Raw genomic sequence first — 144179 nt, forward strand, 5'->3', positions numbered from 1 at the left:
CATGGAATCAAACTCTCCTTATGTATTCATAGCTGCGCTCAATTCTTCTAAATGCGGTACTTCCCCCAGGCATAAATGAAGTCGGAAATGTGATAACATGTGATAACTGAAAATAAATAATTATCACAGAAAGGGAAATAAGAGCAGGATGTAAAGTAATTAGTGTTTCTTTTATAAACCAACACTTCACTCTTAGTAAGCAGCCAGAGACAATAGTCAGAGCCATGGCATCACCAACAACTGATATGGTAAAGACCCTGATATAGTAAAGATTTTTGCTGGTCCGAGCTACATTACTATAGAGGGGTCCTCCTGTATCTGCTGTGACACCTATTGCGACCATTACATATCGCTGACATTCAAAATTTCTACAGTCAGGCTAGAGAATAGGAAACCTCTCTCTTTCAGCAGGATAATACCAGGCCCCATAACAGTTTAAAAGCTGTGCAGTGCATTGCCAGTCTTGCCTGCACTGCCCTACTACAGCCACAGTACAGTCTGCATTTAACAGCTTGTGACTTCCTGCTTTTCTGGGCAATGACTGTGACTTTGTGGGAAACATTTTCCTAGCAGTGTTGCTGCCACACACGCTGTGAAGCTTTGGATCACCTTTATTGGTATAGACTTTATCAGCATGGCATGGAGGGTTGAGCATTTGGCTGGTGAAAGTAAATAGCCAGTGAAAGGAACTGCTGCATAATAGGGTGCTGCATCCGTTAAAGTGTGTTGTGAAGTTTTACTTCTGAATTTTTAATTGTTTATTTCTTGAAGGAAATAAGGCATTCACTTTGAGGGGCCATTATGTTAAGTTTAAGTTATCTGCAAGAACAATCTGCCTCTAGTAGCACTGTGGGATTATATATCCAAATAAGCTGGTTCTAAAATACAGTTTGATTGCCAGTCACTAGTTGCAAACTCTGTTGCAACCTCTGTAAGCCTTTATGCAATACTGCACATTTTCTGTCATCAGTAATAAAAACTAACATTTAAAAAATTAGAAACAGCATGTCCATCTGTATAATGTAATAATGGCTGTATAAAAAAATTCAAAAAGAAACAGATAAAATAATCTGGGGTTGCACACACATTATATCGCTCGATATTGCTGTCTGTGGAGTGAGAGCACATACGAATCTCATAGTTTTCTCGCAGTTGTGCTTCGGCCACTACTTAACATTGCTGCTAATGCCTAACCACTGTACCTCTGTGCCACCAGTAGTAACAGAACAATGTGTTGATCGTGCCATTTGTCTTCATTGTCAAGGCCTGCAGTATCAGTCAGAATGAAGCATCTTGGTTCCATGTGTATATGTTCCATGCAACCAAATGGTTCACTCACTTTCTTTTGTATTGCTTCACATGTCCTGGTCACCTTTAAAGCTTGGTTGTCTCTTTCTCATGATGCCAGTCCTAATTCAGGGCCTCTCACTTATGAGCAGGTGCAGCAAATTTTGCCAGTGCTTCAAAAGCAGGCAAATACTATTGATGAAATTCTTTCTTTTTAGTCTGATGATTGCGTTTTCTCTTCCTGTGTGTTGAAAAACCAACTAAATTACCTGTCGGTCACTATCAAGCTCAATGAATGTAACATATCCCGTGTCCCCATTTTGAAGACGCAGTGGAGAAGTCTACACACCAACACCGACCTGTGACTGTGGCAAGATTTGGTGGTTCAGCTTTCACCGGCTAGGACGACTGGGGTAAAACTTGGGGGTAAAAACTAGGCTGAGTCCCACAGGAATGCATGGAAGCAAAAGTTTTAAAAGCAGTTTTCGGATTTCACGGTGATGCTATGATTTCGTCCCATCCTTTTGTCAAGAACAACCAAGTTCATCCTAGAACAGACTCTTAAAGTACAAAGTGTCATTTCAAAGGTGATGCATTTTTAAAATAGCGTGTTGCGTGTGCATGGGGATGATTCCCGGCTGGGGGTAGGAACAGGAGCGTGGCCTATAAGAACACATGCAAGTACCGTATTTATTCGCATAATGCTCGCACTCGCGTAATGCTCGCACCCCCCACATTGGCTATCAAAAATTGGAATTTTTTTTTCCCCCGCATAATCATCGCACCCCCAAAATTACTGCCGCGAGCCGTCTGCTTGTCGTAGCGATCGCCATCTATTGACTGCGGCCACACTTAACTGCCATGGTTGGGCAAGCGTGCTACTAGGCGGCGGTACTGTGCTATCATCCGCTGTCACCGCCGCTACCGCACATCCACTCACCACCGCTAAGCAATTTTGCGAAGGTGTCTCCAGCGCTCCGGTGTCTCGTAGGCCTCGTTTGCCTTGTTTGCGTGTTGCACCGTGCTCTTTGTGCCGCTTCGCCATAAGACGCTACGCAAGCTACACAGCTGCTTTTAAGCTAAAAGCTTTTGAGTATGCGTTGGAACATGGCAACCGCGCCGCCAGCAGACACTTCGGCGTCAACGAGTTTTGCGTCCGGTACTGGAGACGGCAGCACGACGAACTCAAGACGACTGGTAAGACGCGCCGGGCCTTCCGTGGACCGAAGACTGGGAAATTTCCTGCCGTCGAATCCTATTTACTGGAATATATCAAGGCTCGACGAGCGGACGGGTGTGCTGTGTCGATTGATTTGATACGGAACCAGGCGCTCGTAATCGCAAGAAAGGAGGGCATCCCGGTGCAAGACTTCCGCGCTAGTAACGGGTGGGCCACACGATTTATGCGGCGCAATGGACTCTCGCTCAGGAGGTGAACGACGCTTTTCCAGCGCCTGCCCGCAGCCTATGAAGAGAAAATAGTGGACTTCCATCGATTCGTTATCAGGACCCGGCAGGAGAAAAACTTCTTGCTCTCCCAGATAGGGAACGCGGACCAAACTCCGCTGAATTTCGATATGCCCAGCCGCAGGACAGTCGAACAGACAGGCGCTCGGACTGTGCACGTCAGGACTACAGGTGCACAAAAACAGAGGTGCACGGTCATGCTAGGCGTGACGGCGGACGGGCGGAAGCTCCCATCGTACGTCATTTTCAAGCGGAAGACCCTCCCGAAAGGAGAGCTCCCCCCTGCTATACACGTGCGCGTCCAAGAAAAGGGGTGGATGACCGCGGACCTTATGGTGGACTGGGTGAAGACTGTGTGGGGGCGGCGACCGGATGCGCTTCTTTTTCCGTCGCTCCTCGTGCTTGATAGCTTTCAGGGCCATCTTCAAGAGTCGGTTCGTGCGAAGTTCAAGGAACTGCGCACTGACCTGGCTGTTATACCCGGCGGCCTCACATCAATGCTACAGCCTCTTGACGTATCTTTGAACAAGCCATTTAAAGATAACGTCCGGAGGAGACTGTACGCAGAATGGATGGCCGAAGGTGAACATGCTCTGACGCTGGGTGGCAAGATCAAAAGACCGTCCGTGGAGCTGCTGTGCAGCTGGGTGTCAGAGGCATGGGGGATGATTGATGTAAACATGGTGGCGAGAAGCTTCAAGAAAACAGGAATTTCGAACGCCTTGGATGCGACCGAGGACCGCCTGGTGTGGGACGACGAAGAAGCATCGGAAGGTGAAGAAACCATCGATTCCAGTGTCGACACGGACTCTGATGAAGATTAGAATTGCCTGCAGGACGTGCGTAATGGGAGTAGTGACGGGGAGGTTGCGCGCGGCAAATAAAGTGCTTTAGCAGGTTGAGCATACGTTCACCCTGTACTTTCAAAACGAAGGTAAGTTACGCTTGAAAGTAATATTTTCGTTATATTTACAATTGCGGACCTGACAATCCTGATCCTGCACCCATTCATGTTTGCATTTAGCACTCCAAAACATTTGCTTGAAAATTTTCCCCGCATAATTATCGCACCCCCAAACTTCGCGTTAATTTTCAGGGAAAAAAAAGTGCGAGGATTACGCGAGTAAATACGGTAAAACTTCCAGAAATATTTTCTCGTTTCACGGAGTACCCATGTAGGCAGCTGTTTGTTAACACTTGGCGAATGCTTTGAAGGACAATGTGACAGTGTATGCTACGTCATTTCAAAGCAATGATGTTAAAACGCCACGATAAATGAGCGTTGTGAGCCTTACACACCCCTAGAAGATACTCTTTGATGTATTTAGAAAATATACATCGCCTTTGAAATGACAGTTCATACCTTCAGAATCTGTTCTAGGATGAACTCTGTTGTTCTTGATGAAGGGACAACATCATAGGTGCACTGTGAAATCCGAAAACTGCTTTGAAATCTTTTGCTTCCACGTATTCCTCCGGAGTTCCCGGATTCGAACCCCACCGCGGCGGCTGCGTTTTTATGGAGGAAAAACGCTAAGGCGCCCGTGTGCTGTGCGATGTCAGTGCACGTTAAAGATCCCCAGGTGGTCGAAATTATTCCGAAGCCCTCCACTACGGCACCTATTCTTCCTTTCTTCTTTCACTCCCTCCTTTATCCCTTCCCTTACGGCGCGGTTCAGGTGTCCAAAGATATATGAGACAGATACTGCGCCATTTCCTTTCCCCAAAAAACCAATGATTATTATTATGTATTCCTACGGGCACTAAGCCTACTTTTCACCACCAGTCGGATCCGGTTGCCGCAGACCCCCGCTTTGTTGGTAAAGACGGTGTTGAATTTGTTAGCTCTCTTTTTTTGTCAGTATACCTTGTACTTAATGCACAAATTAGGGTCTCTAATAGGTACTAGAATGAGTGAGTGAGTATCTCATCTGCTAAAAAAGAATGCAAACTTATCATCTCAATTTTTTTTTTGTGGAGGTGTTTACAGCTATGCAGCCCCTCAACATGACCAAGTGGGAGAAAGAGAGAAAACTTAGAGTTACAAAGGGTAGCTGCAATCTGCCAGGCAAACCAGGGCTTAGAATCCCGGTTTGTTCCAACAAGGACACTGAAGGATGATGACAGCATTGATGTGCCTGTTGATAAAGCGATGCGCTTTCATTTCTTTGCCTGCACTGTAGATATTTGCCCTCTAGCAATGCTTAAAGTACCAGCTAAGCAAAGTGCATGTTATTACTGGTATTGGCAAAGCACAATCTTTGATGCAGCTTTCAGGTTGCAGCAAAGGCCTTTTGTTAATTCTCTGAAACTTTACCTTCAAAGGTTTTGCTGCGATATTTCATTTCCGCTGGGCTGTCTCTGCCCTCTTAAATAATATGCAGAAGCTTCCATTAGATTGAGCTATTTTGAACTGAAATTACAGATACTATGCGTTGGGCAGTGTGGGAACGTCTTACTGGTCTGCTGACAACAAAGCATCGAAAAAAATTGGTGGTGGTTTGGCTCTGGTTAAACCTGGAGTGACGCGATAGCTACAGCTGGCTGAGTGGAACTTGTTCACGTGACCAACCACGTGACGAACCACGTGATCAGCCACGGCGCCGCGCCGCTGGCAGCTGCTCCTCACCACATGAGTGTGGCGACGCAGCCACAGGGTGGTGGTGCCGCCACGCTGAAGGTTCGAAATTCTACCGTAATGTAGCTATCGCTACAAAAAGTTTCTGCGTGAACTGCGTTGTTTTTGCTTTTTGTTTAACCAAAGCTTCCAGTACTACTGCCAGCCATGGTGATTTATGCAGGTGGTTGTGAAGTGACTGGAGTTGAGAGAGTGTGGACACGTACGTCGTTTATATGACCATATGTGTTGGTCATATGTGTTGCCAACATAAGGAAGTTTAATATGGAGAGAATCGAGCATGCTATAAAGAACGGAGGTAGCCTAAAACAGTGAAGAGGAAACTAGGCATAGGTAAAAACCAGATGTATGCATTAAGAGACAAGCTGGGCAATGTCATTAGCAATATGGATAAGATAGTTAACGTAGCCGAAGAGTTCTACACAGACCTGTACAGTAGCCAATGTAATCAGAGCGTTAATGAGAAAGACAGCAGTGCACATCAATGCGTCATCCCGCCAGTAACGAAAGATGAAGTAAAGAAAGCCTTAGAAGTAATTAAAAGGGTAAAAGCCGCTGGGGAGGATCAGGTAACAGCAGATCTGTTGAAGGATGGAGGGGACGTCACGCTAGAAAAACTAGCCACCCTGTATACGCAATGCCTTATGACCCCGACTGTACCAGAAGCTTGGAAGAATGCAAACATTATCTTAATTCATAAGAAGGGAGACGCCAAGGACTTGAAAAATTACAGGCCAATCAGCTTACTATCCGTTGCCTACAAAGTAATTACTAAGGTAATCGCTAATAGAGTCAGGACAACGTTAGACTTTAATCAACCAAATGATCAGGCAGGCTTTCGTAAAAGATATTCCACAATAGATCATATTCACACTATCAATCAGGTGATAGAGAAATCCGCAGAATATAACCAACCTCTATATATAGCTTTCATTGATTACGAGAAAGCATTCGACTCAGTGGTAACCTCAGCAGTCATACAGGCATTGCGGAATCGGGAAAAAAGAGCCTTATGTCAAAATACTGGAAGATACTGCCCACGAAATGCCTCGCCACTCACCGTTCCTGCTGTTCCAGGTGCTGCTGCTCACCGGCTATCACCTGCCTGTTTCATCGACTTGCCGACCGGTTCCGCAATCTTGCGGCGCTAGCTGGTTTCTGGACGGCTGCGGCTGCTCATCCGATCATCTGTGCGCACCCCTGCCGATTTTGGACACTTTCGACCTTCGGGCCTGGCAACATGCTACATTATCAGCTGACGAGGACACCTACATAAGGCACTCGGATTTCACCGCCCCCTTGGGCCACGGCACTGCCCACGAAATGCCTCGCCACACACCGTTCCTGCTGTTCCAGGTGCTGCTGCTCACCGGCTATCACCTGCCTGTTTCATCGACTTGCCGACCGGTTCCGCAATCTTGCGGCTCTAGCTGGTTTCTGGACGGCTGCGGCTGCTCATCCAATCATCTGTGCGCACCCCTGCCGATTTTGGACACTTTCGACCTTCGGGCCTGGCAACATGCTACATTATCAGCTGACGAGGACACCTACATAAAGCACTCGGATTTCACCGCCCCCTTGGGCCACGGCACTGCCCACGAAATGCCTCGCCACTCACCGTTCCTGCTGTTCCAGGTGCTGCGCCTCAGCGGCTATCACCTGCCTGTTTCATCGACTTGCCGACCGGTTCCGCAATCTTGCGGCGCTAGCTGGTTTCTGGACGGCTGCGGCTGCTCATCCGATCATCTGTGCGCACCCCTGCCGATTTTGGACACTTTCGACCTTCGGGCCTGGCAACATGCTACATTATCAGCTGACGAGGACACCTACATAAAGCACTCGGATTTCACCGCTCCCTTGGGCCACGGCACTGCCCACGAAATGCCTCGCCACTCACCGTTCCTGCTGTTCCAGGTGCTGCGCCTCAGCGGCTATCACCTGCCTGTTTCATCGACTTGCCGACCGGTTCCGCAATCTTGCGGCGCTAGCTGGTTTCTGGACGGCTGCGGCTGCTCATCCGATCATCTGTGCGCACCCCTGCCGATTTTGGACACTTTCGACCTTCGGGCCTGGCAACATGCTACATTATCAGCTGACGAGGACACCTACATAAAGCACTCGGATTTCACCGCCCCCTTGGGCCACGGCACTGCCCACGAAATGCCTCGCCACTCACCGTTCCTGCTGTTCCAGGTGCTGCTGCTCACCGGCTATCACCTGCCTGTTTCATCGACTTGCCGACCGGTTCCGCAATCTTGCGGCGCTAGCTGGTTTCTGGACGGCTGCGGCTGCTCATCCAATCATCTGTGCGCACCCCTGCCGATTTTGGACACTTTCGACCTTCGGGCCTTGCAACATGCTACATTATCAGCTGACGAGGACACCTACATAAAGCACTCGGATTTCACCGCCCCCTTGGGCCACGGCACTGCCCACGAAATGCCTCGCCACTCACCGTTCCTGCTGTTCCAGGTTGGTTATTACGAGTGTTCTTGTTACCGTGATGGTGATGTCGGTCTTGTAGCAGTGTCGTGGCCACCCCATATTTTGAAACGTTTCCGCTCGGCGGCAGTGTACATTTGGCGCATTTTGGTCCTGGGTGGGGACGTTGAAACAAACCCAGGCCCTATGACGAAGGGCCAAGAGGAAAAGCTCGAACTGGTATATGTAACTGTTCAAAGGCTTGAGACGAACCACAAGAATATCCTCGAAAGTGTTAACAAGATCCTTACAATTCATATTGGCCTGCAAAATGGAATGAAGACTTTAAACAATCGTGTGCATGAACTTGAACGTAAAATCGAGTCTATTCCAGTTCTTCAAAGTGACTTACAGTCTTTAGCTACCCGTGTGCAGGAACTGGAACTTAAAAAACAGTCAGTGCCTACCACAGTATCTGCCACGAGTTGTACACACAATGTATCCAACATTCAAGTAACACTTGACGACCTGGAAAATCGTTCCCGCCGGTCTAACATTCTTTTTTATGGTGTTGAGGACACTGATGAGTCTGAAACTTGGGAAGATTCTGAGCGTCATGTGAACGAATTCTGTTCTAACAAACTTGGTACCACGTTGTCTTCCTTAGCCCGTGCTCACCGCATAGGCCGTTTTTCTCGGGAAAAAGAGACCCATTATTGCAAAGCTGTTCAACGAAAAAGAAGTCGAAACGCTTAAGACTAAGGGCTATAAACTCAAAAATACCGATTTCAGCATTTCGCGAGATTACTCGAAAACGGTTCGTGAGAAAGGCAGCCAACTGTGGAAGTATGCCAAATCAGTAAAAAAAGGTGACAAGGCCCATTTGTCTTTCGATAAACTGCTTATCAATGGTGTCTCGTATTTCTGGGATGATCAAACCGGTAGCGCAGTGCGCGTGTCCCTTGCCTGACGCATCCCTTCCTGTTCCCGTAAAGTGGCTGGCAAACCACCCGTGGGGCCAAACGCGCAGCGTTGCTCCAATTACGATGTCTGTTTTTTGTGCACTAACATAAGGAGTGTTCTTTCTAAAAACGTAGCACTTTCTTATTTAATTGATTCATGCTGCTCCTCGGTCATCGCGCTTCCCGAGACTTGGTTCCTGATGATGTCGTTTTCGCCTGTGACTCCGAATTCAACATATTTCGTTGTGACCGCACGGGCCGTAGAGGTGGCGGTGTCCTTCTGGCTGTCAATAAAGTGCTCACTGCTGTGCCTATCGAGGTCACGTCGTACCTAGAATCGGTATGGGTCCAGTTGAGGTGTGGTCCCACGGTCGCTATCATTGGAGTCATTTACCGCCCTCCGGACATGAATTCTTCATTCGCAAGTCAGTTGTCTAATTTACTAAGCGATCTTACTTGTCGTTTCCCGAATTCAAGCTTACTTTTACTTGGTGACTTTAACTTTCCGGCTATTAACTGGTCGTCATTAACAGCTCCTGCCAATGATCCTGAAGCTCAGGCTTTCCTCCAGTCCTGTCTCGATTTCTCTTTGCAACAACTTATTTTTGAACCTACGCGTCGTTCCGCCACTACAGCCAATATTCTCGATCTTATCTTGACAAGTGATCCTTACCTTTGCTCCAATATTGCGCTCTTAGGCCTTTCCGACCATTCCATAATCACGGGTAACCTGAATTTTGTGCCCCATAAAAAGGTAACTCACAGAAAAACAAATAAGGTGCTGCAACCGAGCAAACTACGCTGAAATAAACGCTCAGTTGTCAGTCTTTGCCGATCATTTTCTTCACGGTTTTTTGTCACGCTCCGTGGAAACGAACTGGAACCTGTTCAGCGTGAAACTTGCTACTCTCATTGACAGATTCATATCAGTCATCAGTATCCCGTGCACTAACACAGCGCCTTGGTTTAATAGGCATCTACGTCGCCTTAATAACAAGAAAAAGCGCCTTTACAGACAAGTCGACAAGAACAGAAACTCCAAATCTTGGCAACGGTACAAACTATGTGATAAGGAATATCAGTCTGAGTTGATATCTGTACGTAGGCAATTCTTCACACACGATCTACCGGCAATGCTAACAAACAATCCACGGAAGTTCTGGCAGATAATAAACCCCGCTAATCACCCTGACATTACTCTTACCAACGCGGAAGGCAACAGTGTTCCAGTGGCCGAATGCGCCGAACTTTTCATTAACGCATTCACATCCGTTTTTACCCGTGAAGATCTCCCTCTACCTCCTATTTCGGTCAGCACTTCTAATACGTCAATGTCCGAAATATGTACCAGTGAGACAGGTATCTTATCCTTACTAGGGAAGCTTAAAACAACATCGGCGTCAGATCACCTTGGCTTTAATAACAAAATACTCAAAAATTCATCTGATGGTATTCATCGCATCTTGTCCGCTATTTTTTCACAATCTCTATCATCAGGCGTCATTCCGCTGGACTGGCGCCTAGCTAAAGTTGTGCCAATTTACAAGTCAGGTGATCGTTCCTCACCACTAAATTACCGACCCATTTCATTAACTAGCACTGTTTGCAAACTTCTTGAACACGTAATTCACTCGCAGGTAATTAACTATCTTGAAGAACATAGCATTATCTTTAAATAACAACATGGGTTCCGTAAAGGCTACTCATGCGAAACGCAACCTGCCGGATTCATTCAAGACATACATTCATCGATTGATGCTGGCATTCAAGTAGACTCCATATTTCTTGATTTTTCTAAAGCTTTCGACAGAGTACCTCACAACAGGTTATTAATGAAACTAGCACTGCTTAATATTCACCCTCTTGTCATTGCATGGGTTAAATTTTTTCTCTTTTCCAGGTCTCAATTTACAGCTGGCGATAACCACAATTAATATTTCAGTCAAGTACACTCTGGCGTCCCACAAGGAAGTGTGCTTGGCCCCTTACTTTTCCTAATATTTATAAACGATTTACCGGATTCCATTTCTTCCCATATCAGACTCTTTGCTGATGATTGTGTAATTTATCGCAAAATTTATTCTAACACCGATTGCCAATCCCTTCAATCTGACCTGGATTCAGTAACAGCATGGTGCTCAACCTGGCTTATGCAACTTAATCATTCAAAAACTAAATTGATGTATTTTACTAACCGAATGTCTCGAATTAAAACAGCATACTCCTTAAATAATAGCTCACTCGAGCTAGTCACCACGTATAAGTACTTAGGACTTCCCCTTCATTCAGACTTCGCATAGAACCACCATATTAACCTTATGCTTGCATCTGCTAATCGGTCATTAGGTCTCTTAAAACATAACCTAAAGCATGCTCCTCCTCACCTCCATGCCCATGCCTAATCCACTCTAATTCGACCTCAAATCGAATATGCCTCGGCTATTTGGGACCCTTACCAATCTTACCTAATAAACAACATTGAATCATTTCAGAACCGCGCCGTTCGTTTTATTTACTCCGATTATTCACGTAACACCAGCATCACAGCCTTAAAGAAACGCGCAGGTCTCCAGGATTTATGTCTCCGCCGCAAAATTGCACGACTATCACTTTTTCATAAACTTTATCATCATCCATCACTTCATAACGACTTTTTTCTTTGCCTCCTTCGATTTTTGACCGCCGCGATCATCCCTTTAAAGTTAGGCGTTTCACGTGCAGAACATTTAACTATGCGCATTCATTCTTACCATGCACAATATCTGACTGGAACACTCTGCCTTCACATATCGCAACCACCACTGATCCTGATAAATATTTTAATCTTATATCTTCAATAACTACTGTTTAACTCTTCGCATACATTGTTATTTTTTCATGGCTTCCTTTACAGGGTATGTTATTGCAGGGTATGTTATTAAATGATTCATTGCATTAGTGTTCTGTTTGTATAATTTTTATACTGCAGTAACGTTCGTTTTTTGCCGCGCTGCCATTCTTTTGATTCTTTTGCTTACTTATGTCATGCGAAGTGTCTTATTTTTGCTTTTGTTGTTTTATATTTGTAGTTTTGTTTTATTCTGTTCATTTGCCTGTGCCCCCCCCCCCTATGTAATACCCTCTCGAGGGCCTTTACGGGTATTCTGTATAAATAAATAAATAAATAAATAAATAAATAAATAAATAAATAAATATAGCAACTGCAGAGCTACTATAGTCCTCCATAAAGTCAGCAATAAAATTCCAATAAAGAAGGGCGTCAGGCAAGGAGACACGGTCTCGCCAATGCTGTTCACCGCATGTTTACAGGAGGTATTTCGAGGCCTGAATTGGGAACAGTTGGGAATAAGAATAAATGGAAAATACCTAAATAATCTGCGATTTGCTGATGACATTGCCTTGCTGAGTCACTCAGGAGGTGAACTGCAAATCATGATCAATGAGTTAGACAGGCAGAGCAGATCGATGGGTCTAAGAATTAACATGCAGGAAACCAAGGTAATGTCCAACAGCCTAGCAAGGGAACAACAGTTCACAATTGGCATTGAGAGCCTAGAAATTGTGACGGAATACGTCTACTTAGGGCAGGTAGTGACAGCTGATCCGGATCATGAGAGAGAGATAACTAGAAGGATAAGAATGGGGTGGAGCGCATATGGCAAATTCTCGCAGATCATGAGTGGCAGTTTACCAATTTCCCTCAAGAGGAAAGTGTACAACAGCATAATCTTACCGGTACTCACCTACGGGGCAGAAACATGGAGGCTAACGAAAAGAGTTCAGCTTAAGTTAAGGACAACGCAGCGAGCCATGGAAAGAAAAATGATAGGTGTAACGTTAAGAGATCGGAAGCGGGCAGAGTGGGTGAGGGAACAAACACGGGTTAATGACATCCTAGTCGAAATCAAGAGAAAGAAATGGGCTTGGGCAGGGCATGTAATGCGAAGGCAAGATAACCGCTGGTCCTTAAGGGTAACGGAGTGGATTCCAAGAGAAAGTAAGCGTAGCAGGGGGCGGCAGAAGGTTAGGTGGGCGGATGAGATTAAGAAGTTTGCAGGCAAAGGGTGGATGCAGCTGGCAAAGGATAGGGTTATTTGGAGAGACATGGGAGAGGCTTTTGCCCTGCAGTGGGTGTAGTAAGGCTGATGATGATGATGATGATGGTAAACACTTATGTCCAGGAGCTACTTTTGCTCATTCGGTTCGCATAGAATATGGTTTTTAAATATCTTATTCAATCGACTGATCATTTGCAATTCGCGAGATGCCTGTTCATCGTGTAAATGCACTAATCATGCGTTGTGTTAAAATACTTGACGTTTGGTTACGTGATACTGCAGACATTTCCAGAAGAAAACTAGAAACAATTGCGTAATAGCGTTTGAGCTTTCTAGAACACAGTACTTAAGGGGAGATATGGGTCTTGATATGAACATTTTTATTGTTAAAGATATCATAGTGAAATTAGGTGTGCATGTATATCTGTTTCTTCTTTCTGTTTTCAAAAATATAATTAGTTTCAGTATATCTCAACTAGTTCCCATATTACAGGAAAATAACTGAAGCCTATAGTCGGCTACAACTTTAGAAGACAGGAGATGCCCCGCCCAGATGACCGAAGCGCAGCAGCCAATTGCCTCCACGACTAAAGAAATAGTCCCGCTCAAAAAATTGTGACTGCTTCTAACACGCCTATTTCCCTGTATAAATAAGATTTGTGTATCTTGATGAGTGGTTTCGTAAAACTATCATGATGCAAATGCTTCAGCACATGCCGGATCGCGAGAGAAAAATAACTTCGTGCTTTCTACAACGCTTCCCGTCGTCTGCTACGGAGCGAGATCGATGGGCGACGGCACCGGGCGTGTATAGCACTATAGTCGGGTACAACTTGAGAAGGCTTGAGAAGCCTCCGCCAATAGGCGCGCACTTCAGGTGACGTCATGAGCCGGACGGCCGGTGACCCCGCCGACGGAGAACATGCCTAACATGGCCGCCCTCGCTTCGAACTGGGCCGAGTCGCGTCAGCTGTGTGCGTCTAGCTTCGTCAGAGTGAATTCGAATTGTTTGTGGGCGTCTGTCATGTCGCAAATATTATTGCAAGCTTACGATGCACAACTTGTGCCGCGTGCGTTTGTTCTGAGCCTTGAGGGGACGAAAAAAGGCTACAGCGAACATCGGTGACTGCGCTGCGCTGCGCTTCGTCTGGAAACAGGATCCCGCAGCGGCACACCGCTGCAAACAAACATCGTGCGTGTTTGTTCTATGGTGTTTTGTTTTGCTCCTAAGTGAAGTTACGACGAGGAGAATTTGCCAAAGTCTGGTAGCTACTGTGAGCGGCGGGTGTGTTAGTGTACTGTGCCCCTGCGTTTCACGTCGGACGTGGCGAAGTGATGGAGCAAAACCATTCTCAGGATAAATGAGAAAAGCGTGCGCGGATGAAACCAACCTACGAGTTCCTCAACCGAAAAGATTTGCGGAAGCAACCTCCAACGCAAAGATTTGTTGCTGCCAGCTCAGCGCGCAAACGATCGATCGTTGGCAGCAGTATGATAAGATAGCCGAGCGTCTAGCTGGGCGTAGTTCGAGTGTTGTGTTGCACCGTCGAATGATCACTTTCCACCAGTGCTAACAATCAGTGACTAACACGCGCAGCTTGAGCGAATGTCGTTGGATTATTAACGGCCAGGCGTGTGGGAGCACTGTTTGTTTCGTTAATGTCAGCCTTAGTACTAATATAAAATTATGACCGATACACTGGTGCCTTTACAAGGGAGCTTGGCATGAATTCGCGTCTCTGTATGGCTTAGAATTCTTCACTCACTGCACGCGCCAGCTGTAGAATGCCTGATGTGACACAATCGCACATCAGCTGTGCTGCCAGCACTCGACTTGCTTTCCCACAACACAGCTTTGCGCTGCTTTTCGATTGTTATGATATGTTGCTACTAAAACAATTGCAAGACAGTGAAGGCAACAGAGCCATTATGTACATCAAATAAAAGTACGACAAAGTAGGCACAGCTGCTTGTGAACTGACTCCTAATACCTCTACTCGCGTCTGCATTAAATGTGTGTGCATGTTTTCTTGCGTGTTTGTTTATATTTGTTATTTTCCCCTTTTTTTGCATTTTAGATCTTAGTTTTCGCGCTCGCGTTTGTGTGCATGTGTGTGAATATGTGAGTGCTTCTGTGCGTGTATGTGTTTATTATTCCTATTTGTGTCCTTTTATTTTTGTGTTTGTTCTTGTAAGCATGCTGCATTCCCCTCTTCCTCTACAACTTCATTAACTCGTCTCATTCAAAGCACCAAGTCCTGTGAATAGCAGGGCTGGCCTCTTCGTTGTCATTAAATCCTTACACTCTTGTCTACCTTGCCTCCTCAGTCTGCCATCTTGCTGTGTTTTCTCCTACTATTCTGACCTTGCTTCTTGTGCTGTTGTCGCAACTTGATTAACCAACTTGCACTAAAGAAACTTCTATCAGCTGTGACGACAGAAACATTGACCGATACAAAATGTTAAAAGCATCACGTGGCTTGCGCAATAACTTCGTCTCTTACCCCTGGTAATGTGTTTATGCATCAGTGCATACGGCAGCTCGCCAGGAGTGCACATGAAATGGTGCCATATTGTGCAACAGCATCTTGCGATGTTGTTGCATTCAGTCTTAATAAATAGATGGTTTCGCTGCCCGTCACATGTGGGGGTACACATAACATTGTGCAGTGGATTATCATTTCCTGTCTTGACGCTTTCATCATTACAAATGCAGTTTTCTAGTGAATGGAGTCCAGAAAAGCAGTGCTGTGAGAGCTTTTTCAGCTTTCATCATTTATTACCTCACCAATATCACTATCTGAATCTGGCCGTCATTTTGCCTACGGCTTGTAATGAATAAAGTGACTCACTAAAACACGTTCAACCTTGCTGAGCATTTTTCCGGTACGTAAATATGACAAAAAAAATGCTAGCAAAGTTATTCACGTTAATAATTGTGCTTGCATTCGCGTTAATGCCAGAGTCAGATAAATAAATTAAAAATTGGCTATGACAAAGCTGCGCTTTTCAGTGCATACTGCTAACAGAGCCATAAAGCGTGCTCTGACTACTGTTATTTCAACATGGGGCCCGACAAACTCGACGATAGCTGCCTGAATGAGAATTTTGGGCCTCAATAAGCTAATGATGTTTTATATTTATTCTCTTATTCTCATTACTTGTGAGCCAGATAACCAAAATAAACAATGCAACCACATGAATGTGCTTTGGCGTGCAAGCTGCTAACAGCGGCTGTCAGTTTCGTGTTGACTACTGGTATCGCAGCTGCACTGGCTATGACATGACTGCGATTTCCAGTGCATACTGCTAACAGAGCCATAAAGCGTGCTCTGACTACTGTTATTTCAACATGGGGCCCGTCAAACTCGACGATAGCTGCCTGAATGAGCATCTTGGGCCTCAATAAGCTAATGATGCTTTATATTTTTTCTCTTATTCTCATTATTGTGTGAGCCAGATAACCAAAATAAAAAGTGCAACCACATGATTGTGCTTTAGCGTGCAAGCTGCTGACAGTGGCTGTCAGTTTCGTGTTGACTACTGGTATCGCAGCATCACTGGCTATGACATGACTGCGATTTCCAGTGCATACTGCTAACAGAGCCATAAAGCGTGCTCTGACTACTGTTATTTCAACATGGGGCCCGTCAAACTCGACGATGGCTGCCTGAATGAGCATTTTGGGCCTCAATAAGCTAATGATGCTTTATATTTATTCTCTTATTCACATTACTTGTGAGCCAGATAACCAAAATAAACAATGCAACCACATGAATGTGCTTTGGCGTGCAAGCTGCTAACAGTGGCTGTCAGTTTCGTGTTGACTACTGGTATTGCAGCAGCACTGGCTATGACATGACTGCGATTTCCAGTGCAGACTGCTAACAGAGCTATAAAGCGTGCCTTGAATACTGTTATTTCAACATGGGGCCCGTCACACTAGATGGTGGCTGCCTGATTGAGCATTCTCAGCCCGCCAATGATAATCAGAGTTAACAGCTGTGTTTCAATCCAGATATATCAGCATTTAAACATCTTTCTATTCCACTTCGAGCACAATGTGTGCTGGACGTTGCTTATCAGAATGGAGCTTCTATTATAAGGAATACGCCATAAATGGAACTGCTTATTTATTTCAGAGACCACGGAATGGATGGTTGTCTGTTGCGAACCAACGGGAAAAATTTTAGTAGCCCTAGTGAAGGCTGTTCTTTCGTTAAAAGAAGCCGTTATGCTTCGTCGAGTGGCTCAATGCCAGACAGCTCGCAGTCGGAGTCGCTTTCTTCAGTGTCATCTTCACCCAGCTGGATGATGATGGGTTGAATGTGCTCACTCCCAGACGTGTCAAGTCTGAACTTTGCCTCCAAGTCCATCACGTGCTGCATGCTCTTCGCCCAGTCTTCCGCCGCTACGTGCTTGATTTTCTCCCTCAATATGGCGTCGACCGTGGACAGCTTGAAGTCTCTGTTGTCCGCAGCGATGCCATTTTTGACCTTGGCCCCAACAAGCTCAATGGGATTAAATTCGCAGTGGTACGGCGGGAGCCTGAGTACAAGGCAACCGGCGCTTACAGCTGCATCGTCTACGATGTAGCTCAGAAAGCGTGACTTTACAGATGCCACCAGCTCAAGCAGCTGCTTCTTTATCATCCTTTCAGCGTAGGTGATCTTCTTGCTATCTTCTCCTTCTTCCAGGCCGTCGTTGGCAATTTCTCTTCTCGCCGGCTATGGTAAGGGGCATTGTCTAAAACAATGACGCTACCAGCTGGCAACTTCTGCAGAACGCCATTAAACCAGCCCTCAAAGCGATTTCCGTCCATTTCCTCGTGGTAGTCGCCTGTCTTTTGGCTTCGGAATACATCCAAGCAGCCGTCGACGAAGCCATCCTCGCTGCCGATGTGCGTGACGATCAGGTGCTGACATTTCCCAGAAGGTTGTTTTAGACCCGTCGTTAGGCCATTTGCTCGAGCGAACAGGCGTCCGCGCTTCTGCACCACGGTGTCTGTCCACACGATCGACCGAGTGTGTCCCGCCGCCACCCATGTCTCGTCCAGGTAGAAGATCTTTCGGCCTTCCGCTCGGTAGCGCTCCACGTCACGGAGGTAGCGATTCCGCCAATCGGTGATGTCATCCCGGTCGATAAGCAGCGAGTTGCGGCTTCTCTTTTCGTGCTTGAGGCCGATCTCGGCAAGCAGGCGACGCACAGTCCACCGCCTTAGTGATGGGAGTTCCATACGTTCCGAGAACTCGGTAGTGATCTTCTAGATCGTCGGTATCTCGTTGCGGCGAAAGAAATCGTGCACACATGACCTCAGCGCGCACAACGTGAAGCTGTCAAACTTCGCTCTGCGTCTTCTCTTCTCCGCATTGCGTGGGCGCTTTCGGGACGGCGTCGTCAGTTTGCCACCCGAAAAATGCGAAGCTTTAACTTCCTTCCTCAACCTGAACACAGTCCTTTCGCTGACACCGAGCATGTCAGCGACAAACTTGCTCGTCTCCTCTACGCTGCGTTCGGGCTCCCTGTTACGCCAAAACGTGTAGCAGTGAAAGATCATGTTGCGTGAATCGCTGTTCAGGATGCGGCCGCTCTTGCTCTTGCCGAGGCTCCTTGGTGGTGTGATCGTCGATGCGACACAAGGCTCGTTCGGCAACAAAGGTTCGTGTTCCGATGTCACCTCGCTGGGCTCCATGGCGGAAAAGAGGTACGGAATGCCGTGCGCGAACGTGCGTGAACTCACGAGATTGTAGGTTCGCAACCGCAAAAAAAGAAACAAGTAGCAATTGAAAAATAAGCCTCACACATTAAAAAATAAGCTTGTGAAAACGCACAAAAAGTACATATGAATCCTATGATATTCAGACAGACTGTTTTGTAATTACACGCCCGGTGCCGTCGCCCATCGATCTCGCTCCGTAGCAGACGACGCACAGCGTTGTAGAAGGCACAGAGTTATTTTTCTCTCGCGATCCGGCATGTGCTGAAGCATTTGCATCATGATAGTTTTACTAAACCACTCATAAAGATACACAAATCTCATTTATACAGAGAAATACGCGTTTTAGAAGCAGTCACAATTTTTTGAGCGGGACTATATCTTTAGTCGCGGAGGCAATTAGCTGCTGCGCTTCGGTCATCTGGGCGGGGCCTCTCCTGTCTTCTAAAGTTGTACCCGACTATACATAGTTGTGGGGTGCCGTTATTCCAAAGCAACGAAGACGTAGCTGCACCACAAGTTTATAAAACAGCTTACCATTCCTAGGAACATAGCTTGTGGGGAAGTAGAGTTCAATACTTTCCCAATTGTTCTTCCCATCAAAGATTTCCTGCTTGCAAAGCAGGCCAGCACAATATTAGTGGATGTGAATAATCCTTGTTATGCGGGGTTGAATGTCCCAAAGCTTCATAAAGACTATTAGCGACGCAACAGGCGCTTCTTTCCTGTGAACGTCTTTTTTAGCGCACAGCCTCCAGAAATGAATATGTACCAACTAGCCCGTCAGAAAGTCTTACTAAATAACAGTGGAGAGCTCCAGATTAATTTCAACCGCAGCGGTGGCGTCTTGAAGATTAAATGCAAGAAAGCCTGCAAGCTGTGCGGTGTCAGAGCATGTCAAAAAAACCCAGATAATGTCAACAGATTCCAAGGAGCAGATGTAGCTCAGAAGCACATCAGAAATGGGTCTCACTGTCACTACAGTACCAACTGCTTCTAGCACTGCAGATAGTAGTGCAAGTCCTACGGCCTGCAGTACTCCTAGCAGTCCCCATTCAAATGGCCCTTTGTACCGCAGTGATAGCACGCATTAATGATGTGCCCGGTTGGCACCCTTGAGAAAGGAGCAAGGATGCCTGGTCCATACACCTTTTCGAGGCTCCTGACGAGGATCTCAGCCAGCTCCTCCACTCCTTCACCAGCCGACAGATGGCATTCATCGGTGCCATAAAGGTGCGTCTTTGGTAATTTATGTGCGTCCAAGAAGCGATGCTGAAAATAAAATAGAATTTGTTCAGAAATAGGTCAAATTGAGGAAATACATCAAGCAAGGTGTGGTATCTAGGGTTAATGTCGAAAACTGACTTGAGGTATGAGGGCTGCTACAATGGAGGGTTCCAAATTAACCTTGATTATTTGCAATATCACATAGCAACACATTGGCACCATTTTGTTACCGGCTCGGTGAGCGTGAGCACCCAGTGTGGGGAAACATTTAAGACATCACAACAGTATAGAGCTACAGTAAAATTTTACCTTTCTGGCATATTTTTGAAGTAAACAACACACGAACAGGCAGAAACAAAGCAGAACACACAAACGTAGCACTTGCTTGAACCAGAATTATCTCGAACACGTGAAATTTCTGGCATATAAAACACATATCAGATCAAAACCTAAGTACGCCAGTCCCATCTGGAACCCACCTCAGATACGCCTAACAAATGTGCTCGAATCAATTCAAAGCCATGCCGTCCATTTCGTGCATCATGCCCCGTACCTTTATTTCATCAGCGTGTCATCTCTGAAGGACAGCCTTGAAAGCCTGTTACTTTGATGCCTCATTACCAGCCTTTCTTTGGTGCACAAAATTCTTCGCAGTTCACTCAGTCAAGCACCTTATGTTGTGCATCGCAAACACATATCTCACCACGCTGTGCATCCGTTTCAGATAACTCGGCCTGTTGCTCGCACGTTTTTAGGATCTTTTTCTCCCGAGCATTTGTGGACTGCAATGCCCTTCCCCATAAAGTCGCCGGCATAACATGCCCATTTTCATTTCTTGAAGCCTTGACAATGCGTTTTCGAATGCAATGCCTGTACTCCAATCTTTTCTTAAATATCTGTAACCCCATCCCTCATATAATACCTTCATAGGTGGTAGTTGAGGAAAACAAAGTGAAGATAAAATATCTTAACATATATTGACAGCAGGTCACCAAGAAGACATGCTGGGATAAATACTTTATTGCCTGCATGTGCCCCTTAGCTAGGTGAGCTCTGCATCATGACAGCGAGCATATACTGATGCAGTCACCACCTCTTGGCACAGCCTTCTGATTTTCTAGTTTTCTGCTCCTATTTACCTTCATGTTTTTCAGAATGAATCTGCAAAACGACATATATGCACCCACTGGTACTGCAATGCGCAGCCATGCTTCCTTCATGGGCAGTTTTAACCTTGCTGGCAGGCCTACTGAGAATTTTATAATTATATCAGCTACTCTATCGAACGTACTACTTGCCGTGAGTGAGAGACAAGACCCTGAGCTCCTCTGAACAGTCCCTCAGTTAACAGATATCATGATTTTACGCATGTTGCCCAGCATTTTAGGTGCTGAAAAATCAAACTTAACAACGGCCAACATCTTGAGATTGTGTGGCAGAGTGTGAAGGTAAGAAATTACAGCATCACTGTGTTCTGCCTTTTTTTAAAGCTGTGAGCAAACTGCATTCACAAAACGTGATGGCTCCAGCACATTTTCTCCAATGCAAGTGAGGGAATAAGTTGGGCAACTGGCACATGTCACCTGCATGCATAGCTTCTAAAACCTTTTGTCTAATTTGTCAGGGCAAGACCTCTTCAAAGAAATCTAAACAATACATAATCAATGTTCTTTTCATAATTTTGTAATGAGGGCAACTGAATAGTGAAGGTAGTCGTGTCACTATGTGTTGTCAAGAGTTGCTACTAAGAGTTTGATTATTGAGCACACACCATGTGGTATACTGCATGCAATCATTTCTCATGCAGGAAGCAGTTAGTATGCTTGCAAGCAGTTCAGAGAGTACGCCAAAAAGGTGGAAACTGCCCATGATGGATGACTGCGTTGTAGTACCTGTGGTCATATGCCTCAATTCTCAACTGTTTTGCTTTAAAAAATATAAAGTGCAACTGATACAGCAAAATATGGAAGCTGAGATGACAGCAGCAGGGGGCAAATACTATGTCAATGTATGCTCACTTTCTCTGCTATCAGAAGAGGCCGGCAGTTACAAACAACTTTTCCTAAACTGTTTGTTTTTGTTTCGCCACGAACAAACGGAGATTTCCTGAACTAAGAATAAATGTTGTTGCACGCCAGCTCTATGTTCACTGTTCACCCCAAAGGCGTACAACAAGACAAGCATGTCGGTACTCACGTCCGGCTTCAGGATGAACACAGACGGCATCCGCTTAAGCGTAGCCGTCAGCTTGCGGTTGAGCAGGTGACGGCGGTTCAACCAGCTACGGCTCACCTCGGCGTCCGCCGTAATTAACCAGCGTGGCAGCACCTTCACCACGAGGACCACAGGGGCCACGTCGCGTAGCAGCTGCAGGACGAAAGCCTAGGATGCGAAATGATAGTTCAGAACTCATTACTGAAATCGGCAGAAGTTCGAAGCGTTGCACCATCACGTAGTACATGCCTTGATGTCGCAAATCTCCTGCGGACTTCTGTTTGGCCTAGAGATGTCGTTGCCCCCCACGTTCACAACACAGAAGTCTGCGCGCAGCAGGTTAATGCGCCGCACAGCGCTTGCAAGGCGCACGGCATCGTAGCCGCTGAAGCTGAATGTGCAGGTCTCGACCGATGGATGCAACCGCAGACGAGACCTGCACAAACGCTTCAGCTGACTATCGCCAACGAGCACGCCTTGTAACGCCATGATGGATCGTCACTGGCGGCAACTGAAGTTCGCGCGCGTAGAAAACGTGGAAAAAGTGCACCTCGCAGTCACATACAATGGTTGGGGACATCTAAAAGGCTACAGGAAACAGGCGGCGTCAAGTTTGGTTCAGCTAGGGACAGCATAGGGACGGTTTGGGTTTGGGTTCAGCTCGGTATTTATTTGGACGCGCTGGTCAGTGAAGCGGTTTTAGAGCCAAAATAGTATATATTTCGACATGAGCCAGGAGCATAGCAAAATCTGTATCGAATGCTTTCTGATCAAAATAAAGCAGAATGCATTCACTTTGGAGACCTTTATGAAATGACCGGAAAGTGCCTTTGGAGAGTGAGAATTCATTAAGTTTTATACTAATAACGCAGGGCATTTAGGATCTAGAACCATGATGGTAATCAAAGTTCTTATAGGTTGGTACAGATTCTTGTGTATACTGCAAGCATAATCATTTTCTCACTGAAAGTTGATTAAAAAGTAGAAAACAACAGTATGATGGGTTTGGTTTTATGGGGCATAATGTCCCAAAGCAACTAGGAGTGCGAGGAACATCGTAGTAACTGCCTCCAGATAAGTTCAAAAAACTAAGATAAGATAAGATCATAAACACTAAGCCACTGCTGTGGCTCTACCACGTACAGCATGCGCGATCTAAACCCGTATCCTCCATATGTCACATACATTGCTGTACCAAACAAGCTATGCAGGGAACTATGTAACCTATGTTTAATGCAGGAATGCATTTAAAAACTATTTCCATCTCTCTGCATGCAGATTTTGTCCGTCTATCCATGAATCCACAGACTATCTGAAACATGTGGTTCAAACCTGTGCCTTTCTAGTAACAGCATGGGTAGTGGGGTCACAATGCGGCACACTGCGGCCATTTGCACCAAAGCGAGCCAACGGCACTGCTCCTTTCGCCTGGCATGTAGATCACAGAAGCTTGTGCAAATTACACTTGCTAATAGCTACCATGCAATTAATGCAGCAAGAACAACAGCGCTGCTAAAAGCTGACGTTAATTTTATACTTAGCCAAGCACGAACCGAAAAACAAAGTTATATCAGACACCGTCAGAGAAAATTTTATGCATTTGTGATTGCAGAACTTCGCCATAAGATGACCAAAGAGAGATTCCCCGAAAAACGTACTTTTTTTGCACCGAGAATCACATATGCAATGCCCCCTGAAAAGCTGCAGGCAGTGCCTTAAAACATTGTGCCATCTCAGTAGGATGCGCAGAAACACTTCAAAATGCTTTTAGCATGGCCCAGCATTCGAGGAAGTGCAAAACAAATGGTGAAGCATGGCTGCCTGGATAGGGGACATGGCAGCGCCTGCTGGCTGTGAGGCGCAGCCGCACTACATCTAATTCTCGTTATCCTGAGCGAGTGTGCCAAAGGAAAGCGAAACGACGTGAGTGCATCAAAGGTTGTTTACTTTGTTTAAGCACTGCAAGTGAACATGCTGCAGTATTTACGAATGCATTCCCGAAGTGGAGTAGCCTAAGGCACAGCACAAACTAGACCACAAAAATTTTAGTGTATGTTCTGTGCAGCGTAACATTGATAGTGCTCGCTCTCCCTTCTCTTATCAGGAGAAAAACCAGTATTTTTGGTTGTGGTAGTCTTGCTGCAATAGGTAACATAAAAGGGGTTTCACAGAGCTGCCGCCGTCCCCCTTCGATCACGTCTTACTATGGTTGGGGGTGGCACCTGTTTGACAAAATGTGCACGGCTCCAAAAATACTTCCATTCTCCAATTTTTCTCCAGTAAGGCTCCCTGCATTTCCTTGCTACCAATCTATAAAAATATTGTACTGAAAGCTTCACAACTCTGAACACTTAGGTATAATCCGCAGACCATAAGCAAGGTGCTATCATAGTCATGCCTTGTGCTGCAGTTCCTCTAGTAATTTGAATATATCTTTTCATCATCATCAGCCTGACTATGCCCACTAAGGACGAAAGCCTCTCCCATAACTCTCCAATTAACCCAGTCCTGTGCTAGCTGTGGCCATCTTGTCCCGCAATGCAACTTCCTAATCTCATTTGCCCACCTAACTTTCTGCCGCCTTATGCAGTAGTTGCCTTCTCTCTGAATAGAATCAGTTACCCATAATGGCTATCAGTTATCTTGAGTTTTCATTACATGCTGTGGCCATTATTATTATTTCTGGAGACCGTTAAAACACAACTTAGTCAACATTCGCTCCCTATGTCTAGAATATTTCGGACAGCCCCTACTTTAATCATGAGTCATTACACGTTTTCAGCATACCAGAGACGTACTGCCGGAGGCTTATACCAGCCTACCTTACCTGGCCGCACGCATGTCACTGCGCTTGCGTGGGAGGCATCTGGTAGTATGTCTCTGGGTTCACTTGCAGCTGCCTCGTACAACATACGCAGTGCATAAATATGCACGCAGGTGACACAGGCTAGAACACTATGAACATGAATAAAAGAGCTGCAGGTCCACACTTGTTTAAAAGAGCTAAAATAATTTGTGTAAAATCATGTGAATGTTTAACACAAAGAAACAATTATGTATTTCTGCAGCTGTAAGAACGAAAATTTTCTAGCAAGACAGGTATCATCAAGAAGCTGTAGCACCACGGAATCTTGATTCACCCCTGAAATACTGTGTATTTGTGAAAGCACAAAAATGGGCTAACTGGTCACTGCTTGTGGTGTCTATACAGAACTGTGCATCAAACATTACACACACAACAGCACAACAAAACACAAAGTTAAGCATTGGACTTAAGATTCATTCCGAAGTGGCACTTTATATATGCAGGCACTATCACTGAGCCCTCCAAATGAGCAGATAAGCATGGAAGCCATGAAAGATCGTTCAGCGAAGAACGATTCCTTCCACACTTCTATTTATTTCTCTTTGGCAAGACTGTTGTGTTGCTCTTCGGCAATACCGCCTTTTGAGTAAATCACGAGCTGAAGCCCACAATTTGCTCATGCTCTGCGTGTAAGTAGGAATGCGCCCATATGTATACAGACGTGAGATGACGTCTAGAGGGCTGCGATCTGGAGACCCAACACTTCATGATATTGTCATTCTGCAGGGAGCTTTTTAAACTAACATTTTTGCTATAAAAACCACTGCATATAAAATTTCCTTTTTGTTTTTGCTCTGCACAACACAGTGCGAGTGCCTCAGACAAACCTCCTTACCGGTACACAAGCTAACATATTCCTTCATGCGTGCATGCACAAACAAAACTAAGAACACGTTATTCTTTCTCACCTGCAATGGAAGAGAACTGAACCGTGCTGCATCTCGCCACAAAGCCAAGCTCCTGCTGGTGGTGCTGCAACAGTTCACGACGGTGGAGAAAAGCATTATAACAGAGGTCACATGCGTGTTTTCTCACGAGCTGATGAGCTCGCAGCTTCGGGGTGCTTATTTCGCACATGCCTACTTTGGGATTTCAGAAAAGCAAATTCAGCTTTGCACACTGGGCACAGATACTTATCTCGTGCTGGTGGCTCAGCAGGTGGTGAATTTGGTCCTTCCATTCCTATGAGGCCACGAGGCGGCAGGCACAATGCTCACAGCACTGAAAAGAAAAGTTTAAACAAAGGACGCGCAACTGCGCAAACTCGCGAGTATAGAACGAGAGAATGTGACCCAAACGCAACTAGCTTAACGGCTAGCAAACAATCCCGGTGCACGTCAAGCGCAATTAGCGGCGATGCCCTAACCCATTGTCCTAACGTAGCCGAGGTAAGTAGCGTGGCCGCGTAACGGCAGACAGCGTCTCGCGGTCCGACAGCTTCAAATCTCCGCCTGCGAAATAAAAGTAGTCACATGATTGGACAGAACTAATACCAACGTATCAACAAATTCACATAAAAACAGAACATAAAAAATGTGTTTATAAGATTCATAATCTTAATTTGCATTGCAATCATATCCAAAATTTTTATTTAAATGAGAAACACGACAAACAAATCTTGCTAGGGACAGGGAATTCTAGGGAGGGACCAGAGCTAGGGACGGCTGGGGACGGACTGAAGTAAACGCAAAGAAAAAGGCCAGTTCCGGGATGTGCCTAAACGCTTCGGGCGCGTGCTGCGCACACTAACCAGTACATTTCTAGGCTTCGGTGTTCGCTTCGACGCGTACACGGCGGACATATAAGAGGAGTACAATAGAGTAGATGATAGACGCAATGGAGGAAAGTTTGTCAAATTCGCGTGCGGTTATGATAAGGAAGTTTAACATATCCGCAGTCTATGAACAGTCTGATAGGACCTAATGTATGACTTAGGGTTGTTTAAGACGTAGTTTATTTTTATGTTCATGCTTCTTGCGTAAGCGGTGCAACCGCAGCGCTAGTGACCACCCTACTGCAAGTGGTGAGAGGAAGGACCAGAGAACTGAGCCTGACTGGAGAGCGCAGGAGAGTGCGGAGGCAAACTACAGTTGCTACAGTGGCGTAGCAAAACGTCCAAGCCATGGTCCATGCAAACGTTTGTGCATGCCATGCAAGGAAGCTTAGCATCAAGCGAAGCTGAGGTCAGCTCTGTGCCAGCTTGATTTAGCAGACCGCCAGAAGATAACGGTCGGTATGTGACGTGTTAATTTTCGCTGTTTTCTGCCGTTGAGTCCGTTTCAGCTGCGGCACAGTCAAAGCTACAAGTTAGCCGACGGTTGTTAAATTCTGATGTTCTGCAAGCAGAAACAGAGTAGGTACCGTGCAAGGTAGCACTGCGCAGGAAAAAAACAGTCTCATTGAGCGTGCAAACGTATGGCTGAATTAAGCCGGGATGTGTGTATACGTATGTGCTTGAATACCTTTTCTGAGTTGGAAAAAAAATAGAACGCAGACATCCCACTTGTTGCTCCTTTCGAATAAGCGTATTCATAACTTTCGGTCCAACAACTTTTGTGCTTTAGTGACATTGTCAGCAGTAATTCAACCCTTGTTACATTCTGTACTGTTTTTTTTCTCTCTCTCTTACCTCCATGTTCCCAGACTTGGCCACATAAACGTCGTTCGCATCCTGCAAAAGACATGTCTGACGACGACAGACCCGAGCTTATGTACCGTGCCTTTCCTGTGGAGGACACGGGTGAAGACTACGACTAGGACCTTCCTCCTACAACGGCGAACGACATGAGAAGAGTGCAGTAAGTGAAGTGTTGTGTGCCATGTTTTCCTAAGAAATGCTTGGAAAAGAAAGCTTGGCTTAGCTGCTGCGCGCTTCGCTTCAAAAAATTGTTGTAGGCCGTGCTGTAACTTGTAGGCCCTGGAGCCAGCTCAGCTAGTCGTTTTCTTATTGTGATGCAGCAAGTAATGTGTGAAGTGTGCAGGCTCCTTCACCACCTGTCATGTGTTGCCTTTTCGCCTGCAACTATAAAGTGTCTGCAGCATAAAAAAATGCTAATTCTGCACATTACTCACTCCTACGTGCCTCCTTTGGGTACCAACGACTCTTGCCCCCATGACTGGTTCTCTTGCCAAACCCCTAATGTTCTTTCTTCCTATGCCTTTCCTGTTTACTGGCCCTTCTTGAATGGGCGGTCAGCCTTTGTTGTACACCTTAGCCTTTCAGGGTTTAAATAAATATTTGTATGTGGCTGTTGGTATAGGTGGAAGGAGGTTAAAAAGGTAAGAAGGGTGAAAAACAGTAAGAAGGGTAAAAGGACACTTGAAACTATGCCGTGCTGCTAATCTCTCAGCAGATGCTTACAGCAGGGTTGACTGACTTTGCTATTTCATGCTCTATCAATTCAGAATGGAAGCAAGCAATTGTCCTGATATCGTTGTTGCCAATCTGGACACCAGCAAGTTCATGGGAAAACAGACAGTGATGTTCAGCGATGTAAGTACCCAGGCCTCAGTGTTCAGCTCTCAAGGGAGCTGATGTTGTCCGGTAGCTTTCTGTGTTGGCATTTCAGTATAATGATTGTCCACCACCCCCAGAAGGATACGCGCCCTCACGCGAGTGGCAGAGGAAGCAGGTCTATAACTTCCATGTCACAAGACAGGCAAGCATTGTTTTGAAGAGCACATACTGAAGTTCTGGTAGAACTTGTCTCTAAAAGCTGCTTACTTTCTATGTTTAAGAAAATTGCCAAACGCAAGGCTCTTTTGAAAAAGATCAATGAAAAAAGCCCGGTGCGGCTGGTAAGCGAATGCAGCATCTATTAAAAACTTCACTAAATAAGTGCAGCATTTCACGCTGTCCCTAATTGAAATGGTTTTCTATTTTATAGCCAGAAATTTCTAGGTTACCAAGGAAATAAGCTCGTAATTCACCTGTTTCTATGCCAACTCTTAGTGGCCCTTAAGAAATAGAGTGAGCATGCCAATGTTTATTTTTGTTCCTTGACCTGAGAAAGTCAGTTTTGTGTATTGCAGAATATGATGTAATGGCACGGTGAAATCATGTTTCCTATGCCATAGCTGTTGCACATAAAACATTTTAGCTGCTACAGTGGCTCAGTGGTTATGGTGCTCGGCTGCTGACCCAAAAGATGCGGGTTTGATCCCGGTCATGGCGGTCGCATTTCGATGGAGGCAAAATGCTAGGGGCCCATGTACAGTGCAATGTGAGTTTTTAGAGACTGAAGGCTGGCAGATTTAGGTTGCTCTTCTTCCTAAGTCGACCACATTGTGAACGTAATATGCGAGAAATGCAATAGAGATGGTCTGAAAGACTGTGGGCTAAAAGCACAGCAATACAGAGAGCTGGATGTGACAAATTGCTTTGAAGGCTGCACTCTTTAGCTGTAAACACTTTGATCTGAGCTAGTTGTTTCATCCTTGAATGTATGCACCTTGTGTGAAAGGGACAGTTTATTGGAGGCTTCACTTGTGCAAACTGTGTTTTTCCATAATTAGCTGTAAGTTGTGTACTGTATAGGTAATTTTTTCCTTCATCTGTCCTCACCCCTTTTGTGCATGATACATACATTCAGTAACTGCTGTTAGTCAACTTTTATCACCCAGGGACCAGCAGGCCTTTTAAGTTGGCTACATGTCTATTTTGATGTACGGAAAAAAAAGTAATAGCGATAGCCACTGGACTGCAGTCGAAAAAGCACAGGAAATTTGAGTAAGCTGGGTATAACCAGAAGTTGGAATTTTCAGTTTTTTATTTCTTAAGGCTAAAGCCTTACTAGCCCCATTAAATTAAAATTCTGTCACCGACCACTGTTGTTGAGGCCGAGAGATGGTTCCAAAAATATGGTGTCGCAACAGCCGTCATCTAGCTTGCACAACAGATACCAGGAGAAGCCACCTCCCCCCCACTAGACTGACTCAGCACGATATAAAAAAATGTGGTCATGCAAAATTAAATGCATAACATGGCACATTACTGGCAACTAAAAAAAACATGATGGTCCTAAGCAGGTCATGTAGTGAACAAACAGCGGTTCACAAATAGATAGCGAGCAGTTGGAGCCTCCTAGTCTACAAAGGTGTGCAAGGTTGAGGATGAATGCTTAGAAACGCACAGCTGTGCTACTTAATTCAACAGTGCAGTCGTCTCACCATACCCCTGGCTTCTGTGGTTTGTTAATTTTCTCCTTTGACTGAATGCAAAGCCTACTTAATAGTCAGCTAGCAGTGGCATATATGCTAATAATAATGACTTTCTTCAATTGAAACCAAATTCTGAAAATGCGGCATACTTTTATTGGTGTTTTTCGATTTTATCTAGGTGTAAGCGAATATTGAAATTTTTAAAACACAAATCGAGTACGAATATGAAGGAAAAATGGATTCAAACATCAAACTGAATATAAAATATCTGTTCAGTATGAAAAAATATTTCAGAAATTGAAACAGGCAAATGCCGTTGACCTGATTTTTTTTCAATGTATTGTACGGTCTTTGCAACTGAAATAAACAAAACTATACTGACTCAGCATGGTATAAATAAATTAATGCAGTCTTGCAAGATTAAATCCATAAAATGCCACATTACTGGCAACTAAAAATAACATGATGGCCAGTAAAACCTAAATAGTTCGGAGTTCAAGGGATCAGAAAAAATTATCCGAAGGTCAATTTAAAGAATGCCTCAAGCCTGCCTCCACCTCGAAAAGAAAATATTGCAAAAATGCAGTAGTGAAGCCTCATGAGCAGGCTCCATTGCACAAACACAGAGTAATCTGTGAGGAGTGCGCAATAAATAGTGTCAGCTTGCAGGAAGAACGCGAGCGTAAGCAAGAGGAACACACATAGATTTTGCAGAACAGTAAGATTGCTTAAATGACCAGCGCCTCGCCAGTCAGCACATGAAAGCAGTGCAGAACTTGGTTCGCAGTAATTACTCCCAACAACCACCGCAAAAGCGGGCAGACAGCTGCCTTAGCCGCGGGCAAGCGGCGAAGCTCACAAATCGAAACTAGGTGACTGGGCTATCTTCTGGCCTAGGCCTTCTGGTCGTTGTCACACTTGCCATTGCGCGCTCGTCACAGATGCGCAGGTTACAATGCATTATTGCCCCGTTAAGGCAGCTCTACTCGCCCTTTCGGGAGCCTCGTGCAAAATTTTGCAAGTGGGCTTTTCGTGCATATCATGGTTGACCAAAACGAGGTGGCAGAGCTCTCGCTAGAAGTTATAAAGGGGACAGGAGGAATGCCATGGGTGTGGGAATTAGGTATGCAGCACAGTATACAAGGATCACACAAATGGAAAAACGTGCTTTTGTGTTATGATTGTTAAAAGTGGCTGGAATGGCTTTGTACTGTTTTTCTGGTACTCGACCTTCGGATAATTTGCCCAATTAGTGAACCAAATATGAACCGAATATCAAGCATATTCATATCTGAAATTTCAAATATTCGCACACCCCTAATTTTAACCGAAATGTCCAACCCCTAACTGTAACAGCTCCACTAAGGTGCTGCTTCTCTGCAGTCAATCATGCAAGGCAGCCCATAAGTGGTGTACATCTGGGCCAGATTTAAAGTCAAGGGCTGTCTGTTCAGGAGGCACACTGTACAAATAGGATGTTGCAGCTCTGTGCCACTGAGGAGTGTAAAATCCTATTTTCATGACCTTATGTACTGTGTAGCCCAAGATCGGGGACAGAGACCAGTGGAAAGCCATCTGCTGTGCTTCAGCTTCGTCCTGCGTCCGCCCACTGTTCAGCATTGTCACCACTATACCACAGGTCAGTCCCTCATCTATTAGTACAGACATGCTCTGACATGCTTCTTTTCAAACAGAAAGCAAAAAATATAAGCAATAATCAGCTACAACACGCAGTGGATTGAAGAGAATGGTTTCTGTGCCAGTATGATGAGCATGTGCCTAAGTTGCATTCTCTCTTTCCCTCTCACACCCACTGACCATTGTTAGCCAGCTCGCGATGGATGCGAATGTCGATTTCAAGAGCTTCCGGGACATTTTTAATGTGATAACATTAGGGATCTCATGCCGCAGAAAATCCGGCGGCGTTGTTATTGATTGTAAACGAAAAGTCCCTGAAAAATCCCCCAAGAATCAACCTAGGTCACGCTAGGTCCCGTGACTTCGTGGCGTCATCCACCAGCTAGGTCACGTGACCTCGTGGCGTCATCAAAACCTGCCTGCCGGATTGGGAGCAAACTGCCCACCATGGCAGGTGACAGTTAAATTAATGATTGGCCGCGAGAGGTTGCTAGGAAGAGCAACTTGCATCGCACAAATCCACCAGTGGCAGCACCTGCCATCGCACAGCAGTGGCACATCGCTTTACTGCTGCGCCACTGCATTAAGAGTGGTATGAGGACTCCCAGGGATCTATGAATGTTAAGTAGAGAATGCCCAGTTCTGCACGTACGGGCATTATTACCCCATTAGCTGTCGCGTCATACACGCAAGGCAAAGCTTATGTTCCGCCGCTGATTTTTGGACATGCTGTGCCATCTCGCTTGTAGCTAAAGTCTTTAGTTTAGCTTTCTATTTAGTTTGTTTTTCTTCTGTGTGGCAGCAGTTTATGAATCGCCTGTGAAAAATGGGGAGTGTCAGAGTTCACAATGAAAATGGCCACTTCCGTGATTTAGCTTCAATTTTTTCCGAATTATTTTCTAATGGGCCGGCAGATGTTTTGTATATTCCAGAGTTTCTTAAAAAAATTCCTTTTTGGATGCAAGCATTTCCATACCAGTTTTGTTCAAATTTTATCTAAGAACTTTTGATTTCTCGAATAAAGCTTTGTTGTCACACTTGGAACACTTCAACAAAGCTTGTATTATTGAGAAGTGTGTTGATCGCATTAAATATTAAACTTAATAGTCCTGGAAAAAAATTTAACAAAGACACACAAAAAAGGACATTTTTCCAAGTACAGGAGGAGAGAACCCTTTGAGACACCATGTACACAATTCTGTACAAAGCAAACTCGCATGTTTTTCCAACAGTGTTCCACACCTTGTAGTGACTTTTGTTTAGTGCGAATTTAGCATCCTTCATTTCGCAAATAGGGTGTTTTTTTCATTATAGCTAGGAAATGCAGTAAATAATATTGTTTAGAGCGTCTTGGTATCATGTCGTCTGCCATTTTTATGCAGACAGATTTTACCAATGGTGATAAAATCGGCTTGAGTTTTGTGCGTCTTTGCTCATAGTTTCGATCCGGGTGACAAATCCTGGTCTTTTGATGTTTCAATTTTCTACCATTGTGGTGCTTTGCACCAAGTTTTCATTATATGTGTCAAAATTTGGGTTTTCATTTGAGAAACAAACTATTTGGGTTTCTTGAGTCCGTGATATATCATTTTGGTACTAATATGTGTTTTCAATCGAAATTGTGAACGGCACCTGAAAGGGTTTAAATGAACTGTAGAAGAACTGAGGATTGGGCGAGTTGGTTATGATCCATCGCTTAAGAACCAGCGCTAAAAACGCACAGAGAATGAGACGAGACGAGACGAGAAGTTCAGCGCCTTCGTGTGTCTCGTCTCGACCTCTGGGTGTGTTTTTTAGTGCTGGTTCTTAGTGCGAGCGGTTTAAATGTTCAGGAAACTTTACTTTATGCAGCGCTGTAGTGTATCGATTGTATAGTTAAATTGTGCAGCAGTAAGTGACTTTCGCATTTTTTCTTTTCTTCATTAGTTTCTCAATAAGGCTGCTTTCGCTGCCTTATACTGACACGAAAAACAGAGTACTACCTGAAAGCACTGTTCAATTCTGAGCAGGCATCACTTCAGTGTGTGGGAGGGGGCTTGTATGTTGGAAAAAAAAAGTGGTAAGGGGTGCCTAATTTGGCATTGTGTAACAGCTGCTGAATCTGAACCATAGCCTCGTGCAGTTAGCCATGAGCACTTTTTTGAGAATTCTGCGTTTTGAGCATAGCGCACTGAATATAAAAAAAGAAACATTTTTGTTGAAGGGCAAGTGGATATATGCTCTCCTTGCCTGCGTGGAGAAGCCATTGTATCCAGACATCTGCTCAAATGTCCGTGCCTTGGCTAGTGCTTGTGTGGCAGCAAGGAGAAAATTGGTGAGTACTAGGGTTTTCAGTTGTGTGCCGGCTGTCGACCTTACACAGATTCTATTTTAGCCTATGAAAGTCTCAGCAGCTTAAATATATTCGCAAGCAAGTTCTATTAAGTTTTAAAGCCAACTCATGAGGATTTTATTTGTTTTGTGGTAACCAAAAATGGGATTTGTTGCAATTATTTCTGTTCATATTGTAAAGCAGTTCTGGTCAGGAAAATTGTCATAGGCAAGCATAAAATAAATTGTATTTTGTCCCAGAGTGATTTAAATGCTGGTCATTTTTTGGCAATCCAGGTCTGACACCATCTCTGTGGCATTTTGTTTTTAACTGATTTGATTAATTTTGTACGTTATAGTAGGTTATTCATGCACCACTTTTAAAACCATGCCAAGACTAAAGGTGTAAAATTTTATCGCATGCCTACAGCTACTTGTCAAACAATTTGAGCTGCAGCTAATGAAGTTACTCATTTTAACTTGTAGTTTAGAAAAGCTCGTGACCGTACAGATATGCTATATTAATGTTGTTATCTTTTAGCAAAGCCTTGTACTTGACATCCTCTAAACTCTGAGCAACACTGAGGACAAATTGAACTTCAGCTGTGAATACAGGTGACCGTGCTCTAATGACATGCTACTTTCACTGAAAACGGAGCTTTTATAAACTGTAAAAGTTCTAAAATAATTAGGGTATTGCAGGCTAACTGTGGTACGCAAGTTTTTTGCGCACATATCTGTGAGACTAGGCTTCACTGCCATTCACTTCTAAATGGTGATAGTTTTCATGTCACAAGGTTGGATATCCAATTTTAAGCCACAGGACTGATTTTTTACCCGCAACAAAAATTAGATCGTGTTGCAGTCCATAACGATTAAAGGGGGACGCAGCTTTCAGCAAAATTTTTTTCTATTTCTTGATATAGTACATAAAATTTTTTAGACATGTTAAAAATAATTTTATGACTACAATAAAAAAATTTCACTGTTATATCTCCAGAAAGCTGTTTTGTAATATATATTTTCCCTCTGAAATTTATGAAAAGGCTGGTTCAGCATTGTGTTCCTACTGGCCTGCTGCAGATCTTATGACATTCTTAAGATTTTTTTTTTCAAAGTACAAATTTTGGTTTTTAATTTTTGTATTGCAGTGTCTGTTGACATATCAGAGTGAGAAGGAAATTTCATACAATAAATTTAAAATTCACAAACTCGATAAACAAGGAATGTCCTGACCTGTACTACGGCTCTAGAAGTATAGTCACGAGTAAAAAAAATTAGCACTAGTGACATGCCCCAGAGCAACACTTGGCGCTGCAGTTACGAACACGGCGATAACAAGAAGTGCCAAGTGTGTTCGCAAAGCACGGCACCGCACCAGCCGCGTTATGCGATTTCCACTGCTCCGGTGACGTCACTGTGCTAATCTTTTTTACTCGCAACTGTACAGCATAGCAAACGGGGTCAAAATAGACAAAACAGTCGTGAAGTGATCTGCTGCGTTAAGTTAGTAGGCAGAAATCGTAACGGCAAAAAACTCCTATTTTTCTAGCGTTTCCTCGCAGTTTTATAGCCGCAACAGTTCACAAAATTTTTCACAGTACTTCTCGGCCAATTTCAGCTATGAAACTTAGGGACAGCATAAAAATGAGGGGCATACAAGTGGGTACAACAATTATCAGAACTCAGAAGCATCTTCATGATTCAATTCTATGTGTACGTCAACGACAATTAGCGTTCGGTTCCACCTTGTGCCTGTGCTAGCTTTGTCACAAGCTCCAATATAGGGCTGAACTTAGATGCGGTGTTGTGCTTGCTCAGATGCTGGCATCACTGCAGTTAAATTCTGGAAGGTCAGTATGGTTTTGCAATACCACAGCTTCTCGTTCACTTTGTGCGTGTTGTGCGTGCATGCAGATGACATATTTCATTACCATTTCAGGCCTCCAAGGATGATCCTAACCTTGCACTATTGAACCTCCTCATTTGCCTCATTGCATCCTACTTTAGCCAAACCGATCTGGCTGACAAGTGAAGAAAAAAACAGCACTCACATAGATGTCATTGCATGTTTGTTTTATACACATTTTTTTAAACATTTTAAGCTGTGCAAATAAATTACATTATACCAATAATAGATTTCACTTAATCAATATGAATGCTTTGTAATAAAAGATGAAATTGAGTATAAAAGATGAAAACATGTATGAATGTGCTGAAGGCAATTAACACTTGATTACGCTGAGGTCGGGTGACATACGCAGCCTCTTTCTCCTGTCACCGAGCACTGGTGTGCTGGTCTGGGCACTGCTAGGGCTTCCTGTTGACCGGCCGACTTTCTTCAATTGTGCATCTTTTACAGGCTTTTTGAACTCGCCCTCACCAGAATCCGATGCAGAAATGATCATCGACGACATTGAATTCAAGGAGGGTGGTGAGCTCCGTGTTCCCGTGTCACCCAGTTAAATTGGAAACCTCCTCCGTGGCGAAGGCAGTCCCCTGAAAGACGAGTTCCTGAAGGAGACGTGGCAGGCGGACCCTTCTTTCTTGCCCTTCCGCTGTCTTCTCTTTTTGGGTCTTCGGATGCCATGCTCCTGTCACTGAGGTCCGACGAGGTAGAACATCGCGACGGTGTACGATCTAGTACCACATCTGCTGCTGGGACCTCTCCTCCTTGCACATGATTCTCCCTTCCTCCATCAATATTGTCCATCAAAAGTTCTTTTCTTGCTGTCGAGCTACCCCTACAGCACCTCGCAGGAGTTCCTTTGTATCCTGTGGAACTTTGCTAGGAGTTCACACTGTTCTTTCTGCATCTAGTTTTACTGGCTTTAGATGTGGAGTCCACTGACTTTCTCCTGGGCGTGACTTCAGAAGTGCCTTGCTCCTCAGGATTTTTCTCGGAGGAAGCGGCAGTTGTGCCTTCTGCATTCAAAATAAGCAGGAAAACAAAAGCATAAAAGCTGTTAGAATCTTGCAGCATCGGGTGAAATCAACTGAAACAGATGTACATCCCCCTATTCAAAAGTATACAGCCAAAGGGGTTTGCTTTTGAGGCCTGCAGTGTGCCTCGTTATGTATCCTCAGCCACCGTAGTATCTTGAAAGAGGAATGGCCTCGCGTCCTCAATCAACCCACGCTTTGGGCTGCTAAATGTGCAAGGGAGCCACACTAAGCAGCTTCGCAGCAAACCCCTTGGGCTGTATATCTTTGGCGGGGGCAGTGCCCTTAATACAAAAGTGCCTCAACATTCAATGAACAAAAGTGCACCGACAGGCATGCTACCACCTTCCTTCGGCGTGAAATTTTCTAAGTCCAAGGAATTCAGGATGGCGGCATATGTTACTATTACTTTAGCTCCACAGCAGCGCTGGTGCTTTAGTCGTTTCACTATTTGATATGCCTCGTCAGTGGTCACTCGCTCAATCGCTGGGATGGGAGCTGTACGTGCGAGTGAACTGACAATTTAGGAAGCTCATATCAGCATTACTGGAAACAGCATTTATTGAAAAAAACTGTCTAAGCAAGTATCTACAGTAAAAACTCTGTGATATGTAACAAAAGAAAATGCTGGGAGAAATGTATCTGAGAAAACGCACAAACCAAACGCCCAATTTTGAAGAACGGAACTGCTGAATGAGGCACAAATGCATTTATTGACAATTTCACTTCATAAAAATGTTAAGCAGCATATGTCTTGGTGCAAGGTCTCAACAGCTCCTTTTCTCGGGCCCACAGGAGCAACTTCGCAGCAAATCCAGTCCTGTCGACAGCAATGGCGAAAGTATCCGAAAAAATCTTTTTTTTATGCTGTGCAGTCTTTGCACCTATTACCGCTCTAATCACTAACTAGTTTCTTCTGTACCCTCCTCAAGGCTAGGCTCATTTGAGACCTTACCATCCTGTGGTCACTTCAGCGCACCTTTCCGAGAACCTCCACGTCGTGCACAATGCTAGGGTGAGCGTAGATTGTGAAATCTTTCATAATGCAAAAACAGTGCAAAAAAATGATGTTGCCACCGTCTGGAAGACGAAGTAACGAGCGTTAGCTGTTTGACAAGTGATGTCACCAATCACCAATTGGGTTGCTATGGGGGCCGCCATCCTGAATTCCTCAGACTTAGAAAATTTCCCGCCGAAGGGAGGTGGTAGCAGACACCAAGAAATTGAGAAACGTGACGGCAAGCTGTTCGTGGGTGAGAGCAAATTGATCAATAACTCGAAGTGGCTGCGCTTTGGTCGATGCCAATGAGTAATTACTCCCTTATTACAATTCTACTCCACCTTGGAGGATTCCCCTAAAGAATTGACCAACACTGTTCCCACTTCGAGTTATTGACCAATTCGCTCTCGCCCGCCAACCGCTTGCCATCCTGGTTAGCTCAGCTGGTAGAGAGACTGCTCCTGTGAAGCGGTGGTCCCAGATTCGTACCCCGGACCAGGACGAATTTTTCTTTAACAACAAAGTTTCTGAGAATGCTGTTTAGCTTTCCTTTGTAGCCATATGGCTGCATGCCAATGAGTAATTACTCCCTTATTATTTTTGTTTTCTCTACTCTTGTAACTTTTTCTTAAAATCTACTGAATGCAGAGTTGAAATTTTGCATGAGAGTACAATCTGTTCTACAAAGATGGTACCAAAAGTATGCGTATTGAAAAATGAAAAATAATTTATTAATTTTTCTTTCCCTATGCAATAAAACTGCAACCGATGGATTTTTTTTCAATAAAATAGAAATGAAGTTGGGCTTCTGATTCTGGTATCAGTCACATAATAGGCACAGGTGGAAACCTGGGGAAAATTTTGTTTGTTTGCACCTAATGGTTCCCGAGAAAAAGTACACGAATTTCAGAAAATCCCGCTGTGAGAAAAATGCAGATGAAGCATCTGAAAACTTTCACCTTTCCACTGGACATGACCACGAAAAATTTGAAAACCATTTATGAAGTCACGAATAGGCAAGTGTGATATATTTCCTGAAAGCTAAAAACCTGCTCTGTCAGAAGGTTGCCACACATAAAAAACGAAAACAGAGTGGGGTGGAAAGAGTAAATAAAACCTCTTGTAACTTCCACCTTTCCACTAGACGTGACCACGAAAAAGGATTCAAAAAAGCATCTCTATAAAGTCGTGAATTCCCAAGTGTAATATGTTTTCTGAAAGCTAAAAAAATGCTCTATCAGCAGGGTGTTAACTCTAAAAATTGATTTTTTGAGAAAACGAAGTCTCACCCCACCTTAAGGTTAATTACGATACCTGCCACCCTCTCGCTAATACTATAGAATTCCTCTATGTTGTCAGCTCTCAAAACTATTTCTATGTCCGATAGTCTATGGTAGCATTGTGTACGTGCCCGCCTTTCAGCACTGTATATGCCTCATCTGTCCTCCTACTCTCACTAAGCTCTACATCGTCCGATTTAATACTCACTAGTTCCTCGACAGCACTGCTAGAACAGCCTCACTGGATAACGTTCTAGTGTTAAACGTTGCCAGGTTCAGTTTCCAATGGTGGCCTGTCCGGACCCATAAATTCTTGGCACCCTGTGCTGCATCTCAAGTCTGACCGCTTCCTTGGTCTGTTGCTCCGCAGCTGCTGGGGACTGGGAACCGAAGGTTAGTTGTGGCAATCATACAGGAGGTTGTGGCCAAGTCCTGTTCTGGTGAGGGATCTGGTCATTGAGATCAGGCCGCGCCCCAGGCCTGGTTATGCAAACTCTGCCGACAGACTTTTTTTGCTTTTTAAATCCAATGGAGAAGTACACGGCACCGGGATTCGAACCCCAATCCTCTTGCATGCGAGGCGGATGCTCTAGCTCTAAGCTATTGCTGTACCTTGCACAAGCCATACATCATTACAACATGTTTTAGGAGAAATCAGCAAGATGTAACTTAGTTACAACTAGTTACCTGTGTAGCCATACAACTGCACTCATGTGAGTATCAATGGTAGCTATTCATTTGTTTGAGGCCATAGATAGGCTCAACAACATCACAGAAAACCTTCTTCACCTCAGCTGTGATGGTTGTAAGCTTGGGATATTTTAAACGCACATCCAAATTTTTGTTAATTTTTGTCAAATCTGCAGCCCAAGACAAGAGGGACACTGTTTGAAGCGGCATCGAGGACAAATTACAGTTGGTCTGCATCCGTGTTGAAATGACAAAGAGGCTACTTCCATTGATAACAGAGCTTTCACAATCTGGAAAAGGCCAACAAAATTGGACACAGGTATCACAGCCAGAGGCCATTCTCACAAGCAAACTGCGATGATGATATCAATACATTTTTTCGGTGTACACTTCTAATGGTGGGCCTCAGTGCCATTCACTTTGAAAATGCAATGGCTGCGTTCTTTTCAGGTACTATTTTTAGAATGCAGGTTTTTGAGCAATAAATGTCTCTTTGTTACAAAGCAAACCTCAAACATAGCCACAAGGAGCCAAAAATTGATTTTTATTTAAACCAAGTATTAGACAAAGTTGACCCCAGCGTCCTTTTAGCATTTTACTGGTAGAAGTAAAGCTACAACCAATACAATAGAGACAAAATGCAAAAGACGCCCGTGTGCTGTTCAGTGTCGGTGCACATTAAAGATCTCCAGGTGGCCGAAATTATTCCGAAGCCCTCCACTAACGCACCTCTCTTTTTCACTCCCACCTTCCTCCCTTCCCTCATGGAGCTGTCAACCGAGAAGTGAGACAGCTACCACGCCTTTCATTTCCTAATAACCAATCAACCAATACACAAAAAGCATAGCAATCACACAATTAAGATTAACACATTTTTGCATGGCAGCGCTACAGTGGGAGCTAATTAAATTAATTTCAGGAAATTTTACTGCCTGTGGTTTTAACATGCACCGAAATGCCAGTAAACAGGCATTTTTGGAGGTTTGCTTCCATCAGAATGCACCCACTGCGGGCAAGATCGAACTCATAAGCTTGTGCCCAGAAGCCAGGCCCCCCAGCAAATGAACCACAGAAGCAGATGACAATTAAATGGGCATTCGAAACCAGTAATCAGTGGCAGAAAAGTGGATGTGGCAAAAGCACTACTGATTTCTCTCCCAGAACATCTGCCAAGAATCAATACTGCACCCTTTTTTAAGTCCTGTGGCCAAGACGGGCAAGACACCACTCCAGGCTATTGCCAATAGATTTCGCTCACAGAGTGCAACGGCGCATCCTGAAATTCTCGGACCAAGCTAACCGTCACCAGTTTGAAGCTTGCCTATCCCCAGAATCCTGAGGCTCACCTTGGTTTGCAGCAGCGCCTTCGCCATCCCGCTGTTCATTCCCTTCGTCAGGTGCTACTTCTGGTGGCATGACAATAGTACGTCGCTTGCTGGCCTCTTCCCTGAGCGTGCGAGCTGTGTCCAACAGTTCTGGAAGTTCAGGGTTGGGCGTATGTGCAGGTGTCTTTGGCATACCTGGTGACTGGCCATCAGCCAAGACCTTCCCTTCCTCTTCCTGCTCGAGGCGCCGCAGGTCATACGCTACCTCATTGGCAAGTTTCTTGTCAGCCGCAAGGATTTCCTTGACCTCGGCCTTATAGTCACGCATGAGCTCCCGCAGGAACATCAGCAGCGAACGCAAAAGCGGTGACTGGGTAGCCTCCAACTTGTTCTTCAGGAAAATGACCACGGGGATCACATTATCCGCTAAGTTCAGCCGTACTTGCGCACATGGTCACAGATGAAGTCTCATGAGAACATAATGGGGATGTGCAAACACTTTCTTTCTATATGCAGAATTATCAAACTTTCGAGCTTGCCTTCAATGTCAACAGCAATTTGTAATTGGTGGTTATATGGGAAGCGGCAGACGGAGGTGAACAAATAAAACTGTAAAAGCAAAAAAAAGACCACTACTACTACATAATTCCTCAAGTTACCAGTGGTGCAACACAGCACAACAGAGCACCACAGGTTCATTCACAGGTGCACTCATTTCTCTTCACACTCGCATGCTTGATGAGCCCCTGTGAGTGGATCTGTGTAAATGCTGCGCTGAGCCCTTAAGTGGACATAAGCCCCCGTGACCAGCATGAATTTTGGTTGTTCCCATGAGATGTATTTTAGAACATGCACTGCGAAATGAGAAGAGGAAGCAAGGAAAGAGGATACAAGCCGATTTCAAAACAAATTGTAACAGTTGCTAGACAAATTTTCTTGAAAAAGTAAAGGGCCGAATGGTTGCATACAGATTAGGGCTCATCACCAGCCATTTACAGCACACCTGCTTTCTCAACGCCTGCTCATAGACACACTACCATCTGATGCATATAACCTTGCCATACATCATGCTGACTTCATTAGTTCAGTGATTTCAAATGTCCTGCCCATAGGTCAGCAGCATACTTGCTTTGGGTACGAGCACAAGTGAGTCTCTGAGGCAATGTGGATAAGTGCTGATGAGCGGGCGGATGAGAAAATTGTTTGTGAGTGAGTCACCTCACGAAGTGCCGAGGTATGCGGCACAACCTATACAACATGACAAGCCAGTCTAGCAGTGGATATTTCTAAACGGTGTCATAAGAAACACACCTCTCCTAGCCTATAATCAAGGCGCATTTGTATCTGGCATGCGGAAGGAGGCTGCCCATGTGCCACAAAAAAGCAAAGCTTACCAGTCGAAAGTGAGCACACAAGAACTGAGAAGAGGCAAAATGAAGGGACAAGGAGAAGGAAGACCACAATGAGAGTTCTTGCCCACAAGGCCACACCCTCTAATGTCGCTGTGTTCTTAAAGTGGGACAAGTCTAACAGGTCAATTTAAACTTGGTCGGTGCAAGCATAAGCCCAATGAGGACACAGTTCTCTCGGTGAACCTTGATAATGGCGAAAGCACACTAGGCTAGACTAGGCTGGAATGATGAGGCTGCAACAGAACTTTTTCCCTGCCTCGGCATAGCACTCCAGACAAGTACACTCCAGACAAGTACAAGTGTGCAAGTGGTGCACAAGTGTGCACCAGAGAAGTACAAGTATTTTTCTACACAAACTTGTCACAAACCAAACAGCTGAACAATCAAAATGTTTCGCACATGTCTACTACAGTGTTCATTTGTGGTGTCTGCAATTTAACTCCAGAGTTGCCAGACGTTTTGCAGGCTGAAACATGTAGCAGGTACTGAAGAGAGAGCTGGAAACTTGACACAGTGGTAAAACCTCTACATGCAGGTGTTTCCTGGAGATAATGAAGGGGAGAAAAACTGGAGGAGAGCTGCACCGTAAGGGTATGATGCAATTGCGTTAATGGGCTCATGCCCATACTATGTCACAATAATAGATTCCTAGCAGTTTTCACACCACTCCTGGCACAGTGCTGCAGCAGGTACGCGCTGCGCCACTGCCTCGCGATGGCAAGTGCTGCCACCGGTGGGGCTTGTGAGACCCATGTTGCTCTTCTCAACCAGCCTCTCACAACCAATCATTAATTTAACTGCCACCTGCCTTGCTGGGCAGTTTGCTCACAAACCGTTGGGCAGGTTGCGATGACGTCACGTGACCAGGATATCTTACCTACCACGTAGGTTGCTCCTCGGCATTTTTCGCTCTCAGCCAACAATGTCGACGCTGGCTTTCCTGCGACATGGGATTCTTAACGCTACTGCAATGATATGAGACCAGCAATAAAAGAGGAAATTAAGCAACTTGCTTCAGTATATCGGCCTTGCTGTGAGGTTTTTAAGAGCGCGGAATTCAACCCCTCAAAGCATTGAGAAGTGAAGGTGTTAAAAGGACACCATGACACCATTTTTGGCGGCAGTGGTATAGAGCGAGGACGCCCACCTAATCTGCTCTTACATCGTTTTCCAGGTCAGTGTGCAAACCCTGCTGCTGTTCCTGGGGTATCCGTTACATCGACGTTGTGGGGACCACTTCCACCCAACAGCATTTCGGTCTTTCGCCCTCCCAGGCAAGAAATCAAGCCTTTTGAACCAAGAACTGCGATAGCCTCATGCGGACCAAAGATTAACGTCACTTTATCTGCGTGCTTGTGCTGTATTCCTGGCGGCTGTAATCTCAAGCGGGGCATTTTGGAGGCAGCGGCAGTAGAGCGAGGACGCCCATCTAATCTGCTCTGATCTAATCTGATCTTCAACACTTTCGCTACTGCTGCCAAACTACTTGCTTGTTTCCTGCGCTCATTCGTGTACTGTGTCCAACATGTCTGAGATATGCCCATCCTGCGACGAAGCCATACCTGCTGACGACCAGTTCCTTCTGTGTGCCGAATGTAAGTGCAGCTATCATCTTGGTACTTGCTCGTGATGGTCAGAGACGACCTTTAAATCTAAAGGCGAAGCTGGTCGCAAATCGTGGAGATGCGTGCCTTGCCGCAACTTGAAGGCAAAATTTGGAAGTAAAGTGTCAGTCGATGCAGACCTCACTGTAAATCTCGCAGTTATTGTTCGGAAGTTGGACGCACTTGCGGGCTTGCCATCTCAGGTCGCCGAGGTCAAGGCATCTATAGAAATGATGTCAGCAAAATATGATGCTATTTTGTAGAAGCAGGAACAAGAGGACAAGAAAATAGGCAGCCTTAAAAAGTGCGTCCAACAGCTAGAAGGCGAAAGCTGCAATAGCAACGCCGTCGCGCGGCTGAAAATGTCGGTAAATGAACGGGAGCTATACAGCAGGAAGCACAACATAGCAGTGCATGGTATTCCCGTTTCCCCAGATGAGGACTTGTTAACTAAATTGAAAAAAATCGCTGAGACACTCACATTTCCAGAGCTGCAATCGAGTGACATCGATACTGTTCACCGACTCCCTGCCAAAACTGGCAAAGGTCCCACAATTCTAGTGCGTTTCTCGCGCCATGCGCTTCGCGACAAGTGGCTTGAGGGGCCAAAGCCTTGAGAACTGCGAACTCTTCTTTTTCGATATCCGAAAACCTGACAAAGTACAACAGAAACCTTCTGCAGTTCAGCCAGGACTGGGCACCAGAAAACGGCTATCGGTTCGCGTGGCATGCCGGTGGCCGTGTGTTTGTTAGGAAAGCGCAGGGGGAGAGTGCAGTTGTCATTCGTAGCCCAGAGGATCTCACTAAACTGGCGAACTCGTGATGCAAACGCCTGTTTGACTTTTGTACAATTAATTTTCTGATCTGTTTTTTTTTTCAATGCCTAATTTCCAGCAAAGACCGGTCTGTACTTCGGCGCTTTCTTTTCTCTGTAACAATTCGCCTCAATGCTTAAACTTTCTTCATTTTAATCTGCGCTCAGGCAGAAGGAAGCAGGATGATATCGAGTGTTTTCTTGCTGAAGTGAAGTTGCCAATTTATGTTGTTTGGTTCTCAGAAACCTGGTTTTGCACAGATGACGATGGATTTAAGATTCCAACGTATAAGAGTTACTGCTTGAACCGTCAGGGTAAACGAGGGGGCGGCGTATCGCTGTTGGTCTTGGAAGATATGGAATGTGAACTGCTGGATGACTTTTGTTGTGTTAACGCCCATTACGAGGTACTTACGCTCAAATTCCGGTCATATGTATTTACTGTGTGCTATCGTCCTCCTTCTGGCGATACGAGTGTGTTCCTTTCTTTCTTAGATTCTCTTCTTGAATTTATGAACCAACATAAGTACAATATTGTTCTCGGTGGGGACCTAAATATTAATATCTTATCAAACAGCATTGCGAAGCGAGAACTAGATACAATGCGAAATGTTCACTGCTGTTTGAATGCTGTAATTGCGCCGAGAGTAACAGAAGAATCAGAAACATTATTAGAAGCTTTTATTACAAATCATGATCCAGACCACCTAATATCCTGTGTAATCTCGCTGCAAATTAGCGATCACCTACCTATTTTTCTATCAGTGAACCATATGCTTAATCTTAAAAGGCGGTCAAAACAATCTTCTTATAGCGACATTAATTCTGGTAAGCTCTTTAACTTTCGTCGGCACATAGTAAGCGCGGATTGGAGTGAAGTTTTAAGTGAAGCAAACCCTGAAGCAGCCTATGATAAATTTATTGCAAAATATAGGCAAATTTATTCTACGTGCTTTCCTTACATCGTACACAGCCGTCCACGACAAGCTCGCAAACCGTGGCTAAATAGTCAATTACTTGGTTGCATAAAAAAGCGTGACCAAATGTTTAACCTCTTTTTGCAAACAAAAGTCCGGAAGCGTTGAAAGCATTCAAATCATTCAGAAACAGAGTCACAAAGAAGTTTCGCGCGGCCAAAAAGTTGTACTAACAGAATCTTTTTGTCTCTTCCAGCAATAGTTCTGAGAAAACCTGGAAGAAACTAAACTCAGTCATAGGACGTATGCCGGAACCGATCAGCAAAATTAATCTTTATGGAATAGAACTTGAGGAACATGAACTAGCTAACGCATTTAATGACTTTTTTATTTCTATAGCTGGATCTTCGTCTTCTTGCGAGGACTTTCCACTCAGTTTTTCTCGTAATAGCTCTACAATTTTTTAAAATCCTGTTACAGAAGATGAGGTGGTTGCTGCTTTCAACAACCTTAATAATACCAAATCTGTAGACAGCACAGGAGTTCAGATAAAGCCAATGAAATATGTTATTTATGATATATCCTATATTCTGACCCATATTTTAACTGGTTTTTATTAGAAGGCCTATTTCCACGCCACATTCAGTCTGCAAAGGTCATAGTGTTATTTAAAAAAGGTGACAAAATGACCTTTCAAACTATCGCCCAATCTCTATCTTACATGCCTTCTCAAAAGGATTTGAAAAATTAATTCTAACGCATCTTACATGCTTCATCGACCAACACAATATTTTAAATTCCGCTCAATTTGGGTTCCGGAAAAACAGATCTGCAGAGCTTGCCCTTCTCACTCAAAACGAATACATTTTAGATAATTTTGAGGAAAAGAAACTAGTGTTAGGTATATTTTAAGATTTCTCGAAAGCTTTCGACAGCATTAATCATAAAACATTACTCCATAAACTAGACCGATATAGCATACGTGGTGCAGCCTACTCATTAATATCCTCTTACATAGCCAACCAAACACAGTTTGTAGAAATAAATGGTGCTTCCTCCGCAGTCAAGCCCGTCACCTCGGGAGTTCCACAAGGTAGCCTCTTAGGTCCCCTTCTTTTCATTCTGTACATAAATGATATTGTCAGCTTAGATCCGTCTGCAAAATGGATTATTTATGCGGATGACAGCAGCCTATTTTTCTGTGGTTACTCAGGCATTCAACTATCCAGCCGTGCTAACACAACGTTGGCCAAAATTGAACGCTGGGCAAACAAAAACAATCTAAAACTAAATATAAATAAAACTAATGCCGTACTCTTCCGGCACAGAAATAAAACATTCGAGCTTCCTCCTCTGGTGCTCAGCAACAATCGGATAGATCTGTGAAAACCTTAGGCGCCTATTTTTCAGAGCACATGACATGGGATGCTCATGTTGAATATTTAGCAACCAAGCTATCACGTGTAATTGGTTCCATACGGCGATATATTTCACTATTTCCAGTTTCAGTAAATATTCTGCTTTACAATTCACTTTTTTCGTCTATTTTAAACTATTGCTCATTAGTGTGGGCAACGACAACTGGATAAAACCTCACAGAGTTATTAATGCTTCAAAAAGAGCCATCAGACTAATTACTAAAACTTCTTACCTTGCACATACAGGACCATTATTTAGGCAGTTCAAAATCATTGACTTAACATCGTTTTATAACTATAGGCTTTCCGTACTTTATAAACAAGGCATTATGAAAAAAGACACACTAATACTACTAGCAGCGCTTCAAGAAAATGAAACTGCTTACAGCACCAGGAATCCCGAACGCTGGCACGTTACTGGCTGCCGTACTAACTATGGCCACCAGATGCTTCGCTTCAGACTTCCCATTCTACTAAACCAACACACATTCTATAGTGGTCAAGCTTTCTCACTTTCCTTCAAAGCTATCTGCGAAATGTTTCTGTGAATATAAACGCATGTTTTCACCGGTGCTTTTGCACCGGTTTTATACTTTCTGACAATTAAAATCATAAATTACTACTCACACAACTTCACAAGAACAATAAAACCCTCCCAACCTTATTGATGATGTCTTAGATGCCATATTATCAATGAAAATCTTCATTCCGTCCTATGAGAAGTCCTGTCAAGTGTACACTGCTTTCTTTCATATGTTTCCCTGTAGGATTGCCATGGATTTTGCCTGAACTATTTCGATGCATTTTTTTGCAGTTTGATTTTCAATTATTTTCATTGTTAACCTTTTTGGTTGCTTCACTGTGTGCTGACTCGTGTCATGCTGCCAGCTGTTGTCAAATATGGGGGCAGTCGCCCCATCAAGCTGCTCTTCGCAGCAGCTTTTTTCGGCTGCCCTTTTTGCTTGTACCGAGGGCAAAATAAACTCATTTTTATTATTATTGTTATTATAAGCCCATCCAACTTTTGTTCTCACTGAAAACCATGCCTGTGGCTGTTTCTTGCTACAACAATGTTTTTGCGGTAGCATGAGATGCAATTATTGCCTAGAAAGTTGGATTTAAAAATTTTCCCATCACTAAATGCAAACTTATGATGTCCATACCAAAAAAAGGACTATGGTGATGTTGCCTAGCCCCAGAGATCCACAAGCAAAAAATCTGTCTCTATGCACGACAGTTTGCATGAGACATGTATTTCACTTTTTGACCTTTAATGGTTATAAAAGCTCTGTGTTAAGTGAAAGTGGCATCTTCGTCATTATAGTGCAATAATCTATCAACACAGACGAACTTCAGTTTGTCCTCTTGCAGAAGACAATATCAGCGGATCACTTTCGCACTCCCGCTTGGTCGAGAGTATGTCCGCTCTGCTCACATGCGAGGCAAGTCAAGCAGACCTGGCAATACTAACCACTCCAACATAGTATAGGCGCCATTTTACACTTTTTCTTATCACACATTCATGTACAATAACATGAACAAATTCTTTTGTTGCACAGCAGACTGATTGGCTGTTTCCTTCTCTTTTTTTAGAACTGTAACTCTTCCATTTATATAAAGTCAGTGCCCGCAGCAATTCACCTTTAAACACCCTATATAGGCCGCCATATTCGGACTGCTCAGCTAAAACTTCACTTCATGGATGCCAGTCTAGAAGGGCTCTGCATTCAGCACAAGGAACGAAAGGTGCAAAAATTCTCTGCTAAAACTGGCTAGGGTCAGAGGCCAGAGATGGACAGATGAGGATAACAGAAGGCACAGGACTAACTGGTTAGCTTGCCTGCATGGCAGAACAGGAATAAATAATGAACAGCCTACAGGGGAAGCACGCGCCACTGCCATGACCAGTCATGCAGGGCCAATGACCTTAAGAAGAGCAGCAGTGCTTTAGAAGCCCCTGCTGCCAGTACTCACCACAGTGGTGAGTAGGGTCTTGCGTGTCGTGTGCATCAGGGCCTGGGCAGGGTCCTCCTCTGTTGCCGCATCCTCAGCTGCGGCCGCGATCGTCTGCAGCTTGATTTCATCAGAGCAGAGCACCCGCAAGGAATCGTACAGCATTTCGGGGCACTGCTCCTCCATGGTGGGCCCAATGGCCATCTCGTCCGCACAAGGCAACAGCATGCTTTGGGTCAGAGCCAGAGTCAGCTTGAAACGGTCTTCATCTAACATGTTCAGCAGCAAGAAGCGATACAATGACATGCGTCCTTCACGCTGCTCTGCCCCTCAAGGCCAAACAGGCGCTTGTCTCGCTCGGATGTCTCCACAATGTTATCCTGCGATGCCTGATTGCCGCCGCCACTCCCGTAACAGTTGAAGTAGCAGACGCATTCTACAAACCGCTGGTAGATTATGTGCGGGCTCCGCTTGAGGACGCAGTCAACCAGGCCAAACTCAGCCAACTCACGGACTTCACGCTGCTTATCTGTCAAGGCTGAGCGGAGTCGGTAAAAAAGCCAGCCATGCAGCTTGACATAGTCCTGCTGCAGCAGCTGTAGCAGACACGTGAGGACCAAGCTGCGGACAGCCGGAACAGGGTCCTTGATGCAGCGTGTCACAACAGGCAGGTACGGGTCGACCAAAACAGCGTAACGCTTGCACATGTCAGTCAAAGCTACTATCAGGTTCGCACGCATCATCGGGTCCTGGGTGCTGCACAGGGCATTGCCCATGGTTGGCACAACGGTCTTCGCAAGCAGCTCATTTTGGATGCAGAGCGTGCCCATCACTATCACGGCTTGGGCGCGCACGTGCCGAGAGGTCCGCAGATGGCTCGTTCCGGGCCCTGCCAATTGACCCATAGACCGTCTGGGAGGTTTCTTGTCCTTGACCTCCCTGTTTTCTGCATCTGGCTCAGACACTGCAGCATCCTCCCCAGAAGCAGGCTCTGCAGGTTCCGTATGGTCCAAACTGCTCATGCAGGCCTCGACCAACTGGTGGAGCTGACTACACACAGCCCGAGGGGCAGACTGCGCCGCTTCTCCGAGAACCACAAGGTGGCGAACAAGCTCCTCATCCTGGAGATCGCCGTCCTCGCCCTTGGCTCCCGAAACGGCCTCGGAGAGGAATGCCTGGCACTTGTCCAGCATCTGCTTGCACCAGACCTCAATGGCACGCTCGTCCAGCTCAGGCCTTTCTCGATATAGGTTGCGCTTGAGGCTGTGCAAGCACTCCACTGTGTGAGGGATAACATCAACAGGGAGGTTCAGTTGAGACAACCGCTATTCCATGTCGACAATTAGCTCCCTGAGGGTGTTCGAGGACAAGTGGCAGGACACCTTCTTGAGGACAATGAGCACATGGTTGAGGGTCTCGTTGGAAGCATGCAGGACACTGGAACCCTCTGGATGCTCCTCCCAGTGCTGTTTCCAGTGGTTAAAGGCAAAGTTGCCCTGTCCCAGGTCACAGCAGATAGACAGCTTTGAGAGCAGTAGCCAGACAGAGGCATCATTGGCACCACCCACGTGAGTTTTCAGGCTGTTCAGCTGGTTCAACCATACCTTCTCAGCACGATGCAACTGAAGCACGGCTTGCTGTAGATACTTGTGGTACTCACGAAATGGGCCCTGCGATACCTGAACACCGAAATTGGTGACAAAGTAAAGTCAACTTTCCACCACTGCTCTGTCATTCTAAACTCTATTTCTGCAGTGAAAGAACAATCACACTTTTTAATGCCCTACAGAGTGCATTTTAAAATCATACCATGAAACAGTGCAAGCACTACAACAATGCATGTGGCATCGGTAAGCGACACACTTGTTGAGAGAGGAACACCCTTCAATTGCAATATTTTTATCAGTATGTCACCCAAAGTACCATGCAAAAGTTGCGGTGTGTGGCCATTGTTAGTCCTTGACCTAGCCAAAGGCATGCTCATGATATGCATGGTGCAGCTGGGTCCAACTTAGTTGCAGTTCTTGTAAACACCAAATATACACTTTCAACTCTTTCGTATCAAGAAATTAATGCGTGGTATCACAATTAGATTAAATACCCTTATTCTTTTCCGTTAAAATGGGAGTAGCCACCTTGGCTTCATTCTACAATCACAGAGATGGTAGAATGTGCTCAAAATTTTGTTTTATCAATGCAGAGGATGTGCCCATTCTGGTACCTGCATATATCATTGAATGTATATGCACCGTAATTTGCACACTGATCCAAAATCAAAGTTGCACTGGCAAACAACGAATGAAAGAAATGTAGAATGAAAAAGTAGGATGACACTTTGAAAGTAAAGAGAGCATTTATTCCTGTCTAGTATACTCAACAAAATCTCAGCCAATTTACAATGAGGTAAAAGAACAAGCAAGGAAAACAGTAAAATCATATCAGTGACTTTGAGCACGTAATTATGCATGCCAACTAAGCCTTCTAGAAGCACTTTAGTCTGACATTCTGATTATAGTACAAATACACTTGGAAACACAGCTCCTAAAGTATCATGTCTCAGAAACGCCTGTAAAACAATCATCATCATCACCATCAGCCTGATTAAGCCCACTGCAGGGCGCAATCCCTGAAACATGTGCAAGTGGGCTGCACCAGGGAACCAGGCTATTCTGTGAACAGGCTTTCTTCCAGCTGTCTATTTTTTTATGATTAAAAGAGGTCTGACATTAGCAGTTCCCACTTTAACGCAGAAATCCAGCACAGAGTAATATATTACATCATTAGAGCTCCCAACAAAGCAAATGTGCCTCTCTGTGCTCTAACTTTTGTAAAGCTTTGCAGAAATTGCACACTGCCACACAGGATGTGAATGCTGTACTGCTAAACAGTGTACACAGTGCTCCTCCCATTATGGTGTCCAATGTCAGGTAAGAAAGTTGCACTAGTCTGGAAAGAAAAATAAATATTTTAGGAAGGACAAAATTTGGCATAAATGTGTGCTTTTAGTGCGCAAGCACTAAAGCCCCCAATCTCAGATTTTGCCGAGGTTTGTCTGTCCAAAGCCTCTCTCCGTGACCGTGGAGCAACCTGGGTCTCACAAGTCCAGCAAGTGGCAGCACCTGCCATAAGAGAAGTGGCACATTGCTTAACTGCTTCACCACTGCACCAGGAGTGGTATGAGGGCTCCCAGTGATCTATGAACGTAAAGTAGAGAATGACCAATTCCGCATATATGGCCACTAACCCATTAATGCTATCCCGTCATACCCTTAAGGTGGAGCTGAAGTCCGATTTCGGAGATCTTTGCCTGAAGCCTGCTTGTCCTTAGAAACCAAGCCTTGAACCGAAACAGAACCGAAACCAAAGTGAAAACAGAAGTGCTAGTGCACCTAATCTGATTTTGGCCTACTCATGCTAAACCGTCTGGAATTTTTGTATTATGCTTTGACAGGTATAGTATCAGTATTATTCTATCCACGCAAAAGGCAAGAAATCAAATGGAGCAGTTCGTAGTATGTTTCCGATGTGTTCCTGCCACCCATGGTAAAATTATGCAACACATTTTCATTCATTTCATTTAATGCTCGTTTCAAGACTGCCAACCAAAGTTGTTTTGCAGGAGTCATGAAAATTTTCGCAACATGGGAAACTGAAAACCTGGAAGAATATAAGTGTTGGGCAAATAACTGTTGGCTTTTTCTAGTATGCCGAATTGTCAGTTCGCTAGCAAAGTGCCTCCCAGTGCAAGCAATGTGCTGCTGCAAGTTGCAATACGCTACTGTGGTTTGACCTGGCCATCAAGAACTTCAATGGGATTTCCGAGTGATGTCACCTTATTGTCTAAAAATTGGTTTAAATATTTAGCCAAAGCTACTTCAACTGCTGTCACATTCTTTTGGAGATAGTGCTTCGCCACACGTACCCACTAGCAGATGGTCAATGCCATTGACTGCAGAAAGCATGACTCGTGGGAGAAGCTCGTTAGAAAGATCCGCTCTCAGTACATGAAAACACTTGAGGCAGTCCTGATGAGTGACCCACCAAGTGTTTCAACAATTCCTTATAACCACAATTTTTCTGTGCAGGTTTCATGCGAATGGGTGCCACACATTTTTCACTGAGGCGGAAAGTTGGCTCGGGCTAGATGAGGCCACAATATGGCACAATAATTTTAAACTGGAAACTCTTTCCATTTAGAAGACATCATGACTAGTAATAACACCTATATACACCAACATGAACAGGAAAAAAATTTTGCTCTGGTTAAACCTGGAGTGACGCGATAGCTACAGCTGGCCGAGTGGAACTCGCTTAGTCGAATTGCGAAGTCAGTCTTTCACCGCTCCGTTTCGCTGGGCATTTCTTCTTCATCTTCGTCCCTGGATGCAATTCACTTTCTCCCCCACCTCCTCTTCCTCGCTCCAAGTGGTTGGTCATCAACCACATGACCAACCACGTGGTGGCGCCGCCACGCTGAATGCTCGAAATGCTAGCGTAATGCAGCTATCGCTACAAAAAAGGGGCATATTATCTGTTTGGGGCTCCCCTAGAAAAGTGGTGGCCACAACCCAGGATGTCAAAGAGAGAAAACAAATGTTGGCAACATTTATTTGCAATAATTGGTCATACGGTAACGGTTGCATTGAGCAGCTGCTGAATGACACACCGGTGTCCTCTTACTGTTAACTTTTAATATTCTTTTGGAACATCAATGAGAAGTGCCCAAGAACATGGCTGCAAGGAATCATGCTGTACTACAACTCAAAACTCCTAGCTGCCAATGAGATAATCTCCTTCTTGAACAGGAGACCAGAGAAGTTGGTCACCCACTTAGCCTAAGTAGACCTTACATCGTGCTGTTTATTTCAGCTTCCTGTGGCAAATGAAAAACTGCTAGGGCGATGAGTTGCCCGCCATACCTGAAGAGTGTTTCAATGCAGTATGTGATGCCCACAATTCTACATGTAGTTTACAAGTATGGGTGTAGCATGGAATCTAAGGGCGACTAATAGAAGAAAACTGCAGCAGCTGGGGTAAGCATATCAAGTGCTAATGAAGAGTGTTGCCAAACTTCTACAGACAATCTCGAACCCCACCGGCTTCAGCCAGCACATAGTCAAGTCAAAGATATCGCAAAGGCCTCAAGCACTTGCCTGTCCCAGCAGACACCAGGCCAGATTTGCCTCATGTCCCAGGGACATGAGACACAGTGGTCCAAGAATCAGCTCCTCGAATGCCTCGACCGTCTTCTCCATGACAGAATTCTCGGCATCCAACACCAATGGCAGGGCCCCTTCCAGCCAGAAGCGCTGCAGTAGCTCCTCTTGGGGGTGCACCCGCAGGCATTTGGTCAAGGCATGCAACGCCTGCTTGCGCACCAGCAGAGCTAGATCCAGGAAGCTTTCTTTCAGGATCTGCGCACATGTGCAAGCATGACGGCAGCCTTATACACACATAGAAAGCTTTTCTTCGTCTTGCCTTACCCCATTTTTGTTGATTGACAGACTCTCATGCCACTATGCAAATCCTTTTAGGCATACCACTAGGCAAATCCCTTAGGCATACCACTAGACAAATTCGAGGCAAATCCTAGGCAAAAGTAAGCAATAAACTGCTCGTGAAACACTGGAGGCATTTTCTATCAGAAAAGCAGGACAAGATTGCGTTAATGACAGATCAGTTGTGCTGTACAATGCTGAGATGAAGTTTCTTTTGCACGTGGTATGATAACTTCCTGTCTGCCAGTCAACAAGATTCGTTGTAAGGTTGTGCATCCGCAGGCCTGTGGATATATACAGGGTGTTTCCCCTAAGACTTTACACAATTTTTAAAAATAGACTTTTTGTGTTAGAAAAGCGATTTTTCCGGCATAGCACTGACAGGGATGTAGTTCAAAAGAATACTGCTAAGATGTACTAACTAGCAGGTTGGTTAACTAATACTGAATAGTTATCTTCTGAACTATTACTATTAGGCTCCTTAATTACTGAGAGGCGTGTTGCACACCTTAAGTAATATCCATATGTTTTTAGAATTTCGGAATCTCTGTTGCCCTCAGTGCTGTGGCCCACCAAATTTTGGCTAATTCAACGAGTTAACAGCATTGGAGAGGTTGCTTTGCGTGCAAGCTTTTCAAAAACGCATGTATTTTGGTGCGATGTAGGCAAAATTTGTTAGGTAACAGCGTCGAGGGTAACAGCATTTTTGAAATTCTAATAACTGATATGGGTATTATTTACAGTGTGGTACACACATTTCAATAATTAAGGAGCCTAATAGTAATAGTTAAAAAGTTAACTATTCAATATAGTTAACAAACCTACTAGTTAGTACGTCTTATTAGCATCCTTATGCATTAAATCGCTGACAGTGCTATGCTGGAAAAAGCACTCTTCCAACACAAGAAAGCCTTTTTTTAAAAACTGTGTAAAGTCTTAGGTGAAGCACCTTGTATATGCTTGGTTCAGCCTTCAGTAAATCAGTTGTGATTAGCGCCCCTGTTCACAAAAAGGCCACAGCAGAAACCAGCAAAAAATATTGATTATGTGACAGACTTGCAGTGTAGCTTGCGGTGTGGTCTCAGTTGCATGCTTTCCCAGTGAAAACGAATCAGCGCAAAGGATTGTACAGTATTGAGAGACTTGGACTTTGATTATTACACAACAAAATGTATCCAGGCATGGGAAAAAAAGACAGGTAACGGCAGGGCCAGTGTAATAAGTGAGCATAAAGCTGATCAGACAGGGAAGCCCCCCCTCACCTTCCACCCTTTCCAATCTGCGGCTGGCCTAGAGCTTATAACGGCAAGCAAGGCAACAAGGGGGCTAGTTGATTGTATATGATGATGGAAAAAACGCGCTACACTAGGAAAGAGACGACGAAATATAACGCGCTTGTCCTGTGTACCTTAATAGTTTTGTTTTGTCATCTCATTCCTAGTGTAGCGTGTTTTTCTCCATCAATAATCATAAAGGTTTGGTTTATGAGGGTTTCACGTCCCAAAGTGACTCGGGATATGAGGGACGCCGTAGTGAAGGGCTTCGGAAATTTCAGCCACCTGGGGTTCTTTAATGTGCACTGACATGATACTCATAAAGGCATAGTGCTGTTTAGGTAGCTACTAAAGGTCAAGCTCACGTTACTATGTGTCAGCTTGTTGGCTCACTTGCCCAAATTAGCCCCTGCAAGCACAAGCAGCGGTGGGTTTCACTTGCAGACAAGCACCAAACATAAGAAAAGCTTTCATGGTTTGCACAATGAATATCATAGCACAAATTACAATGAAGAACAACTCATTACCAAATTCAAGCAATGTTGCAGAGGTCTGTTTATTGCACATAAACCCAATAGGTTCCACAAGCACACCTGGTACCTTAAATCACCAGCCTTATGGCCCTTTTCGGCTCAGAAAACAAGTCTGCATGCCACGCGCAGTCTTTTTCATCATTTATGTTCATCACTCAGTAGAATGACTGCGCATTTCATTGCAATAGAGATGCTTGATGAGGCACAGAGCTAGACAAAGGCCTGAGCACTGTTGCAGCGTAGTTCTACTGTCAGTTGACATCGTGGCTCTGGTGGCTCAGGCCAGTAGTCAAACGTCCCTGGGCTATGTTTGGGAAACGTGGTGTCTTTCCTGGTCCTGTAGTGGCGGATGACTGGCAGCCAGCATCAAGATCAAAAATGGAGTGCAACCCAGCGTAAGTGGCTGCTTCTCCAGCAGCCCTGTCGTTGTGCTACATTAAGCTACAAGCAGCGCAGCACTGTTTTGCCTGAACTGCTGCCATATTCCCTGCACTGGAGGCTGAACTGAAGGAACTCTTCTCTTCGGTACAACGTCGCAGAAGCCAAAGTGCAATAATGTGTTCTCAATTGCTTTTCTACATTGGCTTAATCGCACTTTAAGCGCGATCAACCTTTTCAACCAGTGTTTTAAGCCTTACTTGTGGCATGGCACACGTCAGGGCAGACAATGGCTCGTGGACCCCTTTAATTAGAAGGTGCATCCTTCAAAATTTACAGCATGATGCCAAACAAGTTTAACGTCCCATCTTAAAAGACCAATTTACTCATGAGATTGCTGCCACAAAATAAGTGCTGAAGCTTTAGTTTTTAGGACAAGGTGCATTCTGTCAGCTTGAGCGTGGCAACAGCACCAACATCAAGGCTTCCAAAATTTGCAATCACCTCTAAGCAAAAGTGCACCACGCAGTTTTCCTAGTCATTAAACTTGAGCCTTCCCTTTCTTACACAGCACTTGCTTCGGTATTTTACTCACACCACAATATGGGCAAAACTGGCAGCACAGCCTTTTATCAAGCCACCAATTCTTCAAAGAAGAAAAGTGAAACGTTGGTGATATTGAGGGGAACTTCATCCAATTATAATTATCAGTATATAGCGATTCTCTAGCTCTTTCTCGCTAAGCTGACTTTTGTCCATCAGCAAAAGACTCATTCATCTCCAGAAAATTGGATTTAAAAATCTTGCTGCTGGTCTATACAAATTCACGACACTCTTGCCACAAAGGACATGTTCCCGCCGTTTTGACATGGATGGCAGTGTAGAGTAGCCTCTGGGATCTGCGCCTAAAAACAATTTTGATGCATGAATTTCAGTAGCAAAAATGGCTAGTGGGGGCGACACCAGTATTTCATTATTTCTTCTTTTCTAGCTTATACAACAATGTTTTCGGTGAGAGAAGTTGTCAGGCAATGAGCAACGTCAGTGCATTGCCTGGAATACGTAGAGTAGCCTCTCATTTTTACATCAAAAATGCTGGAGGGAACAGCTCGCCTCTACTGTACACGTATTACACTAGACACGGGTGTGGCAAAAAATTCTTCACTGCCTGACAGCACAGCCAGAAGAGATGCATAGAAGAGCATTTCAAAGAGCACTTCCGCAGCCTTCTGCACCACATTAGCGGTGACTGGCGGGTACAAATCAGCTGCAGGGTGTATCGCAGCACCCTAGAAAAACACTAAAACTAAAGGGAGGAACAAAGAGGGTATGACATGCACCTCCACATACTCTTCCTTGATGAAGTCTTTGCTGGCACACAGCACATTCTGCAACAGTGAAAGTGCTGATTTGCGCACATTCACCTTGCAGTCCTCTGTACGGTACTTGAGCACCTGCATTAGTTGAGAGAGGCAGTCGTCTTCAACTTCCCTTTCACCCTCACCGCCTGGCTCGACTGGGTTAGACACCTTAAGTAATGGCACCCAGAGTTCAGGACTTTCGTTTGTGACAGACGCTAACACCGACAGTGCATTGGTCTTTACAGTGGCTGCTTTGTCATTACAACGCTTCATGGCAGCAAGCAACAGTTCAGAACGTTTGTAGGCCACCCGCTCGTCCCAGATGAGGGCCAAGATCATTTCGAGCTCAAAGACGCGCCGGTTGGCCATCGGCACCATGGTAAGTCTGATGAACCACTGGACAACACGCTTGAAGCGCTCCTCGCTCAGGTCACCCATAAGCATGAGCACGGCTTGCGCAGTCTTGAGACGGAAATCAGTTCTGTCCACGGCGTGGAATGCGAGATTGTGTATCAAGATTATAATCACGTCTTCGAAGATGTCTTTGAGCGATTCTTCGCAGGACCGCAGCACGTGGCCCACAAATGCGATGACCTTGTCTCGTATGTTGATGAAGGGTCGGCTCACTGACTGCGCATTGCCGGCGGCAAGCATCAGGATATGCGGCATCAGGCTCTTGGCGATGGTGCGGAAATTTTCGGCAGGCTCGCCGTGCAGTGGCAAGCACAGCAGCTTGAGCGCGCAGTAAGCGTACATTGTCAGATGGTAATAGTGGCAGCCGCGAAAACGCTGCTCGAAATCGATGTTGAAGTTCACGACAGCGGCGGGGATGTCGAGCTGGGTAACCTCGCACAGGTGCTGAACCAAGAAGTCGGTGACCTCCCCGTATGAACGCAGGCTGAACGTCTGCAACATTCAGCCGAGGTCTCTGAGCATGTCTGTCATGAAGTCGAACAGCATGGACTCGGAAATGGTCTCACTTTCAGTGACCGATCTTTCGCCACCCGCGTCGCAATTATCGAGGCTAGCGCCAGACGCAGCGGCATTCTGCTTTCGCCTGCCGCCGCGACCGGCCGCTCGACCGGACGCATTCTGGGACGAGTTTCCACTTGCCGTCCCGTCGCTGCCACTAGAGTTGTTCTTGCTAGGAAGGCGAAAGCACTGCACAGCGCTCTGAAATAGGCTCTCCTGAAAAATCCGGTAGGCCGTGCTACCGGGCACCAGCACTAGGTTGAAGTAAAGCCTGCAGAAGCGCAAGGCTATCCTCTTATTCACGGAAGTGGCGCCCGGCGAGTTACCCTGGCAGATACCCAGGTACACCAAACCCAGAAGCGCTTTGTAGTGAACTCCGTTCTCCATGAGCGTCTGCCACAGTTTTTCATCGGCGTTTCCTTCTCCTACGTCGTCAGGCTCCAAATAACCGGACCACTTTTCGCAAACTTCACGGCGCTCGCCAGCACGTCCAACAGAGCATGGCAGTTTCTCTCGCACGATTCCAACAGGTCAACATCAGGGAGACTAACCTCTGTGTACCTTTTATTCCACGCACTGTCGATCCATGACTGATCGAGGATGTCGAACGGTAGTTCACCAAACACTGTGAGTGTATTGCTAACAAGAGAGTCTGTATCGTCCAGCTCCATGATGGAGAGTCCTAACGGTTTTCAACGGTCTTTGAAGGCAGTGGAACGTGCTCTTCCTGGCCGACAAAATTATACGCCCTAAGCATGCGGTGTGCGACGATCCAGCCGACTTAAAAACGAACGCCGCATGCCTCGCACCACACTCCGGGGAGTTTTTTTTTTGCTGAGAACTTCGATTATAATATGAAACCAACTCAAACAGCCTGCCGCCAATTCACGCACAGCTACTTCAACTACTCCCGTCGGCCCGACCTTGTCTTGACTCGTTTCCTGACTTCGTGCTTGCTTGTATTCCACTACTGTTGGCTTCCGTCGCTGCTTGCTACATTGTTGGTTGTTCCGTCAGATAGCAGTCATGAATCTTCGTCGGTAATTCATATTATAATAATTCATTAATAATTCACATTATTCGCAAGTCGAGTGACCTGCAGGGGGCGCCAAAGTAGCACGGCGAAATCTGGCAACACTGCAGCAATGGCGGATCGATGCAGGTATAGTGTACTAGATTAACACTAGATGGAGGGTCGCGCAAAATTTGGCTTGAAGGACCGTAGTGGGGTTCTTGAATTGCGACGTGACCGCCCGATGTTTCGTTGAGGGTGAACGAGTCCTCGGCGCAGGACACATAATCTTAATTGGAATAAAAAACAAAATTGATAGCGACTCAGAGATTGTCACTCTCTGCGTTCAGTCGTCTGGCGTGGGTTCAGACCCGCGTGAGACGGGCGTTTTTCAAGAGCCTGCGGAGGTCGACGGTACCTGTTCCTGCACAGCTAGACTTTCGGCAAAATGCAAGCACGTTGCTGCAGTCCTCATCCACCTGTACGGGTAAGTACAACGCTCCTTTTTCTTTTCGCCAGCCGGTGTAAAACATCGGTGTGGGAACGCACGACTTAATGCTCGTGTAGTGTCATGTGTGTCGAGCTGTCTCGCTGCTATGAAAGAGGTGAATGGTTTGAAAAGTTGAGTTCATTAGATTGCGCCGATTGCACAGTGCGGCACGCGAACTCGCCTTCTCTTTCATAAAGCTGCTGGCTGCACGTACTTGGCTTCTTCGCCAAAACAAATATCGAATAGCCTGCGATTGTAGGGGTGTACAGAAAATTTTAAACACTTTTGTGCATTGATATAGCATTTTTTCCCCTCCCCTCAGGTTTGTTAGGGTTCAGTAAGCTGTAGGCTGATCGTGGAAGTGCCTAGGCACAATGGAATGTGGTCGGTGGTATTACCGGCAGATCCCGTTGCTGGCAGACCGCGGCCTGTCGGATAGACCAACGACGACGCTAGCACGACCAAACTACCGGTTATATTCGTAGTGTGACGGTTTTTCAGGCCGGCGGACAGTCGCCCGATCTCATCGGCGGTCGAGCGAAACCATGCCTGTGAGGGGACGATGCGTACTTTTCCAGAAATAAGCGAAACGAACACTTCGACCCTTGACAGAGATAAGCACAGCAAAACCAGTTGCTGGAAGTTTGCTTACATACATTAGAGCAGCCAAATGTTCAAGTTTTGTTGTAGCATGGCTGCAAGAAGTTTATCAGTATGCACTCGACCTTTACTTGTGTCTAGCTAATATCTCATTAATTTTTTACAGATATCTTTCTCATTATCAGCAGCGTGAGCCTGATGTTGCTGTATAAGCCTGTTTCATGTATTCTGGCTGCTTGGCAAAAATTAGTAAATCCTCTTATTCATTCGAAATATTTCTTTCAGGATAGGGCTTCGGGCATTGCAGGTGCTGAGCTGCACAGACGTGGAATCCGCATGGGCAACAAAAAAAAGATGTGCAAGAGAAGTACGCACCAAGGCCGCTGTGGAAATTTTGCCACACAAAACTGCCCACTCCTGCACGTCTGCTTCCGAACAACGATCGGGAGAGCATGGCTGCATTACTTTGCAGCAGTGCACCGAACTCTGCATTGGTATTCCACAGGTAAATGCTACATGCATATATTTTATGTTTTAGTGTTGGTGGGTTCAGATGGCTGCCTTTTAGGAAACGTGAACGCCTTATCTCCTCATGATGTTTTTGAAATTATTTGTGTATGGAGTTTTGGTTAATTTCTTTCATCTCCTTTAAGTGTGGCTCCTTCTGTGCATTATGCATTTCTCTGCTGAATCTTTACCGACGTTTCAATGTCTGTTTCATTTGCATTTGCAGCTTTACACAACAGTTGCAGTTTCGGTTTTTGATAAGCCAACATTTCTGATATAAATTGAGGGTAAGTCAACAGCAGTACTCAACTGCCATAATATAATGATGCTTGGTAGTGAAATAAATGATTTGGGCAGCCCATAAGGCAGAGTAGTTTTGTTTTCCCTGAGCCAAATGTCATCATCCGTCGGCTGCAGCTGCCAAGTTTCGAGAAAGTTGCACAGCCTTCCTTTGCAGTTGTACTACTTTGGTTAGGTAAATGCTAACATTTCACTCAACGCAAAATGCAACACTAAGGTTCTGCATAGATGTTACTGTAAACAATAAAAGAAATGTACAGGCAGCGTGGTTTAGCATGTTTAAAGGTAACAAAATGTGATGACCACAGACAAGTGAGGACACAGATGGCCCTGGGTGTTGCAACTGCTTCGCACTGTATGTTGTAATGCTTATGCACCATGATTAATCATATGGTGTGACCTTTTTGACTAAAAAAGCAGAAAGATATGTCTGCTTCTACACCCAAGTCTTGTTCATAGTGAGGTTCACTTCATTATTGCCAAGAGTTCAACAATATTGTATTCTTTTGCAGAAAACCCAAGCAGCCAGGACAGCTGAACTCTTCAATGCCTGTTCAAGGAATAAGCAGTGAGTATTGGCAAGATGTAATAAAAAATTCTGGGATAAATATGTAATAAGCTGCCCACATAAAAAGTGTAGTAGCAGGAACTTCCATTTCGTGTAATGGTGAGCACATGCTTACAGCCAGCCTCGTATCATGTACTTTTTTACATGCCATAACTGGACTGAAGAACTTGTTCAGTGAAGTCTGTGTAGCATAGCTTGTTTTCATAACGGAACCTGTAAGAGCATTACCATGGTATAACTGTCATCATAAGGCCATTATGGCATGCTGATTTCAGAAGAAATGTGGCTGAATATAAAACAAATTTCTGTTCTTGCAGTGAGGCAAAAGTGCTGCAATAGTCTGCATATTTATATAAGCATGGTAACGTATTTGCCACTGTTCAGTTTCTCAGCACAGCACTTTCAGTGAAACATTTTTTGGTGTAGTGTGCTTCTGTAGTATCATTCATAATTAGTACGTTTTTTGTCTTCCTTGGAGCTGTTTAGATGACAAAACGGATGTCATAGCTCTTGAAACTATTTCAAATTTGTTATCTCTTTGCTCAGAAGCATTTTAGGAAAAGTGCTCTGCTTTGTGACTTTATGAAAAACTTAATATGCTTCTTAAAAAGATTCAAAATACATGGACGCAGAAAGAAGGGACACACACAGCACTGACTCTGCTTTTGCAGGTACTGAAATATGCTTTTGAACATGCGCTGATTATGATTTTCGCAGGCACTGGAAAAACACACGCAGAAAAACATATAGGAAAAAGCCTGGCAAGCGTTAAAATAATTTCATGTTACTCCACTCGCTTCGTACAGATATACTAAATGTACGCCTTTCAAGTAAATCATTTAGAGCTTCCGCAAGGGGAAAGAAAAACTTCCTCATTCTGGTGCGCAACATGAAGGAAGGGAATGTTTAGAGGGCACTGTAGGTATATATACAATTTTTTAGGCAAAAGCTAGTTATTGAATAATTGGCACCAAGGGAACACCAGTCAATGAGCGCAAAGTAAGTTGAGTGCAGAGGTGTATGTTGAGAAAACGAAAGCAAGATGGTTCATAAGCGCCCTTGCCCTGTATTGTCTGATATATATCAATGGCTGATTAAGCGGCTAAACAAAGTAATTCCTTGCATCGTCATGTGCTGGTTGCAGTGGCTTGACATGAAGTGATTAATTTCACTGTTGTAGGAAGTAGCTGGCTATTTTTGAGGCAAAGGTGTTTAAAAGAAAGTATTCACTAATACCGCTGCTGTTTTTTGATGTTCAAGAACAGCTGTTTTAATGTTGCTATGTGCTTATTTGTGCAGAAGAAAAGACTCGCTGCCATTCCTGCCCTCCGTTACTTCTGGTGCTGCTCAAAGAAGAGGCAAAGGATCTGGAGAGCAAAACTCCAGAATGTGTGTTGGAGTACATATGTGACGTGTATGGCCCAGAGACTGTCCAGAAAGAGATTGAGCGTTTAACACGTGGTCAACAGTCTGCACCAGGATTGCACAAATATAGGAAGGGCCTTGTAACTGCAAGCATTGCACATGCTTGCATGACCCCTGCCAAAACATATCTTCGCGCAAAGACCACACCAAATATTGCTTCATTTCTGAGCCTCATTCTCAGAACATCTTTTGTAAGCACCCCTGCCATGCAGGCTGGTAGTGGCAAGAAAGATGCTGCATGCAACACATATGTGCAGTGGCAGGAAGCCCAGGGCCATAAAGTCGAGTTGCAGCAGACTGGCCTGATTTTGCACTGTGATCTGCCATTTATTGGCTACTCGCCCGTTGGCAGGGTACCCGTTCTCTGTCAGTGCTGCGAGGGCAAGGAGGTCCTTTTGGAAATCAAGTGCCCTGTAAAACTGCAAAATTCTTTTAGCAGTAGTGAAATGCTGAGGCCAAAGTTAGAATATATGACTCAGCTAAATGTGCAGATGGCTATCTGTGGTGTTAAGGAAGCACTTTTTTGTTTTTGTGGTAACCTGCAATTTACATGTGTAGATGTTATTTATGAAGCAGAAATATTTGAATCTTTCAAAGACTCGATTGTTGACATCTACAAGGCATGTGTAGTGTCCGAGTTTTTGTAGAAAGTAGGACAGCAAATTTTTATTGGTTTAGTTCCTTGTGTCTTTGCTGTTAAGTGCCAGATGATCTATCATACTGCCTAAAGGGGTCATAAAGCATGATAAAAAGAGAGCAAGGAGAAAAAAAAATTGTGGGGTGTAACATTCTGAAGCAATCTGTGGGCTATGAGGGACTCCATACTGTAGGGCTCCAGATTAATTTTGACCAGCTGGGGTTCTTTAATGTGCACAGAGAGACAGTAAAACTTATTTGTTGGTCAGTGTTGAGCAGTGTGCTGGGGAGGGCCACCTATTCCAGGAGCCCTATGGCGTCTGAAACTGCTGTTGACCAGCCTATCAGGTGAAGCTGGTCAGCCAAGTTGTAGCTGGCCAGGCCGGCTTAGCACTGCTCCAGGGAAGGGTTAGGAATTGGGGCACCACGAGATCACGCCAACATATTGCAGCATGAGTGCTTCTTTTGCGTTAAGCCTCCATCAAAATGCAGGCATTACATCTATGAAGTTGCAAATACATATCACTGATGAGGCATAGGTAAACCTGCTCTTTGCCCTCACCAGGAAGTGCACATCCTTGTTGCATAGGCGAATTTCCAACATGCTTAGCCATTTCCCTTGCTCTTCTGCTATCATACAGTTAGTGGCCTCTTTAATGCTTAGGTCATAATGGCAGGTGCTCAGTCTGTGGTATGAAAACTGTAAACATTACTTCCTGCTTCTCACGAGTACCTTTCTACGCAGCTGTTGAAATTAGGGGACTGGGAGCATTTTTGACCATTCAATCTGAACTAAAGCCCAAGAATGCCTCTATCTTTTTGCAGAGCTAGGCAGCCTTGCTCGAGTTACGACTATCTGCTTCTAGTTGTTTCACGGGAATATGCCCGAAGTATGTTTATGCACTGCCCTGGCTTTTGGAATTGTTAATGCTTGACGGTCACGCCTAACACGTCATCACTCGAAGTGCCTTGCAATGATCCTCACCTTTCAATACGCCTTTATTGAAAAGCCGGCTGAAAAACTGTTTGGATATGGTTTGGCCATGCATGCAAAACATGTCAGATTTATGCCCTATATGCGCTCAGGGAAGAGGGTCGAACAGCCAAAGGATAACAGGTTACAGTACAGCTCGGAGAGCACACGAAATTGAGGTACAAAACAATTGTGCGCATGCAACCACAACAGTGGTTGCATGCACACAAGCATGCATGCCAAAGGTTGCATGCCGAAGTATTTTAAAAGACCTTAAACGACGTCTTCCAGGCATTGCCAGGAAAGAAAGTTTATGTCGATGACATACTAGTGTGGGGTGCCTCACAAGAACACGACGAACGGTTGAGGTCTGTGCTGAAGGCTGCAGAACGAGCAGCCCTAACTTTCAACCCGGCCAAATGCGTTGTCGGCATGAGAAAATTAGACTTTCTAGTCGACGTAATTTCAGCAGAAGGCATCCGGCCCAGTCCTTCTCTCGTTCAATGCATGCTGCAGATGCCAGAGCCAAGCAATAAACTAGCCGTGCAAAGAATGCTCGGCGTAGTAAATCATTTTAGCAAGTTTATTCCAGCGCTGGCAGACGGAACAAAGCTTTTGAGAAGCATTATCAAGAAAGAGACTCGGTGTTTGACTGGACGCAAAATCACGCGGACGAGTGGCGTCAACTGTGCAAGGCCTTGAGCGAACAACCGTTGCTATCAGTGTTCGATCCGACGAGGGAAACAAAAGTTTCATGTGATGCGTCATGCGACGAAGTAGGTGCCGCACTTTTGCAGAACCACAACGCCACTTGGGAACCAGTCGCATACGCGTCAAGAACACTCTCGGACGCAGAAAAACGCTACTCTCAAATAGAAAAAGAAACCCTGGCCGTAACGTACGGCTGTGAAAAATTCAACCACTTTGTCTACGGCTGAAAAGTGATCATCGAGACCGACCATCGCCCTTTGATCGCTATCTATAAAAAAGCTATCGGCGATATGCCACCGCGGCTGCAGCACTTCTTCTTGAGCTTGCTGAGATACGATTTCGACCTGCACTTCGTTCCAGGAAAGCAGCTCGTGCTCACGGACATGCTGTCTCGAGCTTCCAGCAGTCCAGGAAGCGATGCCGTCAGCACCGATGACGTAGAGGTGCACGCCGTGAGTACGGTATCTTCACTAATTAGTGGCTCAACATGAAAACATCTTGCTACTGCAACGGCCAGCGATAGTTACCTTAAAAACGTGCTGAGAAACTTGAGAACAAATGAACCAATAGAAAGTCCATTGAAACCCTTCTTTTCTGAAATTTCCCACGTTAAAGGTGTTCTGCTCAAGGGATGCAAAGTCATCATTCCAAGTAGTATGAGGCGAGAAATTTTACAAAAGATTCACCAAGGTCACCAGGGTATCAACAAGTGTAAGGCAAGGACACGTCATCTCGTCTTCTGGGCTGGCATGAACTCTTAAATTGAGGCACTAGCTCAGAATTGCGCAATATGCCAAAAAATACGCCTACAGTCAGCCAAAGGAACCCCTCATGATGCGCCCTATACCTGACCAGCCTTGGTACCGTGTGGGAATCAACCTTTTTCACTATGGTGGAAAGTCCTACCTGTGTGTTCACGACTGTTTATCAAACTTCCTAGAGGTGGAATGCCTCCGCGACACTTCAGCCAGGAGCGTCGTTGATGCAACTAGTGCCATTTTCGCTCGTTACGGCATACCCTTGAAAGTTATTTCAGACAACGGTCCTGTTTTCAAGTAGGGAATTTGCCGCGTTTTCACGCGCATATTATTTCAAGCATATCACCTCCAGTCCAGGATTCCCGCGCTCAAACGGGCTAGCCGAAAAGGGTGTTCAGGTGGTAAAGGGGCTGCTCAAGAAAACTACCGAAGCGAAGCAGGATTTCTGGCTGGCACTTTTCGCTTACAGGACTTCTCCTTTGGAGGATGGACAGACGCCAGCAGGGATCCTCCATGGCTGCAGAATACGGACAACCCTGCTCGACTACCGATCTGGGCCAGCCTACAAAGTCGTCAAGCATGCACAGCTTCAGTCCCGAGCGCGGCCGCTGTCGGCGCTCAACAAAGGAGACGTCGTGAGAGTCCAAAAGGGTACATGGGTCACTAAAGCACAAGTCCTGAAATCAACATACCCCAGGTCCTACCATGTGGTGACGGAGAAGGGGCGGACCCTTCGGCGCAGTCGCAAACACCTGTTGCCGATGGTAGAAGACTTCCGACTCGACTTGAACTCACGCACTCCGGTTCCCCCACATCGTTGTGCGACCGTCAATGATGCAGGTAACAGCACCGCAGCAGCACCTGCCCTGCCGCACAGTGTGCCTCCAACGCCAGCCCCGCGGAGGTCGCAGAGGCAGACAAGGGCACCACGAAGACTAGAATGCGACCAGAAGTTTGAACAGATTTCTTGAGTTCGCTGTGCTCATCTTTTCACGTGTTACTTTCTGTTACAAGTTGTAACATAGCAAGTTTGTCATGGTTCATTTGTAAATAACTGCATAGTTTACTTCCTTTCTTTCACTGCAACAAAAGAGGATGTATCGTATCGCGTCTGGCTTCGAGCGACAAGCTGATAAGCCGAAGAGGCGTTGCCCCTTTTTTGTGTATAAAAGCGACTGCGCAATAAAGCTTGCGGGATTCGTGCCGTGGCACTGGGCTCATGCTGGTCTCGTCGGTCAACCCAGTCGATATGAAGACGATACACTTCTTTTCTTTGACTGTGTGTCGTTGCACTGAGAAACTTTGATCTTGTAGCAATTTTTCCATTTTGTTATATTTACAGTGGTGGAACTGACAACTGGCTTCTTGTAGCAGCTTTTGTAGCAGATGAAATCGCAGTTTGTAGCAGCAATTTCAAGTTTTGTAGCAGCAAAAATGGCATTTTGTAGCAGATATTTGAGCTTTTGTAGAAGGAAAAAAACTGTTTCTTAGCAAAATTTTATGTCTCGAAGCACTTAAATAAAGAAGGCTTGTTTAATTTTTGGAACAGCCAACTGCTCAGGTGTTTATGACGACCATAGCTATGCAAAAACGAGCTTCAAGCCCAAATTCAGCCTAAAGTCTGTTCTTTCCCTAAAAACCTGCAAAAATATTCAAACAGGAAATTTTGCTCAAAATAAAGCCGTTCTTGTTCAGATGGACGGCATAACGTGATGTGTAACCAAGTTATAAAAAATTATACCATTGTTAAAACTGCAACTTTAAGGTACTATTTCTTTTCTTTCCTTGATGACTCCAGCTCGGACAGCGCCGCTGCAAGTTTTTCCTGTCTATTCTTCAGAAGAGCTTGCAGCATTTGCAAAATTTTTAGACCACACCTTTTGCGAAAAGCAGCTCAGCATTGGTGATCATACTCATGGCCAGCCTGATCTTTTCCAGTACCTTCTCTTCATTCTGACCTCTTTTATGGGTGTCCTTGTTCGGTACATCAGCCTTCTTTTGCTTGTTTTGCACGTGTCTCTTCTGCTGCATCTGCCTGCAACCACTGCAGCCTTCACTTCCGCGATACTTTCAGCGCTCTGATTACCCGTTGTGTCATAGGAATGGTAGCTGGATTTCGGCCGAAACACTGGGAATATGTCATTACAGACCTAAGCCCATTTACAATTTGTATTGAAAAGGACGATCGCCCTCTCAGCACTCTCCGATTTTCACTGAAACCCCTCTCCAATTGAGCATTGCCGTGCGAGAGGCACAGAAGTGCTTTTACGAGTGCCGCCAACAAGGGATATTTTCGAGCCTCATCCTCTTGCTTGAGTTCGAAAAATTTTTGCGAGAAGTCATAAAGTCGTTCGGATTGTCTGGCTAATATCTTCTGAGACACAAAGACTAAACTCATCCATCAGGGCGGAGACCTCGTGAGCTGCGATGACCTCCGGCAGCAACGACCAACATGGTTGAAGACGGACACTTTCTTCGCGCCATTTTCTTCCAATCAGCACAGGTTTTGAACAGTGTTGCCGGCAGATGTCGGGTTCCGCGACGGTGAATTTCGGTTTTTCTCTCGGCAGAGTTATTCAGCGGCGTTTTGGTGCAGACGTGGCGCGAAAGTCGGCAAAAAATCGATTGTGTAGCAGCATTTCTGGTTTAGCGCAATTGGCGCAGCAGTTCCACCACTGCATTTAGCATTCACATACAATTTCAAAAATTTACACAATTGCAGTATCTCACAGGGAACGATGTGCAGCAATGATTGGGGACTAAAGGTTCGTTATACCGGGAATGATCATGAGGATATCGTCCAATTGCCCAACCATGTTCCACGCACTTTTGTTGCCAGGATCTTAAATGTTTTCATCCGTTGGATTGCACGTTCGACATGCACCCTGGCCGAAGGAATTGTCTGGGTTCGAAGAGCTTCCCCCTTAGACAGCTGCTTCTTTTGTTTCTTGAACGGAGGCCTGATAAGGTCAATGAGGTAGTGTGCACAAATTTAGTCGATTAAAAACCACGATCAGCCATCATTGCATCTGATATTGGCTCAAGTGCATCAATCAGGCCACTTTGTGCGAATATGGCCTTGTCTGATGCGCGTCCCCCATAGCCTTCGCTTATATAAGCAATCATGCCAGCTGAAGTGACAGCTACCATATATTTAACTGTAAATCCCCTCTTGTAGTGTGAATACACTCTCAGTGCACACTGCAAACAGTTGGGCTGCCCCAAAGCTATCTCGGTGCAGTCGACAACTCTTACATTACTGAACTGCTTGAACTGCTGTGGCAAGTGGTCAACAATTTCCTCTTTTGAGGGGAGCATGACAACAGATTTTAGAACTTCAGGCAACACCTGCACTGTTTCTGCAATGATGCTGCAGCATGTTGTTATTGTGGAGTCAAAACAAATGTTTGAGGAAGGTGGTTGATATATTATGTTTTAACTTCTTCAACGTTAAAACAATTCTCTCTCTTGCCGACATGTGCTCTCGACCATACAGTGGGCATAACTTTTTGTAGCACTCGATGAGTGCGTTCCTGAACTGCTCCTGACGGCAGCCCTGTGAATGTAGTTACATTTTTGTCACTTATCATGTCTGCATAGTTTTTTGGAAATCCTCCATATTTCACTTGCACTGCTTTGTTTTCTGTACAGCGCTTATTAGGTGAGCCTAATTCCAGGAGGATGCCTGCTATATTTCTTTCTTGCTCTGAGTGCTTGGTCAGAAATTGTGGCGCTTGAACTGTAGTGGTGCATAAAGAATCCTATTGGAAAAAAGAAGTGGCAATCACATCACTTAGTAAAGCAAGTTTTGCTTTACACAACACATTTACACACTGGAAAACAAGACAGTTGTAGCGTTCATGCTAATGCATGTACTTATTGCATCAATAAAAAGTGTCGAGTGAACTGTGAACCCACTCTATTCTCTGCGTCTTCGCTGCTCAGAACCATTGGGAAACTGTGCTCTATCTTTGTGTCTTCATTGCACAGAACCATGGGGGAAGTGGAGCCCCAGGTCAGACTAGAGTCCTGGAAGAAAAGTTTGGTCTTAAGATAAAGTGATTTGCTTCACAAGTAAAACAGTATGAATGGCAAGTTTCTAATGCCATTAAGATTGAGGTGCAGTGCATTTGGCAAGTATTCTCAGATAGTGAATGGCAGTTTACCAGTTTCTCTTGCTGTATGTTGCTAGTACTTGCTATGGGACAGAAACACTGAGGCTATTCAAAGATGTTGAGCTTAACGCAGCAAGGTATGGAAAGCAAAATGATAAATGTAGCGTTCTGAGACTGGATGAGAGCAGAGTGGGTCAGGGAATAAACACGCATTAATGATATTCTAGTCAAAAGGAAGAAGCACTGGCAGGGCATGTAATGCAAAGGTGAGATATCTGACGGTTGTTAAGGAGGGACATTGACTGGATTCCAAGAGAAGACAAGCACAGCAGGGGGCAGCAGAAAGTCTGGTGGGTGGACGAGATTATGAAGTCTGCAGGTGTAAGACGGCTGCACCTGACACAAGACAGGGTTAATTGGAGAAATATGAGAGAGGACTTTGTCCTGCAGTGGGCGTAGTTAGGGTGATGATGAATGATAGTAAATACTGTGCTGGTGCTAGCCGATTTGCCAGAATAAAACTGCTTTCTCAGGTGACGGTGAACAGGGCTGTGTGACTGGTTCAGCCTGGAACATTTGCAGTAAAAGAATCATCGTGCAGTGCAACTGTTTGCTTGGAACAATATTCCACACAAACATATGGTACCTGGGCAGAGCGTCGGGCACGTCGTGCAAACCTAGGCGACAACAACTTCTTGATGCGGGCAGCCTTGTTTTCATCGTGTGTTGATAGTTTTGGAAGATTCTCTGTTGGTATAGCTGTTTTCTTCAGGCGTTTTCGTTGGCACTTGAGTTCTGAGAAATACAACGATCAATTTTATGTCTTGCGGCTTTTCTCAAGGGGAAAAAATGGTGATTGGAGATGATGGCTATCGACCATGGAAACAACAAATTTGAAATCACGTTTAAGAGACTAACTCAAAACAATACAGATGGCTACCCCCATCCATATGGTAGAAACTATTCGGAAACTATTCGGAGCCCTCCCCTATGATGTCCCTCGTAGCTCATGTGCACCTTTTTAAACCCCACATACCATAATACATTGCCCCCAACCTAGGTGTCGGAGTCAGTATTCTGCTGAAGTAAAATTTGTTCAATACAAATGAGGATAGCAAATAGCAAGCAGAGTTTGGCGCAGCCATTTGTGCTTGATATATATTTGAAGTATACAGTAATGGGCAAGCTTTTCAGGGAGGCTCGAGCAGTGTACTGTGTAGTAAATGAAGCGAGCTTTAATGCAACTGCTTTGCTAGGGCCAAGGTACTTGTGCCTGCACAGTTTATACTTCCTGAATTTTTCGCATGCGGCAACTCAAATGCAACGAGGATAGAACTAAAGAATTCATTCGGGCATTTACCAGGCTGCCTTGGAATTGTGAAGTTTTTGAGCTCAGTTAAGGAGCTTCCTTACTTGGATTTATATGACGATCGAACTTTGATCAGAGGTCGGCTCACTTGAGCAGAGCACTCGAGCGGCGTGTTGCAGAGCAAATTAAGCTAATACTTTACACAGCTGCTTCGCTAGGGGCAACCCACCGTGTTGGTTCAGTGCCTTGGCGTTCAACTACTGATCCCAAAGCAGCATGGTCGATTCCCGACCGCGGCGGCCGTTTTTGATGCGAGGCGAAATGCAAAAACACCCATGCGCTGTAACATGTGGGTGCGCGTTGAAGAACCGCGTTAAAGAGTGGTATAAATTAATTTGGAGCCTTCTCTTACAGCCCAGGTGTCGCTTAGGGACGTTAAACCCGACATATATCGCTAAGGGCAAGGCGCTTTTGCGCCTGTGCGGTTAGCTTATCGGCTGCGCTCGAGAGCAAGGTATGTGCTTTGGAATATGACCTCATTTACTTTGCACAGCACCGCTTGAGCGCTCGAAACAAATCTGGTCACATCTTTACGCACAGAATTACACCGCACGTTTGGACAGCGGCCGGCATTGGCATAATAATCTAGTACATCATAGGAATGGGGCAGTGCACGCCGCCTTCGCCCAAAATTTTGTGAAGAAAACGCCTCTTTGGCTGCGTGTTATTCGCTGCTGGCCCGAATATCTACGAACGGATACATGCAACTTGAGGCGGGGTTACTCAATATTCGCCCCGGCGAACAGATTACACCGTCGAAAGGATCCCAGAGTCACCAAAAGCGGCACGATTGCAATCATTCTCAGTCAGCACCTCCCGCGTCTGCACGCACGTATCGAACTCGCCAACTTTAGTATACTAATAGTAGTTCACTACTCACCCGGGAAAAAGAAGTCGTGCAAAGTAAAGTGGCGGGAGCAGAGAACGATCGTTGATGATACCTGCTTCCCAATACGGAGCCTTGTTATCCACATTGCTCTGCATCGCGGATCGTCCTCACACGAAGGGAACTTATGGAAAGAGATTGAACCGTCTTTCCACCTTGCCCACACGCACTGCAGAACACAGCAACGCTGCTTAGGTTTCTGTTTCTTCGCCGCTGGCCGCTCCATTGTGCTTCCCTGCGTTGTGCAAGCGGCCGCCGTCTGCTTCGCACCCTCACTCGGTTGTTTCGAGCGCCTGCCGCTAGGCGTCGCATGGAATGCTGGACCGCATTAAGGGAAAGAGGGACAAAGCAGACGTAAGTAACTATCGTCCCATAACAGTGACACCTATGGTTTACAGGGTGGTGATACAGATAATAAAGGATAGACTGCAGGCTTGGGTGGAGAATGAGGGGGTGTTAAGGAAACTACAGAATGAGTTCCGGAAACAAAGGAGGTTGGAGGACAATCTATTTTCATTATCACAGTGTATAGAAATTGCGGAAAAGAAACACAGGCCCTTATGGCTAGCATTTCTGGATATTAGGGGAGCCTATGACAACATTACTCAGGAGCATTTGTGGGACATACTGGGCACATTGGATGTGGAAATTGGAGTAATTAATCTTTTAAAAGATATATATAGAGGTAACAGAGTGCTCATAAAACGGAAGAAAAATGTATCAGGGCCTGTAGAGATACAGCGGGGGCTTAGGCAAGGGTTTCCTCTGTCCCTTTGTTGTTCATGTTGTACCTGCAAGGGTTAGAGACCAAGCTAGAGGAGAGCGGACTAGGCTTCGACCTATCTTTTCATACAAGGGGAATGGATTAAACAGGCATTACCGGGACTAATATACGCGGACGATATAGTGATAATGGCTGACAACAAGGAAGACCTGCAGAAGTTGTTAGACATATGCAGTACAGAGGGAGATAGATTAGGCTTCAAGTATAGTAAGGAAAAATCTGCAGTCATGATATTTAATGAAGATGGCGGCGAGCATAGGATACAAGAGTTCGTGCTAAAAGTAGTGAATGAGTACAAGTATCTTGGGGTGTGGATAAATAACAGTGCTGAGTATCTGAAAGAGCATGAAAACTATGTAATGAATAAAGCTAGTAAGAATGCAGCTGTCATGAAAAATAAGGCACTTTGGAATTACAATAGGTATGAGGTGGTAAGAGGGATCTGGGAAGGGGTGATGGTCCTTAGCCTGACCTTCGGCAATGCGGTCCTGTGTATGAGGCCAGATGTTCAAGCAAGGCTAGAAATTAAACAACGGGGAGTAGGGAGGTTAGTTTGGGGAGCAAATGGAAATACACCAAATCAGGGGGTACATGGTGATATGGGATGGGCATCTTTCGAGAGCAGAGATGCTAGCAGTATGATAGCATATTTGAGGAACGATTGAGAAAAATGGAGGAAAAGCAGTGGGCTAGGAAAGTTTTCAGATACCTGTATATATATAATGTTGACATGAAATGGAGAAAGCGAACTAGAAAATTGACAAGCAAATATCTGGACAGCAGTAAGGGGGCAAATCAGCAATTATCGGTTAAGAAAAGGGTTAAAGAAACAGAGAGAGCTCTGTGGAAAACAGGGATGCTGATGAAATCGGCACTGAGAACATACCGGACCTTTAAGCAGGAAATTGTCAAAGAAAATATCTATGATAATTGTAGGGGAAGCTCTTTGTTGTTTGAGGCCAGGACTGGAGTTTTGCGGACTAAGACGTATAGAGTCAGGTACCCTGAGATAGACACTTTGTGCATTGCGTGCGGAGAGGAGGAGGAAACGGCTGAACACTTGATACTTTTCTGGAAAGGGCTTCACCCTACAGTGGAAAGCATCGGGGCTGATTTATCCAAGGCATTGGGGTTTAAGGACAGTGAAAGGAAAGTAGATTTTAAGCGGGTAGAAATAACCAAGCGAAGGTTATCTGATTGGTGGCTAAAATCAAGAGAAGAGTAAAATTTCATAAGTCATGGCTAGGTGCCTTGAGCCACCGCCCGATTTAAAGGGTTCAGCCGTATCCATCCATCCATCGCAGTCGTGGTCTAGGGGCTTGGGCGTCCGCCTCGGCTGCGGAAGGTGGTTGGTTCGAAACCCGCCGCCGGCCACCTACCGGCAAAAATGGGCACAGGGGTGTGTGCTTGGAAAAGGCTCCGCAAACCCCGCTGCACCCCACGGGGGGGAAAAACCAGTTTCGAGCACTCAGCCTGCAAAGAAAGGTGGTTCATGATTCAGATGAGACGTTCAGTTGATCTTGGCGTTCAATGAAGTTTAAATGAGCTCACTCTAGGGAGTTCAGCAGACGAGAATGTGCTCGAAGTTCAGCATGATATAGTGCTAATGGCTGACAGCAATTCCTTAGCTCATTCTAGAGGGCAGAATCTGCCTAGCCATTGCAAGATAAAGATCTGAAAGCATGACGATAAAGATTGCACTCCACTTTTCGGCAGCACTAAGATTATCGGACGCGCGAGGGATAAGAAAGAACGTGAAGTTATCAAAGCCTTGAAAATCGCGAGATTAGGGCCTGAAAAATGTGTTAGCGAGGCCTCCATACACCTGTACCGCAAGGAGTTTGAGTTTCTTGGTTTGGCATTATGATTATGGCTTTTGTCTTTGCTGTTGGTGCAGATTCGCTTTCTTGTCGAAGGAAGGAGGCGTTGGTACAATAAACCAGTTGTTAATCTGCACTTGTCTCGTGTGTTTCTGTGTTTCTTCTCTCTTGTCCCGTCCTTTTTGTGCAGTTATTCGTTGTTTCGATAATGTCGTACCAACTTGCCCCTCACCGCACTCTTCTAGATTTGATTTCTTCTACATGGGGCTCTTTTCTGTGTACCCTTTCCTTCGCGGATCAGAGCGCTGTGTGCACTAGCCTCATCGCTGCGAAAACTTTCGAGGCAAGGTGGTTGGGCTACTGCCTGCAAAAGAGTCTGTGTCCGCTGGAGGTGGTGGGCTTCTTAGGGATTCTTGGCTGCTCCAAGAGACACTGGAAAAGAATCACGAAGATTCTGAGAAGCGAATGCTGGAGACACATCAGCCTATTGCAAGACTGGCTACGGTTTCTGTGCTCCAGCTGGAAGGGAACGGGCCCTGCAGGCTTCCGGACACTCAGGGATTACCAGGTCCTGGCTGAGACAAGTGCCGAGTTCCTTTGAAACTTGCGGCAACTGAGCCTGCCCAAGGTCCCCAAGAAACAGGTTGGTGCTGTTCCGGTTTCCTACCTTGGAGGGGCGGTCATTCCACACAACGTTGAGAGTGTCCTCAACAAGGGCCCAAAGTTCAACCTGGAAGTCCCCTTGAGCAAGCACGAGGCCTTGGCAACGGCGCATAGAATTGCTGACAAAGTTCAAGGCGAAGAGAAAGAACGTTGCCATTTAGAATGTGTTGATACGATCCGCAACACTTTCAAAAGCAAGAAGAGAGGAAATTCCATGGTGAGTAATGTGGCAAGCTATTTTAGAAACTAATAATAATAATAATAATAATTGGTTTTGGGGGAAAGGAAATTGCGCAGTGTCTCTCTCATCTATCGTTGGACACCTGAACCGCACCATATGGGAAGGGATAAGGGAGGGAGTGAAAGAAGAAAGGAAGAAATAGGTGCCGTAGTGGAGAGCTTTGGTATAATTTCTTACACCTGGGGATCTTTACCGTGCACTGACATCGTACAGCATACGGGCGCCTTAGCGTTTTGACCTCGCTTTGATGATGGCTGATAAAGAAGGAGGCTTCGTGGTCTTGCCTCAGAAGCTTTTCAGTGATAAGGCCATGTCAGCTGTCTTCAAGAACTTTAGGAGCACAGATCTGAAGCCGTCCAAAGCGAAGGCAAAGTCGGTTGCCCTGTTAAGGGAACTGAAACTCGACCGGCTAAAAAGTGAAGTGGTGAAGAACAAGGGTCTTGTTCTCACTGTGTTCTTCAGTACCAAGAGCCACAAGGTGGAGCGCCCTTTTAGAGCCACTGTTACGGAGACTGGATCCTGGCAAGCTGTGGTCAGTCAGTACCTTCTGCGCCATCTGGGAAGTATGGCACCCGACGATCCGTCCAAGGTCAGTAGCTCGATCGGACCGAGTGGCGCAAGTGTTAGGGGATAGCCTTTCTGCTGTTAACTCGGGCTTCCCGGTTGATATCGAAGAGCTGTTCTACTCCCTTCCCCACGATGACCTTTTCCACGCAGTCCGGAACTGTATCGAACGATCTGGTGCTGTGTCTTTCCAGAATGCGTGTGGTATTTCTGTGGAAGGTTTTTAAAATTGCTTAAGGTGTATCTTTCTTCAACGATTGTGAGTTTTCAGGATACATTTTACGTGCTGAAACGTGGCATTTGTATTGGTTCGTGTGTAGCTCCCGTTCTAGCTGAGATCCTTTCAGCTGAAATTGACCGCTCGCTATTGCGTGTACTTTCTGACAACCGTATCGTTTGGCTGTTCCGATACGTCGATGACTTTTTAATCCCTTTAATATTGACCGCAACGATAACTTCACACAGGTGGCAATGGAGGTTTTAGCATCTTTTAAGTCTGCTTTTGCCAGTTTTAATTTTACCATTGAACTTCCTGAAAATTCTTGTTTGCAATTCTTAAACTTAAAATTATTCTTTAACAATCCTGACCACTTATGCTGGGCGTACATGCCTAGGTCAAAAAAGGCACTCTTGCCCTTCAACTCGTCTCATTCGAAGCTGGTCAAGGGGGTATTTAGTCAACTTGCCTAAGGGCTTCGTCAACCAAGTCCTGCCCTCATAAGGTTAAGGCTAGCTTTGATGTACAGGTGGATCGCCTTCAGTCTGCCGGTTTTCCGCTGGCCCTCCTTCGGGGTGTTGCCGAGTCCCTGTTGAAGTCCTTCCGCCCAAACTCAAAGCCTCATGGGGGGGGATGCCCAGGGGAGGCGGAACTATGAAGTAATTCCCTATGTTCACAGGGTCTCGCACGGCCTGAAGAGGGTCGCCGGTAAATTTGGCGTAGAGGTCCTTTTTTCGGCAGCTTGCGAGCTGTCGCGTTTGTGCAATTTGGTTATACCAGGTAGGCAAAAGAAGATTGAGTGTAGCACCAACCACAGGAACAAGTTTGCGCAATGCAGAGTGAATGTAATCTATCAGATTCCGCTGAGCTGTGGTAAGGTGTACGTACGGCAAACTGGCCGATGCATCAACATTAGATTTTTAGAGCATGCCAATTCCTTAGCTGATTCTAGAGGGCAGCATCTGCCTAGCCATTGCAAGACCTGCAAGCATGACGATAAAGATTGCACTCCACTTTTCGGCAGCACTAAGATTATCGGACACGCGAGGGATAAGAAAGAACGTGAATTTATCGAAGCCTTGGAAATCGCGAGATTAGGGCCTGACAAATGTGTTAGCGAGGCCTCCATACACCTGTACCACAAGGAGTTGGAGTTTCTTGGTTTGGCGTGAAGATTATGGCTTTTGTCTTTGCTGTTGGTGCGCATGCGCTTTGTTGTCGAAGGAAGGAGGCGTTGGTGCAATAAACCAGTTGTTAGTCTGCGCTTGTCTCGTGTGTATCTGAGTTTCTTCACTCTTGTCCCATCCTTTTTGCACAGTTATTCATTGTTTCGATAATGCCGTAACCCAAACTACGTATGGGAATATTGCAATAGAACTGAGGGCAGCAGAAAGGGAGGTGGAATTGGGCATTCATTCATAAAAGTAATTTCCAAAGGGATAAAACTGGGATGCAAGGAACATTTATGGCTAAAAGGAAAAGTGGCAGGGGAGCAAACACCCTTGGCTTTGTATACCTGTGGACAGGAGCTAATGCCAAAGAGGAAAACAGGGAAATGTTAGAATGTATTGCAAGCGACATTGATGAGCTAATAGGACAGGGCGAGATAATTATATTAGGTGACATGAAAGCACATATAGAAGGCCTGGATGGGTACACAGATTCGACAGCAAGCATGCTGCAGGACATGTATGACAGGCATGATTTAGGTTTATGCAACAGTACCGAGAAGTGTGAAGGGCTCATAACATGGGAGGCAGGGAGTCTGCACTCGAAGATAGATTATGCACTGTCACAGAGGATGTATAATAGATTAGGGGTAATGAGCATAGATGCACATGGTTTCAGAAGTCTAGGTAGTGACCACAAGCGTATCAAGTTGAGTTTCAGAAGAGAAACCAAAGTAGGACTGAAGCGAGATGAATAATCAGAGGGGAATTTTCACTCAGAAAAGCAATTGGAAGCAGCAGCCAAACAAATTGAGAAAGTAATTTTTGAGGATAGTGAAACAGAATGGACTTATACCAAATTAACTCGATTGCTGTAGCTAGAGCTAGCTAACGTGCGAGTAAAGCTAAAAGAGAAAAGAAGCAAACCCAAGAGTTGGTGGGATGAGGAGGTCAAGAGGGCGATAGAGAAACGTCAGGAAGTGTTCAGGGAACACAGATATTCTGATAGGGGAACCAGAAGTTGAAGTAGACAGAAAATGGGATACCTTCATAAAGCATAGAAGAGAAGCATCCTATTTGATGAATGGAAAATTAGAAGAAAGGGTGCCCAATGGATGTCAAAAGTGAATAAAAAGGATAGAAAAACAGCTCGAAAACTCTGGAAGCATCTAAATGCAATGAGTAATAAGACTAGGCTAAAACAAAGGTTCATTGGTACAGATCAGGGTGTTCGACTAGAAGAGGATGAAGCGATAAAACATATAGGAACAAGGATGACAGAAACATTTAAAGAAAGAAATGTTGCACATGATTTATCGAAGGAGAATAGACCGGTTAGTGCAATAGCTTCACTTGAACAAAGCGAGCGGGAAAGGGCAGAGAAGAAGGTTCCTAGTGGCACGTCAACAGGACCAGATGGTATTCTGATTACATTAATAAAGAAGATAGGACCAAAATACAAGCAAACATTAATAGAGGTAGTGAATAAAATGATAGTGAATGGGAAAGTCCCCGATGAATGGCAATTAAGTAGAATGAACATGATATATATGGGAAAGCCCAGGCGAAAATTCGAATTGGGCCCACTTAAAAGTGGTTTATGGAACAGGTACCACTTGCAAGTGGAACCACTTGAGCAAGTGTTTCCACTTCCAAGTGGTACCTGTTCCATAAACCACTTTGAAATGGACCACTTGAGCAAGTGGGATCACTTTACAAAAGGGACCATTTGTTAATTAATACCAGGTCCAAAAAAAAGCATTGGAAATTTCAGCTAGAAGCAGCAGGATATTTTAGTTGGTTCCGACTGGGTTTTGCAATTGGTTTTAAATCATTTGTAAGGTGAAAAAGAAGAACATATGTGAGGATGTCAGGGCAATGCTCAGCATTGGTGCCCATATGTTTTATGGGGTCACTCTCCGTCCAGCCGGCAGGGAAGGCGAGCTTCCATGTCAGCTACACGCAGGCGTTATTCAAGTACGCAACACGTTTCCCTAACCCGTGGCGCAGAGTGGCAGCCACGGCAGGTTCGGACGAAATAGGCAACGGCAGGTCACGCTAGGAAATAGTTTATTATCCTAACGCGAGGTAAAGCACACTGCGGAAGAATGTTCTATCCGTAAAATAGATGTTGAGCAGCTCACCAGGTCGTTGACGTCGTCTGCGTTGGTGTTCGGGGGCCGGCGGGCAGCGGTGGGGACCGTGGGGCACTTAGGTACGGTCCGGCAGCGAGAGTCCCTTCCCGCCACGCGTTCCCCCCTTTTATTCCTGCGGGCATTGCCTCCCTGGCATCAAATTGTTGCCGTCAAGCTTAGGCACGCTACCCTCTCCGATACCCTCTACTGACGTGACGTGACGTCACGTCAGTGCTGGGGCGGAAACGAGCAGAGTAGCAGGGGTGCCTTCTCTCCACATTCCTAGTGGCCAGCGTGCCCGTGTAAGTCATGGTCGCCGCTGGCGCGGGCGATGAGGAGGGAATACCTGTTTATCCCACAGTTTTCACAGGTGAACTGCGTATGCAGTCATGGAAATCGACACACACACATACAAGCATACATCATGCACAAGAAACATGACATACATTACATATGCATTAGTAAAATTCGCTCATGCGTACACCGACGTACAGAACACACTACGGCTCCCATATATATACTCCACTTATAACACTCTCATACTAGGGCCAGTTGCGCTTGCCGAATGAACGCAGTTATTTCATATAATTTTGACCGCAGTGACTTAGCAAATTATGAATGCAATTCAGTAGGTTAAGCTGCTGATAGTTTTTATTTTAAGAACCGTTTCAGTCTTGCCTTGTTTGCTGAATATGCAAATGTTCATATGGATTGTGGCCTGGCTGTGGCCACTTGCAGTCTAGTGGTACCACTTGAAAGCAAGTGGGACCATTTGCAAAACCACTTGCTTTGAAGTGGGACCATTTGCAAAACCACTTGCTTTGAAGTGGCACCAGTTGTAAAACCACTTGCTTTGAAGTGGTACAAGTAAGTGAGACCACTAGTAAAACCACTTGACCTGAAGTGGCACCTCTTGAAAGCAAGTGAGACCACTTGTAAAACCACTGCTTTGAAGTGGCACCACTTGAAAGCAAGTGGGACCAGTTGTAAAACCCATTGCTTTGAAAGCAAGTGGGACCACTAGCAAAACCACCGGATATTTTCACCTAGTCGGCAGTTTAATACTAACCTCTGAATTAATTTTTTAGAATACATTAAACCCAACACAACACAACATATATAACACACTATTGTTTTGTTAAGTGACAGTGGATCTTCCTCAGTCAAGTTGCCCCGTGAATTCAACATGAGTCTGGATGTGGAATATTACTCAAGAAAGCTTGACTACTTGACCCAAAGTGGTTTTCTGACTGGGACAACTTAAGGGGCTAGTGGAATCACTTGGGCCCAAGTGGTTTCCTACTGATCACTTGAGGGGAAAGTGGAACCACTTGGTTCCACTTGCACAGTCTCCAAAGTGGTTTTCAATTGAAACCACTTTGAAGACCAGATGGGACCACTTGTGTCCAAGTGGTTGCTAAGTGAAACTACTTGATAGGTCAACTGGAACCACTTACATTAAAGTGGTTCTAAAACTGGAACCACTTTGTTGCAAGTGGTACCACTTGAAATACCACTGAATTCTCAGCTGGAAGGGGGACAAAGCTGACATAAGTAGCTACCGTCCCATAATAGTGACATCTGTGGTGTACAGGGTGGTGATGCAGATTATAAAGGACAGATTGCAGACTTGGGTGGAGAACGAGGGGGTGCTAGGGGAGCTACAAAATGGGTTCCGGAAACAAAGGAGGTTGGAGGATAATCTGTTTTCATTGACGCAGTGTATAGAGAATGCTGAAAAAGAACACAGGCCCCTATGGCTAGCATTTCTGGATATTCAGGGAGCCTACGACAACGTTAATCAAGAGTATCTGTGGGACATACTGGGCACATTGGATGTGGAAGATGGTGTAATTAATCTTTTAAAAGATATATATAAAGGTACCAGAGTGATCATAAAATGGGAAAAAATGTATCAGGGCCTGTAGAGATACAGCGGGGGCTTAGGCAAGGATGTCCTCTGTCTCCTTTGTTGTTCATGTTGTATCTTCAAGGGTTGGAGGCCAAGCTAGAGAGGAGCGGACTAGGTTTCAAATTTTCTTTTTTCAAGCACGGAGAATTGATTAAACAGTCATTACCGGGACTAATATACGCCGATGATATAGTTCTAATGGCTGACAACAAGGAAGATTTACAGAAGTTGATAGACATATGTGGTACAGAGGGAGATAGATTAGGTTTCAAGTTTAGTAAGGAAAAATCTGCAGTCATGATATTTAACGATGACATCGGCGAGCATAGAATACAGGAGTTCACGCTAGAAATAGTGGATGAGTACAAGTATCTTGGGGTGTGGATAAGCAACGGTGCTGAGTATCTGACAGAGCATGAAAAATATGTTAATAAAGCTAGTAGGAATGCAGCTGTCATGAAAAATACGGCACTGTGGTTTTACAATAGGTATAAAGTGGTAAGAGGGATCTGGAAAGGGGTGATGATTCCTAGCCTGACTCGGTAATGCGGTCCTGTGCATGAGACCAGATGTTCAAGCAAGGTTAGAAATTAAACAACGTGGCGTAGGGAGGCTAGCTTTGGGAGCACATGGCAATACACTAAATCAGGGGGTACATGGTGATATGGGATGGCCGTCGTTCGAGAGCAGAGAAGCTAGCAGTAAGATAGCATTTGAGGAGCGATTGAGAAAAATGGGGAAAAATCAGTGGGCTAGGAAAGTTTTCAGATACCTGTATATAAGGAATGTTGATACGAAATGCAGAAAGCGAACTAGAAAATTGACAAGCAAATGTCTGGACAGCAGTAAGGGGGCAAATCAGCAATTATCGGTTGAGAAAAAGGTTAAAGAAACAGACAGAGCTCTGCGAAAAACAGGGATGCTAACGAAATCAGCACTGGGAACGTACAGGATTTTTAAGCAAGAAATATGCAAAGGAAATATCTATGATAATTATAGGGGAAGCTCTTTGTTGTTTGAGGCCAGGACAGGAGTTTTGCGTACTAAGACATATAGAGTCGGATACCACGAGATAGACACGTGCGTTGCGTGCGGAGAGGAGGAGGAAACGGCTGAACACTTGATACTTTTCTGTAAAGGGCTTCACCCTACAGTGGAAAGCAGCGGGGCTGATTTATCCAAGGCATTGGGGTTTAAGGACAGTGAAGGGAAAGTAGATTTTAAGCGGGTAGAAATAGCCAAGCGAAGGTTATCTGATTGGTGGCTAAAATCAAAAGAACAGTAAAATTTCATAAGTCATGGCTAGGTGGCTTGAGCCACCGCCCGATTTAAAGGGTTCAGCCGTATCCATCCATCCATTGCGAATAGAGGAGGCTTTGGCATGGGGCCGTGGTGCCGTGGCTCTGCTCATCCGTCACGTGACTCCACAAACTGCGCGACACTATTCATCACAATGTAGGTGAACCTTGGCTTTAAAAAAACTTCGATTTTGAAAAGGCAAAAGGTAACATGGCTGAAGAGTGTTTTACATTATATTTTGGAGTTTTTGGCGCCGACTAAAGCCATTCTTCTCTGCTTGGCCATTTCAATGCACGCACCTTAGGCGCTCTGGAAGACATACTTTCTGCGTTTGACCAAGCTGAGACCTTCGCTAGACGTCAGGACGCCAAAGACTTGGCTGCAAATGACATGCTCAAGCACATACAGGTTGTGTTCCCACTGAAAACAGAGATAGAAATGGAGGTCATCGAAAGCTACGGCTTCATTCGCGATGGAGAAGGCACGTACAACATTGCGGTGTTATCCAGCTCGTTATTAAAATGAATGCAGACGTCTGCGCCGTGGCAGTTTAGGCACCTGAAGCATCATATATTCTATGCTGTCGAGTGACGTTAGTAGTAGAAAATGTACATATAATTAATCGCGCTGGTCACCAGCGTGCGTAATTAATGATTATGCATCTTAATGCGCGCATGTTTACGAAATTAACTCAGTAGACACAGTTAGGGAATGCCGAGGGATGGATTCGCTACTTATGGGACATTACATGTTGCTTCTCTTTATTAGGTGTCTTGCAGTTCGCCTAAATCATCAAGCGAATGGAAAGGGAGCACCGTGAAATCACGCGGCTGAATGCCGAGCTCCGGGCTCATTTCATTCCACTGATGGTGCCACCCTCGTTACCAGACAACTAACTTATATCACTCCTGCTTGCTCGCAGTCACTGTTCGAGTTATTTGTGTCTGTTCTACGTGGTTTTTTTTTGCATTCATGTAGTTTGGTATAGTCTTAATTTGGATGAAGGCGGATATGGTGTAGCCCGTAATTTTATAGTTTATTCCTCATGCGAAATTTCTGTCAATGGTGCTTTTATTGCTGCTTCTGGTGATTTTCGATTCCATATTAATCATTTCATTCGCTTCCTTTAGACCTTTTCCAGAAGCACTCCCTGGTCATTACCCACCCGCACGTAGTGGTACAGAAAGTATTATGCCAACACTCCCCAGAGAGCGCTTTTTTGGAAAGGTTTATTCACTTGTAAATGCGATCCATGTAAATTACCATCTTTTTTGTGTTGCTCTAATTCTGAAGTTGGCTGACATTGTAAAAAAAGACCTAATAATGCACTTCATTCATAATGAAAGGAAGCATTTGAGTGTGCAAATAGGCAATTTATTGATGACTGATTACCATTTTTGATAACACTAGAACAGCAGGCCTGGTATGATGGAATTTTTTTTCAACATTGTCACCCAAGTGTGCCCTACCACAGTGTGCTGCGATTATAATCTTTCATTCTTGCTTTCATGGCTGTCTACACAGACCTCATTGCTAATCATGCATTTTTGAATGGGGCTGTTTGAGTCAGTGACATTAGACTGCAATTATGAGATGAGCCTATGTGTACCCAATCAATTTTAAGTTTATGGAATGCATTAGCAAAATATTTTATTTCATTTCCATCTTTGCACACAACCTGGAAAAGGTAGATAGATATTTGCAGCCTAATTCTGAGTGTGTGTATTGTACAGTGCAGTATTAAATACTGAGCAGTATGCCCTGCATACTAATTTTCTCTGCCAAAGTTGCTTTCCATACATTTTTGATGCAAGGTGTGCTTAAAAATGAAAGCCTGTGCTGAAAAAAATTTGACGGATAGCACCTAATTAGTTTCATTATTCACAACAGCTCAGGTGTTTGTCATGCTGCTAAAGTCTGCACAGATTTGTCATTCAGGCAAAGTTAATTTGGATCAGGAAAGTGAAAAAGTAAGCTGCCTCAATGTACTCTCTTTGATGCAGCAACATGAGCACATAATTGCTTACATTTGTATAGAAATTGCGGTAAACTGTGGCGGAAGTGGTGGATTGATGTTTAGAGCAAGTTGCTTTCATTTAATTATGCTTGATGTAAAAGGAGCCTTCTTTCCATGTAAAACACTTAGTGAATTCAGACTGCAGTGTGTTCATCCTCATTTATTTAGAACGCTTTGCAACTCTTTTAATGGTTGTCTTAGCTCATGGAAACTGCACTTTCCAGAAACTCCTTGCACATTCGTGTGCTGTTCCCACACAGATGACTCTGGAGAAACTATACAGGAGTGGTGGCAATAACAGGAATAGTCTGCTGAAAACCTATATTGTGTGCAGTGAATTTTTCAATGCAGTACAAAGATTTTCCTTGTATTGCTGTACCTGCAACACTCACTTATAATTACGGAGCACAGCTGCAGTTGGGAAGTGCAATTGTTTACGTTCACAGTTCAGCAAAATTGCTTTGAAGGAGTTCTAAAATGCTTTACACAAACAGCGATGTTTCCTTGCTTTAATTCTCAATTTGACATCATTAGTGTGTTAGGAGCCAAGGTACAAGGCTTGGCACATCATATGCGTGGTCCTTGGCCAGTAGCGGCATTGCTAGCGTGGTAGAAGCTACATGGGCAGGCCTTGTCTAGCACATGCAGTGTGAGCATTCCATGACGAATCATGCATCCCTGTGCTGCATTGCTTTTCTTTTTTATGGTACACGCTAGCTTGCTCTCATTTCTGAAGAAGAAAACTAACCTGTGCTGAAATGTTATATTCAGTGACAAAAGATATTTCATCGAACAAAAGAAAAGATGCAACAAATGGTAAGAGATTGAAAGGAGCACAAGAATGTGTCCAATGTGTACAAGGGCCACTTTTTCGGGGTATTAAGTTGTTTTCAGCCCCTTCCTGCATTTATTTCAACCCTAACCCTTCCACTATTCTTCATGGCATTAGCATGCTGCTTGTAGCATCATAAAAATAAGATGTCACCATTGGGTGGCTTTGTTAAGCGTTGTCAAAAGAACTAGCCTGAAAGCAGTCTGTTCTTTTGAGTAAACGCTGGCAGAAACCTGCTTTGCACTTGCAAGATGTATGCAGCTAAAAGCACCATCACATGTAGCCACATAATGCATCATGCACCATCATTCAAGAAACTGCTACTATGTCTTCAGCTGATGTATGCATAATTCTCGTGTACTATGTGAAGACCGACTTGTAAGCTTAGTGGCCCAACTAGTGGCACTTAACAAAAAAACTTTGTGGCCTCACGCACGGAAGCAGCATGACACCATAGCTTCTAGAGCGCTGGCAATGCCCAAATGAGAGAGAACCGTGGAGATAAATAGCAATTTCAATAAGAGGCAATTCACGGCACGGTTTACAGTAGAAGTGGAAAATTGGTACATTTTTCTTTAAGGTTAAAGGCAGTTTAAACTCAATTCCGCACTGAAAAATAATGGCTTGCGAATAGCCTTTGGAACCAACTCTTCAGACGCCATGTCCTACTATAATAGTAAGTGGCATTGCTGGCTGCAGCATTGGTTTTGCGAACTCTACACACTGTTTGGGACCTTGTAATGCAACTGAGATGTTTACGACTGTGCAGTCTGAATGTGATAACTTGTCAAGGTCAGGGCTGCTTTGGGAAAATCTTGGATATGTGCTTGCTGTTTGATTCAGTCTGTCAGTACAATGCATTCTCAGCACTTGAAGCATGTTGTTGCTGTCCATCACTTGATGGGCCACATGAGATCACAGAATGTGCACAGCTGCAATAGCGTCTGCGAAGCATTATTTTGAAAGTTACCTTGTGTTTTGTGGCCATCATTAACATGCTCATTATGAAAAATGGAACAGTTGTGCTCAGAGCCTAAAATGTAGCTGTCACGCAAAAAAGTTGCCCTTGGTATTTGAGAGATCTCGATTTGGCTGAACTTTCTGCACAAGTTCAAGAGGTTCAGCATTCTCGCACTCGATCTGACTCCGTGCTACACGAGTTCTTCTGCACTTCTGGACTAGCCTCCTGGCGAGTTCTCTTCTCGTGCAAGTAGTGCAAGGTGCTTGGCGCGCTCCATAGCAGATGGCTCCGCAGCCATTTAGTGAGCGGTGTTGAGACCAAGGTCTAGACAGCCGCGTACCCGTGATAGACGTGGCATCTGCGCTGTGTCATCACCAAAAAGCTGAAATGATAGTGCGCGTGCATGTGCGTGCGTGCGCATGTGTGCATGGTGCACTGTGTATGGGTTCTCATCTTTCTGCCCAGCCTCGCATGTTGCTTTACATCATTTCTTTTTTGTGTGCAAGTACTATTATTACACGCAGCACGATGGAGCGTTTCCATAAGAGGCAGATTGTGAGATGTTTTTAGTACTTGGGTGATCGCAACATTCCTGATGGCTCGCTGCGACATCCGTACCTCCGCTTACTGCAGCTACTGGCCTTGAAGTCACCATCAGCCCACAACTTTGCCTGCCAGTTAGTCTCTGAAAGTCACTCCACCGTCACCGTCTGTCGAAAGTGAACTCGAGTTGTTGGGTTCAAATATAGTCGGAAGTTAAGCAACTCTTTCCTTCTGTAATTGGCAGACAACCGCAGTCACTTTCGATAAAATGGCAACAGCCTGAATCGCGCGTATGAACTGTAAACAGCCGTCTCGAGCAGAAACCTGAAAAGGCAACAAACTTTGAATTTGTGAGGTTATTCAAAGTATCCGTCGAAATGGTGACGGTTGACCAGCCTGCGCCACTTTGCGTAGCGCAACAGAAAGTACGGTGTAAAATTCTCCACCACTTTTGTAATTAACAAATTTTATAGCCGCTCCACAAGATGCACCACTTCAAACAAATGCGCAGCGTTCAATACAGCCAGCACAACCCCGTGCATATGTCCAACCATGCGACAAATAACAACAAACGGCCGCAACAGACGAACATTCCTGCCCTTATGCACTCTCTCGCCGCAAGAACTGGCGATGCACTGGCACGACACTTTTGTGAACTAGTGCAGAAAGTGCAGCCAAATCAAGGAGACAGCTTGTGTTTGTGTTATAAATTTCTGCAGTAACCTACCACCTTGCCCAAGCCCCCTTGCCATAACTGAGAAAGGCCTGTATGCATTCTGATAAGGCCTGTTCATAATTAGATTCAACAGGCTGCATATTTCCCCTGCACTACAAAATGCACATCACTGCCTAGTTCAGAATTTAATGGAAAGTGCAGAAGGCCTTGGAATGATGATGCATCAAATGAATATAAGATGCATAAAAAAATTTGAGATACACTTGAGCCCCACCTTAAGGGTATGATACGGTAGTGTTAATGGGTCCCTTCTGTGGCAGGGGGTCCTCTTTGCATGTTATTTCACACGTACAGTTATTTTATTTGTTTTTTTTTTCATTTACTACAAGGCCAAGTTTGACTAAGTCGAATGAATGTTCTTCAGGGGTTGAGGGGTAGCGCACCTGGCTCACAATCCATGGTGCAGCGGTTAGAGTCCCGGCTCAACCATATTTCTTTTCAACGCAATTGCTTTTTTTTCTTCAGAGGCACAACGTACTAATGGTAGTGGATTGATGGTCAAGACCCTGCAGACTCTTGAGGAATTGTGTGCGATTTTTGAGGCGTTTAAATTACCCGTGCGAGGTCATGTGGTTCCGGCGTCACAGCCCTCTCAACCAATCCAAATTTTCTCGATATGCCAATTACGCCAGTTTCTCGGCAATTTCCCATAAGACTATTGTGTGAATACATTGGTGTCTATAGGCTTTAGGCCAGGCTCATGTGAATGTGATGCAACAAGCAGAAAAAACTGAGAGGAGCATATTGATGGACCACATAGCACAGTGACTTCACCAGGAAGCTCATTGTAATTATACTGCTTAAGTACAAAGGGGAGAACTCTTGGTAGTAATGTGCCATGAAAGGAATACAGACACCCAACTTTAGTTGTGTGTTTTCTTCTTTCAAATGATGCGTTATTAGATTTCTTCTCTTATGCTCTATTTCGGGAGTGCTGTGACGTGCACTTTGTCATGAGAAGCAAGAAAATGCTGCAATATAATCGCTGATACTTAGCTTCAATTCATTACAACACTTAAGTCAGCCTGCATCTAAAGCTGGAATGACAACAAACAACGTATCGGGAGTTATATTACCGTTTCATTCCTGCCTTGCATGACCTAAACGCCAGCTACACATCACTGCCGTCGTTCGGCTGATGAACTAAAACAGCATCAAGAAGAAATTCAATTATACATTACTTAGTGGTCAAAGGTGAATATATCACTTGTAATCCATATGTACTAATGCCCAACACATTATTTCAAAGAAGAAAGCACATGAGCAAAAATTTCTTGCCTTTGCTCCTTTCTGCATGAGCAATGCATGTGGTACAAAACTGCTTCATGCATTATTCTTTGAATGCGATTTCAGAGGTGCATTCCTCACTAGCAATTACTGTGCAGAAAGTATGTTTTAATGTTACAAAAATAAAATGCTTCTTTTTCTGTTTTGTAGGACTTTATTTACCATAGAGTATACCGCACCTTGGCACACGGCTGCACGAACAGAATCAATAAGAACGACTTAACATGTAAGCTGACTGAGTTAATATGTGTGTGGCATCTGTGAACATAAATTCAAACAATGGTACATTGTATGATCACTTAACCACAGAGTATACTGCACCTTGGTATACTGCTGCACAAACAATAAGAATGACTGAACATGTAGGCTGACTGAGTCAATATATGTGCGGCATCTCTGAACATAAATTCAAACAATGGTGCTTTGTACAGACATTTAATAAAAATGAAGTAGAGATTTCTACCACGTACAGTTTACATTATGCTTGCAAAATACGTAGAATCAACATGAATACAAACAATGAGAACTTGCATCTTGGAGCAAACAGTAATAAGTTTTATCAAATTTTAACACAGATGCAATTAAAACTTTTACCACAGAAAATTCATGCAATGCTTGCAATATGAACTTAGTCTTAACATACATTTGATGAATGATAACTTGTAACACAAATGGAACAAAAACCATGTAAAGTTTACACAGTGGCTGCAGTGAGTCAGTGTTCATTAAAAGAATGATAACCTGTATAATCTTTGAACATAAATAGAATCTAAACTTTTATCATGCAATATTTACATGATGCTGGTACTGCCCATGGCGTTATTGTGTCTTCGCATTTTTCACTTCATCTCGAGTGCAAATTTCTCCTTTTCCTTCCATGCAAAAGCTTGGAAGCAAAGAGATAAATGTGCATTTCCTTTTGCTTCCATGCAAGAAGCTTGGGAGCAGAACCTAATGTCATGGCAGTTTCCTTTTCCTTCATGCTCATTGCATTCGTAAAATCGCCCAGCCACATGTGGACTGCAACTCTGAGCATGTGTCAATGCTTATGTAATTACTGCATGTATAGGCTGGCCCACACTTGGCAAAACCACTTAAGCATGTGGTTTGATGGCGCTTGCAACACCACCTGTGGACATGTTGCATGCTGGCACTGTGAGAACCACAAAACCAGATGCTCAAGTGCTTCTGTTATGTGTGGTGCATCCTGTGCATTGTATGCGAGTTTACTGTAAGCTGTACAATTCATGGTTCTACCCAGTGAAATTTCACCCTGACAAAATAGGTGATCTTGGCCCGGCTGCTCGAGTACACAATGTACTCGTTGTACTGGAGTGCCAATTTCATATCTTGATCCAGGAGCAGCCATCCACATGCTATTACAGCACCACTCTTCCTGAAAGAGACAGAGGTGCACTATTTATACCTGAAAACAAACACAGGAAAATGACGCTTGACAGCATATGAGTGCAACGCTAGTCTTAGTAGGCAGAAATCTTGTGGAACGCAAGACCTTCTCCTGTTCACGTACCTAACTACTGTGCCTCTCCCTCTACCGTGCGACAACCACTGAAGTATCAAGCAAAGCTTTGCTCAGCAGCATCAAGGTTACAGCCATGAAAAACATTTTCTTATGGCCTGAGCATGCAGCCTGAAAATGACTGAAAACAGTGCAGTGTTTCCACATAAGAACATGGGTAGTACATCTTCCACCTTGGACTGCATAATGTGGTCAAAAGAAAATTCAGTTTCTCACAACCAAAGGTCCATAAAGCATTGACACTGGGTGTATATATTAGTCGCAAACCCTGTCACGCATCAAATATATTCGCATTTACAATTGCATTATAGTTGGACGGGTGGATTGATGAAAAGAAACCTTTATTTTTGCTTGGATTTGTTGCATCTTTAATGAAAAAGGAATATAGCCACTGGCTGGCTTCAGAAAATTCTGAGGGCACTTAAGTCTGCATACGTGGAGGAATGCGAAAGCATGGAACTTTCTAGAACGAGGGTTTTTTCCATGACGCCAGTATGTGTTCTATTTATTATTTTATTATGTGAAAGCATTAGATGGCTATGTACTGAGTTTCGTGTCAGCAGAACTTTCTCCACATGATTATGTCCTTCTGATAAGATGTGCAAAAGTTTGTGTTAGATTGTGCGTGATGAGATCTTGCTGTGGGAAACATTTGGTTGAAGAATAAATTATGTCTTTACACTTCAACGACACAATAGCCACAGACGTCAACATTAGCACCTGGATGTCAAAACAGCCACAGAAGTCGACATAGCACCTGGGCGTGAAGACTAAAATAAAGTAAAAAACCAGAAAACAAGAAAACTGGAAAATAAATGAACATAAATAATTAGATTGCGTACTGGCGTCCTGGAGAAAACCCGCATTCTACAAAGCTCCATGATTTCGCATTCCTCCATGTAAGCAGAGCCGACTTAAATGCCCTGGTAACGCTTTCATTTTTTATTTTATTTATTTTTAAACTTAGCTTTGACGTTCAGGTACTATGTCGACGACCATGGCTACTGTGGTGTCCAAAATAATTTTCGTATTTAATTACTTCAGTAATAACAATTCAATCAAATTTTTCCCACTGCAAGATCTCATCATGTGATATGTAACATAATAGAAGTTTTGCACATTTATCTTCACAGAACGACGTAATTGTGCAGAGCAAATTTTGCTGACACGAAACACAGGTCTTTTGTGATGTCAAAGTGCAATTTTCACAATAAGTTACCTAATTGCAATTCATCAAAAAATTTTTCCCGTGGCAAGATCTCATCACGCACTATTAACACAATCTAACTTTATGGGACGACACAATCCTGAGGAGAAGGTTTTGCTGACGTGACATAGAAAAAGTGTAGGTTTTGCGTTTAATTATTTAACTAATTACAATTAATACACCAAATTTTTCCCACAGGAAGATCTCCTCACGCACTATGTACCACAATCAAAGTTCTTCACATTTATCTTTATGGGACGACACAATCGTGCGGAGGAGGTTTTGCTGACATGATATAGCCATCTAATGCTTCCGCATGAATAAATTTCTTCGCACACACTCACAAAAATCATCAAATAAGCAACTGCTGAGAGAGTGTTCTCAAACTCCAAAGCATTATTGTAAGGAGGATCCTGGAACTATTTTGGCAGCCTAATTTTAGAGTATTACGTCTACAGAGGTCTTCGCAAGAGTTCAAGTTCAAAGGCTGTGTGTGTGTCCTGTAATAAAGATTAAATTTTTTTAGACTTCAGAGCTCAAAAGTTCAAAATAACACTCCACAGAACGTCAGTGAACGTCTGGGTGAGCCTCATCACTGGGTTTGTTGAAGTGGTCTCGGCAGTAATTCTTCATTTCAAACACAGCCAAGTACTGAAGCTCTTGATTACTTGATGTCCAGTGCTATTTAAAAAAATACAAACACAAGCCAATGCAACACTTCTGGTAGAATGTAAAGCCCGTGTATTCATAAAATGGTGTGGTCTTCACTACAGCAGTTGCTGTGCACCAGCAGGTTTTTTGACCTGGGGCCGTATTCAGTTTAGGCCACACTCAATAGGTTGAAACACTGCAGCGATGTGGCGGCTTGGATGCAGCAAAAACTATTGAAGAAACCAGGCAGTGATGTCACACACATAGCCCACACTCCTATAACAGATGCTCAAGGACCCCACTGAGATAAATGGCCAACATGGCTGCATGCTCCGAAGTGGAGCTTTTCACTTTGGAGAGAACTTGTCAGTGTTACGTGTCGGCCGGCTATAGTTTGTATACAGGGCTTTCACTTCGTCTTATCGTGCCTATAACAAATTGAATGGACAATCATTCTGGCCTGATTTTTGTTTCTTTGGACGATTTGGTAGCTCCTAGGTCTAAAGACCACCGGTTTGTTGCAGAAACGGTTCACTTTATGAAAACCAGATGGCTGGTGTCACTATCACCGAAGTTATTGCAACATCTGCATTTTCATGCATTGAATGCTGTGACAAAGCGTAATGTCCCGAAAAATGCTTGCTTTTACTGCTAGCAAATGTGCATTCTTTATTCTAGAATTCTCTCTTGGCTGTCTCAGCATCCTGCATCACGGTCGTGTGCTCCGTCTACCAGTATGAACCCGCTCATGTGAATGGTCAGTTGCTAGCAACATATCACTACACGCATCTCACATGCCAAAAGTAACTTTTTGGCATCACTTGCAGTTCTCAACAGCTGCGTTTCTGTGGCTCTTCGTTTTTGCGTGAGTTAGCTCCCAAGTTCTCAAGAGGTGGAGGGCCTGCAAGCACTTGGCACCAAGGCGAACGTTCCATTTATCAACAAAGAGGAATAGCGCTGCTCGATATTTCGCTGCAGAAACTGCAACAAAGTGACATTCTGCCGCCACTCACAGTCACATCCAAACTAACATCTGCTTCCGGTGTTTCGACCATAGGTGTGCCAGACAACTCTGAATACAGGCTCTGTAATGAGGCACCTCTGCTGCACTGTGGACTGCAAAGCCTATTCACCTGCTAAGACATGTGAACAGCTACTTTTGATACTCGAAGCCACTCTGTCGCTGAGTAGGATATTGCTCCAACGTGAACAGTAGTGAGTGACGAGTCCTAAAGTTGTGTAATCACAACTACAAGGGCTCGGCCCTTTCACAGGCCGATCCCTTGTAGTTGAAACAGCCTCCACACAGCATTTGTTCAGTTTTTACTTGCAGCCTGCTTCACATGCGAGACGGCGCCTCAGAAAATGAACTTCTGTTAGCTGCGACTCATACAAACCAAAAAGCACCCATTTGGGTTTGCAGTACGAAGTACAAATGTGGCACCTGCATTTTACCATGTTACCAAACTCAGCAGGACCAAAATTCTAGTCTTCAGTTTCTTGGGAAGGAAGCAACTTTGAGTTTTTGAACTGCTTGGCATCCATATGAAAAGCAATACCTCCTTACAGCACAAAACAGTCAGCATATGCCCCTTTGGAACCTGCATGAGCCTTCCATACAGTAAAGTGGCAGTACGGTACGGTACAATAACAGGCAGTAGGTTTGCTCAACTACAGAATATTTTTCTATGGTAAAATGACAATTACACTTATAAAAACACTGAGCGATACTCCAATAAAATAAGCTACCAATGAGCAATATTTCATCTTTTACTTGGACCCCATCAGCGTGAAATTTGCAGCCAATTAGTATGCAGAAAAATGCACTTTTTCACAAATTCAAGATTTTTTTTCACTGAAGCTTGCGTTATATCTTGTTATATTTTAGGTTGGAGATCTTTAATGAGCAGTACAGGTCTCAGTCAGCCTGTAAAAATATTTGTAATGAGCAGAAGAGACCCGTAAATGTTTTTTTCAGAATTCCAAAAAGGTGCATAACAAAAAATAAACAATCATATATTGTAGTTTCCTTGCTGCCTTATATGAAGAAAATCTCTAATGATAGTTGAGACAAAACATGAAGCACCAGAGGGGAAAAAATTTTGGTTTCTAAATTTTTAATTACTTTTTCACTTTTCTGGTAAATTCAAAGGGCGGTCACATATCCCGAAATTATTTTTGTTGGCAAAAATATGAGAAATGACTTTTCACTGCACAATAAAGTGCCATTAATTTGCTTGAAGAAATCTGGGAGGGTCAGGCACAAGCTGTAGTACGTTTGAAATGGAATGACCTTGCTTCCTTTTGTTTCATTTACATTTCATACTGCAGATCATATTTTGTCATTAATTCATACCATCAATTTTAAAAGCAACCTCAATGGGTCGGCTCACACAGTTATTGTGACTAGTGAACTTAATCATGCGGCAAAGAAATAGCCACATCCATGGACAGTCAAGGACCTCTACCATTCTCACTTGACAAACCCAAATGTGTTAAAAAATCAATTAGTACAACTGCTTCTATAAAATTATTATAGCACTAAAATTCCAGGCTCTTCTACTAGCCTTGTGTGAATGAGCACGATGACAAGGCTCTCCTCTTTGTGGCACTGCAGAAGCAGCTATTGGCATGAAGTGACAGCTTCCACAAGCAGGCTGCTCTTGCGCTTTTACAAATCAACCACACAGTTCTGCAAGCTGATATTAGCATCCGCAGGTTCTGCTGTAGTGCCATAGAAAGCTGTATGCTAGTAAAGCACGATACTTTGCGAAACAGAAAAAGAAAGGACAGAAAAGATGCATTAATCCCCTAGCGGACTTGGACGAGCCAGGCTCATTGCAAGCCAACCGTCTTTTCTGGCTCATGACGAGTTCAACTTGCTTTGTGTTTATTAGTAATATGTGTCCATTTTAAGGCGAGTAGGGTTCGTCCAAAAGTTTTTTTGTTTGCCGATCGATAGCAACTTGGGCAGTGAATGACCATTTTGGTATCATTTAAAAAAAGTACATCAGGGAAGTAAAGGATGTACAGGCAGAATATTATAATGAAATGCTCTGGATTAGTTTTTACCCCCTGGGATTTTATAACATGCACCAACATCACAGAGCCCCTCTATCGAAATGTGGCTACCAATGTGTAAATAAGACCTTGACATCTAGTTTACCTTAATAAGTAAAGATTTATCAAGAACAGCTGTCGAATATGCCTCAAGTCTGTGTGTGGAGAGAATGAAACACCAGGCTAAAAGATGAGCACTTGTGCAGCTCTCCACTTTGCTACAACTAAGTTCAATTAAATTATGCATGAGGAGTTTGTAAAGCCATTACACCTGTAATGGTCACTTCATGGCCAAGCAATGTTCTTTTACAGCACAACAGCAGCAAATGGCACTGCAGTTTTTGTTTTACTACTACAAGTTTACAGCAGGATAATGTGCACTTATATAGCAATGTTTTAGGGGGGACACTGGTCTTCGACCTATTTTCTACGTTTGTGCGAATATTCGAATGCCTCCAATATCGAAGTGAATAATGCAGTATTTGAATCGCGCTTTCAAGCGAATAGCAATACACGAAAACCATGAATATTGCCGCATGCAATAAGACGCCAAAGATGAAGACTTGGTCTACGAGCGCGAGGCAATAAGAAGAAGCTGAAGTGCGCAGGGACTTTTTCTGGTTAACCAGTAAACCGTTTTACCATCAGCTCTCCTCGGGGTTCTACCAAGTCCTGACACTGGTGGAGGTGCTGGGTATCCATCCCAGTACCTCTCCTAACCTAATGGACTGGGCCAGTAATAAGAAGTGCTGGGGGTCAGCTACTGGCACCGACTGGGAAGTGCACTGCCCGCATAGGAATTGGAAACTCAGTGTTCGTTGGCAGCTTCGTTATCCTCTCAGACTGTTGCAAAGACCTCATCTTGGGCATGGACTTTCTGCGCCTTCATGGGGCTGTGATCAGCTTTCGGGACGTCGTTGACTTCACCAAAAATCATGGAGACCTTGGTTAAGCGCAAGTACCACTGATGCCCTTACGAGTTGCCAATGAGGGGGTCACATTACCTCTGCGACCGTGCTCTCTTGTTGAAGTGAAGTGCGACGTGGCGCATACCGGCGATGACGTCGCCGAACGGGCCGTCACCCTGATACTCAGCCGAGGTGTTTCTATAGCTCGAGAACTAGTCAGTTTGGCCAATGGGCACGCCAAAGTGCTGCTGACAAACTTCAGCGACGAGCGTCGACAAATTCCGAAAGGCACAACTGTGGCCTTCTTCGATAGCGTCCTAAGTGACCAAGACTATTTCGTGCTGCAGCTGGAAGGATCAGTGAGCGAGGCACCCGCACCCATAGTCGATGTGAGCCCAAATCTGTCGTCTTCAGAACGGGAACGTCCTTTGGATCTCATAGATCACTTTCGAGACTGTTTTGCTTCAGAATCGCGGGTCGGCCAAACACCTTTGACCAAACATCGCATTATCACGGATGACGCGATTCGCCCGATTTGACAAAATCCTTACCGTGTGGCTCCGAAAGATCGCCAGGTGGCCGAAATGCTTCGAGACGACGTTATCCAGCCGTCACAGAGTCCGTGGGCTTCCCGCGCGTACTTGTTAAAAAAAGGACGGCAGCTTACGATTTTGCATTGACTACCGCAAGCTCAATCAAGCGACAAAAAAGACGTGTACCCCCTCCCTCGCATCGATGATTTCCTTGATCGGCTACGAAATGCACGTTACTTCTCTTCAATGGATTTGAAAAGTGGATATTGGCAAATTGAAGCAGATGAGAGGGATCGGGAGAAGACAGCATTCATCACTCCTGACGGATTGTATGAGTTTAAGGTTCTTCCATTCGGTTTATGCTCGGCACCAGCAACATTTCAGAGGCTGATGGACACTGTGCTTTCAGGACTCAAGTGGCAAACATGCATGGTGTATCTTGACGACGTGATCGTGTTTTCGGCAACTTTCGAGGAGCATCTGCACCGTTTGGTAGCTGTTTTTCAGGCCATACGATCTGCGGGCCTCACACTAAAACCCGAGAAGTGCCACTTTGGTTACGAGGAGCTGCAATTCTTAGGACACGTTGTTAGCCAAGGAGGTGTCCGGCCTGACCCCGAAAAGCTCTCCGCAGTCGCCAAGTTCCGAACACCTACGGACAAAAAGACACTTAGGCGCTTCCTGGGGTTTTGTACCTATTACCATCGATTTATTGCTGGCTTCTCACAAGTTGCCTGGCCATTAACTTCACTGACACGCGACAACGCTGTCTTTCGCTGGGGTGAAGAAGAGCACCAAGCTTTTAATGAACTCCAGAGATGCCTACAGACGCCACCTGTCCTGGCGCACTTTGATGACGACGCCCCTACCCTGCTTCATACCGATGCAAACAATGTGGGTTTAGGTGCTGTATTGGTGCAGCTCCAGGGTGGTGTGGAAAAAGTGATTGCTTATGCCAGCAGGACTCTGTCTAAAGCTGAAGCGAACTACTCGGCAACAGAAAAGGAATGCCTTGCAGTTGTATGGGCAGTTATGAAATTCCGCCCTTACTTGTACGCTCGCCCCTTTCAAGACGTTAGCGACCATCACTCTCTCGGTTGGCTGACGAACATAAAGGACCCTTCAGGGAGACTCGCGCGTTGGAGCCTTCGGTTACAAGAGTTCGACATGACGGTTATTTACAAATCCGGAAAGAAGCATGCGGATGCTGACTGCCTATCGCGAGCACCAGTCGGACCCTCCACAATGGCCGATGAAGACACTGCTTTTTTGGAGTCATAGGTGACGCAACTCTGGCCCAACAGCAGAGAGAGGACCAGGAATTGCTCCCTCTTATTGGCTTCTCGGAGAAGCGAACTACGGATGTGCCTAAGATTTTCGCCCGCAGCCTCTCGTCATTCTTTCTTCGCAACGACGTAATTTACAAGAACTTCCGTCCTGGGGGGAACAGTCATCTACTCGTCGTCCCAACAGCTCTTCGCACGGAGGTCTTGCAAGCGTGTCACGACGAGCCAACCACCGGCCACCTAGGCTACACCCGCACGTTGGCTAGAGTACAGCGCAGATACTACTGGCCAAAACCACCGGCGACAGTGAAGCTCTATGTACGGTCGTGCGTAGACTGCCAACGTCGTAAATCACTCCTGAAAAACCAGCCGGTCTACTCCACCTTCTTCAAGTGCCAAAGACACCTTTCAAGCAAATTAGTATGGATCTCCTGGGACCATTTCCGACGTCTACTGCCGGGAATAAATAGATAATTGTCGCCACCGATTATCTAACTCGCTACGCGGAGACAAAGGCTCTGCCCAGGGGTACCGCCGCCGAAGCAGCTCGGTTCTTCGTTGAGAACATTGTCCTCAGGCATGGCGCTCCGGCACTCATTAAATCTGACCGAGGAACTGCCTTTACGGCCGAGATTTTGGAAACCATTCTCTGCCTCAGCGGTACCAGTCATCGTAAAGCGACGGCCTATCCCCCAAACCAATGGATTGACGGAACGCCTCAATAAGACAATCGCTGACATGCTCTGTATGTACGTGGACGTAGACCACAAGAATTGGGACGAAATTCTTCCCTACGTCACGTTCGCCTACAATAAGGCACAAGACACCACTCGCATGACGACTTTCAGCCTTCTTCATGGCCGACCAGTGACAACTATGCTAGATGCCATGCTGCTCCCGAATGCCGACGGCGACGATGTCGATCAGGACGCCGAGGAATTCGCACAGCGCGCAGCTCGCCAACTAGTGCGTGTGCGCATCAGAACTCAGCAGGAGGCTGACGCACGACGCTACAATCTTCGCCACAGACATGTCATGTATGAACCTGGCGACAAAGTGTGGTCTGGACGCCTATTCGCCGGCGTGGACTCTCCGAACAATTATTACGGCGGTACTTCGGGCCCTCTGTTGTGCTGCGACGTTTAACCGACGTCACGTATGAGGTGGTGCCGGACGGGTTATCGACATCCAAGCGACGCCAGCAACAAGTCGAAATTGTCCATGTTGTACGTATGAAGCCGTACTACTCAGACCGATCTTGACCTCCTACTTCCTTTTGTTACCATCGAGACGATGATTCCTGAGGAGGGGGCAAATGCCGCATGCAAGAAGACGCCAAAGATGAAGACTTGGTCTACGAGCGCAAGGCAAGAAGAAGAAGAAGCTGAAGTGCGCAGGGACGTTTTCTGGTTAACCAGTAAACCGTTTTACCTTCAGCTCTCCTCGGGGTTCTACCGAGTCCTGACAATATTTTCTAAGTATTTCGAAGTTCGAGAATTCAGTGAGATGCGCTGCTGGATACAGCACTCTACAGTCTTATGCACGCTCTGACACTTCCGCGAGATTGGAGTGCTCTGGATGCCGACACGCGCCGTTTGCATAGCGTGGCGGTCACGTTCACAAACTCTGCCTTAGACGACTGCACGGCGTGGCACGTCGCCTATGAGCGCACATGATGGGACAAACCCCAGACAGCTTTGATGCAAAAGCAAACGCACCACGGTGGGAACTAGAATGCAGAACTACCAGCATGCCTGAGGTGAGAACTTCGTTAGAGCAGGCTGCATAGTTGGGGTGCCGCCGGAAACCAACTTCGAAGCCGGCAATACCATACGCACACTCCGACAGTCGAAACTGAAGGAGAGGTGAAGCGCCGCTTATTTAAGGCACCGCGAAACATTTTGATCAGTCTGCTTCGAAGAGCACAGTCATTCTCTTGCGCGCACGATCTTGGCGTAGGTATGCTTCCCTTGCGCTTCTGTGCTGTCGTATCACGTGGCGAAAGTACTAGCCTTAGAAAGATTTACCTTTAAACCTGTAAGATAAGTGCACCCCGCTCCCTTACACAGTGGCACATCTGGCAGTGCAAGAGGACGCGCTCGCATCTCCTAGCGCCTCTGTCCGGAGTGGCGCAATGCACAATGTTATGTTGTTGGTCTACGCATGGACCCATCACAGAAATCTCATGTACCACGTCCTCTGATTGGCATATGCGGCGGCGTGCAGTGTGGCGCACTGCCTTCGCCGGCATCTTTCAACGCTTGTGTAATGGACTCGGGCCATTGCCTCCTCCGGTACGAACACGCGATCACGTGTGCGCAGTGCAGTTGCGTGACCATATTCCTAGTGAATAAGGTCAGGGAAATGCAGCAGCAAATGCGGTGCGTCCAAAATTTCAGCCTCCAAAAAATCTATCAACTTTCCTGTTTAAAATCAGCAGCATGCAATGAATCACGTGGTAAGGGCTTGAGACTGATGCTTGCTGCACTTTGTGCTGCTGCTCTTTGAAATTACCTAATGCATGATTAAAGCACTTATTTTTATTTTGTCTCATTTTTTTATTTCATTAATTTTATTTGATGGATTCTGCGAACCGTGTCTTTTGGTGTAAGGAAATAAGCTCTAATGAACTGACTTTTTTTTTACTACCACTACACTTGAGTCGCAAACCATTCGCCATTGAGTTTTTAAATATTACCTAGAGGGAAAGCTCGCGCCACTGTCTTATGTGAGTTTAATCTGAAAGGACTATAGGCACCAAATTTTTGCTTGCATGTTTCTTTTTCTTTCAAATGATGCATTCGTATACATGGAGCATCCTGTGGTATTCGCGTACGACCGCTAAAAAATTTATAATTGAATTTCTTCGTGACGCTGTTTTGGTTTCGGTTTCATCAGTCGAACGATGACTGTGACATGTAGTTGGAGTTTATGTCACATGAGGCATAAAACAATCGGCTGTATAATTGCTGACAGGATATTTTTTGTCATTCCAGGTCTTGGAAGAGGCTGGATTAAATACTGTAGTGAATTAAAACGACATATAAATGATTATATTACAGTTTTTCTAGTGGATCACGTGGCCAAAACATCAACTTGACGTCACAGTGGTCGTTCGGTTGATAAAACCTAAACCGAATAGCATGAGAGAAGAAATTCGATTATAAATTATTTAGTGGTTGTAGGCAAATATCACCCGGTCATCAATTCTAATGTCAAATGCATCGTTTGGCAGCAGAAAACGTGCAATAAAATTAGGTGCCTAGAGTCCTTTAAAGGGCACTTCATCCACCGTGGGAATGCCGGAAAGACAGCATGGCATACTTGGCTTGGCCCTAAAACATGGCTGACCACAGAAATACAACTTTTCGCAAATTATATGTTGCAAGGAAGCGTTTTTTTAATCAGTATGTCCTGTAATAAAATATAGTAACTGCACATCTCAAATAATTAGGAGAAAAGCAGACATGCATAAACAACCGTCGAATTTGCCCATGGCGAGAGAGGGCTTTCTCTTCATACCGCCGAATATAGCGAACCTTGGGAAATATTTTTTTGCATTTAACAGACACACTTTTTAGACCAAATATTCTTGCAAAAAAATTGTTTTAGTATAATTCTTTTTTATCTACATAATGCAGCAACCAGCATTGGGAAATCAAGCACAGGAGCTCCTTACATTCAGAGCTGCAAGTTATATGTAAATGGCATGTAATGTACCACACCACCATGCAAGCTGTGAAATGCATTGCAGTGCAGAACTATGCGTGGTTAATTTTCTGTGTGAGCGTGGATTTTGTGCACGTACCAAAGCCTCAGCAAATGGGTGCACCTCTCTCAGTGCTGGAATAGCTGTTATGCCACTTGCCTATCCATGCCCTTGACGCACATTAGTAGAGGATTTCCGCCACAAAGTGTCGGTGCATGCTCAGTGCAATTCATACTGGCAGAAAGAATACAGTAGGGCTGAAAATGCAGCACATTGTCATGCAGTTGCACGTTTGCATTAGAGACGAACTGAAATTCACTTGCTTGAGACAGTTGTTATGCATGTTAGCTTGTGCAGTAATTATTCTATAAGCCATAGCAAGCATTCGACAAAAGCAGTTGAGCTGACAAGAACATTAGTCGACAGCAAAACAGATTGTGCACCTTTGCTAAGGTTGTGAAGCATTGTTAAGCACAGACTTTTGGGAGGAGCTCAACGTGCCGTATGAGCAAATTTTAGCGCAGCAAATAAAACGTGGACTATGTTGCTGGCAGGCAACAAGAGCTCTGGTGCTACCGCGTGGCAAGAAACCCTCCGATGCAGTGCACGTGAAAGCTTTGTAAAGTCTATAAAATCACAAAATATTGTAAATTGTATAGTGTTTCGCCTAGAAGCGATACATGGGAAATGAGGGACACCGTAGTGAAAGGCTCCAGATTAGTTTAGACGGGTTCTGTCGCGTAGCACATGGGCGCCTTTCGCACTTTGCCGCCTTCAGAACGCTGCCGCCACATCCCGGATTTAAACCGGGTCCTCCGATTCGGTAGCCGAATGCCCTAACCACTAGGTCACTGTAGCTGGTGTAGAAAAAGCACCACAAGTACTCCGAGGATTTGCATGATGCAAGTTCTTCGCCGTCGCAGCCACTCTGGTATAATTTGCGCATTAGTGCACTCTTAAATATTGCTAAGCTACGGTTGCTGGTAGTCCATATATTATGCGCCTGGTAGCGTGAAACCTCTCGGAAATATGTACCCTAACATATATTAGAGATCAATGTTGCAGCCGCATGATATTAGTAACAACAAGATAACTTTTTAGCGAGTGAATGAAGCGTCTTAAACTTCTCCGCAAACAGACGACGCGCGGGGAAACGTTCGCACTTGCAACACTTTTTCGCCCTTAATTGAAATACGGAACGTCGAGCTAATGCACGTACAGCATTGTACACACGCATCTTGCCGAACGACCCGTAAGTCAAAGTACCCAGCATGCATTGCGGCCCGTTCAGATATGGCACCACCTATGAGGGGCAAACAGAATTTAGGCCTAGCAGGCACCCTACACAGTGCTCAGCTCACTTCAAGTCAAGCACGATCGAATGCTTCGGATCACAAATGAACTACGTGCGTAGCTGCACTACACAACCACAAAGCGCACAAAACATCAACAAAAACTGCAGTCGTAAAAGCAAAACTGAACAACCAAAAAAATCCATTCCGTAGCGCAGTCAACAAGCCTCTAGATGTCAATCCAGTGTGCTATCTCCTCGTATGCCTCTGGCACCCCCCATGGCGGATGAAGTGAACAGCCGCCAGCATTCCCTTTAGTGTACAGTAAGAAACTCTCTGCTATTCACTTTGATTCGAAGATATTCACTTTGCTTCGGAACTATTCGAGCAAAACTATTCGCTTTGAACTGAAAATTCACTATTTGCACGTGCCTGCTTTTTTCTTTATTTTTAGTACATACCTGATGAAACTATACCACCTTTCTCAGTTTTTTCAAGCTGATTCAAAATCTTAAATTGCTCTCTTCACAGATTAGTTAGTTCCTATGATAATTTATTTTAATTAGTCATTGTTGCATTTGGGTTGCAAGCCCCAAGGGTAGCGTTGGCCTGGCGGCCTGGGGCAAAGCAGGAAACATCCGAAGGTCCCGGCAAAGGATGAGTCGACTGGCAACAGAACAACTTGTTTATTCTGGCATCTCAAAAGAGCAGCCGGTCAGGGCGACCACGTTACTCGAACGAAGAAATCGGAGTCTCTCTCGTGTTCGGCGCAGCTGTCTTTTTTTATACCCTCGGAGTCGAGGGCAAGAGGGAAAGGCTTGGGAAGAGGCGCCCGATACGGCGTCGCTTCAACATGTCCAGACGTGACGGGCGCGTCAGCCAGGCCGGCGCCGGTCAGACCTCCTCGCCTCCCAGTTGGGGGAGCTCCTCTCCCCGGCTGCCGCGCTTTGACAAGCGTGGGCAGCAGCATGCACACACACACACACGCACGCACGACGACACGTGGCACTGAAACCTGTCTGGACGCGCTTGGCGGGAGGCGTTGCGGCCGCGATGAACGAAGCCGCGGCGTCCGTTGCATCCGCGCCGGCTATACCGCGCGTCGAAGGCGAGACGTAACAGACCAGTTGTTGCATTTGGGTTGCAAGCCCCAAGGGTAGCGTTGGCCTGGCGGCCTGGGGCAAAGCAGGAAACATCCGAAGGTCCCGGCAAAGGATGAGTCGACTGGCAACAGAACAACTTGTTTATTCTGGCATCGCAAAAGAGCAGCCGGTCAGGGCGACCACGTTACTCGCAGGAAGAAATCGAAGTCTCTCTCGTGTTCGGCGCAGCTGTCTTTTTTTATACCCTCGGAGTCGAGGGCAAGAGGGAACGGCTTGGGAAGAGGCGCCCGATACGGCGTCGCTTCAACATGTCCAGACGTGACGGGCGCGTCAGCCAGGCCGGCGCCGGTCAGACCTCCTCGCCTCCCAGTTGGGGGAGCTCCTCTCCCCGGCTGCCGCGCTTTGACAAGCGTGGGCAGCAGCATGCACACACACACACACGCACGCACGACGACACGTGGCACTGAAACCTGTCTGGACGCGCTTGGCGGGAGGCGTTGCGGCCGCGATGAACGAAGCCGCGGCGTCCGTTGCATCCGCGCCGGCTATACCGCGCGTCGAAGGCGAGACGTAACAGACCGCCCCGCCGGGAGAAGGAGATCCCGATGGTCAGGGGACTGCATCCGCTGTCCAGAGGGATGTCGCTCGATGATGCTCGTAAACGAAACCGGTCGTCCCTCGACGTTGCTTGAGCGCAGCGCACAGAGAAGGCCTCGTTCTCAGGTTCAGGATCACACAGGGCACTGCAAAGTCACTTCAGGAGAGTTGCCATTTTTGTGCTCGTTCCCAGCAAGCGTTAGAACTACGCCGAAACGCAACCGCTCAGTCAGCAAGCACGAGACAACCCTCACTAAGCTCTGCCAGGCTCTTTCCCCTTTTATACTACTGCCTAGTTCCTTACAGTAGTCAAGCAGCACTCAGAACGCGTCCACAAATTGGAAAATTGCACTAGAAAGCACATAATCACTTTGAAACACTAAACAAAAGCAATATGTTAAAAATCCTGCCTCAGGAAGAAAACATCAGTAACCAACAACTTTGAGGCGGATTCCTACGTTAGGGGCTTCGACTTAAGCCATCGGCGTTACCGTTGAGACTCCCCTTTTTGTAACGCACCTCAAAGGAATATTGTTGCAAAGCGAGGCTCCAGCGCAGGAGGCGGCCATTTTTGGGAGAGATGTTCTGCAGCCATTGGAGAGGGCAGTGATCCGTCTCAATGATAAACCTCGAGCCGGCTAGGTAGCATGACAATTTCTGAACGGCCCACACGAGACACGCACACTCTTTCTCGGTGGCGCTGTACGCCTGCTCACGACAGGTCAGCTTACGACTAGCATACAGGACGGGGTGTTCCACTTCTCCATTGTCCCTTTGGCACAGTACAACGCCCATGCCTCGCTCACTAGCATCGCACTGAACAACGAACCCTTTGGTATAGTCTGGCGATCGTAGCACAGGCTGGCTTGTTAGGGCGCTCTTTAGGGCGCTAAAAGCTCTCTCCTTTGTCTCGCTCCAGACGACTGTTTGGGGCTCTGTTTTTCTTAGAGCATCCGTCAGGGGAGCCGCGATATCGGAGTACCTGGGGATGTACCTCTGATAGTAGCCGGCGACACCCAAGAACGACCGAATATCGGTCTTCGTGCGCGGTTGCGGGAAGTCTCGCACAGCGGCCACCTTTATTTCAGAGGGGCGGCGACGACCCTGTCCAATCACGTGACCGAGGTAGACAACCTCGGCCTGTGCTAATTGGCACTTGGGAGCCTTGACTGTCAAGCCCGCTTCGCGCAGGCGGGTTAGCACTGCCCGCAAGTGTGCCATATGCTCAGACCAGGAGGCGGAGAATATCGCTACGTCGTCTAAATACGGTAAAGCGAATTCTTCCTGTCCCCGCAACACTTTGTCCATGAGGCTTGAAAAGCAGTATGGCGCGTTCTTCAAACCAAAACTCAAAACTTTAGGACGGAATGTTCCCATTGGTGAAATGAACGCCGCATACCTACTAGCCTCCTCTGTAAGTGGAACCTGCCAATAACCCCTGACAAGATCTAGGGTGGAAATAAACTGAGCGCTACTAACTTTCTCAAGGCGCTCCTCGATGTTAGGGATCGGATAAATTTGATCCTTAGTAATGGAATTAAGCCTGCGGTAGTCGACGCAAGGACGAGGTTCCTTGCCCGGTACCTCAACTAAAATCAAAGGGGAGGTATAATCACTCTCACCCGCCTCAATAACACCGAGCTGTAGCATTTTCTTTACCTCAGCCTCCATAATATCGCGCTGGCGGGGTGACACCCGGTACGCCTTGGATCGTACTGGCTCTGGGGAGGTAAGTTCTATATTATGAGTAAGGACAGAAGTCCTACCAGGCCTCTCAGAGAACTGACCTTGAAACTCTTGTAAGAGTTGGTGTAGTTCGGTTTTCTGCTCAGGCGACAGCGGTGCTTTACTGAGTAAGTCACTAATGACCTGATCAGTGTCTTCCCTGTTCGTCACTGAGCCTAGTCCCGGAAGCTCGACCGGAAGCTCTTCTAACTTTCCCGTGTCGGGCATTTCCTCTCCAGTACCTGGTGCCTTCAACGCTACAGGCTCAATTTTATCCAGTTCTGACGTGCTCGGAATATCAGCTTGCTGCGCCTCCGACCCTTTCTCATTGTTCGACAACGTCGGCCCCGAAACTACCGCCTTTGCAGCGAGCTCCCGAACTCTCGGTCTGGTTAAGGCCTGAACGCTAGCCTCACCAAACAAAAGCCCCTTCTCGCGCAGGAGGTGATCGGACCTGTTCGAAAAAAGGTACGGGTACTGGGGGGGCAGTCTAGATGACACTACGGCCTCCGTCTCAAGTGCTCCGAAAGGTCCTTCAATAAGCACTTTTGCTACGGGCAGACACACGCTGTGAGCTTCCACGGCTTGCTTGATCCATGCGCACTCGCCCGTGAACATATCGGGTTCTACGTAAGAGGGGTGAACTACATCCATTGTAGCTGCGGAATCACGAAGCACTCGGCACTCTTTCCCGTTCACGAGGAAGTCTCGCATGTAAGGCTCGAGAAGCTTCATGTTCTCGTCAGTGCTACATAATGACAAACACACGACTTCTCTTTTTGTTTCTGGACACTGCGCCGAAAAGTGACCCGGCTTCTGGCACGTATAACACACGCGCGCTTGCCTCGCCTCGAACCGCTTTCTGCGTTCGGCTTCGGCTGCCGCCGTCTCCTTACGTTCGGTCGGACTGCTTTCACTCGCATCCGCACTACGCGTGTCCCCCCTTGCTCTCATGGGTGTGAACTTCGGCCTCTCAGACTTGGAGCCAAATTCACCCTTTTGACCGTCCTTAGCTCCGCGAGCCCGACGCGTCACAAACTCCTCGGCTAGCTCGGCGGCTTTAGCCACTGTACTAACGTCTGGCCTATCCAAGACCCAGTACCGCACGTTCTCAGGTAACCGACTATAAAACTGTTCTAGCCCGAAACACTGCAGAATTTTCTCGTGGTCACCAAACGCTTTCTCTTCTTTGAGCCACTCCTGCATGTTTGACATAAGCCTGTAGGCAAACTCTGTATATGACTCATTTCTGCCTTTTTCATTTTCCCGAAACTTCCGACGGAACGCCTCCGCTGACAGCCTGTACTTTTTTAGCAGACTCGATTTCACTTGGTCGAAATCCTCTGCCTCCTCTCTCTTCAAGCGAGCGACTACGTCGGCCGCCTCGCCGGGTAACAAAGTGAGCAAGCGCTGTGGCCACGTTTCCCGAGAGAACCCCTGCTTCTCGCACGTTCGCTCAAAGTTAACCAGGAACAAACCAATGTCCTCTCCAAGCTTAAACGGCCGCATCAGGTCAGTCATTTTGAACGATACCCGTTCTCCTGCACCGTGTGCCTGACTTCCATTACGAGCGCGTTCCATCTCTACCTCGAGACGCTTCATTTCTAAAGCGTGGTCGCGCTCTTCTTTCTCTTTTTGCTCTTTACGTTCGCGCTCCTCTTTCTCTTTTTGTTCTTTCCGTTCGCGCTCGTCTTTCTCTTTTTGCTCTTTACGTTCGCGCTCGTTTTTCTCTTTTTCTTTTTGTTCCCTCTCCTCAATGGTCTCAAGGCATTCCGACAGCTCGTCATCCTCAGCCTCCAACTCAAGAATAACCCTTAGCAGTTCTGGTTTTCTGAGTTTGTCTGAGACATCCAGACCCAACTCTCTTGCAAGCTCCAGCAATTTCGGTTTGCGCAACGACTTCAAATCCATGGCTGCTCCGAATGCTGCTTTCTCTACTGCCTACTATTGTCTTGCCGCAAACTAACCCGGCAGCAACGACAACCACAATTACCAGCTCTGTTTCTGACACTAACAAAAGCCTGGCAAAACTCAGAAGAAGAAAGTCCCGCACTCACCAAACCTCGCAGCCACGAATTCAGCGCAGTCGTTCCGCTGCAGGCAACCAGTCATCACACAGGGCTCGTTGCACTGCTCCCGGATGGTCGTTGTGCTGCTCAGCATACAGTTGACCGCATATCTTCGCTGCTGGCCTCCGTTGTCGGGATCCCACCGCTGGCAACCAGTTGTTGCATTTGGGTTGCAAGCCCCAAGGGTAGCGTTGGCCTGGCGGCCTGGGGCAAAGCAGGAAACATCCGAAGGTCCCGGCAAAGGATGAGTCGACTGGCAACAGAACAACTTGTTTATTCTGGCATCGCAAAAGAGCAGCCGGTCAGGGCGACCACGTTACTCGCAGGAAGAAATCGAAGTCTCTCTCGTGTTCGGCGCAGCTGTCTTTTTTTATACCCTCGGAGTCGAGGGCAAGAGGGAACGGCTTGGGAAGAGGCGCCCGATACGGCGTCGCTTCAACATGTCCAGACGTGACGGGCGCGTCAGCCAGGCCGGCGCCGGTCAGACCTCCTCGCCTCCCAGTTGGGGGAGCTCCTCTCCCCGGCTGCCGCGCTTTGACAAGCGTGGGCAGCAGCATGCACACACACACACACGCACGCACGACGACACGTGGCACTGAAACCTGTCTGGACGCGCTTGGCGGGAGGCGTTGCGGCCGCGATGAACGAAGCCGCGGCGTCCGTTGCATCCGCGCCGGCTATACCGCGCGTCGAAGGCGAGACGTAACATCATTGATTAATACCTTGGTGCAAAGAACGGCTCAATAACAATAAAATTTTATGCATGGCTGCGTAGTCTCATAGTCTAATGAGTAAAGAGTGCAATAATAGAGAGTTTTAGTACAGCGTTAGCGTGATAGCTGACCTGAGGGGAATTACGTGAGCGTGCCGTAAGCAACTTATCACTACTGAAAGTTTTAGTATAGCGTGCCAAAAATGCTGGGTGCAATCTACATTATACAAAGGCGGAAGACGGTTTTAAAACGGTTGCCACTGCCGGTGATTCACCAAAATATTACATTTGGGAGCCTTTTACAGTATAATGACACAGCAACGCTTATTTCCCCCAGCAAAATTCCCAAGAACATACCTCGGTGATTCAAAGTCTGCTAAATAAGAACTGCAAACACTGACATTATGTAGTTAGGAAAATGCTAAATACAAACTGCTCAATTTTTTGCTGTAGCTATAAGCGAAGCAACACAACAAAGGAACACGAACAGATGCAACACAACTCTGCAGCATGAGTGGAGGAAAAAAACTGAGGAGAGAGCGCGACGCCAATTAAGGGACCAGCCTTCGCAAGCCAAGCACTTGTGAAGCCGCTCCCTCGCCCGCTCCCTCGCTCGTCAGTCTTATTGTTTTGGTGTTGGTATGTTTTAATGCACGTGTCTGTGCAGCCCGCGGTGTGGGCGTCTTCAGCAAGAAGGTTGATCTATAGTCAATCTGCTGCGCTAGTCTGTGCATGCGCGCGCACAGCGGAGCTAGATATCACTGCACGCTATCACGTGGAGTGATCACAAGGAGACAGACTCTTCTTTTTAATGCGTTTTTACTTTTTATGACTAGGCTTCAAGGCTCTCGCCCGATGCTCACTCCTCAGTTTTTTTTTTCGTCCATGGCTGCATGGCACAATGCCGCCATCTTGTTTGTTAACAATATTATTGATAGTCTTGGCTTTTCTTCTATTTTTTTCATTGTTAGAAACTGTTTAAGCTCCTTTTATTTGCATTATCATGTCAGTCAAGTTTTAAGCTTTTTTTTCTAAGAGTGCACTTTGCCTTCCCGTTTAGCATCGCACACCCTAAAGTGCACTCCCTATAAGTGCACTTAATTTGTGCACTTGACCTTGCTTTGATGTCAAAGTGCGAGCTGCAATTCAGACTGGTTTTTAGATACACTCTCCATTCTGGGCATACCGTGGCCTCAAGCTGTGCTGAAAATGTCTGCAACTGCTCGAAAGAAACACAACCACCAGGAACATAACAAAAATTGGTTTCAAACTTTGTCTTGGTGTGTTATGTATTTAAACAATTTCCCATGGCAATTTATATATGTACAATTTTTTTTCCAGCATTAGACATCTGACCACATCATGGAAAGTATTCTTGCTTGAATGATTTGTACTTAGAATTGCCTATACTAGATATTGCCAAGTGCTCGAGAAATTTTTCTGGCAGAAATAACGTTACTACATTAATTGGCTGTAAAAGACTGGTATATACTACTTTTGTAAATTAGCGGCAGTAACGACCATGTTAAAACGACCTTTAGCCTTCATGTGAAGCAGATTGCGGTTAACGTTTTCAGGACACTATACTAAAACTCTCTGTGGAGATTGCTTGCTTGCGGCATGCTAACGTAATTTCACTTAGGTCCGCAATCATGCTTTAACATCTCTATCTGTCCTAGATGCCAAGATGTTCACATACTAAGACAGCCAGGTGCCCAAAACCTTCACAGTGTTAAATTGTCTGCTCCAGCGCAAATCCAGCCCACACGATGATCTAAATTGATATTATGGTCAAAATACTTATTTCCAGAACAACAAAAATTGTGCAGTTGGAGAATATTAGCTGTAGAATCTAATAATGTCACTTTTAGAAATTGGTTTCTGGGCCATTTCTTGGCTCCAAGACCAGTGCCGTCCTCAAGTTATGCAAAACAGAGAAATAACTTACATGACATTTCCCTCGGGGTCTGGAGAGTATATCCCTAACCCCTGAACACTGTGCCGGCCACATGGCAGCTGTGACTCTGCATTCCGTTGAGAATTCGTCAATGCCACCACGTTTCCCAGAGATACCTGCACATTTCATTATAAGAACTTGAGTAAGATGGCACGTTAATACCTGCGCGTGTACAGTGCTGATGCTTAAATGTCATAAAGTACGCGCACAATTTATTTTTGAATCTAGCTTTCAACTAAAGGCTAGATTAAGTGCTTTACAAAGCACATTTCTCCACACATATTTTTGATCACTGCTACATACTGTGTGTTCTGCATTTATCTGTCCAGTTTGCAAAAAATTCTCCTGGGCAAACTACTGGCCTATTTGTGCTCAACCATCAACCGCAAGGTAGCTTATGATAGTCCGAGTTTTTTGATTAAACAATTTAATATCTGAACTTGCCAGGATTGTCTGGAACTGGCATAAAACTGCAGTCGACTGTGGCTGAATTTTTGTCGCAGCGAGCAAAGCAGCCAATTCGAGAGGCTGTGCCATCTGGGGAACTGCTATACCCACCCCAGCTCTGAGCAGGGATATTGGTTGCCTTGCAGTTCGGCAGAGCTCTCCCGAATTGGCTGCTTCACTCGCTGCGACACCATCTGGCTGCGCCATCAGTGAAAGATATGATGTTCCTGTGCGGTCAAAGCGACATGCAGTTTACATTAATTTTTTTTTCTCTACCAGCCGCTCATGTAGCAGTATGTACCACATAAATGGCTGTCTTAAGAGTTGTCTTGCAGAAGAACATTGTACAGCCGTAACAAAAAGTAATAATGCCTAAGTTAAATGATTTTGCTGTGAGCCAAAACATAAGTGGATGTTTAGTTCTCAAAACTTCATTGTAGCTGCCACAGTGGCTGAGTGGTTACGGCGCTGGGCTGCTGGCCCGAAAGACGCGGGTTCGATCCCGGCCGCGGCGGTCGAATTTCGATGGAGGCGAAATTCTAGAGGCCCGTGTGCTGTGCGAAGTCAGTGCACGTTAAAAAAAAATGATAATTTTATTCTTATTGCATAGCTTGATGTCAAGAGAAACCAATGGCATGCAATCTAAAAAGTTCCCTGCAGCGGAATTTCTTCCAAACTCTTGGCAAAAATTTACATAACATATTGCATAAGTGCATATGAACTTCTTCAACACAATTGATATTTGGAATCAGCATACAAAAATATATGCTTCCTGAAGATTTCATAATTGTGACGTCATTATTAATAATTTATTTCTGAGACCCTCTTCCCCCTTATTGGTGGCCTGCATCCTGGAATGTCAGTTGTTGTGAACTAGCAGAATTGGAAGCGAGATAAACATAGCGTAATCACTTAAGCTGGAAATACCGATGGTCATGCCAGAAAGCAGTAGGGGCATCTATCATAACACACAAGGGTATTAGACATGACGCTGTGTCCTTCCTGCGCATACATCTTGGTATCACTACCATCCTTATTTCGTAATTTCATGGTAGGGCCGCGTATTAAAGTTGGCTATGGTAGTTCAAACAAAACTTCTCATAAGTGCTGAACCCATTTCACTTATAAATTCAGGCTGATTACACAACAGCATCATGAGGAGATTGGACCACCAATCAAATTTTGTCTTTTCACCACTGCAAAAGCTAAACTAAGTGGTGCTAGCATATTCAGAACAGCTAGCATATTCAAACGGCTAGCATATTCAGAACAGCAAGCAGAGCCTGGCATGCCAAGCTACCTAATTCCGCAACAGCAGACTCTTCTGCAAGAATCAATCAAATCAATCAAATCTTTATTTACATCATCCAGATGTTAGGGGCGCAGACAAAAAGCTCTCACTGGAGCTTGATTGCGCGCCTGCGCCCCCGTACAAGGTTACAAGGTTTGTTTGATTACATATATTGGCAGCAACTAACATAACAATTGCGTTTGAGGAAAAATAAGCGAGACACAACTGACTCGGAAAAATAAAAAAAGAGATAAAAACAGACAAAAACAGGAAAAGAATTAAGATGCAAAAATACTGGTTTGTAAGACTAACACAAAGCATTTAGCAATAATGGTAAGAGGTAGCTGAGCATTTGACATCCATAGTTAGTTCGTATTTGGGGAATGAACCATTTATCGAGGTTTCTTATGGCATAAGTGTGTTCTCTAGGTGTTAGTTGAGACAAAGTTTCAAGAAAATTACGATAGGTATTACTTATCCTATATCGTTTTATTAAGTTGACATTATATAGCTCGTGTATTGGAGTTATGTGGAAGGCATTAAAAAGGAGTTTTGTCGTAACGTCGCGGGGGATGCTTGCAATGCGTCTTATGGCTCGTTTTTGGATTACATGTAACCTGTCTAAGTTTGAGAGTGTAGTAGTTCCCCATACCGTGAAACCGTAGTTTAAAACGGAAGCAAACATGGAATTATAAAGAATTAGTTTCACTTTTTGTGGCAAAAAATAGCGTAGTTTACTTAACACACCAGTTATTTTTGACAGCTTGTCCGCTGTTTTATCGACATGTGTTGACCACGATAAATGCTTCTCAAAATATACTCCAAGGCTTTTTACGACGGAGACAACTTCTAAAGGCACAGACCCAATCCAAAGTGAAATGTCGCTATCGCACACTATTTTATTTCTTGGCCTAAAAAGCACGACTTTTGTTTTATTTATGTTTATAGATAGTGAGTTGACGATCGACCAATGATTTAAAAGATGTAAACACGTGTTTGCTTGTTCAGTCAGATTTTGTATATTGCTAGAGTTGAAAAATAAACTGGTATCATCAGCATATATTATAAATGTTGGGCGTGGGTCAATGAGAACGATGTCATTAATGTAGATGATAAAAAGTAGAGGCCCCAATATGCTTCCTTGCGGGACACCTGCTAAAACTGATTTCGGGTCGGATAATTTATTGTTAATTACTACTTGTTGTACAACATTAAAGTAGCAACATTAAATTAACTCTTGATCTCCTGTCCTAGTGCATTCTAATCATGTCACAGACGGCTGACTTCGTTCAAACGTTACTACCGAATTAAAATAGTGGCATAATTTTTTTGTTATTTCTGACCAACAGATCCTATAGACCTCCTGCATGTCTGTAAATAAACGAGGTGGCGCTGCAGTCGCTAGCAGGCTCGTGGTAGGCCAACGGCCAGGGAGTGACGTTGCGGAGAGGTGTTGAGCGTGGGTTTTCAAGGCTTGTAGGCGGGTTTTCAGTTTCTGCGAATCACAGCAATGGGTGATGTTTACAGCTCAGTAATTTCTTGAAGTACAAGAGCTCGCGTTGGCCACGTGCGGCGTATTCAGAGAAATAGTTCGCCACTGTGTATTGTACATATGGTTAGAAGTAAACAGAAAGCGTTTCTGCCGTTTATTTCTACGCTAGGCATTGAATAAAATAGAAAGTCTTTGACACTCTGCTCTAGTCAGAATGATTTTGCTTCGGGACAGTAGTGAGGGGATGTGCTGGCGATCTTTTGGCGGAGCAGGCGTGCGCTCATCGTCTGCTGACATACGTAGGTGTCGTGCTGTGCGAAAAGTGGGGACAGCGTCATGTCCTTACTCTCCTCTAGCTGTCCCACTTAAGCGCTGTTTTTATCCGCAGGATCACGCACCAGCCAGGCCGACTTCTCCCCTTGTTAAACTGGTCGATTTGGTGAAAATTTTTGATTTCTGGAATTATTTTCTTTCTTAGCCCTGGGGTGTTCTGTTTCGTTACGAAAAATTATAGCAAAATATTCAGTAGAAATTTATAAAGTACGCTTTCGAGATGCGGTGTTGCCGAAAATTGTGAGGTAATTCCTTTGAGGCTTTCTTTGAGTTCAGGGCTGCATTTCTTTGAGCAAAGCGCAAGCGAACAGGCCAAAAACGAGGAAATAAACGTTAATTATAAGGTTCGTTTTCTGACATTTCACATTTTCTGCGTTTGGGATAGCTCACACCTTCGTAATTTCGTAACCCATGAAAATAGAATGATTCTATTTGTCGCAACTGATTCCTGAGACGTTGAGGGGTGTAATTTATCTCCCGATATTTTTCCTACACGTGCAGTATTATGTTCGTTATTTTTGTAAGAAACGTTTTCACGTAACTATGCATGCATAAGTACATGATCATCTAAAAAAAGAAGTAATAGCGTCATATACAGAACAGGGCTTTGTGGACATGCTGGCATAAAAAATTTGCACACTTTCTACTCAATTAGCTAAGACCTTGAGGTGACTTGACGAGAGTGTTAATTATAATTACCCAAGAACTGCCCCAGGTTTAGCTAAAAATAAAAGGCATTACCGAAACTAGCGTAGCAATTTCATATTTACACCAAATTTAGTTTCATATCGCGTACATAAATAACGAAAATACTTTTCATTGCCGCGCCCCCTCTCAATCTCGACACGTCTGTTAGTAGCACGCCTGTGGCTGCTTCTTTCCAAACAAGCTTTGCGGTCATGGACTGCATCATGAAACATGACACATGCATGATGCAATGAACAAGCATGTGGCTTTTAGCAGACTTAAGGTAGGCTATTCCAAGCACGCCAGCGTGATCACGGCGCATGAACTTACCAGACTTCTTTCTACTCGAATCAAATAATTATGTCTGTCATATTAAGAAACACTTTATAGTAAATATCAGATGCCATAAAACATGCCATTAAAACATGCTGTGCTATTAACAAAAGAACGCATTCCTTGGGGGCGAGTGAACCTGCCGGCGGGGGCCCTGTGCACACCGGCTCAATGTGATAAATGCGTGCGCAGCTACATATGTGCTTCTTTTCCTTGCGCAGTTATAAGCGTACTATGCTGATGTTCAGGAGAATGAACGCAGTAAGTTACATGCCATTAAGAACATTGAGTGGCAGTGCCGATCGACTCTCAGACTTCGCGCTTTAGTACCGCGGCCCATTCCCCGTTAGCCAGTTTACTAATGCGGTATTTATCGCGAGAAGCCTATCCGAGCTAATTTAAATTTCCTTTTATGCTACTCAGCGGATCGAACAGTGACACAGCTGATCAATACATGCTGCTTCTGCAGTGCGCAGGCATGATATGCAGCCGCCGGTAGCTGCAGCAGCTGCGGTAGGCACCGGCTGGCCGTAGCTGTTTTGCCTACCATGCGAAAGTCGCTGCTGACATCAGCGCCACCGCATCTTCGTGACGTCGTGGGGTGAAGGAGGTCTACAGATGCAACTGAACGCAAGATGGTAAAAAACGGCAAGGTGCAAGGCTAGCACAGTTTTCCATGCAGCAATGGATGATGCAGCCAAACTCATTTAGCATAACAAAAAGCAATGGCACTGCATCTGTGCATGCTGCAACATTTGTACTGCCTGTCATAAGACACGTTTTCATCCATAACACACTCATCTCTTCTTTACCAGGCTGGCTTTCCACAGTCCTCGACACTCCAGGAATTGAGGTAGCAGGTTCAGAAACTTGATTAAGGCCTGAGCAAAATTGGGAACGCTCAAGTAGCCATAATTTTCATTACAATCCACACACTTTAACTCTAAAGTGAAATAGGAATTCCACAAGGAAGCTACGATTCAGAACAAGAAAGAGCCAGAAATTATGCAAGACTTCTGCGAATTCCTCCTTTTGGTCTTCACACCAATAAAAATTTCAAGATTTACTGTTCCTCTATTCAAGCAAGTCGTTATACTTGTATTTATAAAATAAAATTTAAGCTGTAGTAATTACCATGTACTAAAACTGATTGCTATGTCAGGCTTATTATTCAAATCAAGAAACTTTAGGTCCAAATTTGCATCTAAAAGATTGCCAGTGAATACAAAGGTTCTTGCTGTGAAAAACTACTTCAGTTACTAGAATGGCATCCATCACCAAAGGTACACCAAAACCTCGGAAGGCTGTCAAATTCTCCACTTGCACTTACATCATCATGAGAATTCATTCGTGACAATCTCAAGGCCCACTTCTGGCAGGGTGGACCATGGCGTTCACATTAATGCACAAATAAGAACTCTAAAGGGAAGTGCCAACAAAAACAACAAGCTACGTTAGACTGAAAGATTACATTTCACAAGCACTCTTAGCATCTTTTTTGTTGAGCCCCTCATTTTCTATCACATAAATCTAAAATTGTTCAATATCTGGCACTGATGAGGCATATGGTAACACACTAGTTCTGTTTTGGAAGAGGCAAAAAATGTTTTTAAGATCAGAGGATTTCAAGGCAGCCAGAAATTCACTGCATTTTCATTCATGTGTAAACTTGAACGACTGCCTTTAACTAAAAATTTTGTTGCAGAATTCAGACTTGAGAGAATCACAAGGTGCGCTGAGTTTTGTAAGAGTAGAGTTTAATAAAAGCTGAGAAATGAATTGATTTCCTGAATCCACGATGAATAAGTTTACAACATGACTCTTCCTCATTACAGCAGTGCTCTTTGAGAACTTCATTTTTTTGTTGTCTATGGCTAGTGAGAACACCATATCATGATGTCTGCATAATGTGTAAAGGCTGACACAGATAAACACCCCACTTATTTATTATTATGATATGAATACAAGCCACAAGGCATCAAACTTCAGAATAACCAGACACTACAACTACCACGCAATATCAACCCACTTAGTATGTTTTTTCTCATAACCTGGTCACTGCCCAAGCCTAGACAATTCACATAGCAGGTTGCATAAAATGACAAAACTTGTGAGATTCAAACAAGCACAATACAAACTCATACCTTCACTGTCATCAGGTGCTTCGCTGCGTTCCTTTTCTTTGTTTGATGGTGTCAGAGTTGAAAACAGCATGATTATCATCTGTGACAGTAGCCAGGCCAACTTTTCTACAGCTGTAAAAAAGCACTCATCATAGGTGTAATCAAAAGAAGGAATTTCATAAAGTTTTACGAAATGTTGCTAACAATACCTAATAGTAAACTTTGTTCATTTAGATAGATAAAGTGTACCTGAGAAATAAAGATATAGAGCTAGCCTTACTGGCTTAGTGTGTGAACAAGCAAAGGCTGTTAATAGCCTTGGTTCACCCATATAGCCCTGCATAATGCGATGAAACCACCCTCAGGTTGCACATTCCTCTGCCCTTGCCATAACCTCCAGCTTCCGCAGTAGCCACCATCTCCACTCTTTCCTTGGCAGCCACCTTTCAGTAGCACATTCTTGTGCTTTTATCATAGCCTTCCAAGCCACAAGGCCACCTATCACCTCCCACCCTCTCCTCTCTTCCCTTTACCTCCTCTCCCTTAAACATGGGGCGGGCATTTCTCTCTCTCCAGTTTGCCACCTGCCTACCGTGGCAGGTGGCAAGAGAACTGAATAGAATTAAATTAAATTCCATTAACTAAGCTAATTTTCTATGTAATTAACGTTCTATGGCTGACACTGTAAATTCCAGGGTAAAATGCAGGACTATATAGATAAACCAAAGCTATAGCAGCTATAGATGTAATAAGGCAGATGTAACATGCCTGGTTGGTGAACAGCATAAAAACACAAGGTCAATGGTAGACAGTATACACGAGGAGTGCTGACTCGCAACTGTATCTTTATTAAAAAGAAAGGGATTGAAGCACTGAGATCAGTTACGTCGTGAAGTTGTGGAAGCATTCCATATCGCTAAACTGAGATAGCAGTGCGTTAGCAAGCCTTCTATTGTGCTGAATGAGAAGGAATTCACGTATCTTTGCTGGCATATCACTAAAGAGTTTGCTGATCCTATGTATCTCGATTTATTGTTGTTTCTAGTGATGATGTGTATGGATTTTTATGGCGCAAGGGCGCCTATGACCAAAGAGCGCCATGGCACAAGTTAGTTTTTGATTACTCAAGGTGGGGTCAAAGACCCATTTTCCAAGCATTGCACCCCTTACTAGCCGAGCACCAGGCCCGGAGAAAGCTTGTACCCACTGTATCACCGATGGGTACCTAGCGGCACTGGGGATCGAACCCTGCACCTACCGCATTCGAGACGGTTGCTCAACCACTCGGCCACCGCTGCGGTTTTTTGTGACGGCTGGGTATGCGTAGTGAAAGTTTTTCATTACTTTGATGGCTTTCTTCTTAATAAAGATTCAGTTGTGAGTCAGCACTCATCATGTGTTGTCTGCTTTGTCCTCGTGTTTTTCGTGCTGTTTGCTAACCAAGCATGTCACCCGACTAGCCCAGCTTACAATATTCACTCAGGCTGATGTGAAGCGACTATGGCCAGATGCTATGCTTGGTTATTATAATTAAAATAGCATAACCGAATAATGCAGACAACAGAGCGATAGTGTTCTGCTGACCCTGTACCACAGCATTTCAACAAATAATCTAAGCACATGTGCTCAGTAAAAGAGATGCCACTTTCAACACAACACCTCACCACAAACAGCCTCAATACACATGCTGGTGTGCGACAATAGCAAAAGAAAAGTGCAAATGCCATGCATTTATTTCAACACTACTATATACAGACGTGTATATGTTCAGGCCTTGACTATACAAACATTTTTAGATATCCAGGGCTTGTTTTTAGGCCCACAGTTGTTTTTCATGCAAATGAAGGGAGAAAAGCATACTTGGGATATGGATTGGGCACATTGAACCTTCTGCACAGGAGGTCGACTGGATGTCATTCAAACTCATAATGTGTCAATCTTCCAAACATGCCCAGCTGCGCTGCCTTGGCTGCATCTGGAGCTTCTGCCTGCATGAACCCAAGGCATGAAAAATGTAGAAAGAAGCCCATGGGTGTCAATAATTGTGCTGTGTCATCTAATGAAATGTTCACCACCACTACCTCCCCCGCCACAAAAAAATGCAGCACAATGCTCTCGTCCGCGATGTTCTAATAAAATCTTAGAGAAGTGCAAGCCTGCAAATCTTGGTTCATCGTCTCGATGGCAGGGCTAATGGTTAACTCCATAGTTGTGGTATGGTGTCTAGATGAGCAGGTGTGCCAACCAGCAGGGGAAGCACGTGCCCTCATTGCATGATGCAGCGGTGGCACCACCGGCGTAATCCCGGTTTGCGGCCTCTTACTCCGGACTTTTCGGTGCCTGCGTGAAGCCGATTCACTTCAATTATTTTAAAGTGCACATTGCCTCTTAGCAAGTAAACTGCACAAGGAAAAAAGAGAGAGAAGTATATATATTATGCTGGCAAGGATGCCAAGTTTGGAATATCTGACTCATTCAGCTCGGCCGTGATACAGTATCTTTTCCCTTGAGGAGAGACGCGGGTCTTCAAATGACGAAAAATTTCAATTTTCCAAAAATGGCATATTCGTAATCAATGCACCCTAAGTTCCAGCCAAAAAGTTTCAAGGTCTAAATTAGACCTCGAAGTACTAAAATACCTATATATTTTGCACCTAGGAAGCCCAGAAATGGCGATTTAGGGGTTAAATGCAGCAGGACTCCATGCCCATCGCTTCCCATGACTGCCATCTTGGTTTTGTTCGAAAGCTGGGCCCCTTCGCCACTACCTGGCTTACTCACTACTGTAAAATATTTTTGAAATGCCCGTATTTCGCTGTTTTTTTAGGCCTCTTCAACGACCTCTGAATGGCTGGCACAAGCACTTTTAATGCGATTTCTCAGATTCGTGCTTGAATAGCCTTACGAAAGTTTTTATTCAGTTTTATGGCGCAACTTCAATTAATGTTATAGCTGCCGCAGTGGCTGAGCGGTTATGGCGCTCCGCTGCTGGCCCGCAAAACGCGGGTGCGATCCCGGCCACGGCGGTTGAATTTCGATGGAGGCGAAATTCTAGAGGCTCGTGTGCTGTGCGATGTCAGTGCACGTTAAAGAACCCCAGTTGGTCGAAATCTCCGGAGCCGTTCACTACGGCGTCTCTCATAGCCTTAGTCGCTTTGGGACGATAAACCCCCTTAAACCATAAACCATCAATTAATCTTATACTGTTGAATTCAGAAAGAACTAAACTATGGAGCTATGATGTTTTTGTTTGGCTGAGTCAAATTTCAAACTTTGTGAACCATAATTTCCAGTTTGGAAATGCCCATGGTGGGTGGAACAGCGCGAACAGACGAGAGGAAAAAGACACAGACAAGTGCTGAATCACAACTAATGTTTTTATTAAGAAGACCATACATTTTATACCCAAAAAGCACGTGACAAATCAGTAACATAGCAATTGTGCTAGCACTTTCAATGGTTACATCGCTACACACTTTCAGCCACAAGGTACATTCTCATCAACAACGAGCCTCCCCCCTTACTTTCGGTTCATGAATTATCTAAAAACGAAACCTCCTTATCAACTAGAAACAAGGAAAGCTGGCTAACACTCTGCTTGTTTTTTTTTCTAATGAAATATGCCTCCATTATTTCCCTGGTTGTGTTATCTCTGTGGGAAAACAAAATTTTGTTTTGGTGACCAAGGGGCGGCATTTTTTTTTCTTTTCCTGTTTTCCGCACTCCCGTCACTGACCTTTCAGATGGGAATAACTTGAATCCGAGAGTAAATTGAAGTGTTCCCGCAAATGAATATTAATGCAACGGCCGGTTTGGCCTGTGTAAACTTTCTTACAAGTGAGTGGAAGCTCATAAACAACTGAGCAGGCGCAATCGACCAACCGTGACCTGTGTGCCACTTGGCATTGGAACGGGCTAACACTTTTTATTTGTTCATGGCGATTGCTAATGGCTCGGCATAGCCCACTAAACTTATACTAAACTTATACGGTGCCGAAAAAACGACGTCGACTTCGAAACGACCAGCCCATTTTTATAATTGTGTGCTATCTTGTGTACATGCGGAATAACCGCCAGTTTATTATGTAACTTTTTCCTTTTTGGTTTCACAAATTCCGCCCTTACCAATCGCAAAAGCTTTCCACAAGTTGATGAAATAACACTGTCTGGAAAACCTACGCTTTTTAGCCTACGGACTTGTGACAGCACACTATCTGGAATGCAATGATGACATGAGTTCCGAAGGCTAGAGCGAATGCAAGACATAGCAATTCCGTTTTTTACAATCTTCGAGTGCAGGGATGAATAGTTTAAAACAGGTTTCTGGGACCTTGGTGAATACTCCCTACACACGTGGTCATTTTTGAAAAACGATTTGAGGCTTAAAAATTGGAGAGCATCGTTTGATGGAACCTCAAACGTGAATGACAATCTCTTTGCACCATCGCGAAAGAGCTTCAAGATGTCCACCATCCTCCTGCTGAAGTTTTCTTTCTCAACCAGCACCAGAAGATCGTCTAAAAATCTGAAAATGCATATCGCCAGTCCATCGATGCGTTTTTTAATAGATCTGCCCACTTGACCTGGAAAAATATTGCTTAATGTGGGCGCCACCTTCGATCCAATACATATGCCCTTTTTTGCATATACAATTCACCTCACCACCCAACGTGTGTGGACTTTAAATAAAGCGACAATATTTCAAGAAAGATTTCGACAGATACCCCACATTGACCCATAAAACGTACTTCATCATTTTATTGAGTGGTGCACTTTTTGACTGCTTCCAACATGCCTTTATGAGGTAGAGAATAATATAGGTCTTCAATGTCGACACTGAAGCCTGAACACAATCCCGGATTACTAAGCTTTAGGAACTGGGTCAACCTATCTGTTTTATCAACCACAAATGAATCGTCTACAACTAACTTTGAAAGATGCTTTTGCAGGTAACTGGATACCGATTATTGCCAAGTGCCTGCTTCCGAAATGATGGCTCTGAAAGGAATGTTGGATTTATGAGTTTTTGCAGAGAAAAAGAAATCTAACTTATCAACTTCCATTTCAGTGTCGCCGTCGCCAAGGACCCAAGATTACACTCGTTAGCAGCGAAACAGCCCGCTCCTTTACACCACTGCAATCTACATTAAAACATTTGAAGCACTTCTCGACGGCTTCCAAAGCCTTTTCTGCAAATATGCCTTCTGGGGCTACAACAAAATGACCTTCTTTACCGGACAAAACAAGCCACAATTTGTTGCATTTGAAAAAATCAACCATGAAACGCAAGTCCTTATTTCTTCGTGACGCTCCCGGTGAAGCTACTAGGGCGTAGATGCTCTCTTCTAGGAATCTCGGGCGTGCTCCTTCGACGACCTTCCTGGCGATGCTCCTAGACAGGGCCAACCTTTCCACCGGTGAAAATGGAGGTTCTTGAGAGTACTTTGGTCCCTGCTCAAGGGTCTTCCGATGTTGCGGTGGTAGATGCGCATCGGCCAGCAGCTGCACTTTCCCCAACTGGTGCTTCTGTCTTCCTCTTCCTAGGAAGGTGCGGAATGGCAGATGCACACAAAAATTCCATTTTCTGCTGTGAGGTGATGAGCCACTCTTTGTACATCCTGTGTCATTGATGTTCACTGCCAAAGTTTCCACAAGCCACCCACAAGCATCCCTTGAAGTAGCGAGCCCGTTGCCACAACTCAGAGCACAGGATGCGGCACATCCTTCTAGAATGCCCCGCTGACAGCTGTAACGGACCGCAATACACTTGTAAATCTGTGGGGCAAAACCCTTTCTTGAAGTGCCAGGCAACCACTCGTGCTCTGTATACGCACACCGCATAAAACGTCGCGATGCACGCGGGGTTAATACGGTTGAGGTTAAAACACGAATAAGGGCTCTGTGCAAAAGAAATACATTGAAGAAGGATGGAAAGTTGGGCGAGTTGGTAACAGTTCATGGTGGGTGGAACAGCACGAACAGACGAGAAGAGAAAGACACATACAAGCGCTGACTTGCAACTAAAGTTTTTATTGAGAAGGCCATACATTTTATGCCCAAAAAACACATGACATATCAGTAACATAGCAATTGCACTGGCACTTTCAATGGTTACATAGCTACACTTTCAGGCGCAAGGTACATTCTCATCAACAACGTGCCTTCCCCTCCCCTTACTTTCAGTGCATGAATTGTCCCGTTCGTCTCTGTCTCTTGTGTTTTTTTTTGTCGCGCTACAAGCATCCCCTCGAGGAATTATCTAAAAACGAAACCTCCTTATCAACTAGAAACAAGATGTACGATCCCGATTTCACTGCACACCGATGAAATGACAGCCGATGGCCAATGCTCGATACGTGAAGGGCCTGAGCACCGTACTCCCATCATAAAAACCAATCTGGTATGGCTTGCGGAGAGCCAAATCATGCGTCTGCAGTTGAGAGGACGTGCTTCACTGCAACACAGGCGGGGATACTCTGTGCATCGACAAGGCACAACCGGACTGAAGGCAGTGGTGCTCGTCACTCTTCCCCACACTGGCTGTGGCCAAGGCAGCTTCTAGTGGTGCACTGTGGCACCCCTAAGAGCATCAGTACTTGTCCCGCAACATGACCATTCTTGCTATGTGCCCGGAATGAGTTGACTGCGCGCAATGAGGGCCTGTGCCATGGCTAGAGGGTTAGGCCATCCTTTCTTCAAAAAACGACCATCCTAAAGTTCGGGGCCAACCTATTTGCACGGTCTAAGGTAGTTTTTGACGCATGCCAGACAGTACGTGCTCTGTGCCGGTGCCTGTTCCCGGTAGGATGCGAGACTCCTTGCATAAAAAAAGCCGTTAATTCGTACCACATCGGTACCACTAAAGCAAATGCGAATTGCACACCGTTTACCCCGCTCATTCCTGTTTGCGGTCGCTTCCTCGGATGAGTGGTAAGCAGCGTGAGGGCAAACTTCAGAGTCTGATAAACTCCGTGGCATGCCTCGTGCTGGAATCCGAAACTACAGGACCATTTGCAGTTCAGCATGCCACTTGTCAGTCAGGCCCAACGTAAATGTAGAATCAGGGTGGAATGCCCTTTTTTCGCTTTTGATCTCCACTGCCTTCGGAGTGCTGTCCTTGTTTTGCATTGTTACACATTTGCTGTTTTGTGTTCACGAGCGCCGCTATGCCATCCCAAGGGGAACTACAAAACGAAATGCGGCAGCGGGACGAACCACACTGAACGGCGAGGGAGGGCTATGTGGGTCGACTTATATTTGGAGACAACTTTCTTTTTGGCCAGCAAGGGCTACGAGCTGGACATTCGACTTTTACACGGCAATATGCATACGGTAATTGCAAAGTTCGTCCAGTAAAGGTATTGCATTCCCGTAACAAAAATTTTTGTCTGGGTGCATTTTTTTGTTATGGTTGGTTAACTCGAAAATTCAGTTAATTCGAATACTTTTTGCGGGCCCAATGACTTCGAAGCAACTATGTTTTACTGTAACTAAAGTCGGGTACAACTTAAGGAGGCAGCGGCATTTGCCCCTCAAAGGCGGATGCACACGAGCTTCCGCCAATAGGCGCGCACTTCAGGTGACGTCATGAGCCGGACGGCCGGTGACCCCGCCGACGGAGAACATGCCTAACATGGCCGCCCTCGCTTCGAACTGGGCCGAGTCGCGTCAGCTGTGTGTGTCTCCCTTCGTCAGAGTGAATTCGAATTGTTTGTGGGCGTCTGTCATGTCGGAAATATTATTGCAAGCTTACGATGCACAACTTGTGCCGCGTGCGTTTGTTCTGAGCCGTGAGGCGACGAAAAAAGGTTACAGCGAACATCGGTGACTGCGCTGCGCTTCGTCTGGAAACAGGATCCCGCAGCGGCACACCGCTGCAAACATTGTGCGTGTTTGTTCTATGGTGTTTTCTTTTGCTCCTAAGTGAAGTTACGACGAGGAGAATTTGCCAAAGTCTGGTACCTATTGTGAGCGGCGGGTGTGTTAGTGTACTGTGCCCCTGCGTTTCACGTCGGACGTGGCGAAGTGATGGAGCAAAACCATTCTCAGGATAAATGAGAAAAGCGTGCGCGGATGAAACCAACCTACGAGTTGCTCAACCGAAAAGATTTGCGGAAGCAACCTCCAATGCAAAGATTTGTTGCTGGCAGCTCAGCGCGCAAACGATCGATCGTTGGCAGCAGTATGATAAGATAGCCGAGCGTCTAGCAGGGCGTAGTTCGAGTGTTGTGTTGCACCGTCGAATGATCACTTTCCACCAGTGCTAACAATCAGTGACTAACACGCGCTGCTTGAGCGAATGTCATTGGATTATTAACGGCCAGGCGTGTGGGAGCACTGTTTCTTTCGTTAATGTCAGCCTTAGTACTAATATAAAATTATGACCGATACACTGGTGCCTTTCCAAGGTAGCTTGGCATGAATTCGCGTCTCTATATGGCTTAGAATTCTTCACTCACTGCACGCGCCAGCTGTAGAATGCCTGCTGTGACACAATCGCACATCAGCTGTGCTGCCAGCACTCGACTTGCTTTCAAACAACACAGCTTTGCGCTGCTTTTCGATTGTTATGATATGTTGCTACTAAAACAATTGCAAGACAGTGAAGGCAACAGAGCCATTATGTACATCAAATAAAAGTACGACAACGTAGGCACAGCTACTTGTGAACTGACTCCTAATACCTCTACTCGCGTCTGCATTAAATGTGTGTGCATTTTTTCTTGCGTGTTTGTTTATATTTGTTATTTTCCCCTTTTTTGCATTTTTAGATCTTAGTTTTCGCGCTCGCGTTTGTGTGCATGTGTGTGAATATGTGAGTGCTTCTGTGCGTGTATGTGTTTATTATTCCTATTTGTGTCCTTTTATTTTTGTGTTTGTTCTTGTAAGCATGCTGCATCCCCCTCTTCTTTTACAATTTCATTAACTCGTCTCATTCAAAGCACCAAGTCCTGTGAATAGCAGGGCTGGCCTCTTCGGTGTCATTAAATCCTTACACTCTTGTCTACCTTGCCTCCTCAGTCTGCCATCTTGCTGTGTTTTCTCCTACTATTCTGACCTTGCTTCTTGTGCTGTTGTCGCAACTTGATTAACCAACTTGCACTAAAGAAACTTCTATCAGCTGTGACGACAGAAACATTGACCGATACAAAATGTTAAAAGCATCACGTGGCTTGCGCAATAACTTCGTCTCTTACCCCTGTTAATGTGTTTATGCATCAGTGCATACGGCAGCTCGCCAGGAGTGCACATGAAATGGTGCCATATTGTGCAACAGCATCTTGCGATGTTGTTGCATTCAGTCTTAATAAATAGATGGTTTCGCTGCCCGTCACATGTGGGGGTACACATAACATTGTGCAGTGGATTATCATTTCCTGTCTTGACGCTTTCATCATTACAAATGCAGCTTTCTAGTGAATGGAGTCCAGAAAAGCAGTGCTGTGAGAGCTTTTTCAGCTTTCATCATTTATTACCTCACCAATATCACTGTCTGAATCTGGCCGTCATTTTGCCTACGGCTTGTAATGAATAAAGTGACTCACTAAAACACGTTCAACCTTGCTGAGCATTTTTCCGGTACGTAAATATGACAAAAAAATGCTAGCAAAGTTATTCACGTTAATAATTGTGCTTGCATTCGCGTTAATGCCAGAGTCAGATAAATAAATTAAAAATTGGCTATGACAAAGCTGCGCTTTTAAGTGCATACTGCTAACAGAGCCATAAAGCGTGCTCTGACTACTGTTATTTCAACATGGGGCCCGACAAACTCGACGATAGCTGCCTGAATGAGAATTTTGGGCCTCAATAAGCTAATGATGTTTTATATTTATTCTCTTATTCTCATTACTTGTGAGCCAGATAACCAAAATAAACAATGCAACCACATGAATGTGCTTTGGCGTGCAAGCTGCTAACAGTGGCTGTCAGTTTCGTGTTGACTACTGGTATCGCAGCTGCACTGGCTATGACATGACTGCGATTTCCAGTGCATACTGCTAACAGAGCCATAAAGCGTGCTCTGACTACTGTTATTTCAACATGGGGCCCGTCAAACTCGACGATGGCTGCCTGAATGAGCATTTTGGGCCTCAATAAGCTAATGATGCTTTATATTTATTCTCTTATTCTCATTATTGTGTGAGCCAGATAACCAAAATAAAAAGTGCAACCACATGATTGTGCTTTAGCGTGCAAGCTGCTGACAGTGGCTGTCAGTTTCGTGTTGACTACTGGTATCGCAGCATCACTGGCTATGACATGACTGCGATTTCCAGTGCATACTGCTAACAGAGCCATAAAGCGTGCTCTGACTACTGTTATTTCAACATGGGGCCCGTCAAACTCGACGATGGCTGCCTGAATGAGCATTTTGGGCCTCAATAAGCTAATGATGCTTTATATCTATTCTTTTATTCTCATTACTTGTGTGAGCCAGATAACCAAAATAAACAATGCAACCACATGAATGTGCTTTGGCGTGCAAGCTGCTAACAGTGGCGGTCAGTTTCGTGTTGACTACTGGTTTCGCAGCAGCGCTGGCTATGACATGACTGCGATTTCCAGTGCATACTGCTAACAGAGCCATAACGCGTGCTCTGACTACTGTTATTTCAACATGGGGCCCGTCAAACTCGACGATGGCTGCCTGAATGAGCATTTTGGGCCTCAATAAGCTAATGATGCTTTATATTTATTCTCTTATTCTCATTACTTGTGAGCCATATAACCAAAATAAACAATGCAACCACATGAATGTGCTTTGGCATGCAAGCTGCTAACAGTGGCGGTCAGTTTCGTGTTGACTACTGGTTTCGCAGCAGCACTGGCTATGACATGACTGCGATTTCCAGTGCATACTGCTAACAGAGCCATAAAGCGTGCTCTGACTACTGTTATTTCAAAATGGGGCCCGTCAAACTCGACGATGGCTGCCTGAATGAGCATTTTGGGCCTCAATAAGCTAATGATGCTTTATATTTATTCTCTTATTCTCATTACTTGTGAGCCAGATAACCAAAATAAACAATGCAACCACATGAATGTGCTTTGGCGTGCAAACTGCTAACAGTGGCTGTCAGTTTCTTGTTGACTACTGGTATCGCAGCAGCACAGGCTATGACTTGACAGCAATTTCCAGTGCATACTGCTAACAGAGCCATAAAGCGTGCTCTGACTACGTTATTTCAACATGGGGCCCGTCAAACTCAACGATGGCTGCCTGAATGAGCATTTTGGGCCTCAATAAGCTAATGATGCTTTATATTTATTCCGTTATTCTCATTACTTGTGTGAGCCAGGTAACCAAAATAAACAATGCAACCACATGAATGTGCTTTGGCGTGCAAGCTGCTAACAGTGGCTGTCAGTTTCGTGTTGACTACTGGTATCGCAGCAGCACTGGCTATGACATAACTGCGATTTCCAGGGCAGACTTCTAACAGAGCTATAAAGCGTGCCTTGAATACTGTTATTTCAACATGGGGCCCGTAAAACTAGATGGTGGCTGCCTGAACGAGCATTTTGAGTCTGCCAAAGATAATCACAGTTAACAGTTGTGTTTAAATTCAGATATACCAGCATTTAAACATGTTTCTATGCCACTTCGAGCACAATGTGTGCTGGACGTTGCTTATCAAATTTGAGCTTCTATTATAAGGAATATGCCATTAATGGAACTGCCTATTTATTTCAGAGGCCACGGAATGGATGGTTGTCTGTTGCGAACCAACGGGAAAAATTTTGGTAGCCCTAATAAAGGCTGTTCTGTCGTTAAAAGAAGCCGTTATGCTTCGTCGAGTGGCTCAATGCCAGACAGCTCGCAGTCGGAGTCGCTTTCTTCAATGTCATCTTCACCCAGCTGGATGATGATGGGTTGAATTTGCTCACTCCCAGACGTGTCAAGTCTGAACTTTGCCTCCAAGTCCATCAAGTGCTGAATGCTCTTCGCCCAGTCTTCCGCCGCTACGTGCTTGATTTTCTCCCTCAAGATGGCGTCGACCGTGGACAGCTTGAAGTCTGTGTTCTCCGCAGCGATGCCATTTTTCACCTTGGCCCAAACAAGCTCAATGGGATTAAATTCGCAGTGGTACGACGGGAGCCTGAGTACAATGCAACCGGCGCTTACAGCTGCATTGTCTACGATGTAGCTCAGAAAGCGTGAATTTACAGATGCCACCAGCTCAAGCAGCTGCTTCTTTATCATCCTTTCAGCGTAGGTGATCTTCTTGCTTGTGAGCCACTTCTATTACTTCTGCTTCTTCCAGGCCGTCGTTGGCAATTTCTCTTCTCGCCGGCTATGGTAAGGTGCATTGTCTAAAACAATGACGCTACCAGCTGGCAACTTCTGCTGAACGCCATTAAACCAGCCCTCAAAGAGATTGCCGTCCATTTCCTCGTGGTAGTCGCCTGTCTTTTGGCCTCGGAATACATCCAAGCAGCCGTCGACGAAGTCATCCTCGCTGCCGATGTGCGTGACGATCAGGCGCTGACCTTTCCCAGAAGGTTGTTTTAGACCCGTCGTTAGGCCATTTGCTCGAGCGAACAGGCGTCCGCGCTTCTGCACCACGGTGTCTGTCCACACGATCGACCGAGTGTGTCCCGCCGTCACCCATGTCTCGTCCAGGTAGATCTTTCGGCCTTCCGCTCGGTAGCGCTCCACGTCACGGAGGTAGCGATTCCGCCAATCGGTGATGTCATCCCGGTCGATAAGCAGCGAGTTGCGGCTTCTCTTTTCGTGTTTTAAGCCGATCTCGGCAAGCAGGCGACGCACAGTCCACCCCCTTAGTGATGGGAGTTCCATACGTTCCGAGAAATCCTTAGTGATCTTCTCGACCGTCGGTATCTCGTTGCGGCGAAAGAAATCGTGCACACATGACCTCAGTGCGCACAACGTGAAGCTGTCAAACTTCGCGCTGCGTCTTCTCTTCTCCTTATTGCGCGGGCGCTTTCGTGACGGCGTCGTCAGTTTGCCACCCGAAAAATGCGAAGCTTTAACTTCCTTCCTCACCCTGAACACAGTCCTTTCGCTGACACCGAGCATGTCAGCGACAAACTTGCTCGTCTCCTCTACGCTGCGTTCGGGCTCCCTGTTACGCCAAAACGTGTAGCAGTGAAAGATCATGTTGCGTGAATCGCTGTTCAGGATGCGGCCGCTCTTGCTCTTGCCGAGGCTCCTTGGTGGTGTGATCGTCGATGCGACACAAGGCTCGTTCGGCAACAAAGCTTCGTGTTCCGATGTCACCTCGCTGGGCTCCATGGCGGAAAAGAGGTACGGAATGCCGTGCGCGAACGTGCGTGAACTCACGAGATTGTAGGTTCGCAACCGCAAAAAAAAACAAACAAGTAGCAATTGAAAAATAAGCCTCACACGTTAAAAAATAAGCTTGTGAAAACACACAAAAAGTACATATGAATCCTATGCTATTGAGCCAGACTGTTTTGTAATTACACGCCCGGTGCCGTCGCCCATCGATCTCGCTCCGTAGCAGACGACGCACAGCGTTGTAGAAGGCATGGAGTTATTTTTCTCTCGCGATCCGGCATGTGCTGAAGCATTTGCATCATGATAGTTTTACTAAACCACTCATCAAGATACACAAATCTTATTTATACAGGGAAATACGCCTTTTAGAAGCGGTCACAATTTTTTGAGCGGGACAATTTCTTTAGTCGCGGAGGCAATTGGCTGCTGCGCTTCGGTCATCTGGGTGGGGCCTCTCCTGTCTTCTAAAGTTGTACCCGACTATAGGCTTCAGTTATTTTCCTGTAATATGGAAACTAGTTGAGATATACTGAAACTAATTATATTTTTGAAAACAGAAAGAAGAAACAGATATACATGCACACCTAATTTCATTATGATATCTTTAACAATAAAAATGTTCATTTGAAGACCCACATCTCCCCTTAAGTACTGTGTTCTAGAAAGCTCAAACGCTATTACGCAATGGTTTCTAGTTTTCTTCTGGAAATGTCTGCAGTATCACGTAACCATACGTCAAGTATTTTAACACAACGCATGATTAGTGCATTTACACGATGAACAGGCATCTCGCGAATTGCAAATGATCAGTCGATAGATTAAGATATTTAAAAACCATATTCTATGTGAACCGAATGAACAAAGTAGCTCCTGGACATAAGTGTTTACCATCATCATCATCATCATCATCATCATCAGCCTTACTACACCCACTGCAGGGCAAAAGCCTCTCCCATGTCTCTCCAAATAACCCTATCCTTTGCCAGCTGCATCCACCCTTTGTCTGCAAACTTCTTAATCTCATCCGCCCACCTAACCTTCTGCCACCCCCCGCTACGTTTACTTTCTCTTGGAATCCACTCCGTTACCATTAAGGACCAGCGGTTATCTTGCCTTCGCATTACATGCCCTGCCCAAGCCCATTTCTTTCTCTTGATTTCGACTACGATGTCATTAACCCGTGTTTGTTCCCTCACCCACTCTGCCCGCTTCCGATCTCTTAACGTTACACCTATCATTTTTCTTTCCATGGCTCGCTGCGTTGTCCTTAACTTAAGCTGAACTCTTTTCGTTAGCCACCACGTTTCTGCCCCGTAGGTGAGTACCGGTAAGATTATGCTGTTGTACACTTTCCTCTTGAGGGAAATTGGTAAACTGCCGCTCATGATCTGCGAGAATTTGCCATATGCGCTCCACCCCATTCTTATCCTTCTAGTTATCTCCCTCTCATGATCCGGATCAGCTGTCACTACCTGCTCTAAGTAGACGTAATCCGTCACAATTTCTAGGCTCTCGCTGCCAATTGTGAACTGTTGTTCTCTTGCTAGGCTGTTGGACATTACCTTGATTTTCTGCATGTTAATTTTTAGACCCATTGATCTGCTCTGCCTGTCTAACTCATTGATCATGATTTGCAGTTCACCTCCTGAGTGACTCAGCAAGGCAATGTCATCAGCAAATCGCAGATTATTTAGGTATTCTCCATTTATTCTTATTCCCAACTGTTCCCAATTCAGGCCTCGAAATACCTCCTGTACACATGCGGTGAACAGCATTGGCGAGATCGAGACTCCTTGCCTGACGCCCTTCCTTATTGGAATTTTATTGCTGACTTTATGGAGGACTATAGTAGCTGTGCAGTTGCTATATATATCTTCCAGTATTTTGACATAAGGCTCTTCTACCCCGATTCCGCAATGCCTGTATGACTGCTGAGGGTTCCAATGAGTCGAATGCTTTCTCGTAATCAATGAAAGCTATATATAGAGGTTGGTTATATTCTGCGCATTTCTCTATCACCTGATTGATAGTGTGAATATGATCTATTGTGGAATATCCTTTACGAAAGCCTGCCTGATCATTTGGTTGATTAAAGTCTAACGCTGCCCTGACTCTATTAGCGATTACCTTAGTAAATACTTTGTAGGCAACGGATAGTAAGCTGATTGGCCTGTAATTTTTCAAGTCCTTGGTGTCTCCCTTCTTATGGATTAAGATAATGTTTGCATTCTTCCAAGCTTCTGGTACAGCCGAGGTCATAAGGCATTGCGTATACATGGTGGCTAGTTTTTCTAGCATGATGTCCCTTCCATCCTTCAACAGATCTGCTGTTACCTGATCCTCCCCAGCTGCTTTTCCCCTTTACATTGCTTCTAAGGCTTTCTTTACTTCATCTTTCGTTACTGGCAGGATGACGCATTGATGTGCACTGCTGTCTTTCTCATTAACGCTCTGATTACATTGGCTACTGTACAGGTCTGTGTAGAACTCTTCGGCTACGTTAACTATCTTATCCATATTGCTAATGACATTGCCCTGCTGTCTCTTAATGCATACATCTGGTTTTTACCTATGCCTAGTTTCCTCTTCACTGTTTTTAGGCTACCTCCGTTCTTTATAGCATGCTCGATTCTCTCCATATTAAACTTCCTTATGTCGGCAACACATATGACCAACACATATGGTCATATAAACGACGTACGTGTCCACACTCTGTCAACTCCAGTTACTTCACAACCACCTGCTTAAATCACCATGGCTAGCAGTAGTACTGGAAGCTTTGGTTAAACAAAAAGCAAAAACAACGCAGTTCACGCAGAAACTTTTTGTAGCGATAGCTACATTACGGTAGAATTTCGAACCTTCAGCGTGGCGGCACCACCACCCTGTGGCTGCGTCGCCACACTCACGTGGTTCGTCACGTGGTTGGTCACGTGAACAAGTTCCACTCAGCCAGCTGTAGCTATCGCGTCACTCCAGGTTTAACAAGAGCCAAACCACCACCAATTTTTTTCGATCCTTTGTTGTCAGCAGACCAGTAAGACGTTCCCACACTGCCCAACGCATAGTATCTGTAATTTCAGTTCAAAATAGCTCAATCTAAAGGAAGCTCTCTGCATATTATTTAAGAGCGCACAGCCAGCACAGCAGAAATGAAATATCGCAGCCAAACCTTTGAAGGTAAAGTTTGAGTGAATTAACAAAAGGCTTTTGCTGCAACCTGAAAGCTGCATCAAGGATTGTGCTTTGCCAATACCAGTAATAACATGCACTTTGCTTAGCTGGTACTTTAAGCATTGCTAGAGGGCAAAAATCTACAGTGCAGGCAAAGAAATGAAAGCGCATCGCTTTATCAACAGGCACATCAATGCTGTCATCATTCTTGAGTGTCCTTGTTGGAACAAACCGGGATTCTAAGCCCTGGTTTGCCTGGAAGATTGCAGCTGCCCTTTGAAACTGTTTAAGTTCTCTCTCTTTCTCCCACTTGGTCATGTTGAGGGGCTGCATAGCTGTAAACACCTCCACAAAAAAAAATTTGAGATGTTAAGTTTGCATTCTTTTTTAGCAGATGAGATACTCACTCACTCATTCTAGTACCTATTAGTGCCCCTAATTTGAGCATTAAGTACAAGGTATACTGACAAAAAAGAGCTAACAAATTCAACACCGTCAATACCAATAAAGCGGGGGTCTGCGGCAACCGGATCCGACTGGTGGTGAACAGTAGGCTATGTGCCCGTAGAAATACATGGAAGCAAAAGATTTCAAAGCAGTTTTCGGATTTCACAGTGCACCTATGATGTTTTTCCTTCATCAAGAACAACAGAGTTTATCCTAGAACAGATTCTGAAAGTCTGAACTGTCATTTCAAAGGCGATGTATATTTTAAAAATACATCGAGAGTATCTTCTAGGGGTGTGTAAGGCTCACAACGCACATTTATCGTGGCGTTTTAACATCATTGCTTTGAAATGACGTAGCATACTCTGTCACATTGTCCTTCAAAGCATTCGCCAAGTGTTAACAAACAGCTGCCCCCATGGGTACTCCGTGAAACGAGAAAATATTTCTGGAAATTTTACCGTATTTACTCGCGTAATCCTCGCACTTTTTTTCCTGAAATTCAACGCGAAGTTTGGGGGTGCGATAATTATGCGGAGAAAATTTTCAAGCAAATGTTTCGGAGTCTTAAATGCAAAGATGAATGGGTGCAAGATCAGGATTGTCAGGTCCGCAATTGTAAATAAAACGAAAACATTACTTTCAAGCGTAACTTACCTTCGTTTTGAAAGTACAGGGTGAACGCATGCTCAACCTGCTAAAGCACTTTATTTGCCGCGCGCAACCTCCCCGTCACTACTCGCATTGCGTACGTCCTGCAGGCAATTCTACTCTTCATCAGAGTCCGTGTCGACACTGGAATCGATGGTTTCATCTTCCGATGCTTCTTCGTCGTCCCACACCAGGCGGTCCTCGGTCGCATCCAGGGCGTTCGAAATTCCTGTTTTCTTGAAGCTTCTGGCCACCATGTTTACATCAATTATCCCCCATGCCTCTGACACCCAGCTGCACAGCAGCTCCACGGACGGTCTTTTGATCTTGCCACCCAGCGTCAGAGCATTAACACCTTCGGCAATCCTTCTGTGTACAGCCTCCTCCGGACGTTATCTTTAAATGGCTTGTTCAAAGATACGTCAAGAGGCTGTAGCATTGATGTCAGGCCGCCGGGTATAACAGCCAGGTCCGTGCGCAGTTCCTTGAACTTCGCCATAAACCGACTCTTGAAGATGGCCCCGAAAGCTATCAAGCACGAGGAGCGACGGAAAAAGAAGCGCTTCCGGTCGCCGCCCCCACACAGTCTTCACCCAGTCCACTATAAGGTCCGCGGTCATCCAACCCTTTTCTTGGACACGGGCGTGTATACCAGGGGGGAGCTTTTCGTTCGGGAGGGTCTTCCGCTTGAAAATGACGTACGGTGGGAGCTTCCGCCCGTCCGCCGTCACGCCTAGCATGACCGTGCACCTCTGCTTTTCGGCACCTGTAGTCCTGACGTGCACAGTCCGAGCGCCTGTCTGTTCGACTGTCCTGCTGCTGGGCATATCGAAATTCAGCGGAGTTTTGTCCGCGTTCTCTATCTGGCAGAGCAAGAAGTTTTTCTGCTGCCGGATCCTGATAACGAATCGATGGAAGTCCACTATTTTCTCTTCATAGGCTGCGGGCAGGCGCTGGCAAAGCGTCGTTCGCCTCCTGAGCAAGAGTCCATTGCGCCGCATAAATCGTGCGGCCCACCCGTTACTAGCGCGGAAGTCTTGCACCGGGATGCCCTCCTTTCGTGCGATTACGAGCGCCTGGTTCCGTATCAAATCAATCGGCACAGCACCCCCGTCCGCTCGTCGAGCCTTGATATATTCCAGTAAATAGGATTCGACGGCAGGAAATTTCCCAGTCTTCGGTCCACGGAAGGCCCGGCGCGTCTTACCAGTCGTCTTGAGTTCGTCGTGCTGCCGTCTCCAATACCGGACGCAAAACTCGTTGACGCCGAAGTGTCTGCTGGCGGCGCGGTTGCCATGTTCCAACGCATACTCAATAGCTTTTAGCTTAAAAGCAGCTGTGTAGCTTGCGTAGCGTCCCAAGGCGAAGCGGCACAAAGAGCACGGTGCAACACGCAAACAAGGCAAACGAGGCCTACGAGACACCGGAGAGCTGGAGACACCTTCGCAAAATGGCATAGCGGTGGTGAGTGGATGAGCGGTAGCGGCGGTAGCAGCGGATGATAGCAGAGTACCGCCGCCTAGTAGCACGCGCGCCCAACCATGGCAGTTAATTGTGGCCGCAGTCAATAGATGGCAATCGCTACGACAAGCAGACGGCTCGCGGCAGTAATTTTGGGGGTGCGATGATTATGCGGGGAAAAAATTTTTCCACTTTTTGATAGCCAATGTGGGGGGTGCGAACATTACGCGAGTGCGAGCATTATGCGAGTAAATACGGTACTTGCATGTGTTCTTATAAGCCACGCTCCCGTTCCTACCCACAGCCGGGAATCATCCCCATGCACACGTAACACGCTATTTTAAAAATGCATCACCTTTGAAATGACACTTTGTACTTTAAGAGTCTGTTCTAGGATGAACTTGGTTGTTCTTTACAAAAGGATGGGACGAAATCATAGCTGCACTGTGAAATCCGAAAACTGCTTTTAAAACTTTTGCTTCCATGCATTCCAATGGGGACTCAGCCTAATTTTCACCCCCAAGTTTTACCCCAGTCGTCCTAGCCGGTGAAAGCTGAACCACCAAATCTTGCCACAGTTACAGGTCGGTGTTGGTGTGTAGACTTCTCCACTGCGTCTTCAAAATGGGGACACAGGATATGTTACATTCATTAAGCTTGATAGTGACCGACAGGTAATTTAGTTGGTTTTTCAACACACAGCAAGAGAAAACGCAATCAGCAGACTAAAAAGAAAGAATTTCATCAATAGTATTTGCCTGCTTTTGAAGCACTGGCAAAATCTTCATTAGAACACCTAAAATTTGCTGCACCTGCTCATAAGTGAGAGGCCCTGAATTAGGACTGGCATCATGAGAAAGAGACAACCAAGCTTTAAAGGTGACCAGGACATGTGAAGCAATACAAAACAAAGTGAGTGAACCATTTGGTTGCATGGAACATATACACATGGAACCAAGATGCTTCATTCTGACTGATACTGCAGGCCTTGACAATGAAGTCAAATGGCACGATCAACACATTGTTCTGTTACTACTGGTGGCACAGAGGTACAGTGGTTAGGCATTAGCAGCAATGTTAAGTAGTGACCGAAGCACAACTGCGAGAAAACTATGAGATTCGTATGTGCTCTCACTCCACAGACAGCAATATCGAGCGATATAATGTGTGTGCAACCCCAGATTATTTTATCTGTTTCTTTTTGAATTTTTTTTATACAGCCATTATTACATTATACAGATGGACATGCTGTTTCTAATTTTTTAAATGTTAGTTTTTATTACTGATGACAGAAAATGTGCAGTATTGCATAAAGGCTTACAGAGGTTGCAACAGAGTTTGCAACTAGTGACTGGCAATCAAACTGTATTTTAGAACCAGCTTATTTGGATATATAATCCCACAGTGCTACTAGAGGCAGATTGTTCTTGCAGATAACTTAAACTTAACATAATGGCCCCTCAAAGTGAATGCATTATTTCATTCAAGAAATAAACAATTAAAAATTCAGAAGTAAAACTTCACAACACACTTTAACGGATGCAGCACCCTATTATGCAGCAGTTCCTTTCACTGGCTATTTACTTTCACCAGCCAAATGCTCAACCCTCCACGCCATGCTGATAAAGTCTATACCAATAAAGGTGATCCAAAGCTTCACAGCGTGTGTGGCAGCCACACTGCTAGGAAAATGTTTCCCACAAAGTCACAGTCATTGCCCAGAAAAGCTGGAAGTCACAAGCTGTTAAATGCAGACTGTACTGTGGCTGTAGTAGGGCAGTGCAGGCAAGACTGCCAATGCACTGCACAGCTTTTAAACTGTTATGGGGCCTGGTATTATCCTGCTGAAAGAGAGAGGTTTCCTATTCTCTAGCCTGACTGTAGAAATTTTGAATTTTAGTGATATGTAATGGTCGCAATAGGTGTCACAGCAGATACAGGAGGACCCCTCTATAGTAATGTAGCTCGGACCAGCAAAAATCTTTACTATATCAGGGTCTTTACCATATCAGTTGTTGGTGATGCCATGGCTCTGACTATTGTCTCTGGCTGCTTACTAAGAGTGAAGTGTTGGTTTATAAAAGAAACACTAATTACTTTACATCCTGCTCTTATTTCCCTTTCTGTGATAATTATTTATTTTCAGTTATCACATGTTATCACATTTCCGACTTCATTTATGCCTGGGGGAAGTACCGCATTTAGAAGAATTGAGCGCAGCTATGAATACATAAGGAGAGTTTGATTCCATGTGAAAATGAAAACTTTCCATGACCAAGGCATTGTCTCGCATGGCTTCAACGTCATTTATGTGGCAATAGTTAAGAAACATATGCAACACAGTCAAGCGTGGCAAAACTGCCCACACAGTGCCACCGCGCCTCCACTTCTTGCCGCCGCTTCCCTGTGCTTCGCGCTGCTGTGCTACGAACGTGCGCCCTTTTTTTTCCTTTTCTACACCTTTCTGCACTTTTACTGACTTTCCTTTCTCAGCGACACACGCCGGCTTCTTTCTACTCTCATAGCCAGCTTCACTTTTTCCGAGCGCACCGACTTTGCCTCATAACCTTAAGCCTTCAAAAAAGTTGGTTCTCCTCGCAGCTGTAGAACGTGGTGGTGAAGCCATCTCCATCTCAACGAGCGCGGTTTTATTGTATTTGCCTCCGAGTGTTGGTCTCGCGATCCTAGACTTCGCCCGTGCCGCGATGTTATCATTCCACGGCCAGACGCTCTATATTATGGCCGTTTGTTATAACAAATATCTTCACTATAACTGAAAAAAATGTACAGTCGTCTCTGAATGGCAAAATGAGACTGCCGCTTCACTTTACTAGACCCGAGTTTTTACTACAACCGAGTTTATTGAAGCGAGGTTCTACTGTAGTTTTACTTTTCAAGATATCCAGAAAGATTACCCCTTGCGTCGCATCTTGAGATCTCTCTGCAATGATGAAGTCAAATGATAGGACAACATTAGCAATTCTGGCTTAGGCTCACTGTGGCATCATTACATTTTATCATTGGCAATGGTTCTATCGAGACCACTGCCACATTTGCCCTAATACAATGTTATTCCCGTGTGTGTGTCAACATCTTGGGAGACATAGTTGGTGACGCCTATGAGATGATAAGATAACACCAACTTTGTATTTAATGTGCAGAGGCTGAGGTCCAAAGCCACAGAAACTTATATGATCACTATCCACCAATTAATGCAGATGTCTTTTATAGATGGGCTTCTCATTTTGAAGTTTGACAGCTATAAAAAGCATCGTTTGTAAATATTCTGCAAGCATTAGTGAATGCCACTGGGAGCAATGTTCTCCATACACAAAAATTCAATCAGAAAGCTGTGCTTTATGCAGACCCCAATGCCAAAAGCTATTCTGTCAAACTACAACTGTGCATGCCAACAGAATTTATCAAATCATGGCAAACAGCTGCAAATTCAATGGCCATGCTCTATCCCCTCGGAACGCTGCGAGCCGACATTAGCAATCACGAGACATTACCTGCACAGCAGCCTTTGTAAGCAGCACACAAGGGTACTGCTTTCCTAAGCAGTTGTGCAAATAAACAAATCACAAACAAGGTATACGCAAGTTTATTACTACAATGCAAGCAAAACGACATCCCATAAATAATACTCCCAAGTTTTACAAACACAACTCGGGGCTCACATGCATAATACTACGCAAAGGAGTGCTGGTGTCAAACATTGAAGTATCTTTAGAAAGTGCAAGGGAACTAATAGATGTTATTTGGTTGTTTTGGCATTTGTAGCTTCTTTCTCACAATTTCCAACCTTTTCTAAAGAAGTCATTGTTCTTGTGCACAGAGTAGTTCAGGTGAGATGCTCTGAAAATACTGGCTTTAAAGCTTAGTAATCTTAAAAAGTAAAAAACAGCAGGAAAGCAAATGTATACACCCTTTCTGAGGGCCATTAGACTATACTAGCAATAATGCAATATTTATACATAACTATAACTTAATATACAACAAAATTCAGTGCTTTATTGCACAGCAATAGTCCTTGCACACTATCATATATGTTAAACCCAGTTAAGTCTGAGTATATGCACTTATATGTCTGGTACAAACTGTGTGGATCAGCCTGCATTATCCACATGGGTAAGAGGCCTGCAGTCAAGCCTCCATGTTTAGAATGTAGTAGCGCTGCTAAGTAAAATAAATAAAAAACGGCGCAAAATGTCTTCTTCCTGGTGCACAGTAACCACTGCATCATTAGCAAATGAGTATTTTTGGGAAGGTCCTACAAAAAAAATTATATTCACTGACCCAGCCTATATGGGTGTAGAAGAGATAAATACTGCTCAAAGCGCCTTTGTTTTGCCTCATCTCTTGCAAATGGCTTCATGTGTCTTCCTGGCGCCGAGGAAAGAACAGGTACGGGTGCGTTGGAGGAAGACAGCTGAGAAACAGGCTGAGATGGCCGAGAGAGGCTGGAGTTCCCTATTTCTTTTGCTGCTTCAGCACTGCCAGCATTCTTGATGCTTTCAAGTCTCTTCTGGTCAACTGGTGACACGAGATCAGAGACAGATCCTGAAAAGAGTGAGATTAATATAAGACAGAAAATCATGCATTCATGGTATAAGTTGTTGCAAGACAAAACAAAAGGCCTTACAAGCATCAAAAAGTTTGGCTTATGGGTAGCTTGAATAGCCCTAATTCAGCTGCAAAAGCACACACATGAAGAAATCTTTGGCTAGCTGAAAATGCAAAAAAAAATCAATTAACTATAACCAATGAGCATAATAGAACCTTACAGTGAAACGGTAAGCTGAAAAACGTTTTGAGTAACAGTTAGTGAAATAAGCAATTCTTACCAATAAAACAAAATAAAACCGTTTAAAGGCATTTGGGATGCCCCAAATGAAGTCATTGCATCCTTACCAGTGTGCTCTGTTTTCTTTGCACAAGTCACTTTTAGGTTCCTCAAAACGTCTTCGTTCTCGCCTGGGAACCTCATGAATAGGTTTAAAATCTGCAGGAATTTTTGGTGCTGGGTAGAATTTTAACACTGCTTGTGGCTCTATCGCCATGTGAAAGCTTTCCAGTGTCTTAGTGAGGTCGCATAGAGGCTTGCTCCTTCCTCCTGAAAAAAACATTTTCACCGATTTACAATTGCACTGATCTTACCAAACACCAAATATACACACAGACAACAAAAAACTAAACAGACCGATTTATCATGTAGGTAAAAATATCAGTTACAATCATATGCTGTAATGAATATA

At 45.0% G+C, this 144179-nt stretch overlaps 1 long non-coding RNA gene and 2 pseudogenes across 1 annotated transcript; 2 read left to right on the forward strand and 1 right to left on the reverse strand.

Moving 5' to 3' along the window:
* Positions 1-27538: 27538 nt before the first annotated feature.
* LOC144104544 (gem-associated protein 2-like) lies at positions 27539-35999 on the forward strand (annotated as a pseudogene).
* A 753-nt stretch (positions 36000-36752) lies between these two features.
* Positions 36753-60007, reverse strand: LOC144126158 (condensin-2 complex subunit D3-like; annotated as a pseudogene).
* Positions 60008-62193: 2186 nt separating this feature from the next.
* On the forward strand, positions 62194-62813 carry LOC144104553 (uncharacterized). The gene is made up of 2 exons (XR_013308571.1): positions 62194-62232; positions 62758-62813. It is a non-coding gene; the product is annotated as an uncharacterized LOC144104553 (long non-coding RNA).
* The last annotated feature ends 81366 nt before the right edge of the window (positions 62814-144179 follow it).

This window comes from Amblyomma americanum, chromosome 1, assembly GCF_052857255.1.
Source record: "Amblyomma americanum isolate KBUSLIRL-KWMA chromosome 1, ASM5285725v1, whole genome shotgun sequence".
In the NCBI taxonomy this organism is placed as follows: Eukaryota; Metazoa; Arthropoda; class Arachnida; order Ixodida; family Ixodidae; genus Amblyomma; species Amblyomma americanum.